Raw genomic sequence first — 144179 nt, forward strand, 5'->3', positions numbered from 1 at the left:
CAAGGGGGAGACATGGCCGTCAGACGCTCCCTACGTTTTGACACACATCTCGGACGGAGATTTATTTTTGGTATCAAGGCCTAATATTATATGGCGATGTCGGAAGCACCCAACACGTAGACGAGATCGGTCTTTTAAGATTTCAAAATCTTTGCTGTCGTTCCAGATATAGACCCTGGAATTACGGGCGAAAAATCACCCGATCCCGAAACACCAGAGATGTGCCGAATATCTTTAAAAAACGAGACAATATTGGTAGTTTTTGAGTAGTGAAAATGCTTCATTAACTAACTCAACTCTCGATGGACACTTCGACTACGCCGTGAGGAAAGGTAGTAAGGCGGTAGTGAAAGACGGAGAGAAAGAGCTACCGTAGTGGAGGACACCGGAATAATTTCGACCGCCTGGGGATATTTAACGTTCATTGACATCGCACAGCATGTAGGCATCTATGCGTTTCGCCTGCATTGAAACGTGGTCGCTGCGGTCGGACTGGACCCGGGTACTCCGGCTCAGTAGCCGAGCGTCCTCACGCCCGAGCCACCGCGGCTGGTGCAAGACATAACATCGAAATCGAAACGGGCGAGAAGTGCCGGAAATAGTGTTGCCGAACTTTCCGCTGAAGAGGGATGGCGGGGGGGGGGGGGGGGGGTAGATGAAGGGAACCAGTGAGAAGCATTTTTCCTCTCTGCGCCTACGGGAAGAAACTGTCTACGTAACAAAGGAACAGGACAAGCTTTTTTCGGGCTAGTTGGTGTTGCATCGTTTTCAGCAGCGAGCGGCAGCACGAGTACAGAAGAGCCACGAAGACAAAGAAGGGCTTGTCTTTTTGTCTCTTTGTGCTCGGTACTCGTGCTGCTACGCGCTGCTGAAAACGATGCAGGAAGGGAGCGTAGATAAGCGACTTGAAAGAAGCGCTACTGTGTTTCACCAATACATTACGAGACTCACGGAGCGTTCAGCGTGGCGGCGCAGCGGGAGAAATGCGACGGCTTCATCGACCAAGTGAAGCGACAAGCAAGACTGGCAGCCGCAGGTAGCTTCTCCGCTTAAATACTCCGGAAGCGCAGCGTAAGCACTCGTGTCTGGTGACATGTATGATGCATCTGCCATACTGTGTTCGTTTTCATGACGAAGCAGTGTGAAGTGGCCTAATCGGGAGCACCTAATGAGGAACGCTACGAGTAAGGTGCGCGTATATCGCAGTTTAAATTGTAGGCGTACTTTTTTTTTCGTGACCGAGGGCACATCAGGTATAAATCAGTCTACCACTTCCAGCGCATGTCGCACGTCTCCTTTGGACTCGGGTAGTTTTGCGCGCATAATTGCGCGTTTTATATTTGTAAAAAAATGCCGAATTAAATTTTTTTTTAGAAGCTGGTCCACCTGGTATAATGAATGCCTCTAACTTCAAGATATAATATTTTGCTGCAACCAAGCATTAAAAGTAATTAGAGCAAATAATTAACCGCAATTGGCTTTTACCTAGCTAATGCCGCGAATATAATGTTCGCTTTCTCATATTCCAATCTCACACACCGCATCTTTGTATTAGTTGTTTCATTTGAATAAAAAAATTGCGCACATTAAAAAAAAACACCCGAATGTTATTTTCCTTCGCGCCTCTCGCACTTCAAACGATGGCCAGGCCAAGTGCCCCGTGCTGCCTCATTCGTGGTTTGGCCGTGAGCACGTAAACGTGATCTGCCAAAAGATCTCAGTTTATTTCTAGAACCGACAGAGCTTCTGCCTTTAGGCTGAATACCGCATTCCCAAAAGTACGAACTGACATCATTATTCATTTCTAAACACGTCTCAGTACATCATATCTATTCTGCACGCATAATGATCTGCGCTTCCTCATCACGGCATTTCTTCGCCTTTTCGCTCTAGCAGTTTGTTCAAGCTTTTCCACATTCATCTCTCCATCATTTACAGACACATAGAGATACTTTTTTTACCCATACGCTTTTGTACTCTTGCCCCGAGGTACCTCCACCCTCCATAAGTTCTGCCCAGCGACACATTTCTCCTCCGCCCCCCTTCACCATGTAGAAAAATTCTGACGTGTGCTTGAAGCACACGCTTCAAGTAAAAGCATTGAGAGGAGAAAACGTTCATCGAACGGAATTCCAGCTGCTATTATGGCTTTCTCGCATCAGGTTTGATGATCTTTCTGTCAATTTTTTTTTTTCAAATCTCGCTTTCTTAGAGAAATATTAGCGTTATTGTTGGGTTCATGACGGGTAGGAATTACACATTTCGGAAGATTTCACAAAAGCTAGATGAATATTTTAGAACTGTACGCAATAAGTTATCATAACATTCAATGAAATATCGTGAATAAAACATAAAAATTGTTTTAAACCATGCAAAAGAATGAATGTGACAGGTTGCTTCTGGTCATTTTGTAAGACCAGTGCTTCTGGAGTACTTCTTACGTTGGAAGTCACAAGATGCACTTCCAGTGCAGATGCAAATGTTTGTCAAAGTCTAAAAACAACTCTTTTGGGACGTGTATTGCCGAACGTATATAGCTGCCTTGCGCAGAAACTACGCTTCGTTTTTTTTTTTGCCAAGAGTTACAATTCGTGCTGTAGTTCGTGCTTACAGTAATCATCAGTTGATTTTTGGCGTTGTATTTGTCGTAAATACATTCATGAGAGCTTCAAAGCCAAAGTTTACTCTAAGGGTGCCTAGAAGATAAATTTATTCCAAAGTCGGGCACATAATTCTCCATTCACGCACGATACCCTTCAGCGGCGAGCATATGGAGAGTGACCTCATAAAGAAGAGCGCGAACACAACAAGGATTCAAAATAAATTCGACTAGAAACAGTGAGGGGGTTCCGAGCGGTAGCCTAAATTGTGCGCCGCCCATCCCCGCGCTCGGAAGTCGAAATAATAGCTCGCCATCCAGTAAGGACGTAGGCCGCAGATTTACGTTTCCTCCAATCCCTCCACCGAAACCACTTCCAGAACGAAACTGGACCATCACGGGAGCACTCCAGACGTGTGCCGGCAGGGACCAAACAAACTAAACAGACAACAGAACGGTGCTCTTTCCGGAAGAAAATAGAGGCGCCGCTGTTGCGTGGCCGCCACGGGCAAACGAGAAAGGGGAACACGGAGAGCGAAACCTGAACAACGAGCGCCCACCGGTTCGCCGCAGGAATCCAGACCGGCGACCGATCGGCGTGCGCCAGCTCAAGACGCGCGGTGCCGCCGCGAAGGAGCTGCAGTACCGGCGAGCCCTCGCGCACCCAAGACAAACAGCGACAGCGCCGTCTCTCGCCTCCCGCGCTCCTTTCTCATTTGTTCATCCAATCTCTCCAGCAACGAGCGCAATCTCGTTCTGGGCGCGTCCCCGATGCCGCCGCGGTCGTCAAACCGGAAGGCGTCGGACACAGCCAGGGCAGCGATAAGAAGCCCCTCTCCACAACGGCACTTTCTCCGTCGTGCACGTGCCGGCGAGAAGACGAGCGAGGGAGAGGGAAGGCATAAAAGAGGTTAGGTAATGCCAGGCATCACCCTTGTGCGCCCGGGATCGGGAAAAGAAGTCGCCTGCGATCTCCGAGGAGCGGCCATTCGGCCCGAAGACATCGTCCAGAGTGAGGTCTTCCGTCCTGGATAACCGGTGAAGAGCAACTTTGTTGACAGACTGATACTCGGAAGAGTGAACGGCTGAAAGCTCCCCCGATTTCGGTTTAGGCAGGACGATGGTCTGGAACAAATATCTCATCCTCTTTTTCGTCATCCTGTTCTTGCTGATGCTGGTGCACTTTTCGGAACCGCACCATCACCATCACTACTGGCTCATCAAACACAAGCTGAAGAAGCTTCTGGTCTTTAAGCATCTCAAGCAGTGAGTAAATCAAAATAATGCTTGTAACTGAAGGTAATGTTACGTAAAATATGGACACTGACATGCGAGTTCCAATCGAGGCGTTTTACACTCTCCGATATGCTGAGAACAATCAATGGAAAGAGGTCGGTAATGTAACTGTTACCTGTTTCCTGTGTAGTTAGGTTTGCTAAAAAATATCAACTGTTAACTTCCATGCGAAATTCCTCTGCAATGCGAGAGCTGGCTGGCATCAACGGCATATTCTTCGGTAAACATGAGAGCAGCGTAAAGAAATCACTTGAAAAAATATACGACGATGCGCTTCACGTGATTGTTTTATGTTGGGCTAACATTACCGAAGAGTATGCACCAACTCGCCCAGCTACAAGCTTTACTCGAGTATAATACGGCATAGCAGCTGTCAATTTCGAGGACCACCTCCCCCCCGCCCCCCCTGTGATAGCGCCCGTGTCTAAACCAGCGATGACCACGTGCAGCGATGTGCACCGCAGTGCCTTCATGTGGTCCATCATCTCTGCCATGGTGGCTCCACGTGAAAGCAATTTTGATCATCCGATCCCCCTCAGGACCTTACTGAGGCCCAGATATTTCTATTTCACGTGACTCAGGTAACCGCCGAGGGTGGTATTACAGCGTGCAAAGTGAACCATGAAGCTTGGTAATAGGTTAGAGGCCTCCTAATCGCGAAAGAAGGATAAAACTGTTACGGTGGGTTTTGTTTCTACCGTGATGAGCGATTTGGAGGAGCAAACTTTAAGGCGCCAAAAAATTGTTTGCCTCGCTGAATCAGTTTAATTCGCAGCAATCTCTGTCCATAGGTTATTTTAACAAAGCCTTTATACTGCGTCGATAGTGATAGCCTGGAGAGTGTGTTTATAAGGTTAACCTTTCAGTGTGCATTTCTCTCAGTTATCACGCAAAGAACTACTCTGATTGTGTCGTACTGACAAAATAAAAGTTCGAAACGCAGCCTGTATGACGTTTCACGCTGAACTTTGTAAGAAAGGTACCAGTAAGAAGATCACAGGTCCCTCAAGTGTGTGTAACTTCCTTGTATACTCTATGCGCGAACTGCATCCGAAGGAAAAAAAATAGTTCATTGCAGTACTAGAACCACAGTATTCGTCTTATGCTTCAGTATAAAGGCAATCAAAGAGAGATCATGTGATCTTGAGACATTAGACGTAATTTATATACACCTCTGTCAGCGGTCACACATCAAACCATCTGCCTAGTTTAGAATTTCTCACGGACTACCTTAATATTCATATAATTGCTGCTTTGAAGGTCGCCATGTTAAACTTGTAATCGATGCAGTTAAACATTAGGTCATTTTTTTTAAATCTGCTTGAAATATGAATACCTTTAAAAGCCATAGAAAATCTGTGAGACTGTAATTAAGGACGTTTCCCTCAACAAAAATTCGTGCAATTTTGCGCTCATAGATCTCATTCCAGACAGGCTACGTTGCGCATTGCGTGTGGAGGAAAGCTGCGACTTCCAAATACTTTCCTTCTTAGCGGCTCAAGTACTGGGCTGGCATTATACGGTAACAAAACTACCATTTACCGAACACCTTCTTGCATGTAATCTATCCTGAGTATGAGCGTTCTGAAAAAAACCTTTCTGTGTGAAGCGGAGTTGTTAAAACAATATTAAAAAGCATTCCGACGCTAACGCCTCATGGAATAATACGTCGAATATGGTACGCAGCCCGTGCGACAGTTTCCTAACAATTGGTGCAGCCTCGCGTTCATGCGCTACGCACAATGGTATTCCTCCTTTTTGAGAGCTGCAGGCTCGCGTGATCGTGGCCGATCCTTGAGTAGTTTCTTGCGTGCGGTGTACGCGCTTAGCTGATTATGCTTTTCTCGTCTACATCTTGGTGCCGAACACCTTCCCCGTGAGTGCACGGTAGGCAACCGGAACAAGCTGTATTTCAATCGACTGGGTTTCCTCGAGTGTGCCAAAGGAGTACACGGCGCCCTTATTAAAGCCTCAGTAAAATGTGCGCATTCCAAGTGTTCCTACCGTTCTGCAGGGCGATGTTAATTTGAGCTCTTTTCCAGAACGCCTACACTAATGATTGTCTTTTTTTTTTGGTGGAGCTTATATATTTAACGGTGTCATCATGTTCGGGATAACAGTGAAAGATTTTTGAGAGGGGCACATGTAGCATTCGCAAACTAAGAATAAATTGGTCGACTCCTACCGTGCTACGTAGAGCTTTTTTCCTGGATGGTAGGTATATGCCTTCATTTACAGCTTCAAAAATTCAGGGGGCACTTTGACTGTCTAAAGTGGGTAGAGGCGGAAGCGTTTTCCGCACCACCTTCGCTGTTTCTGTGGCACTGGTGGCATCACATATAATTGAGTACTAATGATGACAGTGATTAGTGATGACAAATCACTAATCAATGGTTAATTACTGATTAATGCCTGAATACTAATTAACTGCTAATTAATGGCGCTTAAGCTTCGCCTTTAGGGGTGGAACGCGAAAGCGCGTTGTAGCGCTGCCACGGAGTCCACGGAACGCCACCACCCGTTCGGCGCGATGCCTTGCCCTTTGAACGCAACGCTTTTTGAGGAAAGGAAATGGCGCAGTAATTCTCTGTAATCTCGGTGGACACCTGAACCGCACCGTAGAGGAAGGGAGGAAGTGGGAGGGAAAGAAGATAGATAAAGAGGAGCCGTAATGAAGAAAATGAAAATTGTATTTGAGGAAAGGAAATTACACAGTAACTGTCTCACAAAATTCAGGGGGGCACTTTTTTGACCTAAAGTGTGGTCACTGATGTGTGGTTAAGATGTTAAGCTTCGCCCCTAAGAGTGGAACGCGACATCGTCTTGCAACGCTGCCAAGGAGTCCATAGAACGCCATCGCCCATTCGGTTCTACGCCTCGCTCGTCGGTAAATTGGTTTTTGAGGAAAGGAAATGTATCTGTCTCTCATTTGTTGGTGGACACCTAAACCTCGCCGGAAGGGAATCGAGGAGGATGAGAGTGAGTGAAGACACCGTATTCACTAGACGTAAATAAATAAATTGGTTTTTGAGGAAAGGAAATGGCGCAGTAACTGTCTCACATATCTCGGCGGACACCTGAACCGCGCCGTAAGGGAAGGGAGGAAGGTGGGAGTGAAAGAAGAAAGAGAGAAAGAGGTGCCGTAGTGGAGGTCTCCGGAATAATTTCGACCACCTGGGGATCTTTAACGTGCACTGACATCGCACAGTGCACGTTAAAGATCTAGACGCGCCTTTGTTCATTCCAAACCATCGAGCTGGCATGGCGGAGTGGATAGCATGGTCGTCTCTCACGCCGAAGACCGGGGTTCGATTCCTGAGCTCGACCAATTTCTTAATCGGTTTTATTTATTTATATGGCCTGACTAGTAAAGCTAATTAGGCTAATTTGGTAATTAAGCAATTAACTAAGCTCAGTCCCACTTACTTGGAGCATCACTATACGATCCCTTCAATTGGTTGCATGGTTACTAGCCAAAGTACAATTGGCCCCGTTTGAAATTCGCGCACTGTGACGTCACGACCGTTTCCACCAATTGAAAAGCGTGACATTTTCTGTCGACAACTGCTGCTTACAACGATGAGACATTAAAGGCTTCCGCCTTAATAAGGTTTTCGGGTAGCGTCAGACGGGCCCCCCTTTGATTCACAGGTGTGGCTTCCGGTTCATTTCTTCACTCATGCACATCGCGACCTTAACGACTTTCGGTGGTCAGCACCTATTTATGCGTTCTGGATCTTATTTACGGACTTCTATTTATGCCATCCGTGCATAGCAATGCCGTTCTCAGCACACTAGGTCAGAACAAAAATGAGGAAACTGAAAAGCTTATTTTCTTTTTATTTCATCATTATCTTGGTTACGACTGCGTGCCTAGTTCAAACCAACTGGAATATCGCTAACCATATGAAATTTCACACTACACACAACTCTGTAGGTCTAGTTAGGCCAACTGCTGTATTGTTCTGCAATTTTGCGAATTAAATAGCAAGTAACCGAAACTCTGCACATATCTTTCCGTGCCACACTAGAATATAGAAAGCTTTCAATTCAACATCGTAAACACCGCGGATTGCTTCCTGTAGACTACCTTGAACGATGCGATAACTTTACGTAACTCGCATAAGGAAGTTTTACGAAAAGCCCCCGGATGCCCTGCTTGATATGGCGGCTATCCCGCTGTTTTTGGTACTATGAGCTAAGATCAAAATGCAAAATCGCAGGAGCACTTTTCCGCCTCGCGTTTCTCTATTATCGTCGTAATCGAACCAGTCGCCAGCGCAAGAATTTTCCTCGTTCCGAAACAGCTGCTTGGGGGACACTTTGGAGCGCAGTTAGTTTGGCAGGATTCGACATTCTAACTTATTCAACTTCCAACCTTGAATAACCCATTCAATGTTGCTATCAGAACCTTGATATTATTATAAAAACTAATTATGGCCATTTTTCACACGTGATTTGCTTTAAAACGGTACTAGTAATGAAAGCATTCGGTAGATGTGATTTTTTTTTTCGGTTTAGAATTGTTTTTACCTTTTCTCTGTTGTAAAATGAGCAACCTAATATAACCGGAAAACTTCGAAATTAACTACCGATAAAATATTTTAACTGCCGCTTTCTCATTTTCTTCAGGATTCTGCATGCATCTCAATAGCAAATGTCGCTAAATCAGTGCGCCTCTGCGTATGCTACAGCGTAAAATGCAGTTCTTTTATGCGAAGCATATTACTAGAGCTACACTACAGCCCGTCGAGCGCTGCGGTGGAGCTACCATTGACCTTTAGCGCGACCACGTGACACCACGTGACAACATGACGTCACAGCAGAGGAGAGATGGGCTGCCGGCTCGCGCGGTCGGCCGCGGCAGTGGAGGCTCCACATCAGAGGCGCGGCGGCTGACCACGTGACAACATGACGTCACAGCAGAGGAGGGATGGGCTGCCGGCTCGCGCGGTCGGCCGCGGCGGTGGAGGCTCCACATCAGAGGCGCTGCAGCTGACCACGTGACGCTACAGCAGCGGTATAAAGCTGAGCTTGTCTCGCTCTCCGGGCACTTACGAGCCGGCCAGGTGTTGGGATGCCGCCTAGAAGCAGGGCTGATTTGAACGAGAAGCGAAAGCTTCAGCGTGCCACAGAGACCGATGAATAGCGGGATGAACGTCTGGCTAAGCGGCGTGCTCAATATGCGGCTCGGCGACAACGTTCTACAACAACTGAAGAACAAAGAGAGGAACTTGTCAGCAATGCTTCCACTAGTGCTGCCACCGAGTGCGTCAGTAGTTCTACAAGTTCGGAACGCTGGAATGCTACGAAACGGAATAGGCGTGCTTCGCATCCGACTAGGCTTAACCTTAGCTAAGCCTCAGCCATTTTTTTTCTTCTAATTCTTCCGTGAAGCTGTGCGGAGCTACTAGAGACATATTCTTCACACGACACCGCGATCAAAAGCTTGGGATGCCGTGTTATCCTCTCTCCTAAACATCCGAACCTTATTTTGCAGCACATCTTCGTTTCCATGCTGGTGCACAAGGACAAGCACAATCATTGTAGCATTGAGAGTTCATCTGTTAGCGCAGCGCGCCGCGCAAAGCAACTCTGTTTTCCTGCTCGGAGCCACCAACACTTTTCACAGCCTCTAACTTCGTATTAAACGGAAAGGATCGAACAGAAATCATCTCACAATAGCTGCTCATGGAGCTATCCTTGTAGACGGCGAAAAGGTACACAAGAAGCCAGGAAGATCTAGAATTGGCTGAACTTTTTTTACGTATTGGCGCACGACGTTTGCACAGTGGTACGCCTGGCCATCAAAACAGAACACTCACCTCACTAGCAGCAATCTGTGCTTCGGTTGTTTAATTAGTTAAGCAAAGTTGTGCTCTAGAAGGAGCCAAAAATACTATTATCAAACGAGAATGGTAGCGTATAGCACGCGTACAATTTTAAAGAAATCTTACTAAAAACATTAGCTGAGGTGTAGCTTTGCTTAAACCCGGTAGGTTGCGTAAGCACAGCGCACAGCGCGCTCGTCTAGCAGCATCCTGAGCTCGCCGTTTAGCAAGCCGCTGTTCACGCTCTTCATCGGTCTCTTGGGCCCGCTGTTGCTTCCTGGCTGCTGCAAGTCGGCGTAGCTTCTCTTTCTGTTTATCGGGTAGCATGTCGAATGAATCCAGCAGGCAAGCGAACGCGCTTTATACCCATTCTTCCCCTCTCCCTCACATCTGTCGAGAGAGCAGCGCAACAGCGTCTCCACTAGGTAGCGATGGCAGCTACAGCGCGGCGTGCCTACCGCCGCGACCACCCGACGGCTTGAAGTGGGGGCCATCTGCAGCCGTTCTTGTTGCTATGGCAACGACGCTCCATCTGTTGCGCGCCGCGCCTACCGCCACGACCACCCGACGGCTTGAAGTGGGGGCTCATCTGCGGTCGCTCTAAAGGTCAAACGTGCATACCGCAGTGGCCAAGCGAAGAGGCTGAGACCTGGCGTAATATTGCTTACGCAATAAAATGCAAATGCTTTCATTGGAACTCTTGGCACGCTTCATTGATTCTTGCTACATTCCGGAGATTCTTTGGTCGAGTAACTGATGTGCTGAGCCAATAAACTTCTTAATGGAAACAGCTGTTTTTCCTGTGTTTGAAGCCCGACTCTACCTGCTGGGAAAAGCTACCGGAACCTTGATTTCAGCTATCTGGGACAAACTAATAGATTAAGCGCTACAGCACAGCCCACGATCAAACGCGCTACTACACCTAAAAAAAATAATAACAATCGCGTGCATATTTGTACCTATAGCTGCTTCCCTTGCACGGGAGGCGGAATGTAGCTTTTCCAATTTCTTGCTTAGTTCAAGTGGCTCTTTATTATCACCTCGACATTATCATTCCACTGACTTTCTTTGAGCTTATTTCCAGTGAGTGAATGCATGATTTCCTAGACTTTTTTTAGTTGTTACGCAGCTCTAGGTTATGCGAATCTACTGCTGGGAGACAGAATGTGGCATAATAAAAACGGCTCTTTTTTTGGCGCGACTGTGGGGCGTGTTACTGCAAAGGCATATTTGGCCACATGGCGATCCTAATGGTCGTTTTCAGGAAGGTTCTTGGATCTGTATCCCAACGCGTTTCGAGAAATTTGCAGATGAATAACTTCTCAACTTTCTTTGCGGTTTTTACGCCTGCCACAAAATTTATGCACTCGTAAAATTTTTTAACGAGTGTTTAAGATTATCTAGGAACAAAGAACTAACAATTCTTGAAGGAAAATAACATTAATGAACAGTGTCTTCATCTTTCGAGTTGATAAGAAAGCTATGTTTTTTTGCCAATCCAGCCTCAAGAAGCTTCACATACTCCACCACCACGGCTAGTCGTGAGAAAAGGGCTACCGACCGCAGAGACCTTTCGCCATGACCATCACCTCACCACGACAAGCGTCCGCGGCCACAAGGACATCCTTGCAAGCCCTGCGGCTAGCGGACTATCATCGCTTATCGGCAGAATTGTAAAGCAAAGCCATTCATACAGCTGAAAAATCCACACTTGATTAAAATATTCCTCATCACATGTTCTTGCTTTTTGTCCTGGCCAGTGCCTTCACTGAAATCGCTCACAATGGCGCTGGAATTCTGAGCATTTCGTTTATAAGGTCCCACCGAAAACGTGGTCCTTCCGCAGCCACCCCCGCTTTGGGTAACCCCTAAAAGTTTTCTTTTTCTGTGGTGGCGACGCATTCATAATTTCAGCCGCCGCGGTGGCTCAGTGGCTATGGTGCTCGGCTGCTGTCCCGAAAGACGCGGGTTCGATCCCGGCCGCGGCGGTTGAATTTCTTTGGAGGAGAAATTCGAGGCCCATGTACTGTGCGATGTCAGTGCCCGTTAAAGAACCCCAGGTGGTCGAAATTTCCGGAGCCCTCCACTACGGCGTCTCTCATAGCCTTAGTCGCTTTGGGACGTTAAACCCCGTAAACCAAACCAAACCATTCATAATTTCAAACGCTTGGCATGATAGTACGAGTTGTTCATGAGGATGCTATTGTATTGTAATGTATTGAGGACGATAAAAACTGGGCTGACAAACAACAATGGGAAGTGGGAAGAGCACGTTGTATTGCACGTAGCACATAATGCGATATACAAGCCAAAAAGCCGTTTCAGAGCCGTATCTTCCGCAATGCTTGCTTTGGCTGCTTCAGTGAGGATTTCTCCGAAAAGCGGATCCTGGCTATTGCTACTGTTTGTTGTTTCAGCGTTTTTGAACAGGACGTCAAATGCTTACAAGCCCGTGCGGCTACAGCGGCGGGGATAGAATAACTTTTTGAATCAAGACAAATCAGAGCTACCGCGCTCGAACATAGTGAAATGGTTGTAGAGAAATTGTAGAAATCATCTGCCGAAAAGACGCCGTTTGGATTCCCGTCGTGAGCTGACACTTGCAACAAAGTGGTATGCCGAGCCTTGCACAGCGCAGTGAATGTAGACTTGTTAAAGAGGCGCTGGACTCCTGGCGTATTATCCTCTTTTACTGTGGGATTTGGATTCCGTATGCAGAAAAGTCTGCTAAAGTCGTTGCGCTTTTTCTGTGCCTGGAATTCTCGCCGAGATGCGGCGTTTCGAAGGCTGCAAAAAAACTATTCCTTTCTCTTATGTCTAATATAGTGTAATTATCTCGCCTCAGCTAGAGTTACAGCAATGGGGCAAAGCCACAACCAGCATAAGCAGCAAAGGGGAGAAGAAGACAGAATACAGGAAAACGAAACGAAAGAGCAACAGTTCGTTTCATTTCCGTTACTTTCACGCCACCGCTGATAGCCTCAAAAACACTTGTGTAGAGTGCTGAAACGGCAAAATGAGGAGTACTCTGGAATCGTTTACGAGTAGCCTAGGATTCGCAGCAACCACCGATTCAGTTAATTGGTGGTTTACTTCTCGTGTTCAAAAGCTGTAATAAGCACTCGAAGCATTAAGCAATTCGAGAAGAAACGTTCGTGTGCTATGGAAATCGTTGTGGATATGTGTACATTGATATCTTACGAGATTCGCTTGCTCACCTCGAAACTACTGCTATTCTTGGACAGGCACTTCTCTAGTGAGCACCCATAACTAATCACGGCTGCTCTATTGCTCATTTGTAATGACTTAATTTCGGAAAAAAATTTTATGCTTCCTATTTGAAATAGCATGAATCTAGCTGTAAATTATATTTTGGCCTGCGATTAAAAATTGGCTTTAATGGACACGAAGCCATGAGTGAAAAAAAAACAAGTATAAAGAACAATCCATAGTGATCACCCTTAGCTTGGAGAGCAATGACGGTGGAGCAATTGCCGGCAGAAACCGCAAGGTTAACCACACCTGTAGATTAGATTACAGTATCTCGACTCAACTCTTAGCTTTATTCTGGTGATCTTCTTTCTCTTTCTCTGCACAGTTTAGACTGGATTAAATAAGTTTTGCGGGGCTTGTTGTAAAAGATATGATAAAAATATTTAAAATTATTTACAAATTGAAAATGTTTATACCATGTCGCGTAATGTGCTCACTTTAGCGAGAGCTGCGTTGTATGCTCGTGTTCTATACCTTTTTGGGGGCATCGTGGGACATGTGCAAAAGCTTTTTTTTTTATAAAAGCATGGCCACTCAACCTCGCCCTCCGCTCTGAGCTTCCACCAGATTTTTTAACATCTACTCCCTTATTGGACAGCTGTGCAGGCCACCGCTGCAATATTCCTTGGCAGCTTCTACCCTCACCCGCGCAAAACGGAGTTGCACGTATTATTTGCGGAAGGGGTGCCATAACTGCTCTGTGCCAAATGACGTCACACAGCCATGGCATGTGTGACGCGCGCCTGATCAGCGTGCTGGCAATCAGTCCACGACTGTCGTGGCAAAGATGTCTAACAAGGCAGCGCTCGGAAGAAGCACTCCATGTACTCGGAGCGAAAGCGTCAAAGGCTATAAACGGTCCTAAATGGCGAGCTATAGATGTGGAGATGAAATGAAAAGACGACGGTGCCAAGCTCTTCCCTATTGATGGAAAGTAGTCGCTGTGGCTTCCCGCCGTCTCTATAGGCTCGGTGCAAGGAAGGACCATTCCTTGTTCTACTTACGATGAAGAACGTCTTCAACTTTTGCGTGAGTGCGATCGAGAAACGACGAGTGGATAGGAGACCCCTACCACGTATATGCCAACTCAAGTCGGTATAACGACAAGTCTCGAAAGCAATAAGAGTGGAGAGTCTAAGCATCTCAAGGAGTAATCTAAAAGGAATAACACACCCAAAAGAGAAACTAAATAAATATGGCCCGGATAATTTTGAACTGAGGACTCAAAAATGATTGTCTAGCCGTGTGAGGAATATAATCGTAGATCATAAATAACCGAAGTTGTCAGCTCTTGAACATGTGACTTTTATTTAGAAGGTGAAACACAGCTAGGAAATATTTGAGCATTTACATCACAAGGGACTCTCATACTGTCGTCCTCCATACCCAAAACGCAAGAATATACCACTTCTTCACAGGACAGATCCATACGCTTCATTCCAAGAGCGTTAACTCCCACAACCCTAATGTGGGTCGTATCTATCATTGGGTGCCGATGCCACAGTTGTCCACAGAAGCTGCAGTTCGCGCACATGAAGGCACCCCGGCCACCTAGCAACCTCGCGTAAACGCGAAAATCTTAGGTCAGTTAATAGACAGCACGGGCCACAACGAATAAGTGATTGGGCGATTGCAGGCAACAACTGAGCAAGTTGCGAGAATGAGCAGTAGGGTAGGAAAGCACAAGTATGGACTTAAAAAGAAACCGTAAAATTAATACAGGCTTTGATTGCCAGTAGGATCGCTTACCCAGTACCATATCTGAAATGGAAGAAAAGTGAGACGAACGATTTGGACGTCATAATACGCAAAGTATTAAAAGAGCACTTGGCATCCGTACAATGCAGGAACAGAAAGACAACTGCACTTGGTCATTCAGAATACTGTAGACAAAATTACTGAAGGCCATTCAATATCGCAGAGCTTACGGCTGTCAGGAAGCGGGACGGGTAAGGGACGTACTCGTTAGACTAGCTAGACTACGGTGTACAGAGAAGACTTGGAAGACCAGCTTAGATGTAAGATCGAGGTGCACCCTATTTCGAGAAATATTCACCCTGAATTTCATAAGAAAAGAAGAAAGGCTAGGGAGAACGGCATCAGGAGAACATGGGACGGGATGGAAGAGGCAATTTACGTGGACGCGGCTGGACCGGTAAACATGGTATCAACCATAGTATGCACGGGTGCGCAAGGGAAATTATTTGCCAGGGAATCGCCCACGCGGAGGACGCGGCGATTTCTTTGGCGATGGTTTCGCGGAAAGTCTCGTTTACCAGCTATCTGCGCATGCTAATCCGAAGATGGCGGTTGCGGCAGGTGGCACAGTCTATTCTAAATCTCTATAAAATGCAGCAAACATTAAAGTACGCATTCTAGGGGTTTGCGCCTTGTGGCAAGTGCCATTCACACAAGACGCGTGTTGCCAGGGGAGCGCGTGTTTCCCCACGCGTACCGCGGAAGAGCAGTTTTTCAAACGTCTTCCCAACCACATGAAAGCTTCTCGCTCTCCTCTGCATTTTCATGCGGGCCGCCGAGCCTCCGAGAAAAGCCCAGTGCAGCAATGCGCTCTTGTTTCTTTGTTTTATTTTTCGCCCTCTGTTTAAAGTAGCTTCATTCTCGTAGGAACGCCGCAAGCAGAAACTCTTGCACGTAGAGAATGAGCGGGCCTTTTAGTCCTAAAATATAATCGCAAAATTCTTTCATTTTCGAAGTTTTGTATCCATTACTTTTTAACGCAAAGGTTCGATATGTTACCAAGGACAACGCACCGCTTCCACTCCGCGATAAAGTTTGTGGGGCCCTCACGTAATAGAACAAACAACGAGTTACAAAATGCCTGCCTAGCGGTCCTGGACCACCGAGTTTACATTGAAACCGTCCTCTTGCACAACCAGCGCTTACCACAATAGTGTATGAAAGAAGCTCTGGTGTAACACGCTGGTAAAGAAGGCCGCGGAGACAGTATTCCCAGAAAAATGCACCGAGCGCTCCCTGACGAGTATTACTTTTATAATACCATAACCCGCATTCGGCCCACTAGGTGGTGTACGAAGCTCTCAGCATTGCACTCTATTTAATTCACATTTGTGAGCAGTAATTCTACAGAAGCAGCACCCCTACGTAACATTTTACCTCCCCCACCCGAGCTGTTTCGTTCCACCGAAAATGTTCTCACAGTGGTCCCTGCGCGCTATAGAAACAAAAGTCACAGCTGCCTCCGCCCCGTTACCTACTTACACCCCACAATTCCCGCTACCTAGATGTAGGAAAGGAGAAACAAAAGACTAAATCAAAAGAAAAATACGCGTGCGCAGAGATCGGGCGAGGAGGCGGTCCCTCAATGCGAATACGACGAAGATGCAAGTCGTAGATCTGTCACATGTTTGCTCGTTCACGTCTTGCAAAATCTCCCCCCGCCCTGCATCCTTCATCTACTGACCTAGCGCTCCACTTTTGCCTCCACATAATCTGCGAAGAAGCGACGTCGCCTGGCACGTGCCATGGTAGGTGCCGAGGTAAGCCATGTTGCTCAGGCCACACAAGGGTGGAGGCAGGCATTGTGAATTATCGGTGAACTTACGGAATGGTATCAGGGTTAACTAGCTGCTTGAAACATAGTATTTAATATTTGAGTAATCCTAGTCTTTTTTGACAGGGCTGAAGCTGGCTAACCAGGAAGCTCTTTAGTTGTTTTTGGGACTACCGGATGTTGAGAACGAGCGAGAAAAAGCCAATGTGAAAACCTTCAGGACGATATATAGATCGAAGTCAACGACAAACATTAGTCTTCAGCGCTAAAAATTACAAAACGAGAAAAGCATGCACGCGTCGAAAAAAAAAGTCGCCGAAGCAACACTCACTCACTCATCATACTCACTCAATTTGGCAGAAACATCAGAAATAGTAACACCACTGCAAAAACTACTGAAAGCAAGCCAGTGATCGTCACTACTGCTGTATTGGACTAATGCATGGACTGGCGGTTTTCGCTCTTTTCATAAGAGGTGGAGCGCATGCCCCACAGACACGCTTTTGAAAACGTCATGGAGCCTGCTTTATTTCTTTATTTCAGACACACCACAAGTAAGCGCTTTTGTAAAATACAGCTCCAAAAAAGATATATGCGTCCATACAGAGGGACAGCTTCTTTCATAGCTATTTTTTTCGAGCATCACAGTAATCCACGTCAATTAGGGACGCAAAAATGTACTGATAATCAGAAAATGATCCTTAAAATATGTGCTTGCAGGCACTGGCCATTACAGAATCATCAAACTTGTAAGGAAAAACTACTGATCGTGCTCCACAGACGCAGGATGATCATATACGAGTCAAGGGGCATATCTTCCACCGCGGCCTTTTTGTACGCCCTACTGCAACGTTCCCCAAGCACCGCTAACAGTGTCCAAGCTAGCACTCGTGCCTGCAAGTGCTTCTGTCATACATAATATCTTAATCACTTGATTTGAACCCAGATGATGTGCAGTAACTACAATTCTACCTGTGGTAGAAGTCAAAATGGCGTTTGAGGTTGAAGGCAAGTCATGCATTATGTAGCTTTTTTTTAACACATACAGGAATAAGTATGCAATAGTTGGAGCGCTTCAGTGTAGAGTTAGACATAGGTAACAAACTCTTAGACGAAAAAATATTAGACGAAACGAAACGAAAACGCGCAAATGTTTAGATAAGAGCTGCTAGCCTGCAGGGCACTTAATTCTTCCAACCAAAAGATACATTCACACACCGCATGCTGATGAGAGTGAGTTGCACATTTCAGTCCCAGCAAAGGATTACACTCCTGTTTTCGTGTAAATACTAATGGTATGTGAACGTACACAGATACACAGTGAAACTTTGGTAACCGTTGATTTCACAGGAGGACACAACAATGTTAAGTGCTTTGAATTTGTTGGATACCCAACCATGCACCTGTGTCCCATACAATAAAATAAATCATCTGTCTAAAACAGCCGCAGGACAGAGGGGCACAGTTAACATTCTTCAGCATGAACTGTTTTTAAGTCATGAAGTACTTTGGTGGTGAAGCCATACAACCCCTTTTCTTGGAACGTAAACATCGCGGTGTGGTTGAAAATATAGGGCGTTTCAGTTGTCCTAACAGCCTCACTGCGTGACTGACGTTTTAGCACTTAGTACGAAATGCCAACAAGGTCGCCTTCACAAAGAGGTCTGAAAATGTACTTTATTTCTGCGAGTCCTATATCAGCTCATCAACTAAAAACCTTGAAATTGACTAGATTCGCAACAACGCATTTCTTTCAAGGTTGAAAACATAGGCACGTAAGGAACAACACAAATATATTCCATAGTTCTGTTCCTTGCCGCCGCTTGGCTTGATGCCGGAGATAAAGAGTGCAAAGTAGTTGCAGATGAATTACTTGAAGCCGGCAAAAAAAAAAGAAACATTGTTCTTATCCTTTGATAAATATTCATCGTTGGCCGGCCGCATAAGATCAGTTCAGTGCCTAAGTACAGAATCAATGAAGCAATAAAACGTAAAAGAATACTGTTGCGACTACCGAGGAAATAATGTGCGATCAAAAATTACATAAAACAATATGCAAAGAAAAGTTGTGGACCGGCGATGAGGAATAAAGGTCCACAAAAAAAAGGGGGGGCGAGAGCTGTAGAGTCAGGCAGCACTGGTAACATTGATGATGCTGGTTGTTGAGACGTTGAGCGTTGGTAGCGTTAAGGGCGTCAGCTTGGTCGCCCAGGCGGGTTGTTTCTCCAGGTCGAACATGGCGTTGCCCACCGTCACCAGCGACACCAGCTCAAGTATGATAGTCACAATCTTGACGGGAAAGCCCATCGCAATCTGCGGGTACAATTCGGATGTATCAATGATTAGGAGCAGATCTGTTCACTTCGCGTATTTCAGCTGCACGTAGTTTGAACACTAACGTCTTGATTGATCACATGGTGCTCTTTTTATGCATTTCGTACACTTCGGTAGCGTTTGTAAGGAGGTAAATAGGATTGACCTACGATCGAACAAACTAGTGAAATGAACAGTCATGGTTCAATGATAATCCTTGTTGTTGCCTTATGGTTATTGGCTGCTTTCGCTGATGGGTTAAAATTCCTGTGCAGACTAGGCTGGGTGGTCGCCGCAATTTATCAAAAATATTATCAATGGGTAGGCGGCGGTCTAGTCTTCTCTTAATCTCTTGTTTTTACAGTTGCAGCAGTCTTTTATGTGGTCTATAATAAACGCGGTTTGATAAATATGGTGACAGCTTTGTCCGCCACAGTGTCGCAGCTATGTTATATAATTAGTTATTGATTTTTTCACTGATGTGCCTGCCGGTCGTCCCGAGGTCAATACTTGGAGAGCACATTACACGAGAAAGGCAGCGAACAACAAAAAATGAAGGCGTTACCACCTCAAACACGAAGAAATAAGCAAGCTAAGCGAATTATTACAGATGTACGTAAAATGAAAACGAAGCATAAGAAACTTGAAGAATGATTTGGATGTACAGGAAGCGGATAAAATGGAAACGGTTAGGACCAAATACATTTCTTTCATTTTCCGCTTCCAGTGATTGCCTGAGTATCACTACGTTGAAACGCCTTCGGAAAGGCTGTTTTATTGGTCAGATACAACCACTGCACCTCGCCAGCGTGCCCTGACAGGGTCAGTTCGGACATTGCCACAATGTGGCATTGCATATGGAAGAGTTACAGAATCAGCTGCCTTATGGTAAACAGGCTCTATAGTCCCTCAACAAGCGCTGCGAAGTCGGAGCCTCATGACTGGTGATATCTAATCGGCACTTTAGGATAGCACCTACGAAAGTAGTTATTAGATCAGAAAATGGCATGACGCAGTATTGACATCTCTTTTCAAGAGAACGCAATCAACTTGCAACCGGCGAGAGGCGAAAAAAGCATATAGGAAAAATTCGAATGGTTGAGTCACGTAAAATAAAAACGCACTGAAATTAAATTAAAAATGTGACGTGACGTTTAGCGCTTTTACCGCTCAGCGATAGCTATCATATTGCTTAATGGTGATGCTAGTCGCAGTGTTTTTAGTAACTATGGACAGGGGTGTGGGAGTATTTAGGAACTCTGGACAAGGGAAATGAGTTGTGTTTGTTCCATAATATTTAGATTGGTGCCAGTGGTAAGCTTTAGTAAATGCCTTATGCTTGGTGTTTCGGAACAGCCGTGTGCAGTAACCAGTCTTGATGTGCGTAGAGGGAGGGCGAAGGACATATATAGGGCAGGCAGGTAGCTGGGGAGCTAAGAAACGCGCGGTAAATCACGACGCTCATCCATTTATACTACCGTTCTTTCTACATGACAAGTACAGCGACAGCGATTATAGCGTGGGAGTAGTCGGATGCAGTACGAATAATAGAGTGGGGAGGTGTAGCGTTGCGGCGTGCGCCTAGGGCTCGGACAACAACCATCCGGTCTCAGACGGCGACGTAATTTCGCTCTAAAACTGCTAACAAAATTCTAATGTGCAACTGTTGAATTGAGCTGGAAAATAAATGAAATGCTCTAATGAATTGCAGCTCTATGATGCTAAATAAATTGGTCCATAAATAGACACGTAGTCACAGGCGCCTTTGTGCACTGGCAAAAAGTTGATAATGTTACATTTCAAGACGATCTCACTCGCATGGAAACACTCGAATGTTTACTTCATTTATCATTATACTAGCCTGGGCTTGGGCTCCGCTTTTTGGAAAATATGCGAATGATATTTTACGTAGGAAACTGCGTCGAATTCAGCTGTGGTCTCCGGGGCGTTTGTGAATAATAGGCGAGGGGTTTTTGCGTCAACTTCTGTACTGTTTTTGATACAGTACACCGTGTGTACACAAATTGTGTTGTACGCGCTAACCACCTCACCTTCGCTGTTTCCGTATTTCTGTTCAGTGCAAGGTCGCAGAACAAGCAAGTGTTGCTTCGTGTGACGCCTTCACAGAGTGCCACACAAGAGCAAAAATTATACCAGGCGTTTCAGGAAACTCACCACTAACCTTTAAAAATAGTGTTTTTGCTATAAAGGAAAGGTTTTCGAGCCATAATAATAATAGCAGTGCCGGTGGAGGTCAATACGAAGGTCATGTTTACTAGTGAAGTAATTAAATAAATTCTAATAGGTACCCTTTAACTTTTACCGATTGGCGCACATTCAAAATCATTGACTTTCCGCCTGCCGTTAGTAGTAGCCATATTAGTCAGTAGCCATGGGTATGCATGTCATGTGTTCTTCCATTAAAGTTTTATTTGCGAAAAAAGCGCTCGTGTTGTGTCTCCTCTCTTACTTTGGTCCTCGTTTTTGGCGCTAACTTCATCATGAGTAAGATTCACCTCGCCCAACTTTCCACCTTCGTTCTAGCCATATTAGCTTATAGAATTTCGAAAACGCGACCACCCTCGCCGCTGTGGCTGAGCTAATCTGGGCCATTTCTCACGCCATTCGAAAACCGCGCGCGTGAGGAAGTGCGCAAAGCGGCGTCAGTCAAATCGCATCAATCGGTGGGGCACGTACCACGTGACAACTAGGGTTCCTGGATGGCCGCTCGCCCCTGCTGGCCATCGAGGCACCCTAGCGACAACCTCTGCCCCGAACTTGCTGCCGTGCTGCAAGCTTCTGACCGCTTCACCTTTCCAGCGCGGGCCGGATTGAGAATATCACGTTGTGCGGGTGTCACACAGTGTCAGGATTTGATTTACATAGCTTTGCGGTCCCCGCAGACGCGCGGTTTCCGAATGGCACTCGAAATGGTGCAGATTACTTGAGCCACTGCCGCGAGAGTAGTGGAATTTTTTGAAGTAAAAAAAACTGGTATGAATGTTAATGACTTCCGGATACGAATCTATAGTTGCAACTGGGTGCCTATGAATATTAGCTATAATTGCACCATTGGCATTTAGCTAATCAGTTTACTAGTCAACATGAATCACTTGGTTTGTACGTCCGCCAGCTCTGGTGCCACTCTGCCGCAAAAAGGTTCTATTTATATTGAAAACCTTGTTGTTAAAATTAGTGGTGGGCTTCCCTGAGGCACCTGGTGTATATAACGAGTGTTTCGTCGAAAGTGAACCAAAACTTTTAACCATAGGTTTTTTTTAGGACTGAAGGCGGCTTTTGCGGTGCAATAATATCTACGTTGGGGGACATCAGAAAAGAGGTGATTAATGTCACTAATTAGCCTGGTAACTGACTTCTGCTAATTAGCTTTTTAACGATTACAGGTAGGTACTTGGTGTCAATGAGAGATCTTTAGCTAGCCGTTATTATTACCCATATAACTGCTTTATAATTTAGAAAATGCGAAAAGCTGAGGCCCAACAAATTCTGGCGCTGCATGCGCTTTAGAAAAGTATGCAGGTAAAGCATCTCCTCCAGTGGATGTATCTTGTCGAAATAGCCAAATTTTGCCCAGCAGTCAGCGTTGAGGGTAATCGCGTTTTAGAAATTCTAAACAACTGATACGGCTATTAAAAGTGACCGGATACACATCTCCAATTGCCGCCGCGGTGGCTCATAGGTTATGGTACTCGGCTTATGACCCGAAAGAGGCGGGTTCGATCCCGGCCGCGGCGGTCGAATTTTGATTTAGGCAAAATTCTAGAGGCCCGTGTGCGATATCAGCGAACGTTGAAGAACCCCATGTGGTAGAAATTTCCGGAGCCCTTCACTACGTCGTCTTTCATGGCCTGAGTCGCTTAGGGACGCTAAATCCACATAAAACAAACATCTCTAATTGCAACCAGGTGTCTAACTGCAACAATTAAAAAGTTATTATGAGTAATTTCAGCACGTTTTTTGTTCTTTTTTTTTACGTCGGCGTGCTGTTGTGCCACAGAGGCCGCTTTTTATATCTAAAAAATCTAGTTTTAAAAATGCTAGTTCACGTTCGCGGAAACACTTACTTTATTATGTATATCTGTAGTCACTCTTCTTGACATCTAGCTTGTTATTTCTTTGGCTTTATTGCAACTTCATGGCACTGTTCCGATACCGATCATCAAACAAAAGTGACAACCATTTTGGAATCCCTGCGCTCGCCACAAAAGGGACAGAAATGGCACACATCTGGCGCTCACCATCTCCCAGCAAGACATGCGTGCGTAGTCGTAGAGCAGCGCGTTCCCGTAACACGACACAGGCAGCAGGAAGACCGTCGAGGCCAGCTTGGTCGTCGGCAGCAGAAGCAGCAAAGGGTTCCACTGGCGCTCGTCGGCCTGCACAGTTCGCGACTGTAGCCAGGGTCTTGCAAGGTTATAGCGAGACAGGATCTGGTGGCTGCCACACTAAAGTGTGTTTCGCCCAAGACTTTGCACAACTTTTAAAAGTAGGCTTTTTCAGTTAGAAGAGCGTTTCCCTGGGATAGCATTGTCAGCAGTGTAGTGCATCAGAATATAGCTAAGAAGTGCTAACTAGGAGCGAGGTAATATTATTATTACCTAATATTAGGTAATATTAGAGAGAGAAGCCAACAGCCAGAGAAACAAGGCAACGCAGGGGATTTTTTGATATATCCTCCTGAGTCCCGTGTATGTAAATTTGTCCAGTATACTGGAGATTCGCTATAAAGTCAGTACTCCTACACAAAAACATTCATCTTGGTAAAACCCGTTTGTCCATTACATTGGAGAACTGGTGCCGCCATCTGTGCATGTCTTTTTAAATTAAATTCTTCACTTTCTCGAAAAAACACTTCGACAACGGCAGCGTTCCGTGGCGCGGCGTTCTATGCCACCCCTCCGTGAAATAAGCATTGTTTCTGCTATTTTCACCTATTTTCAGTGCGTATATTTGTTTTGATGAGAACAAAATAGAACAGGAAAAACATATATCAGAATTTTAAGTCTACAGGGCTTCACATTTCTCTGCTTTTAATTTGATTCCGCGTGCCCAATACGTTGGAGGCTGGGACTCAAACAAGTTATTTTGACCACGCTTTTAAGATGGCTTTGGTAATAACAGTAAACGAATACTGCTGGAATTTAACGGCTGGGGACGAAATCACGTCTTCTTTTTTGTCTAGGAGGCAGGCCTCGCGTTTATGATATGACTGCCGAAGCAGTTTTGCAACGAATTGAACAAAGCAGCACATCGAACATTGACCTATCAGATAGCGACGACGAGACTGCTGTCGATCCAAACTTCAGTGTACCACTTGAAGATCAAGGCACGGATAAAACCAGCGATGACGACGGTCCCTGCATGGTGACCTCTAAATTTATGTGGGCGACCATTGGAATTTGGCACACCGTACGCCCGAAATGTGACTTCAACCTAATTTAACTACTATTGCTGTCCAACATAATTTGATTACGGCCAACTCAATGGTGACCTCCAAACTTAGGTGGGCCACCTCCGAGATTTGGCCCACTGGACCCCGAAAAATAAAAACTGAATTTGACAAAAATGAATCTTAGGAGCACTAATACATGCATGTTTGCAGGTTAACGAGATAAAGAGCCGATAAGTGTCACTGAGCGAGTTTCCTAGTGCGAGTAATACAGCTAGAACTTGAGATTGAGACGTTCTTCCGCTGTAGCAGAACGCTTTCAGGACCATCAAATCGCTTTTCTTATCAAGTACCCAGTCTATCTCTAAACAGACAACTTGCCTGGACTAAACACGAAATACTATTCGTCAACAAGCATCGCTGAACGCACCCGGCTAGCTTGCGTGACTCACACTTTAATGGCAGTGTATTACCGCATGCACGTATCGAGGCATCGTGTTTTTATTATTCACGTTAGAAGGGGTAGGGTGATATGAACATTTAATTCGAATTGCATTTGCTTCTGGCTCTTTTTGCAATTCATATTTGCCCCATAGAAGTCATCTCTGTCGCTGTGATCAGTCAGTCAGACGTCCGGATGATAAGGATTAAATAGAGTGGAAGAAAATGTATGTTATCCCAGTAGCCCAACATTCATTACATGCCTTTTATCCACAGCCGACAAATTGAAAGCAGAGGTGTGGCTAACTGCTACTAGGACACAGCGTGCGGGAAACTGGCCTTGTTATTCTAGCTTTCCATCCGTTCAAACGGTTAAAAATGCATTCGTATTTAACGTAGTACACGATTTTAAAAAATTATAAAATTGGACATCACTGCAGCAACCAGGGCTGGGAGAATGCGCTAGCACTGACTCCTCCTCGGCACTCGTCGCCTCTCTATCATTTCGTTTTTGTTTGCTAGCTTAACTACTAAATTAGCATAATTATCTTATGTTTTAATCAAAGATCGATTAATTTATTATGATTATGCCTTATTTTATCTCAATCACCCATTTTGGTTTCTCAAATTTGGCGCCGTGGTTGCTTTCCCGCCCTCTTACTATAACCCTGTCCAGCCTATTCAACCGACCAATGCTGATAATTAAATTAACTAATGAATCTATATCATGAAACTTTTTGTTCCATTATTTATCACTCATGAAATACATTTCAATTTATTTCAAACTTTGTTTCCTCTTTTGCCTATTTTTCTCCTATTTTGCGTCCACGGCTGTTTTACCATCCGCTCACATTATCGAAGTCCGTGTTATTTCGACGTTTTTTGACATTTTTGGCTCTAATTAATTACCTAATTAACCTGCCGAAATAATTTGTTTTGCGCACCATTCTCATAACATCCTCTTTCGATTACAACCACTCGTTTGATGCTGCCTCTTCTGTGAACCTCACAACTACTGCGGACACCCATTGATCACCAAGAGGAAAAGTAGTTGCAACTGCATTTCAAAAAATAGGAGATTTTGCTCAGGCTTTCATTCGGGAATGAAAACGAGAAATTATTTTTAAAATTTTCGGCGCCTTGCACCAGTTCTTTCTTTCACTTGCGTTCGCCACACATTTCGTGCCAACCGCAGTTTACTAATGCGGTCTCACGAATCCCGATTACGGTGAGAGTATGCCGTGAAGTCGTATTTCGGGTAATATGTTTGTCTAGCGGAGGCCTTAGTGCCGAAAATGCACAGGTAGATAGGTAAATAGTAGTGGAAAGTCCAGAAAGCCTAGACTACTCAGAAAACGGCTGTTGCATTCATTCAGCATATTGGCATATAGGGGATAGTACTTTATCTATTGCCTTGTGAATCTTTAGGGCATCAACGCTAGACTAGCCACGTTGCAGTGTCAGGAAGAGAATCGGCAATGTTTGTGCCTGAACTACTCGGTGTATAGGCGTTTTGAAACTAATCTGTGTATAGGCGTTTTGAAGTTAAGAAATAAGTATCGAATACTCACCATTGAAGCCATGGGAGCCATGATGTGGAGCACGCTGTTCTCGGCGCTCTGCATCTCGACCAGGAAGCCCCCCAGTGTCACCAAAAGCGCTATGCCCAAGGTCGGGTGCAGGTCTGTGACTGTTGACACCAGCTCCAGGTTCAAGGCACTCACTTCGCCTAACTGCAAGAGGGCGAACAGTGCACTTTTGTACGGTAACTAAAAGCAGAGGCCTTCACCGGGGATGGAGTTCAGTGCACTGGGGACTGACAGACTGTTCGGGTTAAGCCCCATCTCCATGCATATTCCCTCTTCACACTCTCGTCTCACATGAGATATAAAAACTACTTTCATTACTTCTCCCCTTCAAGCGGAACCAAAAAGTGAAAGTGTTTATAATCATCCAACTTATTTATTCCGTTATCTATTTGGCTTGAGTTACAAAATGTAGCGCGAAATGCTAGGCAGATGACGTTTGTCGGGTTTAACGTCCCAAAACAACACGTGCTATGAGAGACGCCGCAGAGGAGGACTCCGGATAATTTCGATTCCGTGCGGTGCTTTAATGTGCGCTGACATCGCACAGCACACGGGTGCCTCCATCAAAATGCGACCGCCGTGACCTAGATCCAATAGGCGTCTTTCAGTTCAGCAACCGACCACTACAACCACTCAGCCAATGCGGCCGCTACAGTAGGAAGACGAATGGTGATCTTAGAATCAAGAGTGGAGTTTTGCAGCAATTTTAAGGAAGCGCATAGTCTGACATATTCCTCTAGGTAATTACAGAATATTAGTGAAGGACAAAAAAACACAGCCTACACAGTTATACACTTAAAACTTATTAAATATAATGAAATACACTAAGTATGCACAAAACAATGTAATTTCCATTTTGTGTTTCCACAGCTGCTTCAGTTTTGCCTTCGTGATTATCATTTTGGTAACTCGCTTCGTGATTACCATGAAAACCTATTTCTGCGGCAGCTCTTTCTTCATGGTAGTTTTTCTATTTACACAAAATTATTGATAGATTTTCCACTCGGCTACTGTGTAGTACCCTTCTGTAAACACATTTGGTAAACGCAAGAAAGGACAACTCAGTGCAAATTACTCTGGGATGTTGAGAGGAGTCATTTAAAGCTGCGCTACGAGACAGTAATCGAGTACCACTGCAAGCATTGTGCCGAAGTGGCATTTTAACAATAAGCGCAAGTTAACGTTTGTCTAATGAATGCAGAACTGTTGTCATAATATAAAGAAGTGCACACGTTCTTTTTATAATAGGCAATAACGCCTTTATAACAACAATATCTAATTTCTTAAACCCACACCTTTTCTCTGAATGTGTACATGCATGTTACTTTCTTATTTTGCCCTTAATGCCAAAACATTGCATTTATTGTCTCCCCGTAGGACTTCTAAAGGTCACCTCCTTCCTGTGTATTTCGCGCCTATTTCTATGTGTTTTTACTTTTTTTTGTTTCCCTTTCTGTTGTTGCTGTTTACATTGTACGTTTTACATATACCCACAGCCCCCCTGTAATGCGCCCAGGCCCTGAGTTACTTGAATAAATAAATAAACAAAAATAGGAAACAAAATCAGGTTTTCACTTTAAACAATGTACGTTTTAAGAACAGAAAATATGGGGAGCAGCCCAACGTGAAAAAGAAGAGAGCAAGAAGCATATGCTAGCAACCCATGAAATATCTTCAATTTCTTTTTGCTTCTATGCAACGGAGCTGGGCAGTATGCGAGGACAACCAGGTCTGCGTGCATGGGGCACTTGGGTGAGAACCATACAGATACCTGGAAGCAGTGTGACATTGCGCATCCAGCCCCTGCTAGGAGGAACACTCCCCAGGGCATGCGCTTCTGGATGACGTCAGCGGAGACTAGTCCCGCCATGCCGTGCAATCCTCGGGTGCGCCTCGTGGGCACCATGAACACCAGCGTAGTGAGGCCCACCATCATGGTCTCCGAGCGGACGGCGCTGCGACAGAAATGGAGCCACTGGCGACGTGTGTGCACGAGGGGGACGTTCTCTCATCTGCATTGCAGCATGTCCACTCAGCTTAAACAGCAGCCAAAGACCAAATGTCTAGGACAAGGAGACGCCGATGAGGAGAGGAGCCCGTATAAGATTTCCCTCGGAATAAGGATTTTATCGCTATTCGATCGATACGAAACGAGCAGGCGCATGACCTCGGATAGCTTCCATTGCAGCTTGAATATAGCAGCTTCCCCTTATCAAAGCCAAAAATAAATTAACTTCCAAACGTTTACTACAAGCTCAATATGGTGACGGTAAACATGTCGCGAAACAAGGTGACACGTTAAAATCTCTTTCCCACAATTTATGAAATTGAAATATTGCACTCTGTAGTTGCGAACAAAGTTCTCAATAAAGGGTAACCAGGTAAGAAGGGTTATTATATAGTTTCGTTTGTACTTCACCACCATAGCGACATGGGCGAGGTGATGATACGTGCTAAATCTCTAGCATGGAAGACGCAAACGCAAAACAGATGGACAGGACAAACGCAGCCTGTGAACCTTTCATCTCTGTCCTGCGTGCTGTTGCTTTAATACTTGCACCATCATTAAAAGACGTAAAAAGGGAATAATTTTGGAGGCCTGCCTGCCGAAATAAGTTTCCAGTAGCTATACTTTTACGAAAGGCACGACATTCCCAAATCACATGTTTTTCGCGACGCTCCCGACTATTCGGCAAAAAAGCATGCGACAGTTGTGTCATGAGCTGCGTCCCACACCGTGTAAAAACGTCTGATCATCTTTGCCATCATGTTAGCAGTGACGCCCACTTATAATCGGAATCATTCCGTTACAAACGTCGCAAATTAGCTGGTCGCTGCGATTGAGCGATTACTCTTGGACTCTCGTCGTCCTTGCCCCTTTGAAGAGTCATTATTTGAGGAGGAACTAGCCCGATAATATGCCCATTTCTACCAACTTCATATACGATGATGTACTTTCTCTGAGAGTACAGAAATCAATGACAGATTAGTGCTCACGATTGCATGTTCATGATGCCAGTCGCAATAGAAGTAAAGGACCATCCAGCAGTATTATTACCCGTATGAGGTGCGCAATTGCCAGGGACCCCAAATACCACGTACCTGGTCTCGTCGGTGATGTTAATCCAGTCCTGGCCGACAAGGGAACAGTTGACGTAGACCGCCATAACGACCAAGCCCACGGCCTCGTAAGACTTGAACCTGGCAATGCAGAAGAGCTCAGAGAGCAGTGGGCAACAACTCTATTCATTTGATGCATGCTGTGTGAACAAGCTTCTTCCTCAAAATTGAACAGTTGTGGAATAAACGCTACAGCCTTTTTCTTTCTTGGCGCATGTGTTAGCAGTCTGCTGTAATGATGAAAGCAAGGTGTCACAACCACGGGTAGCAATAATGTGAGAATAAACTGCCTATTGCCTGGAATAAGAGGCTTGCCGGGTGATTGTATGAATGGTCAGACGAGTGCAGTAAAGGCTCATGGTGCAGATGCTCTCTTATTGTGCACAGACCCCACACTAAGAGAGTAAAAGTAATTCACTCATATGTCTATTAGCCATAAGAAGCGAGTTCCTACTTGATGACAAAATAGCGCCTTTAGGCTTGCCTATGAGAAATATACAAAAGTGATTCGTTTAAAAAAATGCACGAGTGCCGAAGTAGAAACATAGATTATTAGTGCATTCTTTTTAGTGTGGTATCGCCGGCTCGTATCTGTTAGGTGCAGGCCTTAACATTTTTGAATGTTCAAGCTGTTGGCGTACTCGCAGCAGATATGTTTGGGACTTTTTTTGCGGATTTTAAACAAAAGTGACGCTGAAGCCACAAGGCTTGACAGAAAGACGTTTTGTAAGATCTCTGTCAACAAATGAATACCAGTGAAGTACAGGAGACTTACAGTGCATCTTTGGCGAGTACTTTCCCTCAACAGTAGAACGTCGAAACTTCCAGATTCACCTTGCGACTCATATCACACATTTTATACAGCGACTTAGCCTCAAGAAACATCTCAAAATGCAAACCACACAGCTAGTTACACTCAAATGATTTGGTAAACCATTTTCCTGCCCTAAATTCCGGGCGTAAAAGAAAGGACGTGAGGAAAACATGGAAATACTATAAGAGCATGAAAATTCAGCGATAATGCATTGTTCCACTCAGCTTATGGGATTGTGCGCTTTTAATTGTATTCTCCATGCTGTTGAAATTTCAGCTATTTCCATTAAGCGGAGCTGTTTTGCGACAGAAAAAAAAAACCGCCGACGGTAAGAACAGATTTAATTCAGTTGAAAAGAAGCAGACTTTAGAGTTGTGTAGAAATGGGAAAATAATAATCTCGAACGAATGTTTCCGTGATAATTCAAGAGGCAGCGTCCAAATCACTGAAGCTGGTAAAAGAAGTCGGCCGAGGCTTAAGCCTGCTTACGCCTGAGACAGAGTAAGTCCACCCGCTGACTTTGTGAATGCAGTCGCCGCGCGCTGCTGCTTGATGTAAACCCGTGCCACGCACCTGGTAATTCTACCTCTGCATGGTTTTACGTAGCCGCACTCGCGACGACACCGCACCTCTTTTGATTTGCGTGCTGATCCGCTTTAAAGGTATCATGCGATAGCTAATGGGTTAATGCCTATATGTGCAGAATTAGTCTTTCTGTACTTAACATTCATAGCTCCCTGGGAGTCCTCATACCACTCCTGGCACAATGATGCAGCGATTAAGTTGTGCCCCACTGTCCCGTGACTGCAAGCGCTGCCAATCTCACCTCGCGCGACCAATCAATTTAACCGCCACCTGCCAGACTTCATTAGGATGTCATCTCTTATGAGTACCATCTAGTGCACAATAAAAACAAACAAACACACGCACACACACACACACGCGCGCCCACACGCACGCGCACACACGCACACGCACACGCGCACGCACGCACACGCACACGCACACGCACACGCACACGCACACACACACACACACACACACACACACGCACGCACGCACGGACGCACGCAACGCGGATTTTCGCTTAATGGGGCAGCAATGCTTATCCCTTAAAAATCTAGCCAAGATGATGATGACACATGCAGAGTGTGTAGTAAATCCGAATAAATAATTGAATATCTTATACTTGAATGTTACACTATCCATCCGGATGTTAATGCGCCCTGTTACTCTATCTGAGGCCCTAGGATATAAAGATAATAAAGGTAAAGTAAATGAAACTGCTGCAGAACTTAGCAAAAAACGATTGGGAGATTTGTGGGTGAAAAGAGGGTAGCTGACGTAAGGCTGCAAGTTAAGGATTAAAAATTGCGTTTAAATAAAAATGACGAAGTCATAGATACTACCGTTACGATGGCCGGATTGCTTAAACAAATGTGAGGAAAAATTTTTTAAAACACTAGCATGGTGGCAAGTGCCGCCAACCCGTTTCAGAGGGGAAGCTCCTAACTTCCAACCATCCATTTATTCATCCATCCATGGGGGCTGTGCGTTTCCAAGAAATGAATCATGCAGTCGCGTCACATACCAACTGTCGTTGCTTTGTGTGCAACTCTTCATTTAACGCTGCTTGAGAAGCACCAATACTTAAAATGGGCCCTTGTGAGAACAGTATGGTCCCAAAAAAGAGCATTCACTCCAAGCTTTGCTTTCTTGGCTGGAAACAAGGTGCACTATGTGCCTGCTAAAAATAAAGAAAAAAGAAAACTGTTACCGTACCGCGCCTAACTTATGTTTGAGGAACAGGAGTTGAAAATTTGTTTCACGGTTCAGCTTAGCCATTTGGTTTTGGCGGCTACAGTGACGAGGGAGAATTTAAAGGTGCAAGACATTCTCAGTATATCTTTCCACGCAGTCCGCCTTAGACCGGCGTAGAACTTTTGAATGGGAGCCATCATGGGAGCCATCATGGGAGCCATCATGGGAGCCATAAATGGTGCTGGGTACCCGCTTAAAATCTGTCTCGGTCAGAGCAGCCTGCCTATGCTAAAAGACACACGCGCCTCTGCACCGGCGTCCAAGTTGCTTTAAGGCGCATCTCCATGGGATATGCTCCAGATTACGGAAGTGCGTCCTGCCCATCGGATCATGCAGCCAGCTGCAGCACTACTGTCGCCATCTGTTATGAGTACAGCCAACTAGTCCTTGAACAGTGCCGCAGGCTGTCACAGCAGCAACCACAAATACAAGCGCTTGCTGTGTTGGCGCTATCGTATGCTGGCACTCCGTAATGCCAGTTGAGCAGCATTTCATCATATGCGACCGGAAAGCTATTGATGAACGGCCCTATTTTTTCACAAGCATCACGAGGCACAGCGAACCCTGTGCCGCACAGAATGCTAAGCCAAGAGAGCCTATTCAGTGATGTCTAGCGCGTGGCGCTCCTGTACAGGCAACCATGGCGCGCATTTTTCCTTGAGAAGCAGGACCAGAATACACTCTTCATGAATATCGCAACAGGTCCGGCAACGAAGCTTGCTCAAAAAAAGCGCATTCGATACGACAGACATTGACGCCTTTGTCAGTCATGCATACGCTTGAAATCAAAGTTAACTTTGTGCGTTAGATTCGAGAGAAAATCTTATGGATAAAGGAGATGCTTTGTGCCGAAGGCTACTCGGTAGAGGTCTACAAATTAAAGTAATGGCTGAGCAGATCGTCACTATTTTTGCGGTATATTTAAAAACCGCCTTCTTTTAGCACCCCGATTAAAACTTGCTACAAGATGCAGACGAGACGAATCGCGAGCTATAAACAAATTATTCGGGTATTTGCAGTGGCTAAACATGATAACCAGAAAAAAAAGAACGAAGAGAGGAAGAGGGGAAGACCACGCAAGCATAAATAGAAGTTAATTGAAATCAAAGATCTTCGATCTTTTCCGGAAAGGAAATGTTTCTTTTCCATGTTTCCCTCACATGTGTTTCTAGAGCGCAGCTCAGACGCCCATTCCTGCGTACCGCGTCGTCGTAGGCGTCAGGTGGCGTGTTACAGCGTTTGGCAGGCGGCATGTCCAGAAAATCCAGCGTCGTCGTCGTCGGCGTTGGGAACGAAAATTCACCGGAGAAGCAACCTAGGTTGGTTACTAAGGTCACATGACCTTGTGGCGTCATTACAAGCTGCCCACCGGATTGTGAGCAAACTGAGGACTGTTGCAGTGGCATTTAAATTAATGATTGATCCCGAGAGGCTGCTCACGAAGAGCAACTTGGCTCGTACAAATCTGAGCAGCGGCAGCACCTGCCATCGCCGGGCAGTGGAGCATCGCTTAACCACTCACCACTGCACCGGGAGTGGTACGGGAACTGCCAGAGATCTATGAATGCAAAGCCGAGGATGACTAACTCCGCATATATGGGAATTAACCCATTTGAGCTTCCGCGTCATACCCTTAAGGCGAAGCTTAGGTGTCCCCTCCATGTTTTTTTTTCTTGTTGGTTCTGCATTCTTCGACTTCCTCCTGCAACCTTTCTTTTTTCGGCTGCAATAATTAACCACTTTAGCCCCAAAAATAAATATAAGTTGCAATTTCCGAAAGTAGCAGAACTCAAGGCTATACTCTGATGCATTGAGTACGGTAAGAGCTCCGACTTGCGCAAAGCACTTCCAGTACATGCATTATTACGCATTGGAAGAAAAAACGTGATGAAATCTCTGACCGTAGACTCACCCCAGCTTTTTCATTTCCTCGTATTTTACGTGGTAGACATTTGTCTGGTTCGAGGTCTGTGCCGGAACCTGGAACCTGTCACCGTAAAATCAAAACGTGTTAGGTAAGCAAACGTTTTTGTTTCATGGGCTGTTTTATGTAAAATACAGTATGAAAAAGTGCTGTATATCAATTACTTTTACTAAATTTTGCAGAAGTGCCATCAAAATCTCTTCAGTATTTATGGTTAACTAAGAGGCAGGTACGACACACCTCCGGGAATTTGTCACCTGCTGGCTCGCAGCTTGTCTTGTTCCAGTACAAAGGAGGAATGTTAGGCAGCCACTGCTGGCAACTAAGAACCGAGCACCGTGTTTATGAAGCTGTTAAGAGGCGAAAATTCGCGCTGAATACTTGCCGCCTATAACGCTGCTGGCCATGACAGCACTGCCTATGATACCGATGTGCGGCTCTAGCGGTAAGGGCTCCATTTTATGAACAGCTCTCAAAACTTTCGATCAATCGAGCAGCTCCTAAATTCCGTCTGTAATACGGAGGCGCCAGAAACAGCGCCAAAAAGGTCGAGGTAACGCACACAGCCGCCCGCTGAGAAGGCCACACAGTCCGATGCTTTTGCCGAAATATTATTGGTGGTTGCTGCTTCAGGGAGCGATTCCCAAAAGCCTGTACGCCGGACTTCTTGAAGAGATGGTACCATGGACACCGCTACCAACACCGGTGACAGGAGCAAATAAATTACGCGGCAAACATGCGTCATGCCTGAAGTCAATATCAGCGAAAGGAAATGGTGGCGTGCACTTTCGCCGGTAACGATTCTACATTTACTTTGGCTTTGTCTACCGGGAACCTATAAAAATTCGCGACGTTTCTCAGCTCAGAGGGAGGAATTGGAAAGAAATTTCTCGGTCGAGGAGCATCGTTCGGTCAGCAAGTGGAACATTTTGTGGGCTTCCTCTTTCCAGAAGCTGATATGATGAGTAGTGCGACGAAAAATCTTTTTAGTAAAAGAACTCTCGGATACAACTGAAGTTTTAAGTAAGGGATATATTAGGCCACTACTCGGCATGAAGAGATTTACAACCATACAACCATATTCTCACCATGTGGTTCTGCTCTGGTAGGAGCCTTGCTATGGTATTTAAGTGCAATTAATTAATTTTGATTCTTGGTCATTGCAGGCAGTCTACATTTCCCCTTTTCTTTTTTCTTCACGCAGTCTACCTTTCACCTTGTAGATTTTTGAAGTTTTGATTCGTCTACAGTTGAAACTGCGCTTCCTCAACTAAACCCTTCTCCAGCACTACAGACACTACGCTCTCATTTATGCGACGCTTGCAGACAAAAGAAGAGAAAGGGAGGCCTACTGAAATGAAAAGAAGTGCTCCTCTCAAGCTGGTAGTCTCGCGTGAGCTGTGACTCTCGTAACAGCTCACAGATTTATAGCGGTGAGTCTCGTCATGGATAACAGCATTTAAATGCGTTTTTTTCTTCAAGGCGTTCCGCATGTAACGGCACGGAGGACGTACTGCAGCCATGGTTTTGTAACATTCCATTAGTCGATGTTTAAGCTGCATTAATGCGCATGAGGCATGATGTAGTGCCCATGAATGGGTGTTTTCTCCGTTTAGAATTTTCCTTTGGTGTACACCGCGAAAGCTAGAGCGGCACTCGACTGGGTAGTGTTTTAATCAGAGGATACCGCTGATGGCAGCCAGACCCGATTGTGTTCGCGAGTACCTCAGCACGTTAATTTATGAGCTTGAACATTCCAAACGGAAGGGAAAATAAGCATTACGGCTTGAGAGAGCTAACAACGTGCGCTGTGTATTGGAGGGGAGCTTGCGGATTCGTATTCGTCACTACGGTAATTTTCCGCCCGGCCTATTTTGAAAATAGGTGTCGGTAGTATCTTCAAGCATGCAATAATACTGGACTGTCCCGCGGCCCGTTGACTGTGTAATACTATTTCCCTCTGTGTTCCTTCCGTCGTTGCAGAAGCTCGGCCTATATTTTCGGCTGTGAGAACTTTCTTAGGTTCCAGCGTATTGCCGGAAAAGTGATTTTGAGAAGGAGAGTTCCGGGATAATAATTACCGCCAAGCACAGGGCCCACCGCATGGGAAAAAGTGCCGGAACAATTGATGGCTTTTCTTTATAAGTGCAATACCAAATCCTGTTCTTTCTTCAGCCACCTTTTGGGAGTCAGCGAGAACGAGCATTAATGAAAGAAAGTAAACCGCACCAAGAACCTCAGTTTCATTCAAGCTTTGCATCGTGCACCAGTGGGACTGTTCACAAAAAAGATAGCAAACAAAACAACTATAAATGAAGCAAAAATTACGCTGATGGCTCGTTCTTTAGGAGTAAATTTTGGCCAGTTGTCACCACAATAAACCTTGCACCTAGACCCTATGTGATGTTCCCTTATTCTGGAGGGCGACGAAAATGAAAATCTCAATTAAAGAAATTAAGAAATCAGTTGATGTAGCCAGAGAAGATAAAAATATCTCTATAGGAAAACGGTAATCTAGCTATGTTATCGCAGTGTTTGTATCCCCGTCATACATGTGACGTCTGTCACGTTTACATTTTAATGTGTACAACCATTTGGCCTAGCAATCCGTTGTAATCTTAGTCCATTCAAAGATTCCTTTAAAAAATGGCGCAGTGCATTGAACTGTTGAATGTGCTCACTACACACGGCCAACTCTTCAGGCAGCGCTCAAGTTTTGTTGTTCTTTCGTTAAAGGCAGAATCACTTGATGTGCTAAACTCTTCTAACAATAGGCGGTAGTATTTGCGATTTCGTGCCTAATTACAATACAGCGGCAGAGTTCATGCAGAGTCGTTCTCTTAGGTTCACGCTGTCGAGTTTTCTCTGCCTTCTGTAGAGCTCTGTAGCAATGATAGAGAAGTGAACCAAACTTGATCTAAAACTGGATATAATTATAGGCCAGAAATAAATGGTTTTAAATTGCATGAAGCGGCATATAAAACTAGTAGAGCATCTCCTCGAAGCGCTATGCAATTTTTGGTGCACTGTGGAAGTGGTTCAACCTAAATACAAGACAAACTAGCTGATGTTCATTTGTGAGAATAAAAATCAATTCACTTCATGTCGTGAAAGGTCAATCCGGTGCACACTCACCCGCGAGGCACCCATCGATTGCAGAGATGCCACCAGAGGAACACGGCAGAAGCCACCACGGACGGAGCAGAGTAAGCTGTCCAGGTGAAATAGTTGAGTGTCGTGGCCTCCTTGTACGTCCTGCGAGCGTGTTAGTATGCTGGCATGATTCTGAGCTCAAAGCACTTTGACACCAGGAGGAGTCCTTGTAAGCCAAACTTTAAGCAAAGCTTTATGTTGTTCATTATCTGCTTCGCCCAACACTAAAATATATCCGTAGTGCGGTCATCTGTTTACCGACAACTTTACCGGCCAACATGTTTTCTTGATTTAGGTATTACTGAATGGCAGGATGGTCTCCTGTTCCATTAGGCCCATGTTCTGCTGGCTGTGGTTGGGTGTTGCATCGCTGCTCTACAGTCCATTTTTTTATAAAGGAACTCTACGTGGTGTTCCCTTTCTTGCCTTAATATTTGCATTAGTTTGCGTGAGTGAAGGGAAACCATTAAGTAAAATAAGTGGTAGGGCTTTAATGGAATCAATACTACTATATGTGCGAAAGCATGTGTTTACCCTGGTTGGCTTATGGCTTTGCTTTGCTGGGTCATCGGCATGTCTGGCGACGACATTAGTTCGATAGTGGTATTAGTTGATCAATGCCAGGACGAGTTGCAGTACACAGCGCGAGTGTGTTGCAGTTTAACACGAGAAGTCATAGCCTATGGTGATAGCATAGTGTTATCTTGCACAGGCCAGCGAAGCTGATATGTGCGCACTGCCGCAGGTTCGAACCGCAGCCACGGCAATATTTGTTTTATTTATTTAGGCTCACAAGGTAAATTTAAGGTCAGGGTTCAGCTTTGAAACGACTTTGCAGCTGTGATCACGAAGTCCATCTTTCGCCTTAAAAAAAAGGCTCACGGTGAAGTATGCTTTCTCCTGGACCACAAACGCACAAGCTTGCGGTGCGGAAGTTAGCGGTGTGGTAGTTGGCGATAAGTGAGTCTGCGTCGGCGTGCGGATGCTTTTTTCTTTTTAGCAAAGGCAGTTTTTAGGACACTTTATCATTGGAACAGCGTCGAACCATGTAGTTTAGTCACGCGACACGCCAACGTGTTACGTCGCGGGACGCATGACACCAAAATTTATGCGACAGGTTCTGCAGGGAGAGTACGCCCATTCACAGGACAGCACGACCACGGTGTTTACGTTTTGTGCCGCGCAAAAAAAAAAAAAATACCACCAACAGCCGCAGCCAGTAAACACGTCTCTGCCAAGGGCTAAGGACTGGCAAATTTTGATCATGTTTTGAACTGCTGTACACAAAAAGGGCGCTCCTTGACAATGTGTGCGCATTTCTACATCTCTAATTAAATTTCCAATCGTCATATTTTCTGGAACAAATAATTACCTTTCTGGTTGGTTTGGTTTATTGGGGTTTAACGTCCCAAAGCGACAGAGGCTATGAGAGACGCCGTAGTGAAGGGCTCCGGAAATTTCTACCACCTGGGGTTCTTTAACGTGCACTGACATCGCACAGCACACGGGCCTCTAGAATTTCGCCTTTCATCGAAATTCAGCCGCCGCGGCCGGGATCGAACCCGCGTCTTTCGGGTCAGCAGCCGAGCGCCGTAACCACGGAGCCACCGCGGCGGGGAAATTACCTTTCTGTGATACCTATAAAACAGCATGCATAGTATGGTTGCCGAACCAAGTGTACTGCAATGACAATAAGCAACTTTTACACAAAGAGAAAATACAGTGTAGAAAGGTTGATGCCATGCATTTGACACTCCGGGCAGGCGTGCAGACTGTACACCACATTCAGTGGCCTTCGGCCTCACAAGTTCATCAGGTCGTGACATAACGCAGCACCATGGGTAGCGCGTGGCCCCGACGTGAGCCAGTGTGTACCTCAGAGTTGAATTATATACAATTACCGCTGTCTCGTGTACGTTGCTTAACAAGAGAGCATTAAGGATCTTACTTCCAGGAAACAAACCTAGCATATTTATGCCTGCACAATACTAAAAGGCATCTAGATATAGAGTGTGAATGTTTTTGACGTTTACCAATTTTGTGTCACAAACTGTGCCTATGCAGTTGAACCGTACGGCTAAGCGGATATTAGGTACGTGGTGGAGCTCTATAAAAGGATGAATAATTCAAATTATTCAATCAGCTTGTTTATTTATTATTATAGGGGGCTAGATCATTGTGCAAGTGTTGGAAATGAACGTCACAGGTCAGCGTAGATTTAAAACTTCGTGCTTCTGAAATAAATATTTGTTAACTTTAAAAAGATTGATTGGTATAGTCCGGTTATTTTTCAGCAATGTCAACCACCAGGAACTTGCCCAGTGAATAGGTCCAATCGGCTCTTCGGTTATGGACAAACAGAAAGTTCGAAATTTTTGTACGACAAAAATGCAGTGTCTATCTATCCAGAAATTTTTCGCCTGCTATAGCACACAGAAGGGCACCACAGCCCAAAAACCGGTCATTATAAATAGCAAATGTGCCAACGACTACTGTTTTAACAGCGCTAAAAGTCCAAAAGATAACGTGTTTTCGGCTGCATGCACAAGAAGCACACGGAAAGAAAACTATGGCACAATGGAAGAAAGTCCCCACAGTGCACTCGGTATTCACTCTTGCAAAACGCACATATGTCAAGTTTAGGAGCGATAACAAGGAAATAAAACAAAAAAAAAAGAAATTACGAAGCAATAGGCATATCATGATGCAAGCTTTTGCATTAGGGGCTAAGCTCAAGAACATGCGACGAAATTCTCCCAGATGCTTCAACATACTAGAAGTAATAGTAAAGCTTACAACTATGCATTTTCTATGACATGCTTCAACATTTTGATGTTCACGGAACGGGTGAATGTATCGTTGACTTTGTAAAAATATTCCTGGGTAATTATAGGTTTATTGGGTTTAAAGTCTCAAAGCAACTGAGGCTATGAGGGACGCCGTAGTGAAGGGCTCCGGAAATAACCACCACCTGGGGTTCATTAACGTGCACTGACATCGCGCAGTACACGGGCCTCTAGAATTTCGCCTCATCGAAATTTGGCCACCGCGGACGGGATCGAACCCACGTCTTTCGGGCCAGCAACCGAGCACCATACCAACTGAGCCACCGGGGCGGGTGGATAATTATAGTGGGCTGCCCCCGTTCGCCTGCCCGGTAAGCAGAGAGAGGAATTTTGCGCACAGGCCGTCACAAGTTGCCACTCACTGGCGCAGGAAGTGCAGCAGGTAGTAGCCCTGCTGGGAGCCTCGCGAGGTGCCACCGCTGCCAATGTTGGACCCGTACACGACGGCCGCCATCATGGCCTTGAACAGCGTGTTGCGCTCGTCCCTGGGAATTGATGCATCTCAGGTAAAGCAACGCTGCCACCTGATCTACCCTCTGCGAAGTGCGGCCGGAAAACGACAGAGAACCAGTGCCGGGCTGGCGTCACAAAGGAACAACTCATTTTGGGGAGTTAAACTAAATGTGAGGAAGATGTATGCAGTAATAAATGAAGATGCTTAGTGAACAGGAAATCCCCTTGAGCATTAGAATGCACACTTTACAGCAAACCATATAAAATCGCTTATCGAATCTGGCCAAGATTACTAAGTCATCCCCTGAAGAAGTACTGTAAGATACACCACCGTTAAAGGCATTTTTTTGTCATCCCCTGAAGAAATATTGTAAGATACACCACCGTTAAAGGAATTTTATTTTATTTCTCGCTCATTTTTATTACTCATTAAGCTTTGTGGATTTGCAAAATTTTCTTAAAGAGTTTTGATATTGTAACTAAGGAAGATCATAATTCGTCAACCAGTTATCGAATAATAAAGGCGAAACTCTTTTATTCAATAGCAAAGACGAGGGTGGGAGCGGTGCTTTTTTACCTCGCGTCTCACAGTTCGAAACTTGGCAGCCCTGGTCGAACTGATTTTGGAACCATTCGGTGCAAATCGAACTCATAGGTTTAACACTTTGAGAAAACGTTTAAGGCGCTTTTTCTCGTGGAAATGACCCGAACTGTGAATAATTGGCCAGGATGGCTTCTCTCAATTTAGGCGCTAAATGAACTTTAGGTTAACTCTATTAAATTTACATTTTATTTTCATTTTCCAGTCAGTGAAAGGTGAGCCACGAGAGCTAAGTGCTTGGGTAGGTTGCTGTTTTCGGTAATTTAAAGGACAGGGATGCAATTTTTGCGCACCTACAATATACTCCTTTTCAAAAAAATGAGAATTGTAGCAGCATTCCCAAGAGTTTCGTTTCAATTGTGGCTGCTTTTTACCATAATAAATGGTGGTAATGAATGGTTTAAGGCATGCGGGTGTTTAATGTCCCAATGGGATTCCGGCTGAGGGACGTCGTAGTGAAGTGCTGAAGAAGTGAAGTGGCACGGAAATTTCGACTACCTGGGGTTCCTTAACGTTCACTGACATCGCACAGTACACGGGCCTCTAGAATTTCGCCTCCACCGTCATTCGACCGCCGCGGCCGGCATCGAAACCTGTCTTTCGGGTCAGCGGCTGAGCGCCATAACCCAGAAGCTTCGCTGTGGCATGATGGTCCATAAATTATGATTAATAAATGATATAACTTTGTTTTCAAGCGTCTGCATTTGCACTGGATATTTGCACATTGTGTGGGCTTGCACAATATAAATAGTTGAACTTAGTTTATCCACTTGCTGTCTTATATGTCTAATGTGCATTAGATTTTTCGTGTTAAGTCGCATGCCGCCCTATAAAATTGTTTTTTTTTTGCCCGATGCCAAAGCGGGAAATAATTCAGGTTTGTCTAATAGCAAGAAACAATTTGTACAAGGGTATAGCTGAAAGCGCACTTTTTAGTGCGCTACCGCTCATAGTGGTCATTCCCCGCATTTAGTCGTGTGTTCGTCTGAAGCTGCCTTTCTAGCGGGCTGCTCACCTGCCCACCGGGCGGCGAGCAACCCGTCTCTCTCTGTACATTAGCATCCTATATATCTATCTGAAAGCCGCTCATTTAATCGTAAGAGGCTCGTCGGAGACACCAACTTGGGTCGCACCCTTACCCAAGCAACGCAAGTCACACCGATGGCAGCACATGCAATAGGAGAGCGATGACACATCTTAACCGCTGCACCACTGCGCAAGGAATGGTGGAAGACTCCCAGGTATCTATGAATGGAAATAATGTACAACTCCCTATATATGAACATTAACCTATTATCGCTGTCCGAACAATTGCCATCCAGGAACACTGGATCTGAACACCAGAACCGAAGGAAAAACCCAACTGCCAGCGCACCTAATTCGCATTTAGCCTAACTGTTCAAATCGACCATGATTTTTATTTGAAGATGACCTGCCTACACCAGGAGCATTACAGATTTCACGATTTTATACCTGCATCGGTATCGTTAGAGGCACAGCGTAAACAATAAATAATTAAGGTGCACGCTTCATGTTGCTACTTCAGCACCACTGGTCTCTGTTGTTAACTTTCTTCCCTATTTCCCATTCCAAGATCATGGGGGGCACATTCTTGATATTTTTAAAATGCACCACCGGTATATGTACTATCTGAGCCAGATCTTTACTTCGGGGGCTAAGCAAGGTAAAGGTGGAGGTCTTTTCTTAACGGCTGAAATTCTTTGTAAAATATATAGGCTAAGAATTTTCTGCACCTGCCTATATACGGCTAGAGGCTGCACTTCCGCCCCAGGACAACCTACAACCACTTACAGGACGTAGGTTCCGTACTCGTTGAAGAGGTTGCGGCGGTAGGCGAAGTACGACACATGCTCAGTTGAGTCTCCCGTGCGATGGGGCTGCATCGACCCGGTAGTTACGGGGCTTCCCGGCAACCTATGTCGGTTTGCGTCGTACACGCCTGGATAGTAACGCAGCGCAAAAAAAAAATTTAAAATTGGCATACATTGTGCAGTTTTATTAGAATATATTTGAAAATTCAATTTATTTGCTTTCTACGAACGAAAGGTCATGGCGTCGAGAAAGAAAGTGGTTCAGTCGAAGCCTGTCGGAGCCCAACTGCTAGTTCCAAGTTGTATAGAAGGACCAAGAATGGCTGCTATGATCGATATCAAGATGCGCTTAGATAGACGTGTTTGCTCTTCCAAATTTAGTTACAAGTGGAAAAATGCTAATTAGAAGCGGGGAATACTATGCGATCAGCCAATGCTCTAAAGTCGAGAGTAACGCTAGAGCACGACCACACGCTTGATGTCATGGTAAGAAGAAAGCCGTGGTATTCGCGTCGATTTCGGTGGTTGTTTATTTCAGCTAACAATAGCCCGATTAGAGTCCCGCGTCGACAAACGCCTTTACCCTCCCCCTCATCCATCACTCACCGTGCCGGAGTCTCGTCTTCTTCGGCTCATCCAAATGAATGCAGTTATCACCCCGTCCCGCCTCTTTCTCTATCGCTATCGGTCGGACCCTTCCTGTTCCAACTGCCCCTGTATCTGTGCGGACCAGGCCCATTGCCTCTTCGATTGCCCGGCTGCTCAGCTGTCGGGATCCTACCCCCCCCCCCCCCCTCTCTATCCATCACCACCTGGCTCGACTGGCTTGGCGCTGAAGGGGAAGAACAGCGACTTCTGGTCGCCCAGGCGGTCGACATGCTCGGCCTATAAATTGTGGTCGATTAAAGGTCTTTTAGTACTAGAGTTCTTGGAAGTATTAATATTAGTAATATGGTCTCAATGTGCATGCATAATGATTGTGCCACCTAAGAGACGTCCAAGAGGTAATTACACCTCTGGTGTAAAGGCAGCTGTGACCCTACAACCTGTGCCTTGAAGTGCTACATGCTGGTTTCTTCATGTTCATGTTTTCTGCTAAGTTGTTGCGAAAGGTGATATTGTCAGCTAAAGGTAACATCTCAGCACCTCCTGGTTGCCGCTGTCGGCAATTCAGGTACCTTTCATGCGAAAATCGAAGCCGCGAACGGTGACATGCCAGGCAGGCGCAGGAAACTGTTCATTTAGTATTTGATGTGGTATCGTCAATTCGCTATGAATTTTATTTTATTGACACGGACGTAAAAGGAGATCTTAGCGCCTCGTTCTGGCGCCTGCTACTCCTTTGCGCATCATGGTGGAAGGACACTTTGAAATGGTGACACAACGCTCAACAAAGCAGAGCGACAACACGCACAATCAACAAGACAAATGCAATAGACATGGCAGAAATGATAAAATAAAGTATGTAAATATCCTATAAATAATGATGTTACCTAGTGACATAAATTCAGGATATACTACAACCAATAATCTGTACTAATCACAGTAAACGGTATAAAACCATAAATCAAAGAAATGAACGAAAAACAATGAGCTATAGCGTTACCAATATCACATACATCAGATAAATAATATAAATACTGACGACTTGCACGACACTGGACAGCGCGTGCAGAGGCGAACAAGCAATATCTAGCACTTCCCAAGGGTGGCACTGTCCTCTAAGAAAGATTTCACGGCAATTATCGCCTGTTTCCTTATTAGCGCAGGCTTCGGCCATGTACCTAACACTTCTTAAAGACTAAAAGGCCTTTCATCAAGGAATTCGGGTCCTAAAACTGTCATGCTCTGGACAATCGCGTAGAAGATGAGTTACACCCTGAACCTCGTGGCCGCATGCGCGCCGTGGGTTGTCAGCACGCCGAATTCTATGTACAGCCTGATTCATATAGAATATTCCCAATCGTAAGCGGTGAATGAGAGTTTCTAGACTTTCGTTGCGCGATGTCGGGATTGCAACCCGTGAGAGGGGGTCAATTTGATAAATGCTGGAAGTCATATAATTTAGCTGTAACTACATTTTTTGGCTCATACCGACTCTCGTGTCTCACTACTGTGGAGGAAGTTTTCGCGTGAGGCTTTCGTTAGTTGGTTCCTCTTTATCGCGGTTCAAGGGTGATTTGTCGTTATCTGTCGTGGACTAGAACTTCTTGGTGGCTGTATCGGCTGGCGCTACGCTAAGCGCTTTATGCTCCATTCATTTTATGGGAACGTAAGCCTAACCTGAAGATGCCTATTTAGCAAACTATCCGATTTAAGAATCAGTACGCGCCATGCTTGCCCGGAAAGCAATGTGTCTACACTGGCGAGATACGCGGCATCGTAGCTGGGTCACCCAGCTAGAAAGGCCGTTAGCGCATACCCATGCCATTGGGGCAGTACACTGGCTTCTGGTAACAGCGAACCTTCAACAACGGTGCAGGTTATCACATCAGCTTAAAGAAAACTTATACGGGGAATTCTGGCTGCTTTCCGGATTATGGTTTATGGGGATTTAACGCCCCAAAGCGATTCAGGCTATGACGGATCACGTACTGAAGGGCTCCGAAAATTTGGACCACCTGGGGTTTTAAAGTGCACTGACATCGCACAGTACACGAGCCTCTGGAAATAAGCCTCCAATGAAATTCTACGGTCGCGGACGGGATCGAGCAAGAGTCTTTTGGGTCATCAGCCGAGCGCCAGAACATCTGAGCCACCGCAGCAGCTCAGGGCGCTTTCTCTCTCTTGAAAACTTGCTATTTACAATCGAAGGAAGCGCGGCAGCCGCATAGCAGGAGTGCATCAACTGACTGCTCAACACACAACTAACGGCAGTCCGCAAGGCCCATGTAATACGCACAAACTGTGGTGGGGGTCCGGTAGGATCGACGCAATGGTTTTCTGCTACGATGGACTGGCTCGGCTAGCTACGCTGCGGTTTCCCCTAGCGGCATAAACCTAAAGCTAGAACTATTGCTGATATGAAAGTTACTTGCCTATATGCGCGACAAAACATATAAGAACACCGGCACACGCGTGAAGGTACTCCTGCTTCTTGTCGCATCGATGTGTCTCTCCTCGCGTCAAGCCAACGAAGCAGAACAGGCGCTGCCGGATGAGCACCCTATCGAGTCAGAAACGGACTCCGCCACATTACCGTTCGCTGTAACCTAGTTCTAGGACATAAGTGACACGCCGATACAATTCGTGGGGGCTCACACGTCCTTGGCGCATGCATCCCTACAGCACATCATTGAGATAATGCCACGGAGAGTCTTAAGAAGGCTGCCAGGCAGTACACTGACCGGTTGAAAGGTTGGCCTGGATTATGTGGAAGTAGATCTCGTCCACGATGCACTCCACGGTCGACATCATGAGCACGGTGACGCTGAACGCGTCCAGCAGGCACGTCATGGCGACGGCTACCCCGATCACCAGTGCTAGTATGCTGCGTCAGAACAGGAAGTACAATGCTTTATGTTCGCGGTGTCCTTGCAGCGTGGCTGCGCATTCCCGATCTGTGGCAAGTAATCCTATATAAATTAAACAGCAGTTTTTAGCGAGCTAGGACTAAAACCAGGAATCTAAGATTTCGCCACTGCTTCTAGGCAGCCTCTGGCAAGTGGCCCGCCTGCCACGGTGGACAGGTGGCAACTTGCTCACCGTGTTGTGGGCAACATGCCAGCAGCATTTATGGAGAACTATTCAAACCACTTTAGGCGTGAGTACTCAAAAGAAGCAAGTGGGTTGCTAACCCGCAGCGGCCCGAACAGATCGGCGTCGCCGGACGCTGCATTACACCATTAGTTATCTCCGCATCCGAATATCCTGCGTGTTTAACTGCCAATATCTGGCGCTGCGTTTTGATGTCATCTTCAACAGCTTCCATCAGTGCGCAATGCATTCAAAACAGGTCGCTCTTGCATTGCCCTCTTAAACCAAGCGTGGAACCGAAACCGACACTGAATTAGGAACCGAAGGGAGAGCGCACCTAATTCGAGTGCTGCTTACAGCGTTAAATCATCCGTTATCTTTTTTTCCAGTGTAGGATTATGCTGGCACAAATGGACCCTGCAAAAACGAGTTACATCAGGCGTTAACTGAGAGAATTATGAGAATGGCGGCAAACGGCCTGTCCACCACTCTCTAGTATCCAATTTCACTGCCTAGTTCGCCCAATGTTTAAGGGAATCCCCGAAGTTGAGTTGATTTACATTAAGAAGGTGATCACTCATTAGCATTAGCCCAAGCGCAGCCTTACGGCTGTAGATGAAACCTATACAACTCTCGCAGAAATTCACAGTTGTATAAGAATTCGAGCTGGTATTGGGTTCGAGCCCGATGCCCACACATGTCAGGATCAAGCACGAATTTATCTCCAACTATGACGTTTCTGTGAAAGCCATATAGCATACTATTGTAGCCGTATGGCTGCGCTTGGGTGGAGTAATAACTCCCTTATTACAGATGTACTGCATATTGGGAGATCATCCTAGGCATTGGGGTAACACTATCCCCACTTTGGTTTGTAGATCAATGCGCTCTCTCCTTACGATCTTTTATCCGTCCTGCTTAGCACAGTTGAGAGAGCTACTGCCTCGGACAAGCGGTGGTCCCGGTTTCGGAACCAGGGCCAGTATAAATTTCAATTTAGTTGGTTGGTTTATGGGGTTTAACGTCCCAAAGCGACTAAGGCTATGAGAGACGCCGTAGTGGAGGGCTCCTGAAATTTCGACCACCTGGGGTTCTTTAATGTGCACTGACACCTCACTGTACACGGGCCTCTAGAATTTCTCCTCCAAAGAAATTCAACCACCGCGGCCGGGATCGAACCCGCGTCTTTCGGGTCAGCAGCCGAGCACCATAACCACTGAGCCACCGCGGCGGCGAATTTTAATTTAAACACCAAGTTTCTGTGAAAGCTGTATAGCTTCCCTCTTTGAATGCTAATAAGTAGTTAGTCCCTTATCAGCATTTAGTTCGTAAACGTACCCAACAATTATGGACAAAAGCATCTTTGAGCGGGAAGCGCTTTATGGTTACATTTTTTTCTATTGATGTTTCTGCTATGATCAAAAGCTTTCATCAATGGTTTCCTCTGAGAGTATTAACTGTTCAATTCGATAGAAAGGAACAATTTTTAAGGATTTTGCTGCGCCTCAGAAGAACGGGTCATTACCTTCATTATTTCCATAATAGTATTTGCTATGTTAAATTTTATTAATGTATTGCCCGAGAATGTTGGGCCTGAATACAGTAACATTTCGTACACTGAAAACTGAAGTATAGCAGAATGATTTCCATTCATCAAGGAAATAATAAAAAGGCGCTCCTGCTATTGTTACTGTACGAATTGGCGACATGAAAAATGTGACAATAAAGAGTTTGAAGTAATATTTTTTTTTTAATATTCCGTAAGGAGATAAGAAAGATTGGCGCGAATATAATGCTAAAAGCGGCAAAAAATACTGTATAAATAATCTGTTCACTGCACAGTTGTTAGCTAAAGGATAAAACCGCAAGGAGAAAAGACGTCTGCGACATCAGTGTACCGCTCTTGAGGCTATGTTTTACACTTCTCCTTCGTAACGTTTTAAGGGAAAATGACGCTGTTAAAGGAGCATTCGTTTCCGGAAAAATTTTGAACTCTCAACCTGGTTTTCGCGGCTGCTCTCAATATCTAGACAAAAGCCAGCAGTGTGGTTTTGATGCTCTCATGATTGAACTTCTCGCGACTGCTCTAGCCTTTCTCACACACATCATTTTGCAGTTTTCTAGTAAAGGCTCCACATCCACAAGCTTATTGCGCTTAAGCATTTGTACTGTCACCTTTAACTCTGTCTCCGTCAATCTAAGATGCACACGTCTTCCATATGACCATAATCCAACTAGCCCAATCTCAAGCATTTCGTAGCAAAGCCAATTACACTGCGGCTACATAAATAAACGCTATGGACGCGTTCCGTCATTCCTTTCGCTTTAACTACCAAATACTGTACAAATGCAAACCTAAGACTAAATGAGTATCTTCGTTGAGATTATTTTACTGTCCTAATGGTTCACAACAAGCTCTTAGTTGCTCGAAGACGCTAGTCCACGGCCACCTGCGGGTCGACGCTCTTTGTGTACGAAAGTACAGGTGGTTAACTAATATTGAACATTAAATTTTTTAGCTCTTCCTGTTATTGTCCTTAATTAAGGATAAACGTGCAGCCTAGCGTAATTAATATACAAATCAGTTTTTAGAATTTTGGAAATGCGGTTACCCTCGGTGCTGTGGCCCTAGAAATTTTGGCTATTTCGACCAGTTCCGCGCAATGGAGAAGGTGCTTTGCCTGTAAGCTTCTCGACAGAGCGTGTATTTTGGAGTGATGTTGCCAAAATTTGTTGGGCCAAAGTGCCTAGAGAAACCGCGTTTTCGAAATTCTAAAAAAATGATATGGATATTAATTACAGTGGGCTGCACGGCTCTCAGTAGTTAAGAACCCTTACAGCAATGATTCAACTATTCAATATTAACCAGTCTACTTGTTAGCATGTATTTGCTGCATTCTCATGTAATAAACTGCTGATAGTTTCGTTTGAAAAAAGGCCTGTTCTAACTCAAACGGCCTATGTTGTCAACATTGGGCACAAACCTGTTAATCTTGTGTCCTGTGTGGCTGAGTATGAGCAGCGCCAGTCGTGTGGACAAGCCGCACTCTTCCATGGTCAGCATGAGCAGCATGGCACACAGGAAGCTCATCTGCCGAACCTGCAAAGCGCCGTTGTTCGTCATCGCCTCTCAGTTTACAGAAACGCGCCGGAGTAGTGCACGTAGCGCCGCTGAGTATAGCGACGCCTCTGGTAAGAACTTGAACACTTCCCTAGGACTTATGAATCAACATTTTAAATCCCATGTAAATGAAAATGAAGTAAAGTGCCCCTTGAGTACATCAGACGGTGAGGCCTTCCGGAATATGTTATAATTCCAGGGCTTCTCGCCCCACGAAATCAGAGCCTTGCAAGATTTGAAAATTGGAGAAAACACGTAGACGGGTCGCACACTGCAGCTGGCTTTTTTGCTTGAGTTCAAAGCGCGAAATACTATGGCCATCATATATATGGCAGACGAGGTTCTCTCCTTTTCTTCAAGAAGCTTTCCATCCTGAACGCTTTGTCCTATTGCTCACTGAAATGCGGTGCGCAGCTGGTAAAACCACATATACTGTTCTTGCACCAGGTCCCACAGCAGGCAGATGGCGACGATTTGGTTCGGCTTATGCGCTCCAACGCACCAAAGCGCGTCAGGCTATGAGGAACGTGGTAGTGGAGGACTCCGGATAAATTAAATCACCTGAATTTCTTTAACGTGCAGTGACTTCGCACTGTAAACGGGCCTTTGGCATTTCTCTTGCATCGAAATGCGACCTCCCTGGCCGGGATCGAACCCGCGTCTTTCGGGTGAATATGGCGACGTTCATGCAAAGCTTTCCGGGATGGCCTATGCAAAACATCTAAATTGAGAATCTGGGTGGGCCGAACTCATTTGCAGTCAAGATTTCCTAAGTACAAAAATAGGAAGCTGTCCTCACGCATAAGAGTCCAGGCGTGCCTTGTGTGTGACATCGTTTTCACTTGCAGCGTAATCAGGCAGAATAGCTCCTTGTTTTCGTTTTGATTACCGCTCCAGTTTTTATATGCTGCGGCCAGCTCCTTATGAAAACTCCCTGTGAAGCAACATGGACCCTTCATAGGGAGCAGTCACCCAGACGTAACAAACGAGTGAACGGCTCTAATTTCTTAGGGGCTTCGTCGCGCTGCGCTTCAAGTGCGAGTTTGTCCCATCTGTTTACTTTTCCACGATTTTTTGCGCAGCCGTATTTTTCTTTCCACCCAGACAATCATCACCAGGAACCAGGGACAAGCGTTTCTAGTTGTCTTGGCTGCCACTATGTGGCGCATGATTTTGAGCATCAAAAATAGAGCCTTGACATCAGCCGTGACGGTGACCAAGTGAGTGGAGAGCCGAACATGAGAGACCACCAGGTTTAGCGACACTGGCTAGACACTGTCGGGATCTCCCGGTAATGATTAAGTGCGGAGTTTCTATCCTCATACTGTTGGGCTGCATGTTTCTAGAATTGCACTCTTTTAGCCAGCCAATCAAAATGACAACCTGGCAGTAGCACATTTTCCATACCGTCGAGTAGGGCAGGGCGGCCGCACGAGCGTCGGCGAGGTCGAGCAGCGGCATGCAGAGGAAGGGCAGCAGCGAGGCCATGGGTGCCGCCACCAGGTTCATGGTGAGCGACGCTATCACCAGGAGGCCCACGCTGCTCGCGCGCCATTGCTGTGGCAGCAGTTGGGGAAGGCGCGGCCGGCGGAGAAAGAAAGACATTGTGGTGAACGACTGGCTCTTAGAGCATCGGAACTACTTTCACGAATGGAGAGGAAAGAGAAAGCGACGACCAAAACCAAACGCACTCTCTTTGAGACATTATAGGTAATGTGCGCACATTGTGGCAAGTTAAGATTGCTCTGGCATTTTCATCGACTACCGTTGTTTTTAGGTTTAGTGTTGCCGTGAAAACTGCAAGTACTGTCTTCGCTGCTACCTCTAATTAGTCATCTATGTCGAAATGACGGAAGTCTTCATCTCTACATTTTTTGGGCGCACTTGGCATAAAGGCATAATTTGGGCTCGCTGTACACTACAGGAAATCATGAAATGTATTTTTGTGGAGAAGACAGTAAAGGCATCTGCTTCTATTATCGGTCACCTGCTTGCAAAATCCTCTTACGTTGTCCCCGTTAACCCACTTCCTATAAAATCCGTGTCCTTGAAGCCCTCGTCCCCGCCAGAGCAGGTGGTGGGTCCCGCGTCTTCTTGAGAGTCCCATCGACACGTGATCGACAGGGTAAGGGCCGCCCTAGCCCTTATCCTCCTAAGGGATACGTCTTCTAATCTCGATAAGTTGTGATGCAGGAGGAAAATGTATACATCAGTTTTTCTTACACTGCACGTTGGAGTTTTAGGTTGTTCGGAAAATATTCACGAATCAAGACCTTCCTGCTCAATGCTCCAAAGTGTTTTCTATGAGCTTCGGAAAGCGACAGAACTGCCTGTCGAAGGCGCCTATATCCACGTCGGCGAAGCTGCACCATACCAGGCTCTGTCATAGTGTTGTATGATCAGGCGGACAGGGGAGTACATAGGCTCAGCAGCACTGTGGTTAAGAACGTAGTTGCTAATGCCGATATTATGGCTCATGTTTCAATTAGAGAACTACGTCTTTATTACCATCTTTTAGGTGCTATCTTTTACGCAATTTAAAGCCTAATAATTCGCTCCATCTCACAGGTACGCATACTGAGGCATTATGCAGTTGCAACCTGGTTCTAAGGCTTCGTAACTGCAGCATAGCACCGTAGTAGGTGTGTCTAGCTTTTTGCACAGTCTACTTAAAACCCTTTCGGCCCTGGCGGTGTCAATTGACACCGCAACACAAATATTACGCTCACGCCTCAGTAACAGAAGAAAATACTATTAATTTTAATACAGTAGTTCCTTAGGGATCCCTGCTGCTATCGACATCGCTGTTCTCGGACTTCCATTGAGCTGTGCTGTCTAAGGAAGAAGAAGTAGCAGCATGGGAGGCATGGCGTAAAGAAGCCGAGGCGTAGCAAATTTGTGCATTTTTATCTCACTAACCATTCGTTCTTCTGCGCTCAGCTTTTTATATGTTGTGTGAAACGCATATCCAAGCTCACATCCCCGTCGTAAATATTACTGAATCCGTAGACGCTGCGTTTGAGCACATTTTTGGCATGTGCGATTTCGACACCATCAGGGCCCAACGGTTGCCAGCGGTGGCCATTGAGTGATGATAGGTCATCTTTGTAGAATAAAATCTGCTAGTATTTTAGCAGATGCACCGATACTAATGGCCTTTTTGGACTGCTGACATGAATGTTCATTACAGAAAATGGACAAAATCTTAAAATTTGCTTTCTGATGAGTTGGAAAATGAAAATTTTTGCTATCATACATGGTGAATATTCAGATTGTGCCTGCAAATGACCATGCGGATGGCGGCGAACAGCAACCGGACCAAAGGAATAGCGAGAACAAATGCACGCCTGACCTTCCGCTTTTATTCCTTCTTTTTACCTCTCTCCTCCTCCTGTGAGCTGTGAGCATCGACACTGAGCTGCAACAAGCGACCGGGGTATTTACACTGCGCTCCGCCGCTCGTGCAGCACGTGTGGCGCGCCCTCGAGGCTCGGATAAATACAGCGTGTTTGGCTATGTTTTCTTGCGAAAGCGTATTTGGTGAGCTGATAATCAGCTTCTGCTTTCTCCTCGGCCGGGAGATATCCTAAACTCATAGGCCTATGGATGAGAAGGAATTTCCTGTCACCTGAAAGGAACAATATTCGGTCAAGACACAGACACGACGAGATTATGTCCCACTTTATGAATTCTTCTATAGCAAACAGCTGGTTTGAAAACAAGCGCAAGCGAGATGCAGTGTGCAGAGCGCAAGTTTAGAACTTAGATTTGCCGACCGTCGCGCTGGGCGCTACGGAAGTGCTTCATGAAGCTCAATAGAGGAGGGCGTTACAGATTCGAGGAAAGCCTTTATCTTGGCCACAGTCGCCTTCCAGGAAGGCTACGCAAGTTTTGAACATGTGAGCTGTTGACGTGACGTACACAAACTGGAACACAAACCTGGCAGGAACAAGAACGCGGAGGTATGATACAAAACGCAAGGTAAACAGGAGCGAGCGAAGTTTTTTGTAGAAACTGCGAGATTATCTATCGCTTACAAAGTAACAAAAGCTTCTTTATAGGTCTCCACTCTGCAAAATAAGAAATTTTTTGTTAATTTCTTTCTTGTCGGTTACGGTTACCAAAACGGTCCCACTAGCATTTTATACCCATTGAGCCCTGATGTCCGATTTTGACACCATACCTGTAAATCGATTAATACTCGCGCCACAAGCTTTAAATTTCTACTGCCTGGTTATGGGGCCTTAGGCATTGTAAAAACGCGGAGCAAAGAAACCTATGGCCGAAATAAAAAATCCAGGGCCGAAAGGGTTAACGGCTTCGGCTCATGACCTCGTGGAGCGCAATGCCGCATCCTCTGACTCAGCGGTTCTCGGGAAAAGGTTTAAAAGAGGCCACCGTCCCAGTCACTCAGTGCGCTCCGGGAATCTGCTGTTTAATAGCGTCATCAGAGTAGCCGACATCTCCGATTCTGTGCAGTGCAGTCCACGGGCTGTCAGTTGTGTTCCTCACCGAAATCAAAGCGCCTGACTGCACATCGAAACCAACGGAGCTTTTCGCACTGAATTATTCTCTGAAAAATGCCCCCGCCCTTGCCAACCACTGCCGTTGCCTTACCTATATGTAAACAAGTATTTATAGTTGCCTTTCTTTTCAGAATTGTAATCAATGCGCTTTGGAACCTCTTTAAACTTTTTCAGATCCAGTTGCTCATATGTGGCGATTTCGCTTTGTTACTTGATTGCCATGTGCGGCTGTGTTGTTTTGCACTAGCCTCTAGGGTTGTCCTTATCGTAATATTATAGTTCCTGCTATAAATAATCTCTCTTTTTTTTGCTGGAAAAGAGCTTTCTCCGAAATACTCGTTTAACCTCACATCGACACTCGTGCACCCAACTGGTCAGCGAGCCCAACATTAATTTTCATTCCCAAGTACAGATATATGGAAAGGAAGTGGCCTTAAGTGTGATCCTGCATCTGTACAGATTGTTAACAGTGGACATTTCTGATATCCAGAAAGGTTGTTTTACGCTCAAGCATTTCAAAGCGCAGCGGAACTTAACGTTGAGCGCTAAAGTCAAGTTCTTCCACGTAAATTGGCATTACAGGACAGCCTAAATTAAGCAGTTTCAAATTCAGAAATACACGTTATGTTATTCATATTGAGGAATATAGCCGGCATATCCAGTCAGTGCTCGACTATGAAGCTTGAAATTGGAGGCTACCGAAACGAAGTCGAGGATGACAGTGTGTCAGGTAAAGTTCAGAATACATCTATGGTTTAGATTCACCGTTGCTCTAAGACTTCTCTAATGAGAGATATCACTGCGCTCCAGTGTAAATAACATGATTTACAAGGACAACGTGAAATTTGAAAATGGACTAGATAGTATTTATTCCGTTCAACATAAGCGCGACAACGCTCTCACTTTAGCGGGAATACGAAGAATTTCGAAAATCAAAGTAGCAATCAACAAGCAATAATGACAAGATATGCATCTCCCACCGATTTTCCTTCATGTATGTGCCAACGTTTCAATAAAAAAACGCATGACTGTTTTGAACTCGAAATAATGAAGATGATTAACTTTGGTCGCAAAGAAAAAATCTAGAATTTTGTTTCACACAGGAGTGATCTTCAAGCTGGCTTGAAGGTTTCGCCGTCTCAATAATTTAAAGGGTACACACTCTTGAGACCTTGACTGAGCATTCCTGTCTATGGTAGCGGTTTGGGCTAGTTCAAGGAGGTTATAGTGAATCATAGTATAAAATTAGTATAACCTCTTTGGGCTAGTTAGAAATTACGGCTAGTTTTACGGCGCCCGGGAGGACCATGAAAGAAGAGAGTACACAGAGAGGGGGTTTCAGACAAAAAGCACAGCAAATAAAGGGCGGCACACCTTGTCAGCCGAGCTTGGAACTACAGCCAGCCATAGGACGAGCAGGAGCAGCGCCATGGTGGACACCACGCGGAAGCTACTCTGCACGCGCGCCGAGTCGCCAGAGCACAGGTCCTGCGCCAGCCAGAAGCAGTCCAGGTGCGAGAGCAGGTCGACGAGCCGCTTGAGAACCTCCACGTCGGAGAAACGTCGCCGCAAGTGCGACCAGCCTGCGTTCCCGTACGGCGGCTGAGAGCTCGGCTCGCCAATGTTCGGAGCACCATTCGTGCCGCCATCCGAATGCTCGGCACCTCCGTCGGCTGGGATGGTCGAAGCGTCGTATTTGCCGGAAGCAAATGGAGTGAACGACGCGACTGCGCTGGCGGCGGCCACTAGCGCCGATCCGCGAGGAGACAGCGTGTCCGTGTGCCGGACATCCTCTGCTGCAGATAACACCAGAATAGCGTCGCTGCAGAGCTGGATGGCGCGAAATGAATTACGAAGATGCACATGTATATTGCTGCTATTTGAGTTTGGAGGAAAGAAGAACCCGTAAAGACGACCCAACAGGGCTGTTATGAGGGCGTCAGAACGCCAACTCCATGCTGAGTGCTGAATTCGGTAACACTTACAAGGCATGCCGGGTTGAGACAAGGGGCAGGATTGTGCTTTATCATTTTTTGCTTAATACTTGGTTTTCGTCCTGGGGGGTTTAACGTCACAGGGCGCCTCAGGCTATGAGGGAAGATGCAGTGAAGGAACCCTTTAATTTTGGCCATTTGAGTTTATCTAAAATGCACTAACATCACGCACTCTACGGGCCTGCAGTACTTTGCCGCCATCGAAATGCGACATCTGCGGCTGGGGTCAAACCCGCGTGTTTCTGATAAGCAGCCGAGCACAATAACCACGTAGCCACAGCACGCGACGCTTTCTTATTTTCCTATTTGCAACTGCGCATCTGCTGGTCATTTTCAGCAATGTTGCTGGTAGATAATGATCGGCACACAAGAACGCTGCCATAGTCTTCGAAATGAACACTTTTATGCAGGCAAATGTCTTACAAGAGCAGAATCGAGTATGGCTACACCGACAGAAAGGCTTCCATTGGATGACCTGTACATAGTGTGTCCGAGCTAAAAGTAGTTCTTTTTTAAAAAAGTCGAAGCGGTTCACGCGAGTGAAACCAACTGAATGTATTTTGGTGTCATTTGGAATTATTTTTTATTTCTTCACTGTGACATAATAACTAATACATACCTTTTGATCTTGGTTCAGGAGTAAACGGTCAGCGGTGATATGGTCAATTTGTTTCTTTAGAAAGTTGTCTGCAAGATATGCGTCAGCAGCTACCACGCTGGACACCTTGCAAAAAGACCCCTGTTCAGCTCGTAGGGTAACAAGATGTGGCCAAGGTAACGTGGTCTCTCAGTACTGAGACTCAATCCGCTGATATCTCGTACTAGGAGCTAAAGAGCGGGGTGTTTTTTTGGGGGAAGAACGACTTGAGAAAAACTGTCCTCTCCAGTGCATGAGGAGTCTGAATGAAGCCGGAAATAGGAATCAGTAATGAAAGGGAACGGCGCATCATAAAGACCACGTGTCTTGTGACCACCTTCGGAGTTTCTTTAGAACGTGCTGTAACTAATATCATGCAGCCAGGAAGTCTTTCTGCACCGTAATATGCATAGTAAGTAGGCTATAGTTCCGCGTACCATCTTTGTCGGGGCTCGGCAGCAAGCGACTCGAGATGCCACTCGAGTTGCAAGGAGTGTGTCGCAGAGAGTCCGCCGTGCGTAAGGGCACGGGCATTACCAAGCTGGACAGTGCGGGTCTCGGGGAGGATAACGACGTGCGTTCCAGAGCTCTATTGATGTCGGCTGGGCCCGCTGCCTCCAACCTGCTGCCACCCGGCGACTGGCTGCTGGTCCTCGGTTCCACGAACGCGGTTGCGTCCTTGCTTATGGCGTCATGGCCAGGAGCCGGCCCGGCTGTGCCGATCCTGGTGGCCTCTGTCGAATCTGGCGGAACAGCCGGCGGCTGGCAGGCACCGGCTGTACCAGAAGCCTTCGCTGACGTCGCCCGCCTGAAAATGCATCTTTTCACTTAGAGGGTTAAGTTTGGCACCACTCTCTCCAAGTCGACTCTCCCTTCACCCATTTACACTGCACTAAAGTATCCCCAAGAGCGCTGCACAACTGACTGCTGGCTATTTTTCGTCATGGTATAGGAAGCAGGCAGCTGCGTCTGTTTAGGTTCAGTGACATTCGTTATTCACTTTTTTCTAAGAAAGCGATTCCTTGTGCTTCTAAGGACGCCGTAGATTGGATTCGCGACTTTTTGTAAACCGCCACGGTTTGTTTCAGAACATTCAAAATGTGTCAAAACAAGCGTTAAAATTGCTTCTAATGCTTCTGTTGTAGAAATGAATGCCATTTTTACTACTACAACTGTTACTGCTACCCCTGCTTTTATTACTCCTGTATGAAAGTTAGTATTGAACTTTTAATTAGTCCTTCACTTATCATATCTTACCGCACCGGACGGGATGACACTTTACACTAAGGACCTGAATGAAACATGCTGCATACCTGATCCTGATAGTAAAGCCCCCTGGCCGTAAGGATTTCGGAGGCATTTTCATACAAACGTCACTAGCTCTCCTCTAATAGTTACTAGACGTCAGGTTGGTCCCGTCTAACCAAAACAGCTTTTGTTAAAACGAGCTTAGAGACAAGAAATAAGTGCAGTTGACGAATGGCTTCTGTTTGCGCAGCCTTGATTTTCCGCTTTGGTTTTGATTTCCGTGCGAACGTTTTCAGTATTTGTGAAATCAAAAATACCCATTTTTAATCCGTTGCTTTCCTCTGGTCGTTTCTCACCGTTCTCCATTGCCTGCCTAGTGGCCCATAAAAGACAAAAGTTTTTGAATGAAACCCAGCCGTTGAGATGAGTCTGAGAACTCTGCTCTAGAGGGATACATGCCTGATCACAGCAATATGAACTCACATTGAAATTATGAAGCTAACGATAACTATTGGTGAAGCTTTTCCAGATACTCAATGCTCGCAAAGAGAATTAAGAGGAAAACAGGTTCATAAAGCTTATGAAGTGTGGCTAGTCGCATAAAGCATGCGTACAGATGGCCTCAGCAGAAGTATTTAGGCAATTATTAAAAGTGACCGCATTTAACTATGACGCAGTCAGTACACGCAGAAAAGAACAGCTGCATCAGGCAGCCTATATGCAACCTTAACGCACAAATAGCGCAAAGTTTAGCGGAACTCAAGCAGCACTGTCCTACAAACAAGGCATGCTGTTTTCTAAAAGGTAGGTTACGGAAATTTATTGTGAATGTGCTGGACATAACAGCACTCTTGCTAATACGGCCAAACGAAATTACATCACAGTACTAGTGTAACTTGCTCGAATATATTTGCAGGGCCCCGTGGTAGGGCATTATACAATGAATGTAGTCCACCTGCGCAGTATGCACACTGTAATTTCGAACATATCAGTAGCCACAGTCGCAGAATAGCTGCAAATAAATTATATCCTTGAACCACGCTCCCTTGAAGAGTAGTGCTTGCTCAAATGGGTATTGCTGTTCTCATGCGATTTTTTGTGCGTCTGTGCGTGTGAAAACGAATCCAGCTGAATTAACAGTTATTATCAGCAAATTGAAGAAGTCGAAAACGAGATACAGGCTATACCGCGTGTCTGAAATATGGTTTCCGAAAATTAGTTTTTGAGGAGAGGGACTGGCGCACTAACTGTCTCACTTATCTCGGTGGACACCGGTACCGCGCCGTAAGGGAAGGGATAAAGGAGGGACTGAGAGAAGAAAGGAAAAGATGTTGGTTTATGGGGTTTAACGTCCCAAAGCGACTCAGGCTATGAGAGACGCCGTAGTGAAGGACTCCGGAAATTTTGACCACCTGGGGTTCCTTAACGTGCACTGACATCGCACAGTACGCGGGCCTCTAGAATATCGCCTCCAAAGAAATTCGACCGCCGCGGCCGTGATCGAACCCACGTCTTTCGGGTCAGCAGCCGAGTGCCATAACCGCTGAGCCACCGCGGCGGCGAAAGGAAAAGAGGGGCGCCGTAGTGAAGGGCTCCGGGATAATTTCGACCAGCTGGGGATCTTTAACGTGGAGTGACATCACACAGCCTGTGTGTTTCGCTTCCATCAAAATGCAGACGCCGCGGTCGCGTTCGTACCCGGGTACTCTAAAATGTTCTGAAAATTCAAAGCGGACTTTTTGAGTTCAAGGCTATTTTTTAGGCATACATTTTAAGGGGTGTAGCCAATCACAATACTGGAGAGCTATGCTAACTGACAGTCTGTTTCTTATTAAGTTTTTAGAATTTTTCAAGACGCGGTTACCCGAGGCGCTCTGGCCCAACTAATTTTGACTACTCCACTCCAAAATACATGCGCTTTTGAGAAGCCAGAATCTTGCTGCAGGAGCAGGCATAGCAACCCCCGCAGTTCACGTAATTTGTCGAAAGAGCCGACATTTGTTAGGCCACAGTGCCGAGAGTATACTGGTATAAATATGACTTACGGCTGGCTACTCGCCTCTCAATAAAACCTGAAATCTGACAGTAATAGCAAAAAGTTAACAATTAAGTATAAGTTAACCAGCTTACTAGGTAGCACGTTTTGCTGTAATCTGATCCGCGACATCATTAATAATGCTATATCGAAAAGTATTCTAATTTAAAAAGCCCTATTTTCATAACTGCAGAACACCTTATGTTACGCACCTGGTATATGCGCACAACTTTGTGAATACATATACAGGGTGCTTCACCTAGGACACTGCCCAATTTTCTAGAGTAGGCTTTTTGAATTAGACGAGCGCTTTTTTCGACGTACCGTTGTGAGCGGTGTAGTACGTCAGAATGCAGCTAAGACGGGGTAAGAGCAGGCTGGATAATGAATACTGAATAGTTAACTTTTTAACTATTACTGTTAGGCGCTTTATTACTGACAGGCACGTAGTCCACCGTACGTAACATTCATATCAGTTTTTAACAGAGAAGGGAATGCAAAGTGGTGCTCGTTATGACGTACAGGTGCTCTCAGAAGTAAATGGAAGGTAATATTAACAAAAAAAATTAATCATTGCGTTCCCATATCATGAATCCTTGGATATCTATGTGGAGTCCAATTGCGATTGTGCGAATTGCACTGCGCATCAACAAATATGGGCCATTATGCTTTAGATTTAAAGAAATTAAATGTTTTCGACAAAGTCGCTTTCCGTTTACTTTTGACGGCGAGTGTACATGACGGTAGCCAACAGTCCCCGAAACCAAGGACTATAACAGATGCCTTCTTTTCAGTTTTTTATTAATTGGCGATTAATAAAAGCCGAAGAAAAAACAACTACATGGCGTTGGTGGGATTCGAACCGACGACCTGCAATTATCGCGTCTGGTGTTCTACCAAGTTGGCTACGGCTACTTTTCTTCGTTTTTTTGCCTAAGCTACGGCGACGGCTGCCCATTTTTCTGCTTTCAGGGGTATTTAAGTGTGGCGTCACCGAACCTTGCGAGTATTCGCCAGCGCCACCGTCGTCCGTAGCGGCGGTCGCAGTACGTCATGTAGTGTCACGTAGGAACCCGGTCGAACGGTGAGGGCGGAAGCTGTGCGAGAACACTCTTATGCTACCTATGGCATCAAGAGTGCCCCATTCGAGGCCCTCGTGAAACTATTCAGCATACAACGGAATGGAAAGAGATCCTCGTTGTAACTTATATGATCGGAGCCAACAGTCGCCGAAACCAAGGAACATAGGAGATGCGTTTTTTTGCACTTTTATCAATGGAATATTAATAAAAGCAGAAAAATATCTCTGCCTCTCCCGTAACCGAGAGTAGAGTAAGCATGAAATGTTTACGGGCCTAATGTCATCTCGGTGGACACCCGAACCGCACCGTACAGGAAGGGAGGAACGCCACCACCCGTTCAGCGCGATGCCTTGCCCTTTGAACGCAGCGCTTCTCCCCCGGGCCCTGTGCGCCTGCGCGGCTTTGCTTCGATGCGCGAAGCCCCTAAGAGATCACGTATGACAACGAAGTGTATCGTGGCATTTATGTGCTTTTTGCACGCGTTATTAGAAATCGGAAATTATAATTCCGTGCATTATGAAACGCACAGCGACTGATATCTTGATAAACATTGAGAAAGCACTGGCAGCAGTTACTTTTTGTGACTCCTTTGGAGACCAACCGGCGCTTGCATGCCGGTCGCGTAGGAGGGCTTACAGAGTCTCGTTAAATCTCGTTTAGTCTCGTACGGTGCCCGGATGTTCTCGTTTCAGAGCCCGGATGACTGGAATTCAGTGCCCGGATGAGTGGATTTCAGTGCCCGGATGATGGCTCTCGGTCTCGGCGTGACGTCACCACACTGCCGACAACGGGGGCTAAAAGAATTTCATGCTTAAAAAAGCAACCAGATGCCGCCGTTCTATCTGAAACCGCGATCTGTAATTCGGAGGCCGTGGGTTCGAATCGAACCAGCGGCATGTGGTTATTTTTTCTTCTGCTTTTATTAAGCTCCCATTGATAAAAACTACAAGAAAATACATCCCCTATGCTCCTTGGTTTCAGTTCCAGTTGCCTCCCGTATTATGTATTAGTATTTAGAATTTAGAAACGTTGTTGCCCTCGGCGCTGTGTCCCAAGATATTTTGGATACATCGAGCCAAAATACATACGCTTTCGATAAGCGTGCAGGCAAAGGAGCCTCTCCAGTGCAGGTAACTCGTAGAAAAAGCCAAAATTTGTTTGGCTCCGGCGCCGAGGAAAGTCGCGTTTTCGAAGATTTAAAGACTGATATGAATGTTACAGTGTGCTACATGCCTCTCAATAATTAATGAGCCGAACAGTAATATTTAAAAATTAACAGTTCAATATAAGTTAACCACACTGCTAATTTGCACGTCTTATCTGTATTCTGATGACAATGCTATGCCGAAGAAAGCGCTCTTCTAACTTTATAAGCCTATTTTTTTAATTTTGTAAATACTTAGGTGAAACACCTTGTGCATCAGACTCACACCTCGCCCACTGTTTCGTTGTTGACACTGAAAAAAAGTGTTTCGCTCGCGGTGTCGACTGGGTGATTTGTACCATATGTGATATAATCAATTCGCCCATCTCATATTTTAGCGCTCATGGTGTTTCATTTTTCTTTTGTCCTTCCTGAATTTCCGGACTGTTAGCATTTAAAACTGTGCCATAGACGTAGGCCACTGGGTACATGACTGAGTCCTAGCAACGCGCAGACAGCTGAGTCGTGGGCTAAAGAAGTAAGTGCTAGACAATATGGCCCTTTCTTCTAAAAAAAGAACCAGCTCGTACTATTCTTGTTTCCATTTTTTCACTGTCATTTTTCGTTGCTATTCGGCTCCTTCATTCTGCTTCTTCATTGCAGATTTCTTCAAATAATGTTCTAAATGCAATGTCATGCCTGTCTATCCTTGATCTCTTGTGATGAGGCCTGGTTAAATAGCACTGCTGGCACCACAAGAAAATATTTCAGTAGCCCCGGCGTGGTAATTGAGAGCTGTGAGGTAGGTCAAGCTAACGCAGTTGTGTAGTTGTGTATGCATTCGATCAAGAAAAGTCCGAAATGAAATGGCGCACCTGAAGCAAAGGAAACGGCCGGGTTTGAAATGAGTGACATAGGTGGAAAAGTCATCGTCTCCTCCCAGCTAAGCTCATTCCTGGTTGTGCAACATTATGTTCTCGCAAGTTATATATGATTCAGTTTTTTTTTATTCGTAGTTTTCTGCTCAAGAACTGTTTTGCGCGTACTAATAATTTTTTCGTACCTCTATTCTTTTTATAACTTGCACATTTCTTTTGTGCATTTATACGATTTTGTTTTCATGTCGCTTACAGAGCCGTTCTTTGCAGTGATGCCTGGCTAGAAGCTCGTATGGTAGTCTGAATAATAAAACAAGAGCATTACTTTGTGTTTGTGTGGTGTAAGCGCTTATAGCAGAAATCCCTATATTCCTAGTTTAAATTCGATGTGCACTGAATAAGCTTCAGTGCAGCTAGTCCAGATGTTTAAGCGGGTAACTGCAATTAGCAACTGCGTGTTCGGAGTGAACCGGCCATGTACCAGGTGTTTATATTCGCTAACAAATGTTAGCAGTGCGGACCTCATTGACTCAACAAAAACAAAAGGCTAAGCATAAAGATAGAAATCTTTACAGTACACGCACCAATTATCATCGGTTCTTTGGTCAGAGGAGCCATTCTTGGAGCTTCCATACGTGCCCGTCGATGGTGGCGTCACCGAGGTGCCCTTGGCATCGACGGGCTGCAGGACGTCGCTGATGTCTTTCCCGTTCGTGGAATCCAGGATACGTGAGGACCGCTTCTCCGGGGAGCCACGGGGGCGTCGAGAACGCGGCATTTTGTGGCTCTGTCGTAGTCGAAAAGCAGGAAAAATAGAAGAGGTATTCACTTTCTAGAATGCCCCTGGGGTGTAATTCTCTTTGCGCTCTCTTGCGTTCAGTCACCATTTTATAGCTGTTGTTTCTGGAGTAGTATTGGTTCTGGGCCCTTGCTATGTGTAGTCATCGTAGAGTATGGTACTTGTCAATGAACGTAAAAGAGCTGCGTGCGGCTATGGAAGACGCAGTAGTGCATCGCTAAGAATTAATTTGGACCACCTAGATTTCTTTAACTGCCGTCACATCACCAAGCACACGGGCGTTTTTCCATTTGCCTCGCATCAAAAAGCGGCCCCTCTGGCAAGGATTCGTTTTTGCTAGCCCCTTGAAAGGTAGGATGAAGGCTATGGCAAACGTCAAGTAATACAATGCGGAACCACGGGCCACATGTTAGGAGGGAGGGCTTTATACATTGCAGGTTCTGTGCGAGATGTATTGCTCGGGCTTCTACAGCTTTGAGTGGACCTGAGAAGGTTACCTGGACACGAAGGTGAACACAGTGCATTGGTTGTTTTATCTTATCATCTTTCTTTGTATTCCTAAAGAGAAGCTTAGCAACTAAAGGTAAGAACAATTTAAATGTTAAATCCCCTAACGTGGCTAATGACAAAAGCGCCAAAGCCTGGAATATAAGACATTATTCACGTCATCCCTTCCCATTTCTCACATCATACCATATAGCAGTTTGCCGGAGGAACTTTCACAGAGTTTCTTTTTGGCTGTTGCTGCATTTCGCCAAAGAGGGCATGTAGCGCTCGCAAAATCAAAACTGTAAAATCAAAATTTATGTGCCCCACTACAGATCAGAAGCTTGCCTAAGTTTTGTCCTCACTTCATTAACATTGATTAAAAAACTTACAAAGTAACTACACTCCTCGGGAATAATCATTTCGACAGTACCCGTCCTCCCAAAATACATTCCAACAGCAAATTCAAATAACCCCGGAAACCCTTATCTTTGTTCAAAATGTACTTTTGCTTTCAACGCGTGATTACATAAGTAAACAAGGTTAAGCTTAAGAGGCCAAGCCAGGAATTCTAGAGAGTTCAGTGTATTGAATGAGTTTAGTCCCGTGATCTGTGCGGTCCACTGACACGCAGCGCACTCAACTACACAATAAAACAACGACGCTCAAACTAAACACTAGTGCATGGTGTCAGCATTGAAAATGAACTTATTCATGTTCAACATCTTCGCAGGAGCACTGCGTCATACTTGTGTAGAACGGCTAATTAGCACGTTGAAAGCGCCGGCAACGAAGACTCTAGCGCAAGTTGTCTAAGCACCAGCGAAGCGAGATACCGGGCACAAGCCGCAATTCTCCAGCACGGGCATCCGATGGGCGGCGCTAGCGCTTCGTCGTCGTTGGCGGCGGTGCTGAATCATCTTCATTCCAACTACTCTGCCGGAAAGAGGGAGCCATCCTGGCGACTCGCTTGCAATTATGACGTACAGCCCTGTTAAGGAGGCCCTCAAGTTTAAATCCGTTATCAGAAGCCGTGAAGTTCGAATGGCTCGAAACTGTGTGTGCCACGCCACTGCGGTACTGACACGGCTAAAGGACCTGGCTTAAAGCTCGCGCTAGAGTACGCGCCTGATCCTAGTGGATGCGGCGTAGAATGATCGGTTCTTTCTTGTGCAGCGCAGTTCAGGCCATCGCTCAATGTACTTACTATAAACACACGCAATCTATTATGTGTTGTTCCATCGTGCGCACCGCTATCGCGGGCGTTGCATTGCCGTAGTAGGTGCACCCGCCTTTACCCTCCTTCGCCTGCTTCAGGTCGCTGTGTTGCGAAGGGAAACAGGTAGAAATGTCTCTACTTACCGTGTGTGCGCTGGGCGTGGATCGCTTCCGTCGGCCTTCCATGAAGAACGCTGGTCGGGTTGCACCTTCGGCCGGGAGCTGATGACTCGTGCGAACGTGCTACTTCTTCTTTCTCCACAATCAGAAGTAGTGACTCAACGAATTTGGCAAATAATGCCATCGGCTTGTACAATTCGCAGAAGCAAATCCTAACGCCGACAGTATTTTGTAATTAAGCAGTTTACAATTTATTTCTTTCAAAGCGCACTCTCCTAAAAACAGAGACGTAGCTTACATTTCTGAAGTGAACTTTCCAGTACGCTTCATCACTAGAAGGCGCCCCCACTACACACACGCTAAACGCGAATCTACTGCTAAGATGGCCAGGTGGGCATGGAGTCGTCTGTCCTCTAGCACACTGCCTGATGAGAACTGACTTTACTCCGTCAAAACTGAATAAATAAGTTATTCCCGCTCAAGCATGTTTTTTGCGGGAGCAATGGTAATATTGATTACTTCTTCCATGGAATTCGTGCACAGTGCTCAGGACATGATTTTCATTCCCACGCGGAGGTTATAAATGTAGCCGGTGGGAATTAATTTTACAAGTATATAGTACCTATTGAGGATACCTCGAGAGTATATTTTAATTATTCAGGAAGAAAGTTATTTTTGTGTCCTGTGCTCCCGCTGCAGCTTTTCGTGAATCTACTTCAGTCTGGGAGCACCAGACGAGAGAGGCCAAGTAATACTACGGAAAAATTTCCTTACAGTACACAGGATGCATTGTACAGCAATTACATTACGCATTGCAGTAACATAGAACAGCAACACATTTCCTACCCTCGGGGGGTGGGGATGGAGCAAGAATTAGCAGTTTCGTAGCGCTGTTGTTCTCTTAAGGAGTCACGCAACGGCACTGCGCAAAGGCATAACGTTAAAAGATAACAGAGAAGTGGCAGGCCTGGTGTGGGAAGGAGGCCAGATAAAGAGAAAAGAAGATATGCGTCAGCTGAAGGTGGAAATGTGGAGTGCTTACAGATGAACATGAGGAAGCCACCTGATGTATGAGGCGGCATAACCCAGGGAGGTAGGTCTCCGGAGGACGGGGGCCTCTGCACACCACGCCAGAGTCATAGTGACGCGGCAGAATGGTCGTCCAATGGGACTTTGGGATAGAGGAAGAAGCTCGGGGCATTCGAGGTGCCATTCCGGTGGACACGTTTGCACACACTTCCTCCCCCATCGCGCACGGATGTAGATTCCCACTTCGGACCTAAAAACAGCTATGACGCTGTTCATAAATACACCAACCACCAAAAGCATCAACCGCTGCCACCACGCTGCGCTGCCGCAGCGCGCGGAATCATGGTCCGAGCTGTTTGAGAACTGTTGACGAGGTTCTGTAATTTATAAAACTGGCGACCGAGGAACGTGTGAAGCCGAGAGGGCCGCACACAACTAACGGTCACTCCCCAGACCAACGAGCGAGGCAGGACGAGCGATCCAGGTTGTAGCGAAGCGGGGTAAGCAGATGCGCGCGAAGGCAGCCTTGCTCCTCGAGGGGCGTTCACCGTGGCAGCCGCAGATTTGGGTATCAGCGCTGGGGCATTGAGATAGGCCGCTCAAGAAGCCATATATGAGCAAGGACTCGGTGAAGCTGTGTCCAAGAACGGTGGCCCACGGAAAGTGTGTTTAGCACAACTCAAGCTGCGCGGCTTACGATTGATGGGTCCCACGAAAATGGGCGGGAATGGAGCTTTCAAGATGGCAGTGCGGCCGTCCACCCCCGCTGGTTGAAGACGACGGGCCGATGAGAAAAACGCCGACCGCCGTGACGTGCACCATACCATGGTTTGAATGCGGATGTGCCTTGAGGTACCCTCTTGCTGACATGCTTCCCAACGGCGCATGACTCCCATCGAATCAGAGGAACACTTCCTTACATTTTAAGGAGCTCACGCTGCTAACCCATTGCGAGCGGCTACGTTGCAGCCAGCCTCGGAGGCAATACGCGTCAAGTGATTGTTATGGAGCTTACGAAAGTTGAACCCTTCACGTTATATACTGCGCTTCACATAAGTACTCAACTCCAGCGGTATTATTACACTTTATGCACAATAAAGGCATCGCACTGCACATCTGAACAGCATAGTCGAAAAATCTCGCTCAAATGGTTGCACCCGCCGGCGTGAGCAGCTGTAATAATGTGACAGCATTAGACTTCCCGCCAAGCCAAGACCCCACCGATGCCCGAGACAATATTCACTCATTGGTGCAGACGTTTGCATAATGATCAACCATATGGCCCCGGTCTTAGCTCTGCTGGTTACATGAAAAGTTTGGTGTCGGCTCTGCCGTATGAGATTATTTGGCAGCTTCGTGAGGAATTTCTCCTTTGGCGAAAATAATCAATCGATATTTATCGCGGAAGATATTTTGGCGCTATTGGGCCCGCAGTAGTGATGGGCTCTTGAATAACTTCAACTAAACGAGATTCTTTACCGGCGCCAGAATCTTAACACACTAGATATTTACTTTTTCCCTGCAGTCTACAGTGATGGCAATGGCCAGTATGAAAGCTTTGTTTGTTTTCGTACTATATAGCATAGAGCCAGAGCAGTGGGCCAACAGCCGTGAGATTTCTTGTTACATAAACACGCAATTAATTCCTGGATTTTATTCCAACAAATCTAGCGTTTTGGCACAACATTGACCAGAGCTAGTTGGATAGGTTTATTGTAAAACAACGCAGAAAACGCAAACCTCACAAAAATAACGGTGCTTTAGTTTTGTTTAACCGAGTGAAAAGTGTTACTTTCACGATGGATTAGCTCGGCAAAGTCATTTTATGCTGTTCGTTGAGCGTTTATTTCGTATTTTCCAGGCTAAACTATCTTGAAGCTACCGCTTCTAACTCAGTTTAACCAAAGATAAAGCATTGCTAATTTTTTATGCTCGCCTGAACATGTGACCTCACGGCCCAGCTCATGAGCACCACATGCGGACTTCGTGCGGAGGCGCGCCGCCGCTGCAGACCATGATGTCACGGCCTAGCACGTGAACACCACATGTGCACTTCGTGCTAGGCGCGCCGGTGCTACTTCCGTTATGTACTCGGTTTAGGAGGTCATGCTGTCACGGCCTACCACGTGAACACCGCATGCCGACTTATTCCTAGGCGCGGCAATGCTTCTTCCGTCATGTACTCAGTTAGAGATGGCGTGACCACACGCCCAATCACGAAAACACCGCGTTTACGCACCTCGGCGAGCCTAAAGTCAATCACGTGGCGAAATTTTGGTTGACCTTCAGGTGACCTTGACGTCCCTGGCTTGGCTTTCACTTCACCATGAAATTACGTTGACCTTGATTCTTCACCTGTCCAACTTCTTGACCACCATGGTCTCACCATTGACCATCCACCGGTCCTCCAAAGTAATGAACTCAAGGCTGGACCTGGGCTAACTGAACCTTGAAGATCATCGGCAACGCATGATGATCTCAGGCCGAGACCTCAAGTAGTGAATGTACCGCTTCAAAAGTACAGTGCTTATAGTGTGTCTTTCTTTCTTTCTCGGCATGTATACAGTCTACTGTGGTGCTTATTTGTGTGTGTCTTAACAATGTTATAATGTGTTATTCTCCCAAATGAGTAGAACGAATATTTTTGCGCACTGCCATGCCCAGCCGTCGAGCGGGAGTGGTCGCGCTACCTTTCGCTAGGTTTATTACGGTGGTCGAAACTCGCATAGATTTGTCGGAAATGCCCTTCTCTGGCCGAAAATCTCCTAATGGGTTTCCTGCAGTGTTGTTGCAGTCGTGGGACGTGACGTTTGCAGATGTGAGTCACTTTGAATATTTGTGGCCAAAAATGAGACGAGCTTGACGTGTATCGGCCCTCTCCTTTCTGTGTCATCACAGGAACACTTCTGAAGTTCAATGCCTTCCTTTCTATTCATAACACTGTATACTGCGGCCTCGGGATAAAACTAAAAAAAAATTGCCGCCGATTACGTTCCTTCCTAATGCGAAATTTGAGCGCAGCTCATCAGCGTTTTCAGCTTTTCGATAGACTGAGGCAAATAATTCGAGCAAGATATCTATTTAACATCACAGACAACTTGTTATTTTTCACACATAATCCCTCTTCAAGAAACACTCCTCTAACAGTTCTTGGCTTTCATGAAGGAAGCTTTGTGGTCGAAGAAATAGATGCATATATGCTCGACTTGCTGCACCAATGCCTGGTTCTCAAAGACGAGGTCTGCGCAAATATTTCGCGAGGTTGTGTCAGCTGTGGGAGCCGTTACGAGCGAGAGGAACGGGATGTTCTCCCGCATAAGTGGTCAGAAATTCTCGCATGTCTTCATACCTACATTAAAGTCACCACTTCGGCGGCGCGAACGCCAGGGTCTTCTCGGCGGCGGCTCTTAGCCTGTGCCTCAGCGACGCGCACTCCTGCATAATCTCGACGGCGGCAACGGGAGCTTCCGCTTTGGCGGCACGCACCTCTGGATTCTGGCGGCGACGGCGCTGGGCCTGTGCTCTGGCAGCTCGTTTAGCAGCAGCGGCAGGCGAAGGACTTTCACCGGTTGCCTCGCTCAAGGTTCGCAAAGAACGTGCAGAGAGTAAATTATTTATATAGGCAGGCGGTTCGCAGTAACAAACGGCGGCGGCCATGCGTTTCGGCTCGGGCGTTTGAGAACCAACTTCGCGCACCTGTTGCGTGCGTTCCGAGTCACCCTTAGAGCGTGTGGAGGTAGCGGTCTCGGACACAAAGGAGATGCCCTTGTTTCCACATCACTGCAGCGTAAAAAAGGCGAGCAAAAAGGAAGAAAACACTTACGACACGGACAAACGCTGCACTCACAACTGACTTTATTTCGCCAGCAATGGTGAATATAAAGATTCCGCCGCGAATGCGCGCGCAGGAAAGTACACATGCCATGAATAACAACGATACATTATCACCCATACCAAGCCCCATGTACAGTGCCAGTCAGGAGTGGTATATGAAATTCCACTGTCATGCGGAAAAACCTATGTCGGCCAGTCTGGCAGATGTGTCAATGATCGATTGAGGGAGCATGAAAGAAATTTTGAGAATGATGAAGATGTTAACTTAGAAAAACATTGCAGGTCTTGCCAGGATTGTTCACCTCATTTTGACGGTGCAAGGATTCTAGGCAAAAGCAAAGATCAAACTGCACGTGAACTACTAGAAGCTTACCATATAAATATAAAGGGCGATTTTTGCATAAGCGATACTTCTATTCATTTGTACAAAGCGGAATGTGATCTTTTCTCTGCCACACGATAATATGTATCTGATGGGTGATAATGTATCGTTGTTATTCATGGCATGTGTACTTTCCTGCGCGCGCATTCGCGGAGGAATCTTTATATTTCCCATTGCTGGCGAAATAAAATCAGTTGTGAGTGCAGCGTTTGTCCGTGTCGTAAGTATTTTCTGCCTTTGTGCTCTTCTTTTTTACGCTGCAGTGATGTGGAAACAAAGTAACCAACTTGCCCAGAAGCTCGTTTTACTAAAGATGCCCTTGGCTCAGCGTGGCAAGCTAAGCGGAGACCAGCTACCTAGTGACAAGAGGTTTTTGGTCGTTTGGTGCCCAGCTTTCGCCGGTCGCAAGCCGAAGAATGGGTCATAGCAAAAGGTTCACAAAACAAAATTTATACAGCAATGAGACGACACAGAGGATTTCACAATCACTAGCACAAGCACATACAAAGTGATTAACAAAACAATGCAGCTCGTGCATAGTTACACTGAAGAGAGAATACAATACAAAAGAAATATTGTACCTAAAGTGCACTAACGCAAGAGAGAGAGCAAACAAACAAAGCGCAATTTGTGCACTGAAGCTTAAACGGCGGCTCGGGCGGTCAACGTCCTTCTTATATAGGCTCACTTCACGTCTGTCTGTTTTTCGCGCCAAGGCAGGCGTGTACATATACACAGTGTCGGCTGTGCAGTGTCCTTCTCCTTCTCGCGCTGGGCGCGCGTCCTCATTGGTCAAAGGCCGGGAGTGCCTTCGAGGAGCATCTGGAACTTTCTGTCGTGGCGCCGCCGCCGTCGCGCGAGTGAAGAGGTGGAGGGCATCTATTAGCGGCCGCAAGGCTACGCCCTCTCCGTCAATATCACGCAGAAACGACTCGTACAGTCTAGAACAATCGACGGCAATCCCCCCGCGCGCTGCGTCGACGAGCGGTGGGAGAGGGGCAGCCACACACAAAAGGCCAGTCATTCTCCAGGGGTTCCTTCTCGCCCGCTTTACGACGCGCGCGGGCGAGAGCCGTCCGCGCGGCGCTGTTTTTGTTACTTGCTAAGGAGGGGAGAAGGTTGCAATTTTACCCTCTCCTGGTTACAAAGGACAGCGGCGGCGGCGACGCCGCGAAACGCAGAAATGGCCGAGCTGCGCTTTAGAAAGAGATATTGCACGACGTGTCATCTCGAATTCTATTGGTGAGGCATACCACATGTTTAAAGCAGCTAACCCTGACACGGCCCTTTATTGTAAAACTCCCAAGGTGTACATAAAAGTCTAAAATAAATGTGAGAGGAATTACCATTCCTTCAGAGGAGGTGCATGTTTGCGTTTACTGTGCAAACGTAAAGCTAGCCGTGTGCGCCCTTGCAAAAGTTAGCGGTCAGAAAAAGAGCATTGTAGGCTCTCGCGAACAAATAAATGAATGGAAAGAAGCATCGGCGGCCCTTTGTTGAATGCGCAGAAGGCGTAGTATATAAAATTCCTTTAAACTGTGGTAAAATTTACGTCGGCCAAACTGGGAGATGCGTGAATGACAGGTGTAGGGAGCATGCCAAAAATGTAGAAAATGCCCTTGAAGGAAAAGATTTTGCAGGCCGTCTGGCCGCCCACTGCCTTACGTGTGAAGAATGTTCCCCAGATCTTACTAGCACCGTCATTAGAAAAAAGAATAATCAACGTGTAACGCGCGAAATCATTGAATCGGAGTTTACATATAATAGGGAGAAGAATGTGTTAGCTCCGCTTCTATCACTCTATCTGATAAAGAGCTGACATATTTGCGCACGCACTGACGATGGCGCCGGATTGTTCAGAGTGCATATATGTTCGCACGATTCGTTGGCAATAAAAGTTGGAATTTCAGCGCCGTCCTTGTTGTCTCGTCTAGTCCTCGTCTTCTTGCGCTGCCATTTATTAGTTCAAGACATGTACCAACACGCCCAATTTTCCACGTTAGTCTTTCGCGACTTGTCAGTCTGGAACCCCCAACTTGGTGCTTACTTGGCGACTGCAAAGCATGTCCCACCGCTCAGGCTATCACGCTTCCGGGGCTTGGGATTACAGATGAAAAGGAAGTGTTTTATGCATTGTGGGAAAAGGACGACCTAATAAGAAAGGAATTGAACCGAATTTCACTTCTGGACCACCTTCGGGAGTGCATGAGAAGATGGCTAACACGTGACTATGTAAGACGTCTTCAGAGGAAAGCCATTAGCGAGAAAAAGGATTTTTGCAGAACTTTAGCTCGGTGCTCCACTTCGACTTTGAAGAAAAATTGCCTTTATCGAAGAAATGCAGTCGTACCACTGCAGGAAATCAGTGGTTTCTATATTCACTTGCGTTGCCACGACAAGAAAAAAAAAGCATTTTGCTATATAAGTGCCGATACAACCGACGATTCCATTGGCCCATTTTACGCTCTCAGTAAAGTCGAGGAGTGGCTAGACAATGGCGCCATGAAGAACAGCTCCCGACAAAACAACATGCGCCAAAACAGCGCAGAAAAAACTGCACCGAATACTGGTAATAATTTGCCGCAAAAGCCATATTTTTACCCCAAAAAGCCTATTTTTGAAAATTTTTGAGTCTTCCCTGAAAAACCTGATATTTATTTTGATTGAAGATACTGTCAATCCAATTGGGGATTTTTGCAGGTGTGGGTTATAAGGACCCGTACACATTTGCTCAGATAGGGAGCATGCACACATATGTACACGAGGGTAACTAAAGACTATTACAACAAAAAGGAGGCAAACGCATGAAATAAAATGGCATCATCTTGATTGGACCATAGAGTATAAGCGTACAGGCTGTTGAAATGCCTCGTGAGACCAGTATTCAACACACCTATTGAGAAACCAATATATGGCATATGTACCTTGCGCCCGCGCCGCGCAGACTTGCTAACGCCGTTCAAATCAAGCGCGCAGGCTGGCAGGTCACGTGACAAGACGAACACATCCGGGCACCACGCGACCACGCGGGTCGTTCCGGCGACGTTAAGTGCTGCCGTTTGTGCTCGCCGCTCGCTCGTTCAGGCATGATTTGTGTTGTATTTATTTCAAAATCGCTGCTTCAAACACGTGTTTGGGTTGACTTGTGATCGTAGCTTTTGGCACCGCTGGCAGTACAATTTCCAGCCCTTCGTGTGCTTCGTGAAAAAGTGACCGCGCCGGGAAGCCTGCTGGCTTTTCGTCATGACAGCACGTTGGACTTCACCGATGGAAGCTGCTGCATCTTTTATCTATCGGAACCGCCTCACAAAAGAAGAAAGCGGTTACTGGAAGGCGTCGAGTCTTCGTTTTCAGCTAAGACCTGTAATAATGCGCAGGAATGCGCGCAATTTGCTACCACGCAAATTAAGCACCTAGCACTAAGGCGAGAAGAAACGGAAGAGATGGGGCGCTGCCGCCTTTGTTAACCCGCCGGACATTGTGCACGGTTATTTCTGCGGTGGCAAAATGCACTCTACATTGAGTCATAAACTAGCTGTCCTGTCTGTGTTCACAGTGTATCCGTTGCGACGCGAACGCCGTGAAAATAATCTAAAATCAGTGTTCGACGTGGTTGTGCACTGCTGCCTGCACGCATGTTTTTCGTCGCTATCCGCTCGCAGCGGTTTGACGATAGTGCACGCAACTCGACCTGTTTAGCGTTGCATTATGTGCTGCGCGTACACGCGTCGATACAATTTCTTGAAGTGGCTTCGTAAGCTTTGAACACACCTATGCGAGACGATTAAACCTTCTGTCGAGCTCTAGGGGTATGCTGTGTTCGCTCTGCATTCGACGCAGCTAACCCATAGCTGCCCGCCTTGGTGGCCGGTAGTGCGCGTCATTCGGTCTCTGGCGCTGCATACTGCGCTACGCGAGTACGCGTCAGGGCTCGGCATTTGATATACTCTGCTCGATACGACATCGAGTCGTGTTCGCTGCTGCGGACTGTGCGGCACCAGATCCGCCGCGGTGGCTCAGTGGTTGCGGCGCTCGGCTGCGGACCCGATAGACGCGGGTTCGATACCGGCCTCGGCGGCCGAATTTCGATGCAGGCGAAATTCTAGAGGCCTGTGTACTGTGCGATGTCAGGGCACGTTAAAGACCCCAGGTGGTCGAAATTTCCGGAGCCCTTTACTACGGCGTCCCTTATAGCCTGAGTCGGTTTGGGACGTTAAACCCCAATAAACCAAGCCAGACCAAGCGATACGCGCTACTGGCCACTGTGGCGGGCGGTTAATCGCGTTGGAAAAAAAAGCAGACTGAATACGTCGTCGTCCAAGGCTGAATTGTCGGTGCAATCGCCTCGCAGTGGTGTCTTACAAGCTCAAAAAGCCACATCCAGTAACAGGCTGTATGAACGCGTATTCGCGTAAATAGAGGAGTGATGCGGCTTCCCCAATGAGAAAACTGCCTGTTCGATCATTAGTGTAGCCGTAAAGTGCTTTTAGTGACAGGCGACCGTGAAGAAAAATTGTTGTTGGATGCTGAAGAATAACCAGTCCAAAAATAGACTCGAGCGCTTTGCAGCCTTTTCATAGAGCCCTTTCAGATTAAATATTTCTGAAGAACCCTAAACAGTGCAGAGCTTATCGTGGATTCAAGTGTGAGCAAGTCAACTTTTGTCTGTTTAAACTTTGCCTTGTGTGTGTGCGAAACTGGCGATACGAATTCTTACCCATTAACAGTCATTGTGGGTACTTCATCTTCCATAGATTGCACAGGTGAAATTCAAATTATGATGTTATGCAGGTGAAGTGCCTGCTGTCCAATGGTGAAGAGGTCTGAAAAGAGCTGCCACTGAAAAGGATGTCTCCGCTGTCCAACTGTGGGGCTGTCTTCCTTGACTGTGCCCGTTCAACGTGTATTGCAGAACACATGTAAGTACTGAGTTTTCTAAAGTGCGTTTAGTTTTTCTAAAACTCTGTGTTGAGATCAGTGTGTTGCACCAGTGTGCTTTGAACCAGTGTTGGCGGCATATGTTGGCATTTCCTTTTGAAATAGTATATGTGTGTTTCCTCTCAATAAGGCGTCATCCAATACTGCAACTTTGATTCTGGATTTGAAGTGGCGGGCTACAGAGCAGCATTTTAAGGCGATATTACAGCAGGAGGACAGCCTTGTTATCCTTCTACTGTAATACCTGTGTCACATAGCACTCCTCCTAAACAGTTGTAGCAGTAGGATAACTTTCATTCTTCTACTGTAACGCCAGTGTCGCATGACACTCCTCAGAGACCCATTGTAAGAGGCTGGGCAAACATAAACAGGATGAAAGGGAAGACACGTATACCAAAGGACGAGCGCTGAAGTACCAATTGGTAGTTCAGCGCTCGTCCAACTACCAGTTGGTAGTTCAGCGCTCGTCCTGTGATATATGTGTCTTCCCTTTCATCCTGGTTTCTTTTGCGCTGCCTCTTACAATGATGCTTAACCGACTAGCCCACACGAAGTTATTGATCCTCAGAGACCTTTCCAGCGAAGGCATCTGATTTCACTTGAGGGGCAAAATATGAAAGGCATTATAGTGCAGCTGAAATAGTAATTTAACTGTAAATCTTAAGATTTTTGCCATTTCAGTGAGTATAATTGCTCTTATTCACATATATTTGTCTAGGAGATTGTAGCAACCTGGTTGACTCAGATTTTTGGCTTGCTACCTGATGGCATGGCTAAACAACTCGAAAAGAATAGGATATAAGACATGAATGCATGCTGCGCTAACAACTGTTTACATCATCAGTTTTCCACATTATATGGGTTGCACTGTATATACTCAGAAATAGAAAGGAGCCAAGTACAAAGAAAAGCAAACCAAACAACAAAAAGATAAAATGCGAAATGTTACCCTCTTTTTCTCATGCACTTAGCAGCAATGTTCATAGTGAAAAATGGCTTAGCAATAAAGAAGCACTTGGCTTGTAACATGCACACCTTTTTGGAAATACTAGAGTGTAGTTGTGCTTTTGCCACTCTAAGAAACTGGTTTGTCTTGCATGGCTCTGCTTCTCGATGTGACTAATTGCTAGTGCGTTTTAGAGCTGGTTATTGCATTACTATTTCTACTTCCTCGGTCTACTAGTGAGTCGTCAGTTTATGTTACACTTACTTCTTTATCACATTTAAATTTTTTAGGTATTGCACATTTCAGTGTTGTGTCAAGGGCATGTGGAAGAGCTGGAATTACAGAATTGCTCTTAGCAGGCCCAGCCTCTTGTGTGATATACAGGCAGTGTTCCTACTGTTGCATACAATTTTAGTTTTGAATATTTGCTATTATACACACTAATCTGTGGTTTTCATCAGCATGAAATCATTTTCCTAAATGGTTTGTGCAGTTAGCGTTATAAAAAGGCAAAGTACACAATTACCGTTTTCACTTCTTTCTTACATCGGAACCTACTACTAATGCATGACACCATTATTGTGAAGGTGTAAGTTTTGTGTTTATTTTAAACAACTACATGATTTGTGAGTTTCATGCTTCAACAGGCATGAAAGCATAGTACCATACGACACTATGCAATCAACAAATGCAATTCGAATTTGGCCGCACCGGTGTAATGTCGATGGAGGCGAAATCTAGAGGCCCGTGTACTGTGCGATGTCTGTGCACGTTAAAGAACCCGAGGGGGCCAGAATTTCCTGAGCGCTTCACTGCGGTGTTCCTCAAAGCCTGAGTCGCTTTGACGTTAAACCCGCAATTAACGTTCCATTCCTGGCTGTGACTATAGCATAGAAATTTTATTCCTGTGTTCTAGCTGTTTCCTGCAGGTGCATTCATTTATTGTTTCGAGACTGAAAAGGCTGTGTACAAACTCTGGACGGAATCCAGAAGGATGCAGTATTTCTGAAGCGGGCCACCGCAACTGTGTGGTGAAGAGAAGCAGTGGTACAGCGCAGCTTCATTGGCAACTGCTCAGGAGAAGGATATTGGAAGGCAAGGAAAAGGCTCTACAGAAGGCACTCACGCAAGTGAAAATGAATGCACTCACAGGTGATTACTGGTTTTAGCTGGATTTAGCACTGAAGTATATATTCACTCCGTCAGTGTATTCGAGAATTGCAACTCAGGATTTGTTAGTGGTTTATTAGGAAGCACAAAACAAAGGATAATAACAAATGTACGGGATGGAAGCTAGTGACCAAATCATTGTAAGTATGTCATCATGTGAAGGTTTGTGTACAAGAGGTTACTTGATGGGCATAGTTCGTAGCTCATGTGAGCGACAGTATAAGCAGCTTAAATGGTGAGGTTCGTAGAGCAATGGGGCGGTGCATGAGCAGAAAAACTAGCCAGGAATTAACAACTTTCCATGAATGCTCAGTTGTCTGTCATGCTTTAGAAATAAGGCTGTTGGTTTTTGGCAGCCATGTACTGTGAAGCTCGGTATTTTAAAAGTGTTGAGGCCGAAGGGATTCTGATTCAGTGTTGGCATGCATGGGTGCTGTGACATGAGCCATCCTCCTTTAATGCAAATAGCAGCATTTGCTAGTTGTCTTTGCAATGGGATCATTATAGCAGTGTATATCATAATAAATATATAATTTTTCTCCCTTAATCTTCAGGCACTGTCGCTACACACAAATGGATTCAAGCTGCCATCAAGGCAATGAATGATATTCGACTTTCTCGAAAAAGATGCACGCTATAACGCGAGGGGCCTCCAGTGTGACTCATTCGCTGCTTTTGTCTACTAATAAAGCTAAGGTTGCTCTTAGGCAAATGTGAGCGTTTTTTTTTTGTTCTTTCAATACGTACTTGCTCTTCGTGCTTGTCAAGAACATGAATCATGTAATAATTATTTTCATGCTGCTACGTACATACTACCGTGCTCAAAATTTGAAAGACCCCTGTGAGTTCTTGCCGAATTTTACCAAACTGCATGCGGGCGCCGCCTGACGAAGCAATCCTGTTGTAGAGACCGATGCCCATATGCAATATGGCACGTTTCAGCATGCACATGCATTGCTTTCTTACTTTTGCTCACGATAGTATGTCCAAACATTGAGCATCACTATGAAGACATGTTAGGTAACATATTTTTTCTGGATGTTTCACCCTTTTTTTGATATCATCATCCCGGAATGCTACACCAACCGCACCAGGAAACAGTAAACCAAAGCACACCAGAGCTGGTATCAGCCGGCTGGGTCACACCAGATGAGAACACACTATGCCATGTCACAGAACCCATTTCTGAAACCCTGGTCTGGAAACACCAGGAAAGGTAATTCGCCAGTTTTCTTTTGTGCGACTGTATCGCAGTGTTGTGATTTTGAGATCACCACACGCACACAGCGGATGCACTATGTAGCTCGGAACACTGTGGCAAGGTAATAAACAACCAGTAAACTTTCGACTGGATGTATTTAGATCTTTTAATAAACAGTCAGTTAAATGTGAACTGCAGGTCAATTAAATAAAAATGCCAAGTAATAAACTGCCAATTAAACGTGAACTGCAGGTTTTTAAACAGTCAGTTAAATATGTAATGCCAGTCAATAAAATCTCAATTTAGATCTACTGAGTTAAAGTAATAAACTGCCAATTGGAATACGGTGGCCAATTTTAAATTGAAACTCAACACAAACAAATCTATAAACTGTCAATTCAACCGCAAGAGAATTCATAATAAACTGTCAATTAAATGTTAACTTAATATGAATTTAGTGTTAATTGACATGCAATTAAATGTGAACTGTAGGTTTATAAACAGTCAGTTAAATATGTATTGCCAGTCAATAACATCTCAATTTGGATCTATAGAGTTAAGTTAATAAACAGCCAATTGGAATACGGTGGCCAATTTTAAATTGAAACTCAACAAAAAAAGTCTATACGCTCTCAATTAAACCGCAAGAGAATTTATTGCCGAGACTCAATAAGTATTTAATTAAAACTCGGTAGAAATTTTTGTAAGGGCTAGGTGAGCTTCCTGGTGAAAGGGGTCAAGGAGCAGCTGTTCGCCGACCTGGTTCAAAGTCCCCCAGTGACTATAGCTGGCTTCGTAAAGGAGACGAGCTCCATGAAAAAATCTGTTGACATGAGTGCCCGAGTACACTACTATCCGAACCCGGCCCTGTGCAGCCACAGCCGCCCAATCTCAGCTACGCCGCCGTCACACGCCATTGCCTATTTTCCACGGCCGCGTGACCAGAAGGAAGTTCGTCGCTTCCTCGGGCTCTGCGCGTATTACCGCTGCTTCGCGGAGAATTTCGCTATAATTGCCTCACCCTTACTGGTCTGACAAAAGCGCATGTACCGTTCAAGGAGGAACCACCACAGGAGAAGGCGTTTCAAAACTTCAACGGCGCCTGCAGTCACCCCCCGTGCTGGCGCACTTTGATGAGCTTGCAGACTCAAGGGCCCACACCGATGCGAGCAACGTTGGTTTGGGTGCTGTCCTCGTTCAAGTTCAACAGAACCAACCACGTGTCATCGCCCATGCAAGCCGCGCACTCTCGAAGACAGAAGCCAACTACTACTCTGCCTCTGAAAAAGAATGCATCGCCATCGTTTGGGCAGTTTCCAAGTTCAGACCATACCTTTATGGCCGCTCCTTCAAAGTAATGACCGATCATCACGCACGGTGCTGGCTCACCAATCTCAAGGATCCTTTCGACCGCCTCATTTGATGGAGCCTTCGACTTCAAGAATTCAATATCACCGTCATTTACAAATCCGGTCGCACACACGCAGACGCAGACTGCTTATCTCGTGCTCCTGTGCGACCAGCTCCGGACGACGCAGCTGACGACGATGAAGTATTGCTGAATGCAATGCGTACCAACGATTTCAACAAGCATCAACGCGCCGACCCCGATCTTCACGACGTCATTCGTTATCTTGAAGGTGCCAGCAGAAGAGTTCCTCAAGTGCTCAGACGCGCTTTGTCGTCTCTCTGCATAAGTAACGGTGTTGTCTTCAAGAAGAATATTGCGGCCAACACATGCTTGCTGGTCGTCCCCGTGACCGTACGCAATGAAATTCTTCACGCCTGCCATGACGAACCAGCTTCCGGCCACCTTCGTGTTTCTAGAACACAAGCCAGAATTCAAGAAAAGTACTACTGGCCACGCCTGGGTGTCACCCTGGCTTCGCGCACTTTTAGTGGGAAGCTCCCAGACACCCTTAGAGCGTGTGGGGGTAGCGGTCTCGGACTCAAAGGAGATGCCCTCGACTCAGCGTGGCAAACTCAGCGGAGACCAGCCACCAAGTGACAAGAGGTTTTTGGGCGTTCGGTGCCCAGCTTTCGCTGGTCGCAAGCCAGAGAATGGGTCGGAGCCAAAGTTTTACAAAACAAAACAAGGTTTATATAGCAAAGAGACGATACAGAGGATTACACAATCACTAGTACAAGCACATACAAAGTGATTAACAAACGATGCAACTTGTGCAAAGTTAAATTAGAGAGAGAATACAATACAGAGGCAATATTGCACCTAAAGTGCACTAACGCAAGAGAGAGAGATAAACAAACAAAACACAATTTGTTCACCGGGCACTGCGGCAGTCCGACGACCAGAGTTCCATGACGATGCCGTCCCGCAGACTGGCGAACGTTGCCTCGTTGGTCCGTGGCTGGCCGAGTGGTGTTTTCCCCGGGAGTCGAACGGGCGCGCTTCTCCGAAGCTTAAACGGCGGTCCGGTCTGACTGATAGCGGTCAACGTCCTTCTTTATAGGCTCGCTCTCCCGTCTGTTTGTTGTTCGCGCCCGAGTAGGCGCGCACATACACGCAGCATTGGCAGTGCTGTCTCCCTTTCCTCTTCTCACCGGCCGCGCGTCTTCATTGGTCAGAGGTCGGGGGTCGCATCTCGAAGTTTCGAGCGTGTTCTTGAGCGGCGCCGACGCCGACGGGCGAGGAGGACGTGTCTTAGTGCACGCAAGGCTACGCCCTTTCCCCCCCGTCCGCCGTAGAACCGACTCGCATGTTCGAGAATAATCGGCGGGGATGACTCATTTCCTCGGCGCACGCCACGGCGGTGGAGAGAGAGGCACGCGCTCGGCGGGGCTTTCCCTCACCCCCGTCGGGCTCGCGCCGGCGAGACGCCGTGCGCGCGGCGGTTTTCTTTGTTTGTTCCTAAAATGCGCCGAATTTTGTGACACTGCCCCTTCCTTTAAGAATATTGTGTAACAATATTCACAAAACACAAAATTCGCGCGCCCATGCATGCGCTCACAATGTCCGTGGCGTATGCCAAAATACATACATCAATACCTTGATGCTTTCACATACATAACACAGTACAATAGACAGATTGCACTCCAAAACACGCCGCAGTTCGGCGGTAGAATTCGCGCGCACATGCATGCGCTCACAAGCTATATGTGAGAATATATACATCAATATCATGATGTTTTCGCATACACAACAAAATGCAGTGTTCACAATGCACTTCAAAACTCGCCGAAATTCGGCAGTACAATGTTCAGTCATAACACACTCGACCTTGAGGCATGCTTCCACCTAAGTTCTAGACTCGACTTAAGTAGTCGGCCCCCACATTTTCGCTGCCTTTTATGGGTTCTACTCTAAACTGGTACTCTTGGAGGAGTAAACTCCATCGTAGTACACGGCTGTTCAATTGTTTTGCTTGTTGGAGGTACTGGAGCGGCTGGTGGTCGGTTTGTACTACGAACGGTGTTCCGTAGAGGTAGGTGTTGAAGTTCCGGATTCCCCATACCAGCGCCAGGCACTCCCTTTCGATGGTACTGTACGCGGCCTCCCTGGGGAGCAGCTTCCTACTGGCATATGCAATCGGATGGAGGGTCCCCTGGTGTGGTTTCATCAGTACGGCACCCAGGCTTGTATCGGATGCTTCTGTACGCAGCACAAAGGGCTGCGTGAAGTCGGGGAGCCGTAGTATAGGAGGGTTGGCAATATGTCGCTTTAATTCCGTGAAGGCTGCCTCTTGGAGGGGTGTCCACTTGACGTGGTTGTTCTCACCCTTTCTCGTCAGTTGCGTAAGGGGAGCGCTGATTTCGGCGTAGTTTGGGATGAATTCTCGATAGTAGCCGGTAAGTCCTAAGAACGAACGTACCTGCCGCTTAGTTTTTGGGGCCGGAGCGGCTTGTATCTTCTCTAGAGTTTTCTCAAGTGGCGCCAAATACCCCTTCCCGAGTCGGTGCCCGAGGAAGTCGATCTCGTGTACTCCAAATTCACACTTACTAGGGCGAATGGTTAGTCCAGCTGTCTTGATCCTCGCGAACAGTTGTTCCAACGATGTGATGTGTTCTTCCCATGTCTTGCTTGCCACTAGGACGTCATCGTAGTAGTGATATACATCGGGGAGACCCTTCGTGATCCGTCTCATTAGTTTCGCAAAGACAGCTGGAGCGGTTTTAATGCCAAATGGCATGTAACGGAACTGGTAAAGGCCGGAGGGTGTAGAAAACGCCGTCTTAGCCTTTGAAGGTTCAGACAGTGGAATTTGCCAGTATCCTTTCACAAAGTCGACTTTGGAGAAGTAGTTCGCTCCTCCCACGCTGGCAAACACCGAGTCGGCCGTCGGCATAGGTTCAGAATCTGCCACCAATACATCGTTTAGACGCCGAAAGTCCACCACAAACCGGTTTGTCTGGTCCGGTTTTCGTACGAGCAGGACGGGTGAGTTGTACGGCGACAATGATTCCTCGATTATGCCCAGTGTCTTCATCTCTCGCACTTCCTTTTCGACGTTTTCGCGCGTAGAAAAAGGTAGTGGATATTGCCGGACGTATACCGGGGTATCGGTTGTCAGCTCGAGGTGACACTCCACCCATTCAGTTTTGCCGGGCACGTTGGAAAAAATCGGACGGTGTTTGGTCATCACCTCCCTGAGTTGCGTTTGCTGTGCGAGAGATAATTTAGGGGACAGTTTCACGTCTTGCATTCCTTCCGTCTTGTTAAATTCAGGTACTGGAATGCTCTGTTCTTCGTCCAGGTCTGACACGCCGCTGAAGGCTAGACATTGACGTCTCGTGGGTGTTACTGCTCTTTCTTCGTATCTCTTTAGCAAATTAGCATGGAAGAGTCTGGGGCCCCCGGGCGTCTCGATGGTGTAGTCAGCTTCACCCTTCTTTTCCTTCACTTCAAATGGTCCCTTCCATTGCAAGAGCAATTTGTTCTTGTCGGTCGGAAGAAGAACCAGTACCTTATCGCCAGCCCTGAACTGTCGATCCTTCGTCTTTCGATTGTATATCGTAGCGTAGCGTGCTCCAGCTCTTTGCAATTCTTCGTGGGCCAGTCGACAGGTTTCTTCTAGTCTGTTCCGAAGGTCGAGAACATGTTGGTATGTAGTCTTTGACTCTTCATCCAGTTCTTCATTGGTCCAAAGTTCCCTGAGGATGGTTAGAGGGCCTCTTACCTGTCGGCCGTATAGAAGTTCGAAAGGCGAGAATCCTAGGCTAGCCTGTGGAACCTCCCTGTACGCGAAGAGTAATGGGGCCAGATATCGGTCCCAGTCGCGGGGTTTTTCTGCGCACATGCGCTTCAACATCGTCTTAAGGGTCCCGTTGAACTTTTCTACTAATCCATTTGCCATTGGATGGTATGGGGTGGTGTGCAATTGGCGTAATGATAGTAGTCTCGCTACTTCCTTCATGAGATCGGAGGTGAAGTTGCTTCCCCGGTCACTAAGTACTTCTCTCGGCACTCCGACGCGTGAAAAAATCTCGACAAGTGCTTCAGCGATTCGCTCGGTCTCGATGCTCGGCAGTGCCACAGCATCCGGATAGCGGGTGGCATAGTCCACTAAAGTAAGAATGTAACGATTCCCGCCTTTAGATGGGGGATGGATTGGTCCCACGACATCTATTGCCACTCTAGAAAATGGAGTTTCGATTATAGGTGGTCTTCCAAGCGGTACACGTGGTACCCGACCCTTTTGAACGGTCCTTTGGCATATGTCACATGAAGCGACGAACCTCTTAACGTCAGCGGAGATACCTGGCCAAAAGAACTCATCCAGTATCCTGGATTTCGTTTTTTCGCCTCCCAGATGACCGGCCATGATATTGTCATGTGCTGTCTGTAGGACTGTCTCTCGATATTTCTCGGGCACGACCAACTGACGTAGTTGCTTGCCTGTTCTGTCGGTATAAAACCGGTACAGAAGCCCCTTCTCCCATCGGAACTCTATGGTACTCTTCCCGTCTCGGCATTTCCTTCGTTTGCCCAGTTGTGAAAGGCACGTTCGCAGTGTTTTGTCTCGTTCTTGTTCTTCTCCATAGCTTCGCTCTTCCGCCGATTCTTTAGCAGCATCCGGAGTCTTCAACGATGAGAATTTTGTTCTCTGAGCCTTGGCTTGTGCGCGGGTTACCGCCGCCACACTGGCTTCTTCCTTTTCTTGTCGTTCCGATTTCGTTGGAGCTGACTGCTCTTCTTTATTTTCATTGAGACATTGTGGGTCTTCTGCCCCTCTAACTCCATGAATATTGCCCAAAATAAGATCGTACAAAGGATTTTTCATGCATAACGCCGTCACCTCTCCGCTGTAGTACGGTGTGTCTACCGTCACTCTAGCTTCGGGCAGAAATCGAATGGAGCCATCTACAAGGAATACCGGGCTCTTTCTTCCGGTAAGTTCGTCGTCTTGGACTAAATCTCTCTTCACAATCACAGTGCTGGTGCCTGTGTCGCGCAGCACGGAGACTGATCTTCCTGCCACCCTTCCTGTGAGTACAGGCATTCCCTCAGCAAGGTGATCAGGTCGGGGCCTCATGACTGCGTTAACTACTGGTATTTTCTTGCCGCTTTTTAACTCTACAAAGCCATTGTCGTCTTCTTCCTCCAGATGATCGCCCGAACGAGTCTGCATGCAGGATACCTGGGGAATGGACTTCCCTGGTTTAGGGCACACCGCAGATTTGTGCCCTTTTTGGCCGCATTTGAAACACGCTGTTGGGCTGCTTGTAGCACTGTTGCGGCAATTTGACGCGTAGTGTCCTACCTTGTTGCATAGATAGCACTTCGGTGGGGGTTTTGGACTGAATCGCGTATCGCGGTTGTCGGATTTCTGCGCGCTTTCTGAATTTGCATTCTTAATTTTGCTCAGATTCGTTCCTCCTTGGGCTTCAAGAAATTGGTCGGCGAGTTCTAGCATTTCAGAGAGGGTCTTGGCCCTTCTCTCCTTGAGGTACAGCGACAAGTTCGGGTGGCAGCTGCTCAGGAATTGCTCCTTGATGAGCAGCTCGCGGAGTGCACTGTACTCCTGGGCGATTTCCGACAGTTCTGTCCACCGATCGAAATAGTGGCTTAACCGCGCCACATATTGTGTTGCCGTTTCGCCGTCTGTGGGCTTTCCTGTCCGAAATTTGTCCCTAAATCCCTCGGTGGTGAGTCGGAATCGTTTAAGCAGAGCGGCTTTCACCTTGCTATAACTTGCTGCGTCTTCAGGAGACAGTCGCCCGAATACACTTAGTGCCTCACCGCTCAGACAAGTGCTAAGAACGGTAGCGCATTCACTGTCTGACCAATTCTGGCTCACCGCGATCCCTTCGAATCGCTTAAGGAATGCGTCCAGATCGTCCCTTTTTTCATCGAATCTAGGGAGCAACCTGCTGGCATCTATCCGGAAACTGCTACATTCTTCCCTAGTGCTATGCACTTCAGCTGAGTGGTTCGCAGCACGTTGCAGTTCCAGTTTCACGGCAAGCAGCTTCATTTCGCGTTCAAATTCTCTTTCTTTTTCTTTCTCGGCTTCTTCTCGAGCCTTCTGCCTTTCCTTTTCAACTCTCTCTCTCTCTTTTTCGGCTTCTTCCCGAGCCCTCTCTCTTTCTTTTTCGGCTTCTTCCCGAGCCCTCTGTCTTTCTTTTTCGGCTTCTTCCCGAGCCTTCTCTCTTTCTTTCTCGGCCTTCTCTCTTTCTTGGTCCACCCATTTACGCAGTCCAGCTCCGGACAACCCCATCTGGGTGCCCACCTCTACAAGCTCCTTTAAATTCATAGTTGGAGGCCGAACTCTACATCAAGGCAACTAATACCTCTCCACGGTGAACCTCATTAACCGCTTCAGCGCGGCACCTCACGGTATCGCTCTGCTGCTACCACTCGTTTACGACCTCTTCGTAAACTCCTTCCGACTCTTTCTCCGTTCTCTGTGCTTGCAAACACCAAACGTCCTGTCGCGGACGCCAGAATATATTCTCACCCTGGCTTCGCGCACTTTTAGTGGGAAGCTCCCAGACACCCTTAGAGCGTGTGGGGGTAGCGGTCTCGGACTCAAAGGAGATGCCCTCGACTCAGCGTGGCAAACTCAGCGGAGACCAGCCACCAAGTGACAAGAGGTTTTTGGGCGTTCGGTGCCCAGCTTTCGCTGGTCGCAAGCCAGAGAATGGGTCGGAGCCAAAGTTTTACAAAACAAAACAAGGTTTATATAGCAAAGAGACGATACAGAGGATTACACAATCACTAGTACAAGCACATACAAAGTGATTAACAAACGATGCAACTTGTGCAAAGTTAAATTAGAGAGAGAATACAATACAGAGGCAATATTGCACCTAAAGTGCACTAACGCAAGAGAGAGAGATAAACAAACAAAACACAATTTGTTCACCGGGCACTGCGGCAGTCCGACGACCAGAGTTCCATGACGATGCCGTCCCGCAGACTGGCGAACGTTGCCTCGTTGGTCCGTGGCTGGCCGAGTGGTGTTTTCCCCGGGAGTCGAACGGGCGCGCTTCTCCGAAGCTTAAACGGCGGTCCGGTCTGACTGATAGCGGTCAACGTCCTTCTTTATAGGCTCGCTCTCCCGTCTGTTTGTTGTTCGCGCCCGAGTAGGCGCGCACATACACGCAGCATTGGCAGTGCTGTCTCCCTTTCCTCTTCTCACCGGCCGCGCGTCCCCATTGGTCAGAGGTCGGGGGTCGCATCTCGAAGTTTCGAGCGTGTTCTTGAGCGGCGCCGACGCCGACGGGCGAGGAGGACGTGTCTTAGTGCACGCAAGGCTACGCCCTTTCCCCCCCGTCCGCCGTAGAACCGACTCGCATGTTCGAGAATAATCGGCGGGGATGACTCATTTCCTCGGCGCACGCCACGGCGGTGGAGAGAGAGGCACGCGCTCGGCGGGGCTTTCCCTCACCCCCGTCGGGCTCGCGCCGGCGAGACGCCGTGCGCGCGGCGGTTTTCTTTGTTTGTTCCGAAAATGCGCCGAATTTTGTGACACTGGGTCAAGACGTTGCACATTAGGTCCGCACTTTCCGGGACTTCCAGCGCCGTAAGGTTCCGCCCGTGAAGCCAGCCGGATTCCTCAAGCCCATTGAGCTACCTTCGCAAGCGTTTCAACTGGTCGGCATAGACTTGCTCGGACCCTTCCCTACATCAGGCTCCGGAAAGAGGTGGATAATCGTGGCCACTGATTACCTCACGCGTTATGCATAGACAGCATCTCTTACGAGTAACACCGCCATCGACGTAGCCCAGTACTTTGTGCATGAAATCGTTTTGCGTCGTGGTGCTCCATAAGTCTTGATTATGGACAGAGGGGCTGCCTTTTCCTCTAAGCTCCTGCATCATATTCTAGTTTTCAGTCACACCAGTGACCGTAGGACGACTTCTTATCATGGCCAATGTAACGGACTGACGGAACATTTAAACAAGGCGCTTGCAGACATGCTTTCCGTGTACGTGGACGTGAAACATAAGACCTGGGACGACGTCCTGCCTCACGTAACGTTCGCGTATAATACAGCCGTACAAGAAACCACCACCATGATACCATTTAGCGTCATTTATGGACGTCAGGTGATGACAACACTCGATGCAATGCTGCCTCATGACCACGACCACCCAACTGACGACGTTGCATCCTTCTTACAACGCGCCGAAGCTGCCTGTCAAATGGCACCGCTTCGCATTCAGGACCAACAGGGCCAAAACGTCTTTCTTCTTTCACTCCTACCTTCCTTCCTTCCCTTACGGCGCGGCTCAGGTGTCCGCCGAGATATGTGAGACAGATACTGCGCCATTTCCTTTCCTCAAAAACCAATTTACCAGGGCCAGAACGCGCAAGGATACAACCTACGGACGCGGCTTGTTGAATACCTCCCGGGTGACCTTGTCTGGGTTTGGTCCGCTATCCGACGACGCGGACTGAGTGAAAAGCTCTTGCGCCGCTATTTCGATCTTTACCGAATTGTGCGACGCCTTGGAGGCCCGAATTATGAAGTCGTCCCTCACGAGACTCAACAATATCGACGCCACCATCGCCCCGAGGTCGTCCACGTGGTTCGCCTGAAGCCCTACTACGAAAGGGCGCACTAACTCTCGTCGAGACCACTGCGTTCGTTTCGGCATTGCCTTCGGAAGAGGGGGGGCAGGGGGCTAATGACGCCCAGCGCTCATGCAGGCGAAAGCGCCAATCAAGAACAGGAAGAAGTGTGGTGCCTTGATGGGCTAAATGAGATAGCTGTAGGAAAAAACACCTATAACTACATTCGATCGTTCCTAAGGGACTGGACTGCTATCATTACCTTTCAGGGCATCACATCCGATGAGTTCCCCATGGGATGCAGAGGAACCCCACAAGGGGCTGTCCTCTCCCCATTTCCCTTTATTCTGGTAATGAGGGACCTTCCCCGCAAGCTTAGAGAGATAGCAGGCTTAAACATCAACCTCTACGCAGATGATGTAAATGCCTGGCTAAACAAAGGAGGCGAATCAGAAATGAAAGAAAAGCTACAGAAGGCAGCGGATATCATTAACGAGCATGCGAAATGCGTGGGTCTCAGCTGCTCTCCGCAAAAGTCTGAGCTATTTGTAGCAATGAGCAAGCGCAGTCAAAGGATACCGGCAATCGAGGTTACACTTGAAAATAGAACGATACCAATTGTCGAGGAAATAAGAATCCTAGGCATGTATATTAACAGAAAAGGGAAAAACAAAAGTACGCTAGACAAGCTCAAAGCGCAAGCTGAACTTGTCGTCAGAGCCTTCAGAAAGGTATCTAGAAGGGGGGAAGGACTCTCAGAGTCCAGCAAACTAAGACTCACGCAGGCCTTCATCGTTAGCAGGATATGCTACGCAACCCCATTCCTGAAAATAAACAAAACCGAAGAAAAGGCATTAGACACAATCATCAGAAAATGTGTCAAACGAGCGCTAGGGCTGCCCATTTCCACGTCCAATGATATACTGGAGAAAATGGGCCTGCATAAAAATTGGAGAGAACTGACTGAAGCGGTTAGAACATCGCAAATCGAAAGGCTAACATCCACACCCGCAGGAAGGAAATACCTAGAGCTAGCGAAATGGGCAACCGTAGATAGCACAGTGAACACCAGAACAGATCTGGGAAGAGAAATAAGAGAGCATCTTATTATCGCTCCCATACCTAGAAACATGCATCCCATCCACGACAAAGGCAGAAGGAAAAGCAGGGTCGCACAGCTGACTGCTAAGCTAGGCAAGATGCCACAGGGAACCGTGGCCTACACTGATGCCGCGGTAGGCACGCTAGGAGACACCGTCTCCGTAGCCGTCGGGGACTCAGGCAGAACGTTACGCGTTGTAAGACACCTTGACTTAAAACCCCTTGTGGCGGAGGAGGTTGCAATAGCGATCGCTCTAACTCAGCCAGGTACCAAATACGTAGTAAGCGACTGCAAAGCCGCAATTAGAAATTACAGCAAGGGACGCATCCACGAAATGGCGGCTAAATATCTAAAAGACTTTATCCCAGCCCACAATATTCTAATTATCTGGACCCCAGCCCACTCGGGTCTGGTTGGAAACGAGGCCGCCCACAGGCTCGCCCGCTCCTCTTTACCTCGGGGAGCCGTGGACACCTCATACGAATTCAGCACTAAAGAGGAAACCAATACCTTTAATAGCATCACAGACATTCAGAAAAAGAACAAAAGGATCTATCATCCTCCGGATAGATCGCTTAGCTCGGCTGAGGCCTATGACTGGAGAAGACTCCAAGCTAGAAACTTCGCATCCCCGCTCTGGAGGAGCTGGACAGGAGGTGACACGAGGGAGGATGCGGAGGTGTGCGAGTTCTGCGGGCATACCGCTACACTCGAACACATACTATGGAGATGCCCCAGTGCCCCAGGATATGGCAGAATCAATAATGCAGAGGAATGGGAGACCATACTCAGAGTTGCCGACCTTAGCATACAACGATACGCTACCCGCCTGGCAGCAGAAGCTGCGCGACTATACCGTTGCTAGTCTTCCAGCTGCGACGCTGCCCCTCCCCGGACGCCTGCGTGCGGACCCGGAGGGGCACGGGTCTTCTTCTGGCGGAAATAAAGTTTCTTCACTCACTGTGGAAGTGTTCTGTAAGCGCAGGGCCTGGGCTAAGCTACTGATGACCCTCAGTCGCTTAATACCAACGTCACAATATTAGCTTCTATAACACATGATTGCTGGAGACTTTGATCAGACATCGTATTTTCAGGAAGATTGGTGTTTTTTTATTTAAATGTTGGTCCACATGGTTGGGGCCCCTCGTAACGAACCTCAGGTACATTCCAGGGTTAGCATAATTTTAAACTAAAAAATGTCTTCCACGTGGTCAGACCATTTCCTAGAACCTCGCATAAGTATATTATCGCTCTTTGCACCCTTCCCACGTCATATCTTCCATCCCATTTCCGGTCTTCTCACCCTCTCCCTTTGTTCACCTTTTTTTTTCTCTCTTTTTTCTCCTAATCCCCTACTATCAGTTCTCGGAAACCATGACATTCCTGTTGCCCCTCCGCCCCCAACTTTTGGCTTTCTCTGAACTCGATCCATTTCCCACCCCCCTGCCTTGTCCTTCCTTGGAAATGCCCCGCCTTTCTTTCTCCTTCCAGTGCCAGCCTATTTTGTTTGCCTTGTTCTCATTTCCCTGTACCACGCTGACTAATCCTCTTATCTGAGCCTTACAGGTCCACCCAGCGCCTCCCCCCCGTCGCAGCCCCTTCAAAGCCTTTGTTCATTACACACCCCACGGATATAAGTTTTTCTACTATTGCTGCTTAACGAATCAAGATTCACCTCCCTCCCCTTCCTGACACGCATCTCCTTTCACACCCCTTTCCTTCCCCACCCCCGGGGCCTTCCTCCTCGGAGCGAAGGCCCTATTTAATCCCTGCCAATGATGAACGCTTTGCCCATACGAAGACAAGTCCCCTGGTCGAAACGTTGGCTCTAGCAACCTGAGGTTTTCCCCTCTCTTGTTCATTTTGTGATGGCCAAGGACCATCTACCACACCCTCTCTCTACCATGGACTCATCATAGTAGGAAGAACATAACTTTTGCAAATGATATATTTGTTTTCAATCTCAACAAATGCGAGCGCTTCGTTATTGCTTCCCAGTGCCACAAAATTGCCTATTGGTTGATCTTTACTATCTTTCACACTTGTTTTTCTTTGTCCTTTGATTGGTATATTTTGTGATACCTTTAAGCTTTCAAAGTCACGACTAGTTTCCTTTTGTCATCACCTCTTATGTCCCTGTGCAATAGTTTTTGGGACTGGCGTTTTTGATCAGACGATGTATAATGAACAGTAGGTATACGTTGATCGCAACGGGCACAGGACAGTGATATTTGGATAGATATGAGAGAGGCCTTTGTCCTGGAAGGGCCACAGTTAGGATCAAAGTGTTAAGGAGGACGCTTCACGAAGGGAGCTTCGTGAAGCCATTAAAGGCGGCTCATTCTGTCGTGACCAAGACGTGTTAGCAAATTTGTCCGTGTTTCAGATAGGTCGAAATGCTCGTGAGATCACCGCGCGCGAATTTTGACGGGTGTCCACCAAAGTATGTGAGACAGTTACTCCGTAATTTCCTTTCCTCAAATACAATTTTCATTTTCTTCATTGCGGCCCCTCTTTCTCTTTCTTCTTTCACTCCACTTGCTCCCTTCCTGTACGGTTCGGTTCAGGTGTCCATCGAGATGACAGGGAATTACAGCGCCATTTCCTTTCGTCCAAAAACGTTGCGTTCAAAAGGCAACGCATCGCGCCGAACGGGTGGTGGCGTTCCGTGGACTCCCTGGTAGCGCAACACGCTGTCGCGTTCCGCTCCTAAAGGCAAAGATAAAGCGTCATTAATTGGCAGTTAATTAATGCACCAACAGAATGTGAAGTGAACAATCACGTAGCAGAATACAGAACTCAGGCTTTCGCCTTTCACCCCTTTAGCCGCTAAAGTTCGTAATTTTTTTTGGTTCTCGGGCTTCCACACAAAAGAGGGCTTTTACTCTAAGTCAGAAGTCCTCAGCTCTTCGTGGCCAGAAAAAAAGCGAGATACGGACGATTCTCGCGACACGGGGGGTCGGCAAGGTCAGGGGCATACATCCTTTCTCAAACTTCATTCAAACGATGTGAAGCTCGAACCAAAGGAGCAGGCATGATTTCGCGAAGCAGGTGTGGAAGAAAGGCCGATACTTCTCTCTTGGAGCAAATGATTAGACCTGGGAAAAGCGTGGAGAGCAGCTCGAACCTTCGAGGAGAGCAGACGTGTGTCGCGCGCTCTTCCTTCGCCCGCCGCCTTGCGTCTGTCGCCCCGCAGTCGTGTGCGCCGCTCGCTCCGTCGAGAACGCGCTCGCGCGCTCGCCTGCGCCGCGCGCCGGCCGTCCACTCGGCTCCTGCGGGCGCTGCCTCTCCCTGCGTGTTGCGCGCGGCCTTGTGAGCGCGCTCTGCCGCCTCGTATACTTTCTGCTGTTGTGAACGCGACTTTCGAACACCGGGACGCTCCCAAGGATGGCGTCCAGGCCTGCGTCTCTCCGAGCCTGCGCGTCGTCTTCGTAGAGCGTGTTGCGCGTTCGGCCGGTCAGCTACCGAGACGCTCCCAAGGATGGCGTCCAGGCCTGCCAGGCCAATCAGCCACCGCGACGCTCCTGATTGGACGAAAAGGGTGGAGACTGTTCCGACTCTATTTAAGAGCTCCCGCCTCCTTTGTTCGTGTTATTCACTGCTGTGATCCATCTGGGCACGTAGCGTGCTTTTCGCTGCTGCTTAGAAATATGTAAATGTATACATGTATCTTTCTCATGCTGCTCCTAATCAATTCCCCGTCTCGTCATTGCTCCTGCCGGTCGGCGACAGCGGACCCTCGTCCCGACAACTGAGGAACCGCGTCTCAACAACTTGATGGCAGCGCTGGGATCGAAGTCAGCTCTTCGCATCGCCTCGCAGCAGATAGCAATTGCAAGAGCTCCCGCGTCGCTGTGATATGAAGCCACAGGTGACAGCAACTGGATGGAAGCTACGACACTGACGGCGTCAGCCATACAGAGAGGGTGAGTGCTCGATGTTTGCCACTCATTTCGCCAGACCGCACTAACACAGGCAGATGTTAGGTGTGGGAATTTGGGTATCTGGGAGATGAAATTTTAGCAATTATGTGCTTTGATCGCTTCCAGCTGGAGCTTGTAGTTTAGTGGGGATTAGCGGCACAAGGTGTGATCCGAGATGGATAAGTTCAAGGTACAGGACCTCCTTGAAATTCTGAAAAATCTCGGCATTTAAGTAGGCGCCACTAAAACAAGAGAAGCGATTTTGGACATTATGCGGGCAGAGGTGGTAACGGTCGAGGAGGCAGACGAGACATGGGAATTGATTAAGGAAAGCAAAGCGGCTGAGGAGGAAAGGAAGGCGACTGAAAAGGAAAGGAGAGCGGCTCAGAACGAACAGCGCGTGCTGGAACAGAAGCAACGCGATTGAGAGCGTCAGCTTCGGGAGAAGGAGCTTGAGTTAGCACGCCGACAACAGGAAATTGATGTAAAGAAACTAGACGCGGAGTCGGAGAGCCGAAGCCGGCGTCGCTCAGCCACCATCCTCCAGTTCAGGAGGGAGGCAAGCAATCAAAATCAAAGATTTCATGCAACCCTTCCAGCTAGGCGAGGACGTTGTAAGGTAGCGTGTAAGGTAGCGTGTAAGGTGCCGTGTAAGGTAGCGGACGCGATCTGGAGACTGAGAGCGGAAGAATCGGAGGATTATGAGACCACGAAGAGCGCACTTTACGGCTATTTCGGCATTCGTGGGAGGCGGACTCTCCAATAGTCCGCCTCTAATAATGTACCACGGGGGTACAACAGTGGAGCGGAAGAGGTTGTCCTTTACAATCTCACTCTATATTCTGTCCATGCAAGTCGTACGCATGGAAACCGCTCAACCCGAGGATCTTCCAACATCGGAAGACGACTACTTGGATGATATGGCCAAAATCTGGAGACGCCGGCAGAATACGAACGCTCCCAAGTTAACTGGCGCCGCCGCCCAGCACCTGGCGGCGGCTCGGTCCGCGCACGCACCGCAAAAGGCCGATTCACACGACGGTCCGTTCGCCCGCGGCCCGCGCACTACGTATTCATGCGTCAGAAAATTGAGAGGCGCGCTGACCAAGCCGCAAGCCGACAGCGCGCCTCTCAATGTGCTGACGCATGATCACGTAATACGCGGGCCGCGGGCGAAAGGACCGTCGTGTGAATCGGCCTAAAGGAGTGTCGGTGGCGCGGCCTTCAAGGGCGCAACATGCAAACCCCAGTGGCGGCCGCAGCAGACGCCGCCTCATGTTGAGCGGTTTCCACGAGTACGACTTGCATGGACAGCGGATCATAGCCGGTAACCGTATTGGGAGCCGCCATCGCCGGGGATCCCCAGCCGGGCCTGGCGAACACCAGCGAACGCCCCGCCGCCGTTAGGCTTAGCGCCGCGGCGGTGGGCGAAATCTTCGAAATCTCAGAATTTCGTCACAACTGGGCCCACCTTAATGAAAGTGATGCCCACTTGTGCCGCTGATCTTCGCGGAGACGATGGTGCCAAGATTCGTGGGGTGCGAGTTGACAGGTCGCAATAAAGAGCGATCATAAGCGGAGGCGATGTGCGCACGTCTTCTCCCTAAGCGCGCCCTCAGCCTCCCTCGTGTGGGCACTACGAGAAAACTGCAAGGTATAATTTTGTCACCGTGTTACGTGGCTCTGCAAGTAAGGTTACCGGCAGTATTTAAGTTTTGCAGTATGTTTTAAGTTGTATTATGTTTTAAGTGATGCTAAGTATGTAAAGTTTTGTGGCGCAAGTTTTGCAAATTTAGGACAGGTGTCGTAGCGTATGTTTTTGATATTTACGGTAGGACTCGTAGTGTTTGCCGTCGTGAAAGACGGAAAGGAGGACAGCAATTGAGCAGGTTGCAAACTGAGTACAGGTTGCGGCAAAAATTGAGTCTTTGTCTGGCATCTCGGTGGACTCCTCTCTGCCCAGGTGACGTCCGAGTTTGCTTCCACCTTACCGACCAACTCCAAACCAGTTATAATTTTCTATCTGTCTTGAAGTGTCACGCCTGATGACAACGCTTTGGAGAGGTCCGAACACTTGAACCTTGCATCCGGTTCACGTTTCTTGTTCGTTCAGGGAAATTTAAACCCGCCTGATGGCGATCGAGGACGGCGCCCGGTTTTCTTACAGTGGGTCCCTCCCACGTCGGCATCGCAGGCAATGAGGCTCCGGAGCAGCTAGCCGGGGCTGCCGAGAGCAGCGGCTCCCCCATCAATCCAGCTGTCGACCAGCTCGACTTCGCCCGCCCCGCTCTCTGGCGGGCTATCCAAGCCCTCCACCCGGATCCCCGGCTGGCCGCAGGGGACCGCTTCCTGAGGGTCTCCGATGGTCTACCACGAAGGGAGCGGACGCTCCTTCTATGGCTCCTTACGGGTGCCTCCTGGATGCAGTCCTGTCTCCATCGCCATGGAGCCGCCACGGTGGCTCAGTGGTCATGGTGCTCGGCTGCTGACCGAAAAGACGCGGGTTCGATCCCGGCCGCAGCGGCTTGAATTTCTTTGCAGGAGAAATTCTAGAGGCCCGTGTACTGTGCGATGTCAGTGCAAGTTAAAGAACCCCAGGTGGTCGAAATTTCCGGAGCCCTTCACTGCGGCGTCTCTCCTAGCCTTAGTCGCTTTGGGACGTTAAACCCCATAAACCAAACCAAACCATCGCCATGGCAGAGCCTCCTCTCCTGCCTGTTCCTCCTGCGAGGCCGACGAATCCCTGGAACACCTCCTATGCATCTGCCCCACCCTGGACGCAGCGCACATCTCTATGGTCCAAGACTACCGTGGCCTGGGTCTCCCCGCCACTACAGTCCAGGATCTTCTTCACCCCGCCCGCAGCCCCATCGCTGCCTTCAGGCTACTACTGGAGTTTTTCCAGGTGACAGGCTTGACCCCCCTCCTAGCTCCCCAGCTGTTTCCCTCTCCAGTGCCCCAGTCTCCGTGCACCATTCACCGTGTACTGTGCGATGTCAGTGCACGTTAAAGAACCCCAGGTGGTCGAAATTTCCGGAGCCCTCCACTACGGCGTCTCTCATAGCCTCAGTCGCTTTGGGACGTTAAACCTCATAAACCAAACCAAACCAAACCAAACAGTGCATAGGAGCCCTCCCCTCCCGGGTGAGCTGCCCCATACCCCAGATGAGCCTTGTCATAGCGACAACCACCGCACGCGGCGCCTGCGTTCCCCCCCCCCCCCCCTCACCCCGTCCCCAAGTCACCTCCCTGCTCCAAGCAGTGCCTTCATTCAGAAGATGGCAGAAGAGCGAGCGCATTCACCTGTATTAACAAGAAGAAAGCGTGCATTGACAACAACAGCGCTGAGGACCCAACCAGTGAAGAGGACATGGCTAGCATGCCCGTCAGCTGACCAGGGCAAGGATCAAGCAAGAACGAGGTTCCAGGGTATAAAAAGACCGTCCCCAACCGACGGTAGATGGAAAACTAGACTGCTGAGCTTGTAGCCAGACATCGCTCGTCTTTACTGAAGATATGCATGTAACGACTGAGCATGAATCAGACGACGACTCTTGTGATTTTCGCTCCGGTAAGTGTTTTCATAAGTTTTGCCAACTGGCTTTTCGCCAAATCTGATTTCGTGTTCCATGCACTTATCGCTGCGTTGTGCACAACTGCAACTGCGTTGTGCAATATAAACGGATATTACAGTGGAAAGCCCCTTCTGGTCATCTTATAATTGCAGCTTTTTGTTTTGTATCTGTCCTTCGAGGCGCATGGTTTATTGGTCTGTCCGAAGCCGCCGCGGTGGCTCAGTGGTTATGGTGGTCGGCTGCTGACCCGAAAGACGCGGGTTTGACCGCGGCCGCGGCGGTTGAATTTCTTTGGAGGAGAAATTCTAGAGGCCCGTGTACTGTGCGATGTCAGTGCACGTTAAAGAACCCCAGGTGGTCGAAATTTCCGGAGCCCTCCACTACGGCGTCTCTCATAGCCTTAGTCGCTTTGGGACGTTAAACCCCATAAACCAACCAAACCAACCAACCGAAGCCCAAAAACCAAGAATTATGTTTGTGCGATTCGACTTTCTAAAGGGTCGCACCTAGATGCATTACCTATTCTCCTCGATTCTTTAAATTGTATATATTTGATCCACCCACATGGTTCTCTTTGTGTATTTGCAGCTGAAGACTACGACAACTGCCATGTGAATGACGGCTTCGTCCACTACTTACGGTTCGAGCCGTGGGTACTAGACCGGCACGACATACCTATAGACTTCCATTGTCTACCCTAGCCATTGCAGTGGAATGACGAACCGCTGCAGTGGCTGGCCGACAGGTGCAATGAGTCGGAGGTCTCCGGCACTGAATAAGGGCTGCCGCTGCTCGACTGCTGTGACTATATAAACCGTGCCCGCGGACACTGCTGCAGTGCGGAGGACAACGCTTTGTCTGACGCCGCCCATGAAAGCAAGCCATGCCGTTGTACTCTGGATTGCCTACGGTCGTTCGAGAACAACGCGACGTGGGATGGGGACTGCTATGATGAGGACCATGGATGGTCTTCAGTGGGAGACTGATGGGGATGCGGCTTTGACTACCTGCAAATAAATTTTTCTTTTTTGAACGGAAGTGGCTTTTGTTCAGCCAGAGTTTACTGCGGAACAATGCAATTCGAATCTCTTGTAGAAACACGCGGCACGCTTCTGCCTTGCATTGATGTCGCGCTAAAGCTCACCCTTCTAGTTGGTGGCCAATATTGCGTACTCCTCTCGAACTGTGTTAACCAGTACAGGCAGCATTTTCGCGGCATGGCCTTCGCATGCGCCCAGCAAGTGGCACACGTTTTCGTGTTTCTCTTGTTTCTTGTGTGAGTGCGCGAGAGAGAGAGAGGTTCTTAAGAGACCCAGACTTAGGGATGCCATAGTGGAGGGCTTCGGGGGTTCTTTAACATGGGCTGAGATATCACAACACACGGGTGTTTTTGTATTTAGGTGGAGGCGAAATATGAAAACGTCCATCTTAAAGCCTACAAGCAATTCAGTCAGTCGTCGCTGCTGGCGTTCGAGTGGCTCGGAACAGATTTGACTGTGAGAGACGTCACTGCGTTGGCCAGCGACTCCAAAGAGAAAAAATCAAAAACTTGTGCCACTTGCAGGGTGTATGCGAAGGCCATGCGACGAAAATGCTGCCGATGCTGGCTAGTACAGTTCGAGAGGTGTTGGGCACCACCTCGCTGGATGAGTGGGCGGGCCATGCATTCCTTGCGTGAGCAACACTGAAAGATTTCTCTCGTAGGCTGCAACACCGTCGCGTGCTGCAGAAGACACGACTTCCAGAAAAGTACCGGTACATGGTTATAAAATGACGCTCTCAGTGTACACACGAAGGGGCTCCTGGCTTCAGCGATCATCGCGTATGTCAGCTGCTTTCTACGTCGAAAGAATCAGTTTACAGTCGCGTAGATGAATAAGACAGCCGTGTTTATGCAGACAATCCAATACGAAGATATACTCGCTTAGGCAATTTTGAAAAAATGAGCAGCGAACATCAAGGGTACAACCTGGGATTTGCAAAATTGCTGTGCAAAAGCAGAGAGAGAAGTCTAGGGATAGATGGAGAGCCCTTAGTTGATAGTGTCCGTAAATACGGCACACGCTCTTGAGGGGTTATTAAAAAAATTTCTCTCGCCATCCCATCCTTCCTCATATTCACAAGATAATTTTTTCTTGTGTCCAGCTGTGCTGATTAGAATGTTATCAAGTGAAAGGTTTCACCAGCGTTGCAACCGTGCCGAATGCCAGCGTGGAGGTTTGAACAGTCCAAGTGTGAAAAAATCAGGGGGCACTTTGACTGTCTAAAGTGCGTAGAGGCGAAAGCGTTCTCCGCACCACTTTGACTCCATCTGTGGCACTGGTGACGTCACATATAATTGAGTACTAATTACCAAGTGATGACAAATCACTAATTAATGGTTAATTACTGATTAATTCCTGAATACTAATTTTACTGCTAATTGATTACGCTTAAGCTTCTCCTTTAGGAGTGGTACGCGATAGCGTGTTGTAGCGCTGCCAGGGAGTCCACGGAACGCCACCACCCGTTCGGCGCGATGCCTTGCCCTTTGAACGCAACGCTTTTTGAGGGAAGGAAATGGCGTAGTAATTCTCAGTCATCTCGGGGGACCCCTGAACCGCACCGTATTGGAAGGGAGGAAGTGGGAGAGAAAGAAGACAAAGAGGGCCCGTAATGAAGAAAATGAAAATTGTATTTGAAGAAAGGAAATTCGCAGTAACTGTCTCACATATCTCGGTGGACACCCGTCAAAATTCAGGGGGGCACTTTTTTGACCTAAAGTGTGGTCACTGACTTCGCCTCTCAGTGGAACGCGACAGCGTCTTGCAACGCTGCCAGGGAGTTCACAGAACGCCATCGGCCATTCGGTTCTACGCCTCGCTCGTCGGTAAATTGGTTTTTGAGGAAAGGAAATGTATCTGTCTCTCATACCTCGGTGGACACCTAAACCTCGCCGGAAGGGAAGGGAGGAGGATGAGAGTGAGCGAAGACACCGTATTCACTAGACGCGCCTTTGTTCATGCCAAACCATCGAGCTCGCATGGCGGAGTTTATAGCATGCTCGTCTCGCACGCCGAAGACCGGGGTTCGATTCCCGAGCTCGACCAATTTCCTACTCGTCTTTATTTATTTATATGGCCTGACTAGAAAACTTAATTAGGCTAATTGGGTAATTAAGCAATTAACTAAGCTCAGTCCCACTTGGAGCATCACCAGAGTCCCGGCATCACTATACGATCCCTTGAATTGGTTGCATGGTTACTAGCCAAAGTACAATTGGCCCCGTTTGAAATTCGCGCACTGTGACGTCACGACCGTTTCCACCAATTGAAAAGCGTGACATTTTCTGTCGACAACTGCTGCTTACAACGATGAGACATTAAAGGCTTTCGCCTTAAAAATCTCTGCCTCTCCCGTAACCGAGAGTAGAATAAGCATGAAATGTTTACGGGCATAACACATTGGTTGTAGATGGTACTAGTCAAAATCTTGAAATGGGTCTAGTGTTCAACACACCACACCACACATACTGTGCTCTGGTCTATGTGAACGCAATCGTTTCCTGTGAGCGGCCGCGCATAATCATGGCGTTGTCGGCAGGGGCGAGCAGTCATCTGCTGTGGCGTATCGCAAAACGATCGATTTCCGCAAGACATTTCCTACTTCTCACTTCATCAGGCTCCATTGCTCGGCTTAAGCAGCTGTGACGGTGGCGGCATTGAAATGCAGGACAATGCAGAAGCGTACGCGGACACGACGAGACGCAGGCCTGACAAGAATGTATATGCAGCGCGTTCGAAATTGCCTAATGTGCGTAGAGGCGAAAGCGTTGTCCGCACCACTTTGCCTATGTGACACTGGTGACGTCGCCTCTGGATTACGTCACAGAATTGATGACGAAGTAATGACAAATTACAAATTAGTGACTAATTACTGATTGATGACTAAATACTAATTAACTGCTAATTAATGACGCTTAAGCTTCGCCTTTAGGAGTGGAACGCGACAGCGTGTTCTAGCGCTGCCAGACAGTCCACGGAACGCCACCACCCGTTCGGCGCGATATCACCCTTTGAGCGCGACGCTTTTGAGGTAAGGAAATTATGCAGTAATTCTCTGTCATCTCGGTGCACATCGGAACCGCACCGTATAGGAAGGGAGAAACGCCACCACCCGTTCGGCGCGATGCCTTGCCCTTTGAACGCAAGGCTTTTTAAGGAAAGGAAATGGCGCAGTAATTCTCTGTCATCTCGGTGGACACCCGAACCGCACCGTAAAGGAAGGCAGGAACGCCACCACCCGTTCGGCGCGATGCCTTGCCCTTTGAACGCAACGTATTTTGAAATGGAGGAAACGGAGCAGTAATTCTCTGCCATCCGGTGGACACCCGAACCGCACTGTACAGGAAGGGAGGAATGCCACCACCCGTTCGGCGCGAAGCTACCGGCGCTTGTATGCCGGTCCTGTAGGAGGGCTTAGAGAGTCTCGTTAAATCTCGTACGGTGCCCGGATGTTCTCGTTTCTGTGCCCGGATGAGTGGAATTCAGTGCCTGGATGTTGGCTCTCGGTCTCGACGTGACGTTACTACACTGCCAACGACGGGAGCTAAAAGCATTTCGGGCTTAAAAACCATCTGGGTAGTGTGAAGTGAATCTTTAGTGTGAAGCTTTAGTGAGAGCTTTCTGATCTCACCTGTTGCGAAACTTCCCCTAGCAATGAGAGAATAAACATTTATCGAGGTGGAAGAAGAAGGTGGTTGCAGCAAAGCAGGTATAGTCCTCAGTCCAGAACCTTCAGTGGCTCTACTCGGCGCGCACACTAGAGTCCCAAAGGGCTCTAGTAAAGCGTGCGGGAGACGGGGCCGCGTCGTGCGGTGTCCCGGACTAAGGATACCGACCATGCAGCAGGGTTTTCTGACCCTCAAACTCTCTTTGAGTATTAAAGTTTTTCACCACCACTACCGTGGTGATGGCAATGAGTGATTACTGGTCTTCCGGGGTGGCGGTGATCAGCAGCACTTTTCAATGCTCCAAGGCCGCATTGGGCTGCTTCAGGTGGTGTAATTTATGGGTGCATGTCCATGTGAGATGAAGAAAAAGGTGGCGCTCGGCCATGGGCATGCATTAAAATACAGCGTTGGGCAGAGGCGGTGTATGTGTTAGAGGTCTTTGTTGGCGTTCACAAAGAGGCTGTGGAATAGCGTGAAAAACGTGAACACCAACACCAGCTTGCGTGCCATCCTAGAGGGCTCGCGGGTCAGCAGAGAGCTTGCCTGACAGAAAAAAAAGTGAAGAATGGAATAACAGCCTCTCGAAAAAAGAGGTCACGTTGCTGTGTACTGCCTCTATTCCTTCCCCAGCCTTGGAGAGCTTGGCTTGCCTCCGACCGGCTGGATGACCGCGAGCAAGAGCTTCGGGTCTGGCAGTCTTGATGCCGCATGTAGCATGAGTGTTCCCGCAGAGCTGCCCCTTCACAGTTTCATCACCTTCGACTTTGCAATAGCGGTAATAGAGGAGATTGTATGCCCGCTGCTATGATGAGGGTGATGGTAAACTGTGTCAAGGTGAGGTTACACGCAGCATAAATACTGAAAGTAGGTTGGACAGCCACGGCCATAGGTCGCTTAATAGAGCACCATAAGCGATATACGGAGGTCGTGGGTTCGGATCACTGATGTGGCATGTTTTCTCCTCCTTCAAATCAGTTACCTTTCAACCATATTATGTTTGCACTACTAATTTCCTATTGCTCAACACCACATAATATAAAATAGGTACTTTCCGTTGCTTTACTAATGCTTATGGCTTTCTAATGTGCATGCCATAAACAGCTGCCTACATCCCTACTCTAGTCAGCGCATTTTCTATGCACCAAAGCAAAGCAGGTGTAACAGACTTTTTAAAAATTTCAATCTCTCAACCTCTAGGCGATCGATCGTGATCATGGTGGCGCCATCCTTTCTGACAGAAATGTTAGCCCGACGAAGAAACAAAAGTTGAAAGTACTGCGAGCATTCCTTGTCCCTGACGCGTCCGAGTCGCGCGTAGATTGTTGTAATTATGTAGAACCAACTTACCCAGCAAAATGTATTACTGAAAGATGCTACTCTAACTCACAAAAGTTATTTTCGTCTCTTCCTCATGTGCGCAACTCTCTTCGCCGCAATTTTCTTAACGGCTTCTCTAATGAAACAGGCAAAGAGCGCCTTTGAGGTATTTCAAGTTTGTAGAGTGCAATTAACTCGAAAGACAAAGTTCATACAGTGCAAGTACTTCGAAAGGAAGCTTCAACGGGCAGTACTAAACGGGGAGGGTAACATCAGTGCCAGTTTTTATTTTAATGTATTTGTGAAATGAAAAGAATTAGACTTACTAAGCCTTGGAACAGCTCCTGAACAGCCGGTAGGTGTATGTATGCACGCTGATAAAGACGACTAGAGGTCACGAAATATCGCACACACACCGAAAAAGAAATGCATGATTGATAATCACATATTACATAAAAATTAAGACAATTCTCTAAGCAGACTTTCTTTTGAGGCCATAGGATTGATTTTCATTTTTGCCTGTCTGGCATTCAGTGTAACGTCGAAAGAAGCTTAGCGCCCTAACATTCTAGCACGTTAGTCACTGCGTGCGCGTTTGTCTAGCGTGCCAACCATTTCGAAGCATGTTTTGCGGCGAAGTTAAGCCCTTTTACCCTTTTATTGGTCCTCTCAAAAAAGAGGTAAAAAAAAATAAAAGAAAGAGAGAGGATGCCTGGACCAGCAATGCTTTGCCAGGCTTAACGCCAATTCAAAATAAATGAAAAATAACTAAATGTTTCAAAGAAGAAAAAAAAAATTAAGCGAAAAACAGAGCATAAAAAAAAACTCATAAGAAAAGAAAACAAAAGTCTCGTCATGGTAAGTTAGACTCAGGCAGATAGCCAAAGCACAGCGTGCAGTCCGCGAAATAAATAATAATAATAATAAAAAAAAGAAAACCCAAGTCACTGCACGCCAGGCACTTGGCCATGCACAGAGACATACACACTCACAACCTGTTCCTGAAGCGATTCAAAGCAGTTGTGGCCATCGCCCTGCTTTCATCCCTGGGGCTGTTGAATACCACCCGCAGCCAACGTAGTGACTCTGCCACAAAAAGCAACACAAGTAGCAGCAGCAGCAGCAGCAGCAGCGCGCAGAGCACCATGGCGAGGCAGAGGACACGCCGATCCAACACCACTCCGGCAATCAGACAAGGAGCAAGGACGGCTGTATTCGCGACACAGTGCACGGTGCTCATGCTTGAGCTGCAGTTGCAGGAAGCGGCAGCACTCGAACATGGCCAGCACTATGACGAGGGGACGCATGCTGAGCGAAGCCGTGACGAGCATGCGCGCCATGACGAAGGTGGTGAAGCTCGAGGTGAACGCTGTCCTGACGGCTGCCAAAAGCGCCAGGAGGAGACTAACGACCATGACTGGCCTGCGTTACCCGCGACGTCATGCGCTCATTCCTGTCTTCAGGGCGAAACCGAAAATCACGGACACCGTAAAATGAAACAAATGTATTTTAGGCGCGGCAGAGTTTATGGCTAAATATTTTGCTAATAAAATCTGGCGTTATTAGGTTCCAGCAGAGCGCAGCCTAAGGCGAACGTTAGAGAACGTGATGGCAATTGATATGAGCATACTAAGAAAAACTGCGCAAAAATGTCTACATATACCATTTCTACAGCATATATGTGGTTAAGAGGTACAGCAAAACGCAAATCCCTCGGGGCCACAAAAATTCTCATTATATGTTGAGTGCTGATTCAGTGACTGTTACCAGCGTCGCGGCCCGTCAGTCATCCGTTCTAAGAGCACCATGGCCACAAGACCTGCGAGGTTATTGTACATGACCCAGACTAACACAACCTTGCGGCGCTCGCACACTAGGTTCCACTCGCTCGTCAACGTCTTCACCCTTGGCGAGAGTTCGCAGTCTCAGCTCCTGCAAGGCAGCTTTTGCCGTGGGGCCATTACCGCCATTGCAACAGATCTTGAGCGGCCGGTAGCGCCGGCGCCCTTGTCTTCTGCTGACGTCACGGAACCCACGCTGTAGATGGTGCGGTTGCTGTAGCGCTCGTCGTTGCCCAGCGGGATGAATGTCCTCTTCCACTGGGCCTCGCTCAAGTTCCCCGCTGCCTGGGGCCTCCGATGCCGGTGGCCCACGGACGGCGCAAACAGCGGTGTTGCCAGCAACACCGCTGTTGACAGTGGACAGCAGTGGACAGTGAGCACGGCCAGAGAAAGCAAGGCAAAAGCCAGCAGCCTTAGCCTGTGCAAGGTACTGGGAACGATGTTCATTGTGACTTTCGATGGTTTCTGGGAAGTCGCGATGCTTGCTGCTTTAGGCACGCAGGGCGTGATGTCAGAACTCAGTTGCCAACGGATAGAGCGCCCTGCATGTCCAGTGCTGCAGGTTCGGACGAAGGCGCTGACGCTGGACCACCACCTAAGGTAACGTTGATCAAACCACCGCGGCTTTGACTCGGATTTATTGTGGGACCTGGGTAGCGGTGCTCCCCGGGGCTTTTGTCTCCGGCCGAGGACCGTCAAGGCTTCGGACATCAGTAGTGCACGCGAGGCTATCTTGACTGCCTCTGCAGTGCGCGTCTCCGGTACTTCGCGGACAGAGCCGGCCCTCTCCGTAGGGCGGACCGGGCACACGACAGGGCTTTTCGGGCTCTGAGGGGCAGTCACGAATGCGGACATGCTCTCGACGGTGGGAGGTAGCGGCATGGCGCTGGACCAGGAGACAGCGGGGGCTTCCTGAGATAGCCCTTCCTCTGGTCTTCTCGACTGTGTTGCGTCATGTGCAAGTGTAGCGGAACCAACGGTGATAGAGCACGCCAAATTTTCCGAGCCCGAAGAGGCATGCCGAGGAAGCTTTTTTAGTCTTTGAGACATCTTTCTGCATAGAAATAGTGATCATAATATTTTTCAACAAACATGTCATAAGGACACCCTGAAGACTGAGCTGCTGCTCAGGTTTTGTAAAGAAATTTTTGACATGCGATTCTCTTATATGCGTAGAAATTCGGCAAGATCAGTAGAAAAGTGCTGTAAATTTAGCAGCAAGGGTAACTACAGAATCGTACATCTTCGCACTGTACCACCCAGTTGTCGTGATTCACGCAGACATCAGCGCAATGCGCCACACCGCCACTGTGCAGACATTGATATGTATTTGCTTGGACTTAACAGATAGCGTTTGGTATCAGCGTTATATATGTACCTTATTACAACACCAACCACCTAGTTACAATATCTTCACAAAGCAAGCGCTTCCAGTGGTGTGGTAAGATGTGGCGTTGCTGGAAACTTCTCTGAATACTAGACTGATGGTCAACGTAAAACTGAAACCGCCACCGGAAGCTCCGTAAAAAGTAGACAAGAAACTACGCTCTCAGACCTACGAAAGTATGTGGCAAGAAAAGGGGACGGAATTGATTATGTTTCTGAGCAGAAAGCGAATTAAATCATCATAACAAGGGCTGCGGGTGGAGAACTCACTTTCGGCGACGCCGCAAAGGTTGGACTCGGACCGTCGGCTGCTCAGCTTCGGAGATGGAGTCCCGCGCACTGGTCGACATTGTCGGGCTGTACGCTTCAGGCTGCACGGACGCCTCGGTCTTCATGTGGTTCGGGCTCCGGCCAACGAAGAACAGGTCAGGACGGCTGATGATGATGATGATGATGATGTCCTCGGGCTGAATGGCACATACCCACGACGGGGGATTGGCCAGGGTGCACAGCGGATACAAACGCACTCATGTACAGGGAATGGAGTATATTTAAATCTAAAATTTTGGAACGCAGAGCTAGAATTTGTACAAAACAAAGAATACGGAGAAAGAAAAGTTGTGAATTCACATTCTAGCAGAGGCATCTACCAGATGAAATTATATACTCGTGAATAGAATCGAACACTGGTTTCAGGGCATATCCCTTGGCGCTTGCCCCGAAAGATAAGAGAATCGGAATAGATAGAGGAAGCCCAAGCCGAGCGAGGGGGATCTCCAAGTAATTTCTACGGAGAGCAGCGAGCCGCCGGCAGGAGAGGAAAAAATGTTCTATAGACTCAATTTCGCCACAAGACTCACAAAGGTTGGATATCGAAAGCCCCGATCGGCATAAATAAAGATTTAGCCGCGGTATCCTGCAGCGCAAAAGGGTCATGGACACCTCACATTGCCTCGAACTGCACATCCGCACACTCCAAGGAAATGCCAGGTGTTGAAAATCCGCTGCAGCGAGGAGAGGCTCATGGCTCAAGGTGTGGAAACGTTGGAATCGCTGAAAGCGTGCTAAAGTCAAGTGAACAGTATTTGGGACGAAAGGGACAATAGGACCATCAAGGGCAGACTTTGCTAAAAAATCAGCTCTCTCATTACAAACAATGCCACAGTGTCCAGGGACCCAGTGAAAGCGAACTTCTGAAACATGCGGAGGAATAAAAAATTGAAGGGAACGGCTCATAGGAGTATCACTCGAGGTTTCGAGCGCTGCCAAAACAGAAAGGTTGTCTGAGAGTATAATAACCCGAGTGATACTGCAGGGAATCCTTATTAAGGCCAACTCAATGGCCAGAAACTCAGCTACAAAAATAGGGGTATAGTCAGGGGCCCGAAATGAGTAGCTCCAATCAAGAGCCCTTCAGTAAATACCAATAGCGGCCTTTTCATTTTGCTGGGAGGCATCTGTATAGACGGCAATATGGTTAGGAAAATTGTCTAGGTAATCCTCTATGAGCCCATTTAACATATTGGCGGGCAGGTTCTTAGCATTCCTTGGGAGGGTGTTATCAAAGAAGACTGCCGTGTCAGCCCGCCTGTGGTTTACTAGTACTAAAGATCTCATTGTAACAGAAATATTTGACAGCAGGGAGTTAGTGAACACCACCTGAGGGAGCTTATACCGAGGCCAGGGAGTACCAAAGAAGAGAGTTGGGTTCGTTGTAAATATAGGGTTAGCCAATCCAGGAACAGGCTCCAAAGACCTTAAAAATGTCCGCACAGTGAGAAGCTCACAACCGGGAATTGAGATCAGGTATTCGCGCCTCCAAGTACAACACAGCATTAGCTACTGATTAGGCAGACCCAAGCAAAGGCGCAGAGCGCGTCGCTCCATAATAAACAGGGGTTCACGCTTGTACTTTGGGCACCCAGAAAAGAGAACGGAGCCGAATTCAAGGATTGGCCGTACATAGGTCTTATAAAGAAGTAGTAGAGTGTCTCGTCGCATACCGAATTTTCTGTTGCTGATCCTCACCAACCGGCCAAGGGCACGCTCACCCTTAAGCGCAATGCTTCTAATGTGTGGCCGCCAGTCTAAATGCGGGTCATATATTATACCCAAGTATTTTGTTGAATCAACTTGCGGGATGAGGATAGAGTGATACGACAGAGAGATGTAAAGAGGGGTTGCTGGTGGGAAAACAAGGACGGCACACTTGTTCACATTTAAAGTTAACTTTATGCTGTCTAGCCAAACTTCCAGAGCATTTAAATACTCTTGAAGTAATTGGTACAGGATATGAATGTCTTTGGCAGAAGCGAAAAAAGCAATATCATCCGCATACACATAAACTTTTACAGCTGGGTGAATAGGGATATCACGCATTAGTATGTTAAACAATAACGGAGAAAGAACGGAGCCTTGTGGGACCCCTCTAGACTGGGCGTATGTTGTAGAAGTTAACGTACCCTTAGAACAAAAGAACGCTCTATTCTTTAAGAACTCTCCTATCCACGCAAATAGGTACAAAGGAGGTTGTACATTAGCCAGCTTATGAAGCAAAATGCTGTGTTCAACGCTGTCGCAAGCCTTTGCAATATCTAAAGTAACCAGAGCTGACACCTCATTTTGCCTCATAGCAACCTTAATACGGCTCTCCAAGTCTATGTGCGCGGTCCAAGTTGAACACCCCCGGCGGAAGCCAATCTGAGCCTCACTAAAACCTTGAAGACTCACAATATGACTCGTGAGGCGGCTGAAGACTACCCGCTCTACAAGCTTAACCAAATTTGATGTGAGAGCAATCGACCGAATATTGTCGAGATCAAAACCCTTCCCCTGCTCTTTCAGCAGTAAAATAATTTTCGCTGTTTTCCAATTTTGTGGAATCCAGGCTTTTTCCAAAGACCAGTTCACAATCTGCAAGAGTTACGGGGCAAAGTCTTGCATTAGGATTTTAAGCATGCCAACTGTTACTCCGTCAATCCCAGGGGCAGCAGATTGCAGGCAATTAACCACAGACGCTAAATCAGATACAGATACCTTAGTGAAGGCTCCACCCAAATGAAACGGGGTTGATGGAAAGTTAGTGCGAGCTCGAAAACGCACAGCAAGGCCTTGAGCTATAGACTCCAGTTTATCTTTTTCGTCCCGAGGTGGCAATACTGTGGACTGAGAGATGTGAGAAGAGGGCAGCACATGAGTACGTTCCATGAATCTATAAAGAGACTTCCGGTTGGCAGGATTAGACAGATAGGTGTTCAGGCTGGCATTGTAATCATCCTTAGCCTTATATATTGTTGTTTTAAAAGAGGCTGCAAAGAATTTTGTAATTTAACCAGTTCTTTGGGCACTGGCTGTGCGTTAGAGTCTTCCATGCAGCTTTCCTTTGACGATAGGGTTTTTCGCAGTCGTCATTCCACCAACTGGAAGGAGTCTTATTTTCAACGCCTGACCGGACTGTAAAGACTGCTCGCCGAGAGGCGTCTAACCCAGAATTTAATACTTGAGGGCCCCCGTCAGATTTATCGGAGGGGGCAACAGACGAGAGGGCCTCACCTAGGAGGTTCTTGAACAGAGTAGTATTTATAAATTTTTGTGGCGAACCAGTCGCCCTGACTGGACTGCACGCAATAGTGAAAGTGGTTGGGGAGTGGTCACTGGACGTACCGCAGTCAACTGTACACCACGAAGATACCGCTGTACCATTAACTGCTAGCTTTAAATCAATAGCTGATCGAGAATTAGCCCTCATGTAAATTATGGCGCGACTATTGTAACAGCACACGCCGTTAGATGACATCCAAGACCAAAGTAATTTCCCGCTAAAGTCTGATCTGAAACCCGAAATTACATGATGAGAATTGTAGTCCCCAGCTAGAACTACTCGTCTGCTGTTGCGCAGTAACGCATCGAGCTCATCCGTCCTACGGACTCCTGCGGGGAAGTAGATATTTGCCACCGTAACAGGGGCGCACTGCGGAATAATGATTTCAACGGCAAGTATCTCACAATCAGGTCTCATAGTTTTGTGAGACACTTTAGCACGATGAACAGTTTCGTTGAAATTAATGTTAGTAAGCCCCCACCCCTGCCGTTTGGGCGATCATTTCTAAAATCCGAGAAATTTTTAATTGCAAATGGGCGATTAGGATTGAGCCACGACTCCTGTATTAAAATAATGTCTGGACTATGTTTTAGTATAAGCTGCTGTAAATCGGGGAAAGAAGATGATATAGAGCGACAATTCCACTGGAGAAGAGATATTCCCGCCATGATTATTGCTTTAAAAACGTAGCCGCAACAGCCTCTTTCAACACATATGTTTTCATTGAAATTCCAGGCGAACATTTCTTAGTCTTACCATGATGATGGTCAGATTTCGAAGGAGAAGAGGAAGCACGACGCTTCTGAGATGGAGTAGTCATTTCAACATCTGACTCACAAGCGTTAGAGAGGGAGACTTGGTCAGAGTCATTTACACCCACGGACGTGGAGGCAGAAGGGGTGGTGGGCTGAATAGCAGCAGTGGCAGAGGAGGGAGGACAGGTAGACGAGTTGAGGTTACTTAAAGCCGATGAAGCAGCCTGCGCGGAAATGACCTGGGACAAGGCATCGCTGAACGTACTGATCATGCGGTCAAGTACGCCAGCAACAGCCTTCTCCACCGCAGCAACAACGGACTTAGTTAAGGCTGCCTCCACATCAGCAGTGGTCGTGCGGGCAATACTTGCGTATGAGCACTGCCGTCTGTCAACGCGGGCGTATGCATCAGCGCGCGAGCACCTGTCACGCTGAATAATGTCCAAGACGTTCTGCTTATCGGCACGCTTCGGGCAGGTGGGGTCGTCAGCTGTGGGATCAGAGTTGCAAAGACAGCAGCTAAGCGACTCAGAAGTGCAAATGTCGTGTGCATGATCACCGCCACAAACGCGACAGCGCGTTGCCGACTTGCAAGATTTGGCACTGTGACCGAACCGCCAGCAATTCTTACACTGTAAAGGACGGGGCTGCAGTGGGTCTACACGGTACACAATAGGCCAAACTTTGATCTCGGACGGACAAGAGTACCCTGCAAATGTGGCAATAACCGACTCCGTTGGTGTTCGAGAGCCTCCAGCCTCTCTGCTGCAGCGGTAAACTGAAAGGATGCCAACACCGGCACCGTGCTGAACGTGGTCGGCATGCACAAGGATCTGCAAGGAAATTCAACCCATTTCCGTCGTCCTCTGCATCTCCGACGTGATACCTCTTATATCGAAGTCTACCAGCCGTAGCGGGCAGTAGGTCACTGTTTTGGCACATAAATGACGGTCAGCACGTTTTGCTGTTAGACCGGGCTGGAAAAAAGTTTTTTTTTGTCAATTTGCAATTATCCTGTGTTATTTCAGCAGCGACCAATCTATTCCTGCGAATTCCCTGGCCTAACACCTCAAAAAATAATCTAGTGAGACGTGGACGCACTTTACGCTGACCGGGTAGTTTCTGTTCGCGCCTGAGCTGTTCAAATATCCACGCGGACATTCAGCACGCTAGTCACGCTGGTGAGACGTTTCGAGTGCTGCCATTCCAATCATGAGAGCTGAACACGAGAAAAATGTTCCTTGTGTAGCTGGAGGAGGAGGGGGAGAATAGAGGAACTATTTCAACATCCAATGACGGTGTATGTGATAAACTGTAACCTAACCTTTAATGTTCTATTCGCCAGATGCCCGAACCTTACGGCGGGTGATAGTAGGAATCCGAGAAAGTGCATTGATGTTCGTTGCTTAGTTGGTCAAAATTAATCTAGCTGATTTATCCTCGGAGTACATTTTCTGCGTCAGTACGGCACTGGTATCGACCTAGGTGGCGTATGCTGATCTTTAGGGCAGAGACAGCAGCTGTCATCCGCGTTGATGTACACCTCAATCCCTGAGCCCTTTCGCGTGTACACAGATATTACCACCGCACAACACTGCTTCTCGCGAATTTGTTTGTACTGCTGTACGTAACGGTGTTGCAGTTGCCGAGGAAAATTGGCGAGGGCTTAGCTTTGGTGAAGCCTGGTAGGTTGCGAAAGCAAAAGCGCAGCGCCTCCAGCAGAAGGGACACAGTGCGCCGCGTCTACAGATCACGCGTGGCTACCGGCCGCCGCTGCGCGACGACTCGACTTGGTAGCCCATCTATCACCCTGGTATCACGTCACGCTATGACGTCACTATGCATGGCATGACGTCAGAGGTCATTCTAAATGTCATGCGTGGCTACCGGCCGCCGCTGCGCGACGACTCGACTTGGTAGCCCATCTCTCACCTTCGTATGATGTCACGCTATGACGTCACTAGGCATGGCATGACGTCAGAGGTCATTCTAAATGTCACGCGTGGCTACCGGCCGCCGCTGCGCGAATGGCCGTTCAGGAGCATAGTATTGCTTTCTCAGTAAAACTTTCGCTTTTCCTGACGCAAGGAGTGTGTGCGGCCCGCAGACTCGTCCAACTAGGTGGTGACCAATGTTAGGTACTGCTAAAAAAACAACAAAAAAACTGGGAAGCAAGGCCCATCGAGAATGGTCACATAGCAGAAACTCCCCTGAGAACAAGGAGAACCAAGAAGGAGCAGGCGGAGAGAGAGGGATTTAACAACACCCTTAGGAAAAAGCTTGCGAACACGCGCCGACAAATCTGTGCGGTTCGAAGATGACGGAGATTAAAGTTGAAACGAATACAATGCAGAAGGAAGGTAAAAAAAGTCTAAAGACATAAATACTTAAAAAGGTAGAATGCCTTGTAAAAACACATGAAAATTGAGATTGATGTGAAAGAATGGGTCAATTGAGGCAACAACGACCACGACCTGAAAAGCAGGCAATGAGAGCCATGAATAAACGCAGCCTAAAAAAAATGCGATGAGGTCTGAACCAATGAAAGTAACAAAAACTTGATTGGAAGAATTAAAGTAGCTTCTTAAGAATAGGTAATGGGTGCAATGGAAAAAGGATGGAGTTATTGAAAAACAAGCATCTGAGTAACAGAACGGCGAATAAATTAAACTGAATCACAAAAGAATGAAAACTCTTTTTCCAACAAGGGTACTCATGGGGCATTGGCACAGTAGTCTGGTTGTTTGTTGACGAGAGTTGCCTCAATCGTTTCCCGATAAGTTGATTGTTGATTTTTGCACAATTTTTGTTTGCTTATACATAGGAAGGCGGCAACGGCATGGGCTCTAGTCTGGACAGTGTATGGCCAGGCTGCTAGATTTCTGATCCTTCACATTTTAATGTGTTCCAGCAATCTCTGGTTAATACATCGCCCGGTCTGGCCAATATATTCTTTGCCTTAAGATAGAGGGATCGAGTAGACAACTCCTGCGTTCTAATTAACGAAAGGTTTCCGGTGTCGAACTGTGCATTCACGGATTTTCCTACCGTTCAAGAGCCTTGACAGTCTAGAGAGGCGGAGGGGGGCTAAAAAATAACGTGACACCTGCTTGTCGCCCAATATTTTTTAGATGAAGGGAGACCTGGCCCAAATAATGTCAAATTTCTTCTCACGTTCCCTTTCATTCGTCGGGGAAGCGTTTGTACAGAGCATTTTCTTTACGATTTTATCGGCCAACGAGACTAGGAGCAGTGGCTTATACGCGGATTAAAGCCGTCTCTGCTCCTCGATATGGAGACTCGTTTCTAGACAATGCTCGCAAGTTTTGCTTAGCGCGTTATTAAAGGCAGTCTTAACGATGTGTCGCTTGACTTGTTTCGAATGAGCGCACTTGTAGGACAGGGGTGGCTTGTTGGCCCTAGGCTCAAATATCCAGCTCACATGTTGCGATGAAAAAGGTAGCTCTACCTCGAAAAATCCCGTGAAGCCATTTTTGGCACCTTATGCGTCAAAACAAGGGGTGAAAAAGTTTGGTAATAAGGCGTAACCTCTTGTGAATTTCGGACAGGAATTCACATGTCTTGACAGTCTAAGATGAAGAGATAATCGTCCACATACCAAAATATTTGAAGAACTGGTAAATTTTCAATTTTGCCGCTTAGTATTCTGACATGAACATTCAGGTAGAGTTCGCTCAGGATTGCGGCTGTGCAAGACCCGATGTGGATGCCTTGCTATTGGATGAAAAAAGTACCATTCCATTCGATGTAGGAGCCCCTCGCTCATAGATGCCGCCAGAGCGCGCCGTCGACTATCGCTACTGTATATGCCGAGGTAGGGTGGCTAGGGGAGGGAAGATTCGCCTGCGATGGCACGCGCACTCACCAGCTATCTCCTCGCAGTCTCCCTGCGCTCCATTCCGTTGGCGGGTGATGCCGTGAAATATGCTGCACGCGATAGCTTGTCCACGTCTGCCACGTCACTCAGTATAAACCGTCCAGTATAAACCGTCTGCCTATGACCAAGGAGTACAGCAGGTTGAACGTATCTCCATCCATTTCTCCAACCAGGAAGCCACTTCTATGACAATCAAAGGCTGGGAGAGGAGTGTTCCTTGAAGAAAGAGTATCTTTGGAAAATGAAGAGTGCTTCATAACTATGCCATCGCGATGTAAAGAAATGCGAACGCGGCGCCAACACGCTCCGCTGTTCGAATTTCTCTTGGTCGCTCTTTTAACCGGGTGGTACGAAAAAGACAGTGTCATCCTGGAATGACTACTTGAGCTTCTTTTAAGGCGAAAGCCGTCCGTGCGTCCGGCGTTACATCCAGCGTCTGGGGTGGCTCATGGACGAGCGCAGCTGCCAAAAGGTGACGTCCTCTTTGTCGACAGGTGGAGCTGTCGGGGCGGCGGCGTCGAGCGCTGCTCCGTCGTCAGTCGATGTGCGGCAGCTAGTGGAGGAGGAAAGCTCACAATCGGTGCAGCCGTAACGTAGGCAGTCATTGGCAGTCGAAGTAGCGCGACAAAGGCTTTCGCCTAGCACACTTTATGCTGCCTAAGTGCCCCTATAGTTTTTTTTTGCTCTCACCGAAGTTAACGCACATTCAGAATATATTCAAACAGTGGAGAGTGTAGAGGCCACATTGTTCGCGTTTCTTTTCATCGCGATAGTACATACTAACGCGCATCTCTCAAATTCTTTACCTGAATATATCGTGAAATCAAAACACCTACAAAGCTGCGCTCAAATATCGCAATTTAAGAATAATGCAACATTCCTTAGAATTTTTTTTAGAAACGAAAACAGTCGAGTCTGTCTTTCACCCGGTCAGTTCACACCTTTTCGGATTGAGATGAGCGGACAAGTGCGTTTTCTTTGGGTGGCACGAGCGTAAAGCATGGTGCCCCTCATACCGTAGAGTGACGAACCAGTTGCTGGCAAAAGATTAAGCAGTAACAGAGATTTTTCTCGGAAATGTTAAAAAAAAGTTCTTGGAGAGACTGAGTCATAGCGAAGGACCGCAAAATATGCACGACATGATTAGTAGCAGGCTACATATAATATGTCAAGCAGCGAGCGGGAGCTCGAGCCTTCAAGCACCTTTTAACTCTCAATAAGCGTGAAAAAAGAAATGAAACACGAAAAAGAAGCGACATTGGATCGTGGATAAATTCCACAAAAAAAAAAAAATTCTACGCCTACATCGATCGACTAAAGAATTTAATGGACCTTTTGTGCGAGCCGTGGTACAATAATGGAATGAACTTCCCGAATCTAATGTCACCGATCATGAACTTGCTATATTAAAGAAGGCTTGATGCTCTATCGTAGTGTAAAAGTTGTTGTTAACACTTACATTTTATGACAGCGGCCTCTTTTTCTGATAGTGTGTTTTTGACTGGCTATTGATTTTGTCTGGCCCATTTTATCACCTTATTTTTGGTGTTTTACTCCGTTCCTCTTATGTAATGCCCGACCAGGGGCGTTTACGGGCCCATTAAGAGCAGACAATGACGAAGATTGCGAACAAATGATGAACTTGCGTGTAAGAAAAAATGAATACAACACCTGTTTTGCACTGTTTTCTCCGTGCTTCTCTGTTGGGTTGCATGATACGCTGACAAGCCGAGCTCAGGAATTTCATCCAGCTTCATGATAAGCCTAAGTTGCCATAAGTCGGTTCGTTGTGGCACGCAGGAAGTATTTCCTCCCAAGAGATGGTGGTACGACAAGAAGGTAACGTCCGCGACTAGAGCTTGGGTTCTTCTCCTATAGGACGGCGCTTCCAGAAAAAAAGGGGTGATGCCTCGAGATCAGCACCGAGAAATGTACGCGCATTGGCCCTGCAAACAATCGAAAAGCCGTAGTAGCTCTGGGTAGCTTGCTGTTGAGTTGCTAGATCGGAGGCGCTGATGGACCCAAGGAAACCACTGCAGTCGGATTCTTTTTCGAAGTCGAAGGGTGCTTATGATAGTGCGTCAGAGTCTTCGTGCTTGCTCTGTATTTGGTACACTAGGGTGAGATCGAACTCCTACAAGCGGAGCATCCATCTTGCCTGGCGTCCAGAGGGGTGTCGGAGATTGGCGTGCCAGCACAAGGAGTAGCGGCCAGTGCTCACTTTGAAATGGGGGCCATAGAGATAAGGCTGAAACTTTGCCGCTTCCCAGAGGATAGAGAGGACCTGCTCTTCAGTGATGGAATAGTATGCATAAACACGCGGAAGAGTACGGCTGGTGTATGTATAATTCCTTAGAGACCCTCTTGGCATTTTACGACCACAGTTCCAACACCGGTGTTGGTAGCGTCCGTATACATAGCTTGCTCGCCCAATTGGGAAAGAACGAGAGGCGTTTAAAACCACAGGCGAAGCTCAGCAAAAGCGGCTTCTTTTTCAAGACGAAACGAAAGGCTGATCCGCTCGTGTGGCACAAGTCAATAGTTCGCTAATGCCAGCAAAAATTTTCGATGAAGCGGCCACATTACACGCGTGAGCCTGGAAAGCGTCACATAGCTTTCTTTTCACGAGGAGCGTATAAGATAGCTCAAGTTACAGTTTTTTCAGGGTCGGGTCGGACTTAGCGGCGCTGACATGACCGAGGAACTTCAGTTCTTGGTAACCGAAGTGGCACTTTTGTGGCTGAAGTGCTGCGTTTCAAGCACTGTTCCCAGGCGCTCACAGTGTTGCTCAAACGTTTCAGAGAGAAGAATCACGTCGTCACTACAGCCTACGCAAGTTTGCACCGTACCACCAGCGAGGACAATGCCCATAATACGCTGGAAAATTGCTGGGGCCGAACGCAAAGCTAGCAGCACCCCTTTAGATTCACAAAAGCTACCTGAGGTGACAAATGCAATCTTCTCACGATCCATGTCTCCGCCCTTATCTGCCAATATCCGCTTTTCTAACGAATGGATGAGAAATACTTGCCAGCCGCGGTCAATTATATCGGTGCAGGGAGTACACGCCTTCTTTCGTAACCGCCTGTAACTTTTTGTAGTCTACACAAAATCGCACTAGACTCCTTCTCACAAGAACTACCGGCGAAGATTAGTGACGTTTGGAAGGCTAAATAATACAGCAATCTCTGTAACTTGACTTTTGTGTTCCGCGTGCTTTTTAGCCGAAACATGGTATTGCTATAGTTGGATCGGCCGTGCGTTGTCATTCGTGATGACGCGAAGCGAAGCATTCGAATTTAAGCAGAAAATCAGAAAGTCGCCGCTGGTGGTAGTTTGTACGCTCAGAACAAATTTCAATACTGTCGAGAGACGTAACTGCATCGTCCGATGTCTATAAAGGGAAACAATCAGAAACTTGTGCTACTTGCCCGACGAATGCGGTGGTCATGCCGTGGGAAAGGTACCAGCGTTTGTTATTAAACTTCGTGAAAGTTGTGCCGCAGAGGCAACATTCACAAAAGCATTGTTGCGCGATTGAAAAATGTGCACGCATGAACAGGCTCACGGCTCGACGTATTATCACGAATGTCAGCTGATTTTGTCGAAAACATCATATTTTCCTTTATCCGTGCAGAGTAGCAGGTCAGGTTTCGATTATTTCTGCTAACCTAATTGCTATTCCCATCATTAAACTTATTTCTTTATTCCTTTACACTGACGTAAGTCAAAAAGTGCCTCACTCACACCGAAAATACATTTGCGTTACAACTTTTGTCAGAAAATTTGCAGAACTAAGCAACGAACTTATCCCCGGATGTCTTCCAGCCGAGAGAAAGGACTGAATACCTGATGGATGTGTAATGAGAGCTTAAATGAAAGTTTTCGAACCCATAAATATGACACACTTCCTCAGTGTCTGCTGAGATATATCCCCTCACCCGCGGCCCCAATGCTGACAAAGAGCATTGTTAAGCTGGACGCCTACGGCGCCAGTAGCTTCTTTCCCCATCTCGCCGATTACTACCGTGTACGTCGGAAGTCTGGAGGGGTCGAGAATGGAGACAGGGCGTCGCGCACTTCGGGCGTTCTCCAAGGCCGCGGGAACCGGAGAGCAGACCGCGAACAGCCTTCAGGGTTGCAGAGGGTCGGCGACCGTTCCCCATTGAAAAGAGATGAGCTCTCAAGTAGGGGTGGGGGACAATAAGGTCGGTGCCTTCTGAAACCGCCCGACTGTCGCGTTAAGCGCTGGAGTTCGACTTTGCTGGCGCCTCGAAAAGTGCGAATGTTCCAGGAAAACTGCGCGGTCCGCCAGAGTCGGGCTCTGGGGAGCACTGGGCTCCGCGCACTTGTATCTACAGTGCCATTGCAGCGGTATTGGTTGAAATTGGGTGAGAGAAGATTTACTAGAGCTCCGCCCAATTATCTAAGGTATTAAAACCCGCTGCAAACAAAGAGCAGGGGAGAGCGCGCCGAGTCCCAGTCTCGGCCGCTTTTAGCCAGCCTTTCTTTTAACCGCCTTTTTCTCCGGTTGCCTTTATTTTTGGTCTCGTCTTGAATAAACTAGTTTTGTCTATAAAGAAGTTTGGAGTGGCTGCTCCAACCGGAAACGCGTCGCCGGACGAGCGTACGAAGACGTGAAGTGCTATACGGTCATCGGCCAACGTGCCATCGTTATTCGTCGCCTTCGACGAACGTCTGTCCAGGTCAAACCGGCCATTCCGACGACCAGGTGGAGAAACCTAATCGGTGCCGTGACCAAGATGACCAGTGTTTCAAGGTAACTGGTGCCGTGACCAGGATCAGTGTTTCAAGTTAACTAGCATTTTTCTTGTCGTGTCCAGATGCAGCATTTGAAAGCTTTCGATAGCATGACTGGCGTGCTGAATTACTCCGTGAATATTTGAACAGGTACAGGTCAGGTGGGCTCCGAAACGGGCGAAGAGCACGAGATTATTTGTTGGGGCGGTTTGGCTAAGGAATAGACCTCTCCCTCGAGTAAACAACGTGACGTCACGGAACGCACGTGCAGCGACTGCAGCGCTCTCCTCCCTAGCGGCGATGGGCAAAACGCTCTCTCTTCGGCTGGCATCCAACGCTCCCGTACGTGCCTCGGAAGCGATGGAGCTGTCAGAGTACGCGAAGTCACTGCCTGAAATCGCCCGGCAGCGATATGTTGAAATGTTGAAAGTCGACGGGAAACAGTACCCTGAACCCTTCGTTTTGAAGGACTGGAGAAACGACCCGAAATTGTGGCCAAACGTGCGTTTTGGCGACATATACGTTTATCTCGTTCAGACGCCCGGCCCTTACACTACTGAGAGCATGAAATGCTACCGTTTGCTGAAGGCGTACGTTCTTGCAGTGGAAGGGCACGTGCGCCAAGTTTTGGCAGCCGACTTTGGTTTAGAGTGCTGCTTTTTAAAAGCAAAAGTGACCCCGTCGCAGAGGACCACCGGCGAGCCGTACGAAGCGTGGACGCTTTTCGTACGGCTGGCCGGTGGTCCTCTGCGAGAAGAAGGAAGCGTACAGGCAGCTCACTGCACATGCATGGCCGGGTAAGTTCAAGTGTTCGGCGGGATGTCGAACAACAGCGTTTTAACGCGCTACCTTGATCAGCAGAAAGATAATTGCATGCGGTAGATTCGAAATGCATTCCACGCTAACCGTCACGTCAGAATACTGTTCACGTATGAAGTCAGCGTACAATAATGGAGTGCGTAGGATGTCATTTATTTTGATTGTGTTAGTACATGCGAGGTCTTATATTTTGATTGTGTTATCCGGATCTGTGTGTTATCGCTGATTCGATCTCGGCCGCTTGTCGACGGGGCTGAAGCTGAGAACGCTGACTGTCGCTTCGTTGGCGGAGAATCTGCTCTAACTGTTGTGCCCTCTGCGCGGTCACTGCTCAGAGCCATTGCGAAAAAAAAAAACGCTTATGACCGTGCGGTGTCGGGTCTGTTAAAAGGGTCATTAGGCGGCTGAAACTGCTCCGGTTCCGAGCACCGCGACGCCCCTTACATCCCATGTGTCGCCTGAGTTCAAACCCTGCACAGCTAACCTACTTTACGCTTTCTTGCCCCATACTACCAGTTTGCAACAACTAAGATGTTGCTAAGATTGTCCGCTCAAAACGACCACACTTCTTCATGTCTGCGCTGGGATTTCTCTTCTTGAATGAGAAAACGCTGGGCACTCGGTCCGGGTGGTCCGGTAACGAGGACGGGGCGCCTGCGTTGGCGGATAAGACGAAAAGTTCACAGTGCCATTCACCTCGCTAGCTCTCCAAAATCAGCAAGTGAAAGAAAGGAATGCTTCTTAGCAGAGATGAAGTGCGCTCCGCGTATCCTGTCTGCCGGTCTTGGCTTCCATTTATCTCGACGCATTGCGTGCACCTTCAGGAGATTCTCGTCCCGCGGAAAACGAAAAAAGCGGACGCCTTTCTTGGCACGGTTAGTGCATCCCACGGCACAGCAGCTCGCAGGCATCACGAGATAGGGTCGAGGCACGGGTTCCGGCGCCCGCACTGCGACAGCTTCCTTGCTCGCCCAGCAAAACTATACAGGAACGCACGCAAACGGAGGACTGTTTTGCCCATCGGGTTCCCGGCGTGAGCCGGAAACGTCATCGCCGTGACGTCACTCGCCTCGCGTGACGTACCCGAGGAGAGGTCTGAGCGCTACCTGTCGTGCAAAGAGGGAAGCTCCACCGGAACTTTTGGTTGGAAAGTTGTTCCCGAGCAGGCATGAGCAAGACAGCGTTCAGCAGTTCTCGTGCACTTGTTTTGTTGTTTAGAGTTGTTTCTTTACCGGAAACGTGCGTTTGGTAACGAGAGAGGATGATAGAGGAAGAGAACCTCCCATTTGCGTTTTTAGAAGCGGGGTGGAGCGAAGATTTTTCGCGTGGTAGCCTGAAATGTGTGGCAAAACCTCCACTCCACCACCTCAGCTGTTGGCCAGGCTCATCGCGGCTGGTCCTTCAAGGAGGAAGGTTACGTCAGAAACTTGATGATGAATCTTCAGACAACTGACAATGAACTAGATTTCGTGAGAGTGACGCGTGCGCGCAGTCGGTGAATACCGGTGTTTATGTGACAACAGCATGGTTCGTCCTTAGTACGGGCCTTCCTTGCCGTTGGTTTCTCATCATTGGTAGGCTTTCTTGATAGGGCAGAAGTTTCTGCTAACTTCGTACAGCACATTTTGATGCTGGGCACATTTAACTGATTAGTAACCGACCCGCTGTACTATCTCAATCATGGCTCGTGCTGATAGCAGAGCGTTGCTTTGCGTGCTGACGGGGTGTTAGAATGAACGGATATACACGAGGTTGCGCTCTGCCGTGCTCCCGCTGTTCAGATAGCACGGCATGACATTTTTGCATTCATGGTGAGTGTTCGTACTAGTATATCATTCGGTTTCCACCGAATACACACGTGCGTCGATGGCAAAACTCTTCCAGAACGACCGAGCAGCGTGCACTTAGCAGCAATCGCGAAATACAGCAGGAACATCCGTTTCTAAACGAGCTGGGCGGGAACCTGAGCTTTGTGCTTCCTTTCTGAACGAAGTAATTCGTGCAGCCGCAGGCCAAGCGATGCGCTGGCATGTTCATTCACGCTGCAAAAGCGAGGCAAGGAGCTCACGTCGTTCGCCGCACTACAGCGAGGAAATGCACGGCCGGCTCATGTTTTCCAACCAAAACCAAATCGCCTATAGAGGGCGCTGGCTACGCCTTCGCTGCGCATGCGCAGAAACTTCTCCGCAAATGGTCAATTAGCAGGAGTATTGTGGCCAGGGCTGGAATTTCATACTGGGATATGTGGGCTGATAAAAATCATCTCTTTTTTTCTTCCCGTTACTAACAGCAGAAAGTAGTGATAGTTCTTTCCGCGAGAAAACGTCGGTCTACCGCCTACTATGGCCGGTACTGTTTACCACAAGAGCTATTATATCGGATAAGCAAAAGATTACGAAAATGGCTTGAAAGGTCTGGTCTGGCGGTCTCCCCACTGTGCCCGCTCGGCGCTGAACCCGAAACAGTAGATTACCTCTTGTTAACCTTCCACCGCTTCTCTTCTTTACACAGGCGCCTGCTAGAAAACTCGCTACGACAGCTCGGTTTAGTATTGCCTGCTGGGGTTGTTCTGTCTCTTGGTGCTTCCATACTTCGTGGCAGCAACAGGAATAAGCTCCTCGCCATTCGAACTCTCTATTAGATATGAAATGGCTGCAATCTTAATATATTTCTGAATTATATCTTGTGGCTACTCATGTTCAAATTTTGATCTAGGCCGCCGCGGTGGCTCAGTGGTTATGGTGCTCGGCTGCTGACCCGAAAGACGCGGGTTCGATCCCGGCCGCGGCGGTTGAATTTCTTTGGGGGAGAAATTCTAGAGGCCCGTGTACTGTGCAATGTCAGTGCACGTACGTTAAAGAACCCCGGGTGGTCGAAATTTTCGGAACCCTCCACTACGGCGTCTCTCATAGCCTTAGTCGGTTTGGGACGTTAAACCCCATAAACCAAACCAAACAAAATTTATCTGTAACCAAAGCTTCCTAAACACGGCGCGTTTAGCCCCATTCCCATTGTCTGTCATCATTCTCACTGTTTGATTCGGTAATTGAAATAATAAAATCTGCATTCCTTTCTTTTATTTTAATTTATTTTTAACGTTTTGAGCACCTATCAGTCGCCGCCAGTGTCTTGGCTAATCTCCCGCAGTGGGTCCGCGCCATTATCACCTTGAGGACAACAACAACGACGAGAAGATGCTCATGCGCGGTGACGCACGTTCAGCACGAGCTAGAAGAAGAAGTTCAACGTTCTAAGTCGGCCGCCATCGCCTGTTCTCCGTGGGACGCATTCGAATCACATGGAAGCCGCGCCGTCAGCGCAGCCTGACCTGGACAGCCCCGCAATGGGGACCAGTGCGCGGGGCTCCGTCATCGGTGCTGAGCAGCCAACAGCCCGAGGCCAGCCTGGGAGGCGCCATCGAAAGTGAGTTCCGAGCTCACAGCCCTTGTTAAGCTGACTTAATTCGCTTACTGCCAGGAACCTGGCAAATTTTGTTTGCCGATATTTGCCACTTAATTGCGTAGCTGTGAGCGTGTAGCTGCTTGTCGACCGCTTACGGAGTTTATTGTGACCTGTTCAATCTGATGGAAAAGACCAGTCTCGCATCCAGGGAAATTTAATGCGCAGCTAGTTCTAACCAATCGTGCCACTAGATCTGCTTGATTTCAGAAGACACCAATATTCTGTAATTGTGATGGCAACCAGCCGCATATCCGCTGCAGACACAGTATGCTATTCACCAAGTGGAAAAGAATACATTGCCTTCGGTGCACACAGATACTATAAATGGTGCTGTGGTTCCTTGTATTGATGGCGACGTGAAGTGAACAGCTTAGTGGCACAGTGTGAAGCAGTATAATCTGTACTTATCTTTCCTTCAATTTTAAGGGAATTTTTCTCCCGAACTTCCTGAAGGTCAACGCAAGTAACTGAATGACACTCCACACAGCCTCTTTACTCTGATTCTCAAGTAGTTCTTTATAGTGCACACTCCTGAATAAATGTCTTTATCACTGTTTCTACGCAGAAAGAAGAAGGAAAAGTCTCCGAGAGCAAAAAAGCGACATCGGCATGCCTCTTCGGGCTCAGAAAATTTGGCATGCTCGATCATCGTTGGTTCTGCTACACTTGCACATGACGCCAAACAGTCGAGAAGACCAGAGGAAAGGCTATCTCAGGAAGCCCCCGCTGTCTCCTGGTCCAGCGCCATGCCGCCGCATCCCACCGTCGAGAGCATGTCCGCATTCGTGACTGCCCCTCAGAGTCCGAAAAGCCCAGTGGTGCGCCCGGTCCGCCCTATGGAGAGGGCCGGCTCTGTCCGCGAAGCACCGGAGACGCGCAATGCGGAGACAGTCGAGACTGCCACGCCTACGCCACTTATGTCCGAAGCCATGACGGCGTCCTCCGCAGGAGACAGAAGCGCTGACGAGCACGTCTACTCAGGTCCCACAATAAAGCGGAGTCAAAGTCGTGGTGGCTTGACCAACGTTACCTTTGGTGGTGATCCCTCGACAACGCCGTCACCCGACCCTGCACCGCCAGCCATGCCGTCCGCCGTGGGCGTCGGCAGCGGAGTTCTAACATCACGCCTTGCACGCCTTAGAGCCTCCAGCATCTTGGCCACTCGCGAACCATCGACTGCCGAATCAAACATCGTGCCCAGTGCCTTGTACAGGGTAGGGCTGCTGGCTTGTACCGTGCTTTCTCTGGCCGTGCTCACGTTCCACTGGCTGGCGATGCCGCTGCTTGCGCCGTCCGTGGGCCACTGGTGCCGGAAGTCTGGAGAAGCGGGGAACGTGAGTGAGGCTCAGTGGAAGAAGATATTCATCCCGCAGGGCGACGACGGCCGCTACAGCAAGTGCACCATCTACAGCGTTGGTTCCGTGACGTCAAGAGAGAGCGACGGCGGCGATGCTGTCGGTCGCTCAAGGTCGCCGTCTACGGTGGTTACGCCTCCGCGGGAAGAGCTGCCCTGCAGCAGCTGGGACTACGAACTCTCGCCAGGGATGAAGACGTTGACGAGCGAGTGGAACCTGGTGTGCGAGCGCCGCGGGCTGCTGTTCGTTGCAGTCGTATACAACAACCTCGGAGGCCTGGTGGCTATGCCGCTCGTGGGACAGATCGCCGACCGGCTGGGACGCTGGTGAGAGTCATAGAAGCAGCTCTCAACATGCAATGAGAACTTCTTGTCACCTCAGAAGATTTACGTGTCGCGACACCTCTCGACGACATATACAGCGTGAAATGTCCTCCTCTATTAATATTTTTAAAATGTTTTTTTTTTGAGCAGGCATTTTTTCACAGCCTTCATGTTCAGTGCAGTTTATCGGAAGTTGTGCTGGGCTGGAACCTATGAAATTAAGATCTTCTTTGCGTAATCTTCAATTATAAAATGTATCGGTCCAAAAATACTGTCGATGTGTATTTGGGGCGTCAGTATTTTCGATTTCGCCCTGGAGACAGGAATGAATGCCATGACATTACGGGCAACGCAGGCCCGTGATGGTCGTCAGTCTCCTCCTGGCGCTTTTGGCGGCGATCGGGACCGTGTTCACATCGACCTTCTTCACCTTCGTCATTGCGCGCATGCTCGTCACGGGCTCGCTCAGCACGCTGGCCCTCATCATGGTGCTGTCCATGTTCGAGGGCTGTGCTGACCAGCAGCGGCAGCGCAGTGTGTGCGCCGCGCACCTGGTCGTTGCCACGGCTGCGCTGGCTCCGCGGCTTATGGCCGGAGTGGTGCTGGACCGGCGCGTCGTCTGCCTCGCCGTGCTGCTCTGCACGCTGCCGCTGCTGCTTGTGGTACTGCTCTTTGTGGATGAGTCACCACGGTGGATGCGTGTGGTCTTCGACAGCCCCGGTCCAGAAAGCAAGGCTATGGCCACTACGGCGTTGCATCGCTTCACTGGCAGGTGTGGTCTAGGGCCATGCATGCAGAGAAATATTAACTTCGCCACGGAACATGTTTGGTAGGCTCGATAGGCAAACTTTCGCGCAGTGGCGAATGTGGTGGAATACCAGCGGCTATGCGCATTATGAAGTCATGACAAATTTCAGACCTGCAGAGACGAAAACAAAATATTGATCTTTATATTAAATGATGCGATTAGCAGCCAGATACTTTCCTTTCCAGTGATATGAATTTTCGATGAAATTTCGGCATCATGAATTGCCTTGGTTAGTACCCGAGGTTACGCTTACCGACCGTTAGGTTATCTCCAGTGGTCTTCAGTCTTCGTGTTCGACTGCACTGACTAATGAACTTAAACGACATCGATCCCTGAAGAAAGTTTAGTTTTTTCACTTTAGAAATGTGCTAAAGAAAAAAAATGGTAATCACGTCGCCCTCGCCGGTTACGTGGTCCCCTTGACCACTCACATTTTGCCCAGAATTTCTGTTCTTGAAATGCCTTGCCTCTCAAACCAGATTGGAGCTGTATATTTTGGATCGATAAAGCGCTTGTGTTCGCCTATACTCCTCTCCTTTCTCTCCTTGGTGTACATGTTGTTTCTTACATTATACAAAACGGTAATAATGTGACGCCAGAACGAGTTGTGCTGGTGATAAAGTGATGGAGATACATTTCGTGAATGAAAGTAAAACGCTTCAGTAAAACGTGTTTTTTGGTGAGCTGGTTTTGCTTAATTAGAACAATGTTTGCGCAACACGCACAGGACAAAGAAACAGAAAGGTCGTTCACAGCGCGTTAGTGGCCCTTGTTTGGGCGGGCTAAGATTTCTCTCGGAAAACATCACTACCATGATCACACTCACTGGCCTGGAGTTCTAAAGATGTTTGTTTGTTTGTTTGTTTGTTTATTGGGTTTTAACGTCCCAAAGCGACTGAGGCTATGAGAGACGCCGTAGTGAAGGGCTCCGCAAATTTCGACCACCCGGGGTTCTTTAACGTGCACTGACATCGCACAGCACACGGGCCTCTAGAATTTCGCCTTCAAGAAATTCAGCCGCCGCGGCCGGGATCGAACCCGCGTCTTTCGGGTCAGCAGCCGAGCGCCGTAACCACTGAGCCACCGCGGCGGGGCAGGTTGTGAAGATGGAAATGCGAAATAAGTGTTTTTCTATGGACTTCCTTGAGTTTTCGACGCTTTGCAAGAAAACAAGAAGATGCACTTCTGAGGGTAGGAAAATGACGGGCTTGTTATAACATTCACATTAGAGAAGTTACCTGCCAACGAAATCAAGGCTGTGAATTAGTAGTATGAGAGTTTCATGGGGAGAACATCACAGAGAAAAAAAAAACAATTATAAGCCATCTCTAAATTTCGAACCGCTTTGCTCCGTATATGGCGTGTGGTGTGGAAGGTGATTTAACGGTGAGGCGGTAGCTGTTAGAGGACATTATTATGCGACTTATGGCGTCAAGACTGCCAGAATCGAGGCCCTTATTTCGCCGTCCTCTTGCCGGTCGGAGGCAAGCCAAGCGCTGCAAGGCAGGGGCATGGATGGAGGCTGCGTCGGACGCACGTTAAAGAACCCCAGGTGGTCAAAATTTCCGGAGCCCTCCACTACGGCGTCTTTCATAGCCTTAGTCGCTTTGGGACGTTAAACCCCATAAACAAACAAACAAACAAACAAACAAACAAACAAACAAACAAACAAGCAGCGTCGGATGATAGTAAAGTGTTACCGACTTCATCTCTACGGCTTCAAGAGGCTAGAAACTGCATTCGTTGCTTTTTTTTCCTCTGCCAGGCTAAGCACTGGGCTGACCCACAAGCCCTTGAGGACGACAGCGCGTATGCGTGTGCGAAGGCAGAACCTTCTGGGGAGCGTGGGCCTGGTGATCGACCCTAATTTTCGGACGCGCACGCTGGTGCTGGTCTTCACACTGTTCACGCTCCTCAGCAGCCTGGTTGTGTCTGCTGACAAAGACGCCGTGAATCTGGAGCTTCTGGATCTGGAGCGCCTGGTGCTGCGAGTGTTCTGTTTGGCTGCTGCGGACCAACTCCTGCACGCATTGACCAGGAGGGATGCTCTGCTGCTCGCACTGCCGTGTGTCTGCCTGCTCGCCTCTGTGGAAGCACTGGCAACAGCCATGGCAGCGGCGTCTGTATTGCCACTGCTCAGGTGAACAGTGTACCCCACTTATATCCAGGCGCAATTCTGCTAACTACATGTAAAGTGCACTTGTCACCACGCATAGATACGTGAATAAGGCATGAGGTGGAAATCGTTTGCCAGATGTCACCAGTCACTGAGTTTCATTATGCACTAAAATATATACAATAACCTAACCACGCGATCACTGCAGCGGTTTACAAGAAAGTGCAGTAAAGCTATTCTGTGAGATATGAAAAGGAAGTTTCCATGTGACGAGATGAGCAGCGACGCCCCGTAAAGAAATACGGTCGTTTGTGCATTGCAGTAATTAAAAGCAGTCTGCACTCAATCTCTACTACTCTACTGAAGTTTTGCCGATGTTCTGTTTGTGACCGTGCTCTTGCGTTTTTAATGCAAGGAGAAAATCACTTCGAAGTTATTCTCGAGCTTCTCATTACTGAACTTGATTGCGTCATGTAGTACTTTAATTATTCGCTGCAGTAATTTACTCGGTAAAGATCGAATCTACGTATCTTTCAGGTCAAGAGAAACCAGCATTGTTTATGTTTACACATGAGGGTTCAAAGAGCCCGATATGTAGAAGGATACGTGGTGTACTTCCAGACTACATAGGCGCCGCTTGGGGGCGCTGTTTCAGGGAGCTGCTTTTCGATTCAGTCCTGGCCAACCTTGCCCTGGTGTGCACGTACAGCCTTGAGCTGTACCCAACCGCAATGAGAGCTACGGGTCTGGGCACCGTCTATTTCGCCGGCGGTGTGTGCGCTACAGCGACGCCGTTGCTCGAGATTCACCTGCAGCCGCCTTTGCTGGAGCTTTGCTCAGTGCTGCTGACGGCGACATCGCTGTCTCTGGTCACCCTTCTGCCAGAGACCAAGGACACGCCGGTGCCGGAGACCGCGTGTGACCTCGAAAGGCTGCTCGGGCGACCTAGCGCCACGGAAGCGGATGAAATGTTTGTCGACGTTGATGTGAGTGTCATTCAAGTAGGCAGAGCTAATCCGAGTTTTCGCATCAAGCATTCAAACACATGGCATATGTCGAGCCGCTGTGGCTTTTAGACGCCTGGAGAGTCATACACTTGGATGAATGGCACATTTCGAAATATCCTCAAAGCGCAGTAAACGACAGCGTTTATAAAGGACGCGTAGTATCGTCCTGGCTGGTTAGTTTCTACCGGCTTCCATTACTGTGCAATCTTCATCTTGTGAGGAAAAGCCTAGGCAGGAAGAACCACTCGCAGATACTATAAGTTACTGGGCATAGATAAAGAAATGTGAGCGAAAGCCTGAGAAGTTAACTACAATAGAGGGCACTTATTGGTAAACCATTCTTTACGCGTTACCGCTCGAGAGTGTAACACTGCGTCATGACATCATGATAACGAACAGGTTTAGGGCTTTCATATACGCAAACTATGCTAAAATCATTGGCGCACTGTGAGGTTCTAACGCCGCTCTAACGGTTCTGCGGTGAAGCTAGTGTCATACCTGACATCGGCAGTGCCTTTAGAAAAAGCAGTACAGTTGCAACAACAATAATAATATACGTAAATTCAGCAACTAATCGTGCTTAGAACTGGAATGTTGGCATCAGTGATGAGTCTCGCAGCAGTTCGCCGAGCTATCTCAAAAAACAAACGGAACTTTCAACACATAGACGATTGAATTCTGAGGACGCATTTTTCTCCGCAACTGACAGCTAAAGTGAAAGGCTTCCGATTCCGTAGCGGATTCGCCAGAAATCTTGTAGAAGACTTTCGCCGAGGTTTTCAGGATCAATGAATGCTCTTGATTTTTACGCATCGTTACGTTGGAAATCATGACGAGCGAGTGTGACAGTGATTGCGCGCCGGCTAAAATCAGGTGCCAGAAATATTCGCCTCACGTGCCAGAATGTAATTCGGTAGTTTAAGCGTGCTCGAAGCGCCTACGTATGCGTTTCCACTCACTAAACGGTTTCGTCACAGTGACTCAAGCCTCGTCGACGACAGTTTTAGTGGACCGCGGCTAGCTTCATAACCAATCAGTGCAAAATATTGACAGGTCATGCAGTACCAAAAAAAAAATTATCGCGGATGGGAAAGAAGTGTCGCTTTTAATCGAAAGCTTGATTCAAAAAAGCTTGAAACACAAGGAGATATGGTTTACACTTCAAGATATAACACCGAGCAAAAAAGAAAATACGGGCCCATATTTCACCGAGGCTTGATCGTGTGGTGGGATACACGAAGAATACGATCGCTTCAGAACCGAACGTCACCTCAGCTTGTTATACGCCATGTAAATGTCAAATAAACGAGACTATAACTCGTCGTGTCCTAATTTAGGTTAGAAAAAACTGCTAACGAAAATTTAAATAAGACACGACGTTTCAGAGCCTACTCGGTTCCTTCATCAAGTATGAATGCGGTCGTGTTGGAGCTTGTCTGCGACTCGCCCTCGTGTCTCGTCCCATGACTATAACAACGCTCGATTGTGCCCACATAAGGCAGGATGTTTTCATTTTCACTATGATCCGAAAACATGTTTTTCTCAGTTTTCGGTCTGTAGAAGCCCATTCTGGGCACACCGGTTTTGAAAAGCAAACTTATTCATTAATTTACTTATTGGCAGCTCAAATGGCCCGGTAGGGGTATTTCATGAGGGGCTTGTTGTTGCAGCATGCCCATGCTTTTTTTCTTTTTTTCAATGAACACCTTCAAGTGTGCTGTATTATTTTGATGAACTGCGTTGGCAGGAAGGCGATTCCAGTCCTTGGTTGCGTGGGGAAAGATATTGTCAAGCGCGGTGGCATGCGCACATTTTGAGTAAACTGCTTTATCATCATTAAGGCGGTCAGAAATGCGGTGAGCAGCATGAACATGCAAATTACAATCTATGAGTGTTATAATTTATGAAAAAGATGCAGTCTGTCTATTTTATGGCGTTAGACGAGGGATGGAAGATTATAGTTATAGTTATAGATTATAGGAAGACTATAGGAGCTGACGCTCGAACAGAAGGAGGATTCGAAAGCAATGAATCTTGCGGCATATTTTGATTGAATGCAGAAGGCAAGTCTAGGAGGGGGCGGCGGAAAGATAGGTGGGCGGATGAGATAAGGAAGTTTGTGGGGATAATGTAGACACAGCTGGCGCAGGGCGGAATGTATTGGAATTTATTGGTAAGTTAGAGGCCTTTTTCCGGCAATTGACTTTGTCAAGCTGATGATGATAATCATAATGAAGGGCCAGATCAAGATTTCATTGGTCTTGGCCGAGACTGCGCACACGTATTCCAGTGTTAGATAGTTCGCGAATTTTACATTGGGAGGTGCTAGCCGTATCTTATGCCATAAAGAAACCCAAGCACGCGGTTGTCGTCACTAGTAACGTTTGAATGTGGGGTGGGCAACTATGGGGATTATTTTTTGGAACACCGAGGTATTCATGAGAGGTAACTGCGGAGATTTTGTCATGAGAGATTGAGAATTTCGACGAGATAGAACTGCGTGCGCTGTAATGTAATGAGGGACGTTTTGTTGGCATTTACACACAGCAGCGATTTGTTGCACCATCAGTCAATGTTGTTTAAGGGAGCTTGGAATATTAGAGCATTGCTGCTGTTTAATTAAGGAAAACGCGCATCTCCATATTCAGATCGAAGGCGACTGTGTCAAAAATTTGATTTCTCTGAATTCAAAGCGTAATGGCCGAGATTTACAAGTGTACTGTGTAAATCAGGCTGGTTATGTCTTTTCAAGGTGGCATGAAGTGTAGACGGTGAAGTTAATCGTTTCCAATAACATTGACTTCTATTTACTTTTGACCTCCTCTGTAAAAGTTTAAATTGTAATCGACCGCAAGTCGCATGCTTCGACGCGTCTCACAGTAGAAAGTACAAGAGGAAGGTACGAGCATCAGTAGGCCACACGAGTTAAAGGCACTGTTCTGCTCCATAGTAACTATGTGGCAATGCTTGAACACACGCTCACTGGCATGCACGTTCTCCCTTTTGGGCAGACCACCACCGACGCCCCAGCCCGAGGCCCCTTCATTCTATCCGACCAGGTGCGCAGCGGTACCAGCATGCCACGGGCCAGCACAGCCTCCAGCATGCAGCTGTTCCCTGAATAATGCCTCCTGACGTCACGACGGTCCTTGCGGTCCTTAGTCAAGCAGACTTTTTTTGTACTATGTGCTTTGCGGCGGCGATCTCTTGGAAAATGCGAGCGGTGTTACCGGCTGCTGCGAGGCCCTGCGTAGGCGCCCCTGTCGCATATCATGGCTTGGGACCTGAACGCTATTGCATGCTTGTGTGCTTGGAGCGTAGTTTTAGATTCAGACATTGCAATATTTTTATCCTCATTGTCTTTTACGTCCGTAACGTGTTTGCAAGGCAGCTGTGTGTCCAAGCGCTTGTTAAATATAGTATAGAGGTTTCGTGACGGAGCTTGTTTACGGATTACCGTCGCAGGACCGAGAAACCAGAGACATTTGGTGAATTACGCAGTTATGTTTGCAATGTGATAGCTGTCCCCTTCGTGTGCAAAAGTGAGAGAGTAGAAGCTCAAGTGACGACATAAGATTTATTGAGGGTGAAAACATTGGCCTCGCAATGGGGAACGCGTGGACTTCGCTTAGTTGGTGTGTAGTTTGCTACCTACGTGTTCTAATACGACCAATAACATGCGCAGACACTGCCCGCATTATTGACGGCATATACAGATGGAAGCGCACAGCGCCAGTGTACTGCAGCCGATGCAGTACACGTTGAACTGTGGGTTGCGGGTATTCACATGAATACTCAACATGCGCCTTCGCTTGTCCGGGATATTTGTGCGAGAGCTCATTTTTCTTTGAAATCGTGAGCTATGTATGAGTGAATATTCATTGCGTACCTCATCAGCGTCCACGAGCGGCAGATGATTGATACCTTTTGGAGCATTCATTGAATTACATGGAAAGACTGATGCCAGGTGACATAGTCTGTGTGCGTGTTGCATGGAAATGAGCTTTACTATGAAATCAGCAGTATCACCTGTGCTCTTTGGCATGCTACTCCTGCACTATAACAGTTCTGCGTTTTTCTGTACTACTGTGCATATTTTTCACTTTTTGTGCAACCCGTGGCTTCGAGAGCTCGATAAGTGACTTGTCGGTTATCGCCCGCATTGCCCAACGGCATACGTATGCGCTTGCGCGGCCAGGATGTCGTCGTGTGCCTGACCTTTTGCTCATGAAAAACGCAGCCTATACATTCTGATGAAAAACTGCCCTTGTTGAATTTCACTCTACTAATTTTCTGTTTGCCGTGCCACCATTTGCATGGAAATTTCAGCTGTCTTCCGTTTTCTTTGTGTAATTGCATCCTTTGTCAGTGACTTGTGCTTTTGGAATTCTTGCCTTGGCGCTCCATTGTAAAAGATATCACAAAATTTTGGATCTTGTCGCTTCATAAATTGTTTTGAAAAAATGACACAAAACGCTTTACGGGCGAAAATGGACTACCGTAATTGCTTGCACGATTTCTTGCAGTCAGTAGGGTTCATTACATGCGGGGACGCACAAATGTGAGACATTTATTTTTATCAGCTTAAGCGTGGGTGAGCAAAAGGGAGTGCTAACGGGACCGAGGGGCCGGTAGTGTGACTGTAGGTTAAAATAAATCCAAGGGAGTGCCTCTAAATGTAAGCAGAAAAGACAAGTCTGTAAAGAAACCCGTGGGTTTTTCCCACGGTTTTGAGGAGGGGGTCGGGAGTATCAAGAAAAAAAAAAAGAAAACGACGTGATATTGCAGTGTTCACATGGAAGATTGCAGTTTATGAAAAACTCAAGAATTTCAGGGAAAGTGATGCTGGGAAGGAATTGTTCTGGAGTCTGCTAAGAGATCCAGAAACATTTGCCATGCTGGTGGTTAGAACGGAAGTAGCTTAGCAAGCTGTGATCTGTAACGCGCGGACGTCCTGGCAACGATAGTTCCAGTGAAAGTTCTCATGGGGTTCATGTGTGAATAAACGGGGATCTGAGTTCCGCAAAAATTTGGGGGTTTGCCGCTCGTGGTCAATTATTTGAACTTTAAGTTGCAAACTTGGAGATTGTTGAATTTGGAGGTTTGCCGCTCGTAGTCAATTATTTTTTAGATTGCAAACTTTGAGATTGTTGACAAATGCACAGCTGCCTGGCAACAAAGTCAGTGAAGCAGGTGCATTAAGAAAAGTTCATAGTTGTAACGATCCGATGGATTAACAGCAAAGAAGCAAAAAAGGAACATTTTTCAGAACACATGCGATAGCTTCCACTGGCCACTCCCAGATGGCGCCAGCATCTGTAAACCTTGAAAAATGGCGTGCGGGAGTGGTGACATTTTAAGCGGGCCCGCTTCGGAAGACCGATGCCAGTTGACTTAGGCTGTGTGCGTATCGCTTGGAAACGAGCAGCCGGCTCTGACCGATCGGTACACCTCTCATTAACTCCCGCAAGGTTCCGCCATACCTCACAGACTATGTCACTATTAACCTCCTGCCTTAAAACATGCATCCAGTCCATCACCAGGATCGGTGGGCAGCCCACGCCTGCGCCTTGCATAAAGGACATGAAAATGGACGGGACATAGTCTACGTAGACGCCGCAGAATACCATAATCCATCAGCCTACGCCCTCTGAGTACTCTCCAACAACCTGCAACACATTACATGAGGCTCAATCAGGGCGAACACCTGGATAGAAGCCGAAGAAACAGCCACCGCTCTAGCGATATCGTCTTCCACTGCTACTCTTATCCTGAGCGATTCGAAAACCGCTGTTCGAAAACCGGCCACCACCCACGACCAGGAGCCAATCCACCTCTGAAACCCTAAACTATATGGGCGCCTCCAATAATAAAGTTAATTGCCACCACCAAAAGCGTACCACACTGAGACGCTATCTAGTTACGGTAAGTAAAAGCTCCTCAGCTGTGGGCTGAAGACATTTTTGTTAATGATAATAGTAACAAGCGCATTACACACCTTTTGTTTTTCAAGTAAGATTATAATTAAGTGCAAATGGAAGTGCCGGACACAGTTTCAGAACTGGTTCGCTCACTGTCATTACTAAGACGATAATACAGGATTATAGCACGTAGCTACTTTGTTTATGTTTCTACTGATCGTGTTGGCGGACGCCGGATTTCTTGTTAGCGCTGCGAACAGTCACAAGTGTTAGCATAGCGTCTCTCTGGCATCCCAAAAAAGTAAGGCAGCAAAATCTATTGATGAAGGAAATTGCTTGAGCACTCATTGCAAGCAATACGCACATACTGCAAGAATTCATAGTTATATGCTGCATGCACGTTAATAACTTTGCATGTAATATTGCAATAACATACACTAAACCATTCATAAGTTTCAGCTAACAGCAGTTGTCACTTCAAGTCACACAGGTAGAGTGTCACACAGCTTCTAGCTGGCTACCCTGTGTTTCCAGATGACTCTTCTGGTTTTGCTTACACTCGGCCATTCCTAAAAAACGAACCGTCCTCAGTCCAGGCGACGTAACTCTCTAAGGATCGCAGTACGCAACTGAGTGGGCTCGGCAGCACGCCAGCGATGGCCCGTGCTAACGTTCTACGCTTCTTGGTGCAGTTCCTCGGACTTTCGAGCTCGCAGCTGCTGGAGTGTTCGAGCCCCCGGGTCCCGTGCCTAGCATCCGTCGTCAACTCCAGTCCAGACGCAACACTCCTGCTTCCCGGACTTCACACGGTTGAGCCTTTCTCGGCTACGAATGGCCAGCCCATCGACAACGCATCCCGGTCCGCGCAATTTCTACTCGGCCACGGACCATATCTTCAAGCATCATGGCTTTCCCTGCGCCGCCTGAACGCCGGAACCGCCCCTGTACATCCTGCGCATGCGTGGACTTGTGCTAAAAAGGCAGCTCGGAGCGGCGCGCCCTTCAGTGGGCTCGGCAGCACGCCAGCGATGGCCCGTGCTAACGTTCTACGCTTCTTGGTGCAGTTCCTCGGACTTTCGAGCTCGCAGCTGCTGGAGTGTTCGAGCCCCCGGGTCCCGTGCCTAGCATCCGTCGTCAACTCCAGTCCAGACGCAACACTAATGCTTCCCGGACTTCACACGGTTGAGCCTTTCTCGGCTACGAATGGCCAGCCCTTCGACAACGCATCCCGGTCCGCGCAATTTCTACTCGGCCACGGACCATATCTTCAAGCATCATGGCTTTCCCTGAGCCGCCTGGACGCCGGAACCGCCCCTGTACATCCTGCGCATGCGTGGACTTGTGCTAAAAAGGCAGCTCGGAGCGGCGCGCCCTTCAGTGGGCTCGGCAGCACGCCAGCGATGGCCCGTGCTAGCGTTCTACGCTTCTTGGTGCAGGTAATGAAACCTTATTGCCTTTACGCTAAGCCAAGTAGCTACCGTGCACTCTTGGTGCTGCCGAGCCCACGGCGTTTCTGGTCCTTCATGTATGACTGTGCGCATATGTTGTTAAAACTTCTTATGGTAGCTGGTGATATAGAATCTAACCCCGGCCCTAACAAAGAGGTTCTTGATGCTTTGAAAGAAATTCAAACTGAGCAGACAGCAATGCTAGCGCAGCTAAAGTCGATTGAAATGAAACTAGTTGATCATGATAAAACATTTTGCGAGATTAAGGCGCGACTAGATAAAATCGAGACAGCATGTGTTGGTATTGATGACATGCAGACTGAATTGAAAGAACTGCATGGAATCAGCACTGAGAACACGGCGCAGATAAATGCTCTGTCTGCCCGGGTAAATGATGCAGAAAATAGGTCCAGACGAAACAACCTTGTTTTCTACAGCCTTGAAGATAAAGATAAAGAAACATGGTCAGATTCTGAAAATATCATCGTTGCACACATTGATCAGTATTTAGACATCCAGTTAGAGCCGCGCGACATTGAGCGTGCCCATCGCATTGGGACTTTCCAAACTGGTAGGTGCAGACCTATAATTGTGAGATTTGCTCACTTTAAAGACAAAGAGCAAGTCCTGTCTTCCGCTCGGAAATTCAAAGACACAGGATATGCGGTTGCTCAAGATCTTTCTCCCAGCACGCGCCTTGCCCAGAAACGCCTCATCGAATTTGGAAAGGCTCGAAAACTGAAATACAAATTGCGAAATGAAAAGCTTGTCACAAGTGAAAAAACGTACCATTTCGACCATGTTTCTAACCATGTTGTTGAGGACAGCTTGTAGCCACCATTAAAACAAAATTGTGAACCCCGTTCGCCGAATCGTCACCCTTTATCATTTCTGCTTGCTAACATTCGAAGTGTTGTTCCCAAGCGCGATTCATTGTGCAGTTTAATAGGTTCATCTTCATGCGATATCTTACTACTAACTGAAACATGGCTTAACGCATCAGTTCACGATTCTGAGATTCTTCCATTTCTCCCAGATTTTGAGATATTCCGGAAGGATAGACCCGATAATTCGCGCGGTGGGGGTGTATTGCTCGCCACTAAACGGGATCTGCATTGTTCATTTGTTAACCTCCCTTCACAACTGGAAATGATTTGGCTTCGATGCACTACTACACATCCGCCCATCCTCATTGGTATTTGTTACCGCCCTCCTAATGCTGACAGTTCTTTCACCCCCTTATTTCATGATGCCTTAAATGCGCTAACTAAAACATATCCACTTAGTCCTATCCTTCTCTTCGGTGATTTTAATTTTCCCACAATAGATTGGTCTAATCCCGCCGCTATTTTATCGAAAAGCAGCCCGGCTAGCGATTTCTTAAACACGTGTATGACTTTTGGCTTAACTCAGCTCGTCACTGATCCCACACGCGTTACTGACCACTCGTCCAACGTTCTAGATCTCGTATTAACAACGCATCCTGATAATTTTACTCCTATCACCTTGTTGCGCGGTCTCAGCGATCATTTGACGATACATACTTCTTTTTATTGCAACGTACTAAAGAAACAAAAAAATAAAAAAACACTTACGCTTTATGATAAAGGCGACTATGCCAGCATGAACCGTGAATTATCAGATTACTTCGACACCTTCGCTGCTAACTTTCCACTACATTCTCTCGAGTCGAACTGGTTGCTTTTCAAAACAGAGATGCATCGGCTTATAAGTCTTTACATTCCAACCATTACTATATCAGAACGAATAACATCACCATGGTTTAATGTATCACTCAAACGACTCAATACTAAGAAAAAACGCCTGTTCCGGTCGGTCAAGCTGTCTAACTCTTCTTCCACATGGCAGAAGTATCATGCTGTCGCAAAAGAATACGACAAGTTAACCGCTCAGACTAAACGGAAGTTTTTTTCTACTACTTTACCATCTATGCTGCAGACTAACCCAAAACGATTTTGGAAAACCATTAGCCCTAATCAATGTAATGAGATTTCACTTAACAGTAGCTCTGGATCTCCTATTCCCGACACTGAGGTTGCAGATGTTCTTAACACAGCGTTCAGTTCGGTCTTCACTAATGAACCCCTTGAAAATCTTCCAGATCCACCATATTTTACGCACCCGCTCATGCAAAATATCACATTTCATCCCGTCGGCATAGTCAAGGTAATTGAGTCACTGAAGAACTCGTCATCTACTGGAGTGGACGGTATCAACGCCAAAGTGCTGAAAAATACTAAACATACGTGTAGCCTGTTCTTATCGCTCATATTCCAGGAATCCCTGAACACCGGTTCGATTCCACGTGACTTGCAGGTGGGCAAGGTCATCCCAGTCTTCAAGAAAGGAAGCCGATCATCGCCGAGTAACTACCGCCCGATTTCCATAACAAGCGTTTCTTGCAAAATAATGGAGCCTGTTTTATACTCGCATATTGCTAATTTCCTATCGTCCGTTCATTTTTTTCACTCAAGCCAGCATGGTTTTCGCAAGAATCATTCCTGTGACACCCAACTGGCACTCTTCCTGCACGACTTACATTTAAACCTTGATCGTAATATCCCGACTGATGCAGTGTTTTTAGACTTCGAAAAAGCGTTCGGTAAGGTCCCCCATGGTCGTCTCTTACTAAAGTTATCGCGCCTTAATATTCATCCATGTGTTCTGAACTGGATCCGAGGGTTTTTATCTAACCGTCAGCAGTTCGTATATGCCAATTCACACTCTTCATCCTTAACACCTGTGCTCTCCGGGGTACCTCAAGGAACGGTACTCGGGCCCCTCCTTTTCTTGATATATATTAATGACCTACCGTGTAACATTTCTTCTCATATCCGACTCTTTGCCGATGACTGTGTCGTTTACCGAAGCATTACTAACTTCACCGACCATCTCGCATTACAAACTGACCTTATTCGCATACAGGACTGGTGTAAAACATGGCTCATGTCATTAAATATTTCTAAAACCGTGTTAATGTCCATTCACCGTCGTCGTAATTACGTAGCGCCTAATTATAATATTAATAACCTGCAGATTGGAACATCCAAATCATTCAAATATCTTGGTGTGCATATCTCGCGTGACCTAACTTGGACCTGTCATATTAATCACATAATAAATTCTGCTAATTGTGCTCTAGGTTATTTACGCCGTAACCTTTCACTCGCTCCTCCCCCTATTAAACAGCTTGCTTTTCAAACCTTTGTGCGTCCCAAGCTTGAGTATGCTAACGCTATTTTTGATCCGCACCACAATAATCTTACTAACGCCCTCGAATTGGTTCAGAACCGCGCAACACGATTCATTCTATCTAATTATTCCTACCACTCAAGCATCTCAGCACTAAAAGCTCGAATCAACTTGCCCCCCCTAGCCTCGCGCCGTAAGATAGCACGTCTTAACCTTTTTCATAAATTTTTCCATTCTTTGCCTCTTGATAACCCCTACATAAAAAGAGCCCACCGCATCGCCCGGTTCAGCCATAGTAACGCAGTGTATCCCCTACAAGCCCATACTGTGACATTTCAGCAGTCATTTTTTCAGCGTACTGCACGAGACTGGAATGACCTGCCCACCGAAGTTGCCATTATCATCAACCCACTAGAATTCAAGCGGAGCGTCGCCAGCCTTTCATCTTAACATTTTTTACCATTGTTTGCCAGATACCGTCCACTCCCTCATGTAATGTCTCAACCGAGACCCTTGAGGAAATAAATAAATAAAAATAAATAATGAGAGGGAAATAACTAGAATAAGAATGAGGTGGAAGGCATATGGCAGGGTCTCTCAGATCATGAACGGCAGTTTACCAATTACCGGGTACTCACCCATGGGGCAGAAACGTGGAAGGCTAACAAAGAGGGTTCAGTTTAAGGACAAAACAGTTAGCTATGGAAAAAAAAACTGATAGTTGTAACGTTAAGAGATCGGAAGCAGGCGGCGTGGGTGAGGGAACAATGCAGTTTAATGACATCCTAGTCGAAATCAAGAGGAAGAAATGGGATTGGCCAGCGTAATGCGAAGGCAAGATAATCGCTGGTCCTGAAGGGTAACGGAGTGGATTCCAAGAGAAGGCAAGCTTAGCAGGGGGCGGCAGAAAGTTAGGTGGGCGGATGAGATTAAGTGTGCGGGGATACGATGGCCGCAACTGGCGAAGGACAGGGTTAATTAGAGAGACATGGGAGAGGCCTTTGCCCTGCAGTGGGCGTAGTAAGGCTGATGATGATGATGATGTACACAACTTTTGTATTTGCCGCGCATAGGATGGGAGCTCTCAAACTTCGCATTTTTCACAATCACTAAGACCCGCACTCCCGCTTGGTCCTGTTCCCGAAAGCCCGTTACGGCAAGTCCGTTCGTGCTTGCATCTGTGTGCGGCTTAGTGGATACCTTGCAGTCGGTACTTTGGAATACACTCTGGAATACCCTGCCGGATAGTGCAGCCACATGCTCTGACCGCGAAATGTTGAGACAAAATGGCTACTCACTTTTTATAAACTCCTGGACACGTTTTCAACGCCGAGCATTAATCACTTTACAACTGTTAAACTGAACTAAGATGTCGATGTGCCAGCTGTATCTTGTATTTGTTTCTTAATGTTGGACGCCTGCCTTTGTATTGTTTTTATGATTGATTTAGACGGTATGTTATTGTGTTGGGTTGTTTTTCACTCTCTTTTCCTTTTGTTTTGCCTACACCGCAACTACTACACAAGCAACCCTCTACCCCTCCCCCCCCCACCTCTGGCCTTTAAAAAACAATATACCTATTCTTTTAAAACTTTGAGTTCATGACAACAATGTATTTCGAATCATCAGCAGGATTCGCTGATTGCTAATATTCTACCTGCCATGTAAGTATAACCATTTTCCCTAGGGCGCCGCCATTTTGGAAAGGTAACGCTGTCTAGCGTCTCGGCAAATCACGATGCTGGTATGCGGAGTCCTATTTGGACACACACACCGGTTAGGATGGAAGCAGCACAAGTCGGTATTTAGGTGGTTCCGCATTGATTGTTTGTGCTATAAAAGCTCCTCGTGAACAGAAAAGTTCTTCCAACAGCAGTGAAGCTGATCGGTCGTTCGAAGAATGGCCGGAACTTCGCCCGACAATGGGGCTGGAGTCCCTTCCACCGTCATGCCGATGACTGACACAGGTAAGCGAATTGGGCTACGAATTGTGTATGGCCGATGTGATGCAAAGCGGTAATATCGTAACGCTAGCCCAAAGGGCGGTCGAGGGAGCGACGCGGAGCAACTCTTCAATTTTAGTTATAGTGATTGAATTTGGGATACACTTCTGTAGCGAGCTAGGTGTATGGAAAGCTAGCGATGTTGTTGATTTCTTGACGACTTATTTAAACTCGATGTTATAAGCAGTTCATTTGTCGAGTAGGCCTCCCAGTGTGCACAACTACACACAGCTGTTCGTGCAGCTACGGCGCGGAGTTGTTTCGCGAAAGCCCTCGGGGATAAGCGACAAGAGATGTTTCGCTATTACAATCATTGTACTTATAATTGGAGACGCTGCGGCTGCGAGTAAACGTTTTCCGAATAGCGGAAATGAAATACTATAGGATGTGCTTGGCAGCACTTTTGCTTACATCCAGGCAGTAAAACAACTCTGCGCCATATCTGCGGCGTAATGCATCTCATTACGTCTCAGAGAGGAGGTGCATTGCCGTCTTCGTTAAGCCGGCCGCGCGTTTCCCCCTGATAGCTTCATCGTAAGCATTCATTACGAAATAGGCATTTTAATCTCGACAGCTTTTGATGTCAGCGCGCATCTATTGTCTGATATGTGTTGGTACCCAAGAAGCTGTAGTTACTCCCGTTTTCTGCGATTGCTATACTGATGTAGCAGACATTCAGAAACTGGTTCACTAAAGTTATTTACTACCACAGGCGGCCGTGTTTGTATCATGGACCACTAAGGCGGTTTTTTGCTGCCACGCAGGTACAAGCGCGATGAAAAAAAAATGCGAAAAGCGTGGGACCTGTAAGCGCCGGACTTTTTGTATTTCTTTATCTAGCTGGTGTACATTATCATACAAAGTAAAAATTCATAGTGGCAGCGGCCCAAACGCTTCCACGATAGTTCATACGCGGCTGTTAAAGAACTACGCAAGAAGTTATGAAAAACTCAGCTCTTTCCACGTGATACAACTTAGTTCATTTCAATGTAGAGGAGAAAATGTGGGATAGTGAGCCCTAGCACATTCCATTTGTGTATTGAAGTATGGTGTACAACTATAAAGTGACGAAACAGTGCACTGACATCTCGCATGCTAAGCTTGATGAGGAAAGGTGCCTTGACATGCAGAAAACGAACTTTGAGGATCTGTGCATGGAATTTTATTCACCGTCCTTCGTTTCTTCAGCACGTAGTCAGTTTTGACGATACACCGCGGCCACTTTCACCTGACCAAAAATTTGCAGCATGCACTATTATTTCTTAGCCCTCCGGATGTGCATAAATCCGCGTGTTCGAAGGGAAGGCACTTTTTGACACAGCCAGATGCACGCGTACGCTTCGCTCATAGCCAATCTTGAGCATGGGTATTGCGTTTGTTGCTGTCCGTTCCCCCCCCCCCCCCCCCCAACGAAATGTTCGTAGCACATACGATACCCGGCCGATGGGATGAAACTTTTTCTGTTAATGCCTTCGAACTAAAGACTCACTCGTTTTTATCTGAGGGAAAGCGATGCAATTGATAT

General features: G+C 47.3%; 4 protein-coding genes and 1 long non-coding RNA gene across 9 annotated transcripts; 3 read left to right on the forward strand and 2 right to left on the reverse strand.

The window, feature by feature from the left end:
• Positions 1 to 3197: 3197 nt before the first annotated feature.
• Positions 3198 to 11459, forward strand: LOC149370524 (uncharacterized). The gene is made up of 2 exons (XR_016291386.1): positions 3198 to 3865; positions 11229 to 11459. It is a non-coding gene; the product is annotated as an uncharacterized LOC149370524 (long non-coding RNA).
• A 6319-nt stretch (positions 11460 to 17778) lies between these two features.
• LOC149370525 (Na(+)/citrate cotransporter-like) lies at positions 17779 to 64019 on the reverse strand. Of its 5 annotated transcripts, none has more exons than XM_089583520.1 (15): positions 63794 to 64017; positions 57260 to 57630; positions 55566 to 55984; positions 51073 to 51222; positions 49529 to 49644; positions 46196 to 46338; positions 42829 to 42976; positions 40325 to 40447; positions 37099 to 37218; positions 33952 to 34026; positions 29387 to 29485; positions 28056 to 28239; positions 26267 to 26428; positions 23104 to 23241; positions 17779 to 18844 (listed from the first exon to the last, which is right to left on the reverse strand). In XM_089583520.1, exons 1-15 carry the CDS (start codon positions 63985 to 63987, stop codon positions 18659 to 18661), a joined length of 2628 nt encoding a protein of 875 aa, XP_089439646.1. In that variant the 5' UTR covers positions 63988 to 64017; the 3' UTR covers positions 17779 to 18658. The 5 variants fall into 5 exon arrangements, with proteins under 5 accessions (XP_089439646.1, XP_089439640.1, XP_089439653.1 ...); XM_089583514.1 differs by having other exon boundaries at positions 55566 to 55987; XM_089583527.1 differs by lacking the exon at positions 33952 to 34026 and having other exon boundaries at positions 55566 to 55987.
• Positions 64020 to 66214: 2195 nt separating this feature from the next.
• Positions 66215 to 84050, forward strand: LOC149370526 (uncharacterized). The gene is made up of 4 exons (XM_089577928.1): positions 66215 to 66222; positions 74328 to 74417; positions 75925 to 75996; positions 84017 to 84050. The coding sequence occupies exons 1-4, from the start codon at positions 66215 to 66217 to the stop codon at positions 84048 to 84050; spliced, it is 204 nt and encodes a 67-aa protein (XP_089434054.1).
• Positions 84051 to 84507: 457 nt separating this feature from the next.
• LOC149370527 (uncharacterized) lies at positions 84508 to 87044 on the reverse strand. The gene is made up of 3 exons (XM_089577939.1): positions 86907 to 87044; positions 85422 to 86759; positions 84508 to 84525 (listed from the first exon to the last, which is right to left on the reverse strand). Exons 1-3 carry the CDS (start codon positions 87042 to 87044, stop codon positions 84508 to 84510), a joined length of 1494 nt encoding a protein of 497 aa, XP_089434065.1.
• Positions 87045 to 123971: 36927 nt separating this feature from the next.
• Positions 123972 to 135087, forward strand: LOC149370528 (uncharacterized). The gene is made up of 5 exons (XM_089583549.1): positions 123972 to 124421; positions 125026 to 126141; positions 128712 to 129086; positions 129718 to 130048; positions 133081 to 135087. The coding sequence occupies exons 1-5, from the start codon at positions 124297 to 124299 to the stop codon at positions 133192 to 133194; spliced, it is 2061 nt and encodes a 686-aa protein (XP_089439675.1). The 5' UTR covers positions 123972 to 124296; the 3' UTR covers positions 133195 to 135087.
• Positions 135088 to 144179: the final 9092 nt, after the last annotated feature.

The sequence above is a fragment of the Amblyomma mixtum genome, chromosome 1 (genome assembly GCF_055824585.1).
Source record: "Amblyomma mixtum isolate Tamu chromosome 1, ASM5582458v1, whole genome shotgun sequence".
Classification (NCBI taxonomy): Eukaryota; Metazoa; Arthropoda; class Arachnida; order Ixodida; family Ixodidae; genus Amblyomma; species Amblyomma mixtum.

Coding starts and splice junctions, on each gene's coding strand:
- LOC149370526 (XM_089577928.1), top strand. Junction 74,418..75,924: donor CGGTTACTGGAAGGCGTCGA/GTCTTCGTTTTC, acceptor GCCACTGAAAAG/GATGTCTCCGCTGTCCAACT. Junction 75,997..84,016: donor ACGTGTATTGCAGAACACAT/GTAAGTACTGAG, acceptor TGTTAAATTCAG/GTACTGGAATGCTCTGTTCT.
- LOC149370528 (XM_089583549.1), top strand. CDS start 124,297: ATGGAAGCCGCGCCGTCAGCGCAGCCTGACCTGGACAGCCCCGCAATG. Junction 124,422..125,025: donor CCTGGGAGGCGCCATCGAAA/GTGAGTTCCGAG, acceptor GTTTCTACGCAG/AAAGAAGAAGGAAAAGTCTC. Junction 129,087..129,717: donor TCTGTATTGCCACTGCTCAG/GTGAACAGTGTA, acceptor GCGCTGTTTCAG/GGAGCTGCTTTTCGATTCAG.
- LOC149370527 (XM_089577939.1), bottom strand. CDS start 87,044: ATGAATTTAAAGGAGCTTGTAGAGGTGGGCACCCAGATGGGGTTGTCC. Junction 86,760..86,906: donor AAGAAGCCGAAAAAGAAAGA/CAGAGGGCTCGG, acceptor CGCGAAATGAAG/CTGCTTGCCGTGAAACTGGA.
- LOC149370525 (XM_089583514.1), bottom strand. CDS start 63,987: ATGCCGCGTTCTCGACGCCCCCGTGGCTCCCCGGAGAAGCGGTCCTCA. Junction 55,988..57,259: donor GCCGAGCCCCGACAAAGATG/GTACGCGGAACT, acceptor TGTTATCTGCAG/CAGAGGATGTCCGGCACACG. Junction 40,448..42,828: donor GAGTACGGAACCTACGTCCT/GTAAGTGGTTGT, acceptor ATCAATTCCCAG/GGACGAGCGCAACACGCTGT.